Genomic DNA, 144,179 nt, shown 5'->3' with positions numbered 1-144,179 from the left:
GATATAATTTCAGAGAGGTAGAAAAACATCAGTAGCTGGCCTCCTATGGTTGTTCTCCATTTTCATATTAACAGCTGAAATGCTTTGTACAATCGCCAGCGCATCTCCCAATAGGCCTTATTCCCAAGATGCAATTTGGGTGTAAGTTAAAAGTTTCCTGTATTAATTCCACAGTGCTATATCCTACAGTATATTGTGTGACCCCTGGGTGATTATATTGAACATTCTGATTTTTTCCTTCTTTTCTAAGTTGCTGTTTATCAACAGTCTTAAATTTATTAAGAGATGAGTGGTGTGAATTTTCCCAGATTCTTTCCCCCCCAAAGTAATTTATTTCATTTGAGACGGTTGCTGATGACGAATGGGTTGGGTAATAATTTATTTGTTCCCCTTGAATCCTAGTTTATGATTAAAAAAAAATAGGAACTTGTTTCAATTACTCCTCAGGATGTAGCTATTAAGATATTATAAACTCTTCTCCCCCACTCCCAAACAATTCTGTAAACAGTGTGTCAACGTGTTGGGAACATTTAGCGACTGAAGTGGTTACTTTGGCCAGAAACATGAATTCTAGTGCACAGTGTAATCCCATTTGTTTTAATCAGCTGTCTTTTTGGAGTGGAGATTGTAGCCTTTAGATGTCTGGCTGAAATGCTGAAATGCAAGAGTTAACAGGACATGGGAGACTACAAGCCTTCCCGAAACCTTGAGACAGTGTGGAAAACAGGTTATATACCTGAGATAAATGTAATATGATGAAACAGTTTTGGCCACCTGGAAGGTTTTGCTAGTCTTATAATTAACGCTATTCCCATACGGTGTGACATTAAATTGATAAAGCAGCACCTTACCTGTAGAATGCAACATCTGTACTTAGAACCCTCAAGAGATGTGCAGACAATTGTTTACTTTGTAGGAACAAAGCTCTGTGGAGACAGCAGCAGTGAGTCAGACCCATGTTTTTAATATATCAGCCATCAGGTGAAGTGGCAAGAAGATCACTAAACAACTTAGACCTGTCTAATAGAGTGTGACTTGCATGGCCACAACACTTGCCATCACATGGGTACAGAAAGCATCAAACCTCCCCTTTTGTCAGTGAAGATGTTTGCATGGTGTTTTCCGTGCTCTCTGTACTGGGTATTAGATTACAAGGCGCTTGACTAATTCCCATGGCAGGTGCTTGGGAAGCAATGTAATTAGCCCATTAAGATCAGGTAATTTCTTGTAAAGTCAATCAAGTGCATAGAGCAGGCGTATCAGTTGCCACTTTGCCTCCAGTTCCCCCCTCCCTAGTTTTGGGATATTAGTCTCCCCCCCCCCCCATCATAGAGAAGCTACATTTCATTGACTAGATACTGAAATTCGTCAGAAATCCCATGTCTCCTTGGGTATGATATTTTGGTTTGGAGTGCATTTCTTTGCCTTAAAAAACACCTAGATAAACGAAAAGCATATGTCATAACAACTGAAATATATTTCAGTGCAAGAGCTAAATTATATTTTTAAAAATCATGCTATTACTAGCTGCTGCTAGAAAAGAGGTTGCTAAACAACCCATTGGGGAAGTTCATCCTTTAAATGTTGTTAAGAATTGCATGGTTGGAACAGAGTACACAGTAATAATGGGAAAATTAAAAGAACAATGGAAGAAGGAGAAGGGAAGTAAACAAATGTACTACTTTATTGGTGGATATTTTATTGTGTAAAATGTATAACTGAAAATTTCAATAAAATAATAATAATAATAATAATAATAATAATGAATTAGAATGAAAGATTTAACCTTTTTTTTTACATAAGCTGTAGATATTCCGTAAAGCACAATAAACTGAACTGAATAGATTAAGTTTCTTAGTTTATCTGTGCATTCTGAAACAGAAAAGAATTTAGACTGTATTTGCTGGGTTGTTATTTTCCTGTTAACATGTTAAAAATTGCACTTAACTCTGCTGGGAAATTTTTGAAAGTTTCCCCAAGGTTGCAAATGCAATTCTCTTAACTGTGCTTTGATTTTTTACCTTTCCGGAACTCTGCAACGTTTATTTTGTTTTTCTTAAAACAATTTTTTTTTTGCTGTGTACCACCAAGGAGATTGTGTTATACCCCAGAGATGGTTCTGTTTCAAGCCTAAATTGATTTCTGGGGAAATTTGTTTGTATGTAAAGGCTTCGTACTCCTATGATAGCAATTATGATTGTGCTAAATTTCATTAACTTTTCAATTAGAAACAAAACTCCCACTCAGACTGTATGATTGATTATTTCTGTAGAGCATAAGATCATAAGCAGAGCCTGCTGGGTCAGGCCAGTAACCTGTCTAGTCCAGCAACCTGATTTCACAATGACCTACCAGATGCCTGTAGGAAACCCACCAGCAGGATTCAAGTACAGGACTACTCTCCCCTTCTGTGGTTTCCAGCAACTGATATTCAGAAGCATTGTTGCCTGCAGCTGTGGTGGCAGAGCATAGCAATTGTGGCTTGATAGCGCTCTCCTCCTTGAATTTCTGTAATCCTATCTGAAAGCCATCTAGGCTGGTCGCTATTTCTGTCTCCTGTGGGAGTGAGTTCCATAGTTTAACTGTATGCTGCGTGAAGAAGTACTTTCTTTTCTCTGTCCAGAATCTTGCAGCTATGGAAGTGACACTTTTACCTCACTGCTGTGGTGACACTAGGTCTAATCTCCTTCATTGGGCTGATGTGAGGGATAAAATCTCTGCTCACTCCTTTCTAATGGAAATAAAAAAAATCCTTCCAGTAGCACCTTTAAGACCAACTAAGTTAGTTCTTGGTATGAGCTTTCGTGTGCAAGCACACTTCTTCAGATACCTTTCTAATGAACAGGAATAAGCATGTTTCACTGTGATGCCGGAGCAGGTACTATCCATGTGGGAATGGATTTTACAAGCAGTGAAATGTTTTTCAACAGATAGCACATTGCTCAGAGGAGCAGCTAGCACAGGGATTGCAGCTGTGAATAAGCACCCATCCGTTCAGATCCATCCTTTTCAGAAAATGAGGTGCTACACACTATGTGCCCTGACAAATAGGTGCCCACAGCAATCTTACTAAGGCTAGAACCAAGATGATCAAGGGTCTGGAACTACGGTGTTACCTCCATTTACGAACTTAATTCGTTCTGGAGGTCCATTCTTAATCCAAAATCATTCTTAACCTGAGGCGCACTTTCGCTAATGGGGTCTCCCGCTGTGCCGCTGGCGTGCAACTTCCGCTTGCATCCGGGGGCAAAGTTTGCTACGTGGAACGCCTACTTCTGGGTTAGTGGAGCTCATAACCCAAAGTGTTTGTAAGGAGGACGGTAAGTAACCCAAGGTTCCACTGGACAGTGGTACTTTGGTTTACAACCACAATCTGTTCCGGAGGTCTGGTTATAAACCAAAACAGATTGTAACCCAAGGCGTACTTTCGCCAGTGGGGCCTCCCAAAAAAAATTGGGTTGTAATGAAAAAAAAATGGGTTGGAATCCAAAAAAAGGGACAAGCACTTCCAGGTTTGACGTGGGTGTAATCCAAAACGGTTGTAATCCAAAACAGTTGGAAACCAAGGTACCACTGTAGTTAGACTTATCTCATGTCTTGGCCTCATTATCCCCACCTATGCCAGCAGTCTGTGCTGTGAGGCAGGGAACAGGAAATGTTCAGTTGGTGAAATTATGCTGAGACATGGTGTAAGCCGAAATATACAAATCTCAAAGATTGTGGTGAACAGCACTCTGTTCCTCCGGCATCATGTCTGTGACCTCGTGCTGCACTGCCAAACCTCAGCTTGAGGTCAGGGACAATCTCAGCTATGCAGCAGAGCTTTGCTTAGATATAAAATCTGAGCACATCACAAAGTGGCCAAGCAATACTTTCTTGCATCTGGGAAATTATTTTGCCCCCAGCTGTTTCTCCCAATTAAACATTCATGAAAAGTTCCTGGGCTATTCTTCAGGAAAAAAGAAATCACAAATGCATCAGAGATGTCAGGCTCTGGAATCCCCCCCCTCCCCCCAGTTCAGTTTTGGAAACTCGTGCAGTCGGAGAAGTGGTTAGTTATGTGAGACTAACTATATATAAAAACTTGTTGTATTGGGGAAAATATAAATATTAGGGGAAATATGCATTACAGAAAGGTGTGCATAAGGCAGAATTGCACACACAAAAATAATATTTGAAAAAAGTTTGCACTAAAATACTGATGAATTTTCATAAAGACTTAAAAGTTTTCTGTAAACTGATGTGGAGAACTGAGTCAAAGACTGGTAAAATGTGAAACTAAAATGGACAGATTTGCCCATCCCTAATAGTAGTGAACATGGTGCAGACATCTTGTTGTTGGGTTGTTGTTGTTTTTTAAGCTTTCACACATCCTTTCTTTGCTTTTAAATTGCTGTTAGGTTTCTTCTGTGGAAATGGCAGCCTTTTCTAAATTAAGTGATATTAGAAAGAGGTATTGGAGACTTGCATCATATTTCTTTCAGCTGGTGCAGACTTTTGTTTTGGTTGCTGTGGACTAGAATGACAAACTGGTTGTTGCTTGTTGCTGCAAGTCTGTAAGTAGGACAGAGACAGCCAGCTGTTCCTCGTACGTAGATGCTGCGTGAGTGGCTGTCACTGTTTTTATCAGTAGTTCATGGCAAGACTGACAAATACTTTTTATGTGGCCTGCATGATGTTGCTAATGCAACAGCTACAACATAAGGGTGGGGAATTAACCTCATATAACATGGGCTTGTTCACATGAACTTATGAACATAGCAGCTTATGCAACTGAGTAATTAGGATAACTTTGCTGCTGAGGTACTATTTAGGAATTTGGGTGATTTTCCCCTCAATAGAAAATACCGTATTTTTCACTCTATTGGACGCAGTTTTTCCTCTCCAAAAATTGAGAGGAAATGTGTGTGCGTCCTATAGAGCGAATGCAGGCTTGTGCCATAGCCGCGCGCAACCCCTCTGGCAGGGAGAGGCTGCACGGGGCTATGGCTTCTTTAGCCCCACGCAGCCTCTCCCGGCAAGGAGAGGCTGCACGGGGCTAAAGGGGAAGGCAAAACAGTGAGCGGGATCCATCCCGCTCGCTGCCTTGCCTTCTTCCATAGCTGCGCGCAACCCCTCCGCAAGGAGAGGCTGCACGGGGCTATGGCTTCTTTAGCCCCACGCAGCCTCTCCCGGCAAGGAGAGGCTGCACGGGGCGAAAGGGGAAGGCAAAACAGCGAGCGGGATCCATCCCGCTTGCTGCCTTGCCTTCTTCCATAGCTGCGCGCAACCCCTCCGCAAGGAGAGGCTGCACGGGGCTATGGCTTCTTTAGCCCCACGCAGCCTCTCCCGGCAAGGAGAGGCTGCACGGGGCTAAAGGGGAAGCCAAAACAGCGAGCGGGATCCATCCCGCTTGCTGCCTTGCCTTCTTCCATAGCTGCGCACAACCCCTCTGGCAGGGAGAGGTTGTGTGCAGCCTGTACGCTGCTCTTTGGGGCTGTGGGGGAAAAATATTTTTTTCCTTGATTTCCCCCCCTAAAAACTGGGTGCGCCCTATGGTCCGGTGCGCCCTATGGTGCGAAAAATACGGTAGCTATGACAGCTGCTCTTAAAATGCACTGATTTGGGGTGCAGTGGGGGGTGGCAGCAATGTAATCTTCAATGCATCCACAGATGGGTAGCAGCCTGGGCCAGGGCTCGAACCCCTGGGGTTCTCTCTCCTTGGTCAAATGCTTCTTTCATCAACTCTTTTCATCTGTGAGGAGTCATGTATCATTCAGAAGGCTCCTGTCACACTGTGATTAGACCCCGACTTCATCCCAAAGGGTAATTCCGTTTTTCACAGGGCTCAAGAGAGGTCCTCCTTTCCTCCTACCCAAAGTCCGACAAGGGGAAGGAATGGCACACTGGATGTGTGCAGGGCCATCAGGATCTCCTGCACATGCACAGAGGCACTGTGCCCATCAGAGGCCAGGATGTGTTCCCTCCCATCCAGAGCCAAGGGGCACAAGGCCTCCCCTTGTGTACCTCTGTTCTGGCCATGGCAGCGGCAGCATTCAGTTGCTCCTGATCTAGCAAAGCTACCCACCCTTAGAAGAGGGTTCATGCTCCAGGGTCGGCTCCTCCTTCCCAAGAGCCACAGCCAGACACATAAGTGCTGCTCTTGGAAATGGAAAGATCGGGCAACTCTCCAGGAGTTACAACCATTTCAGCTGTAAACTCAAGGCTTTTATGCAGAATTTCACAAGCTTCCCACAAGACACCAGGTGTACCGGGAATCTATTGTTACACTGGCAGGGGAAGCCTACAGAAATTATTAAAAGGGAAATACAAAAAGAACCCAAAAGCTATTAAATCGTAGGGCCGACTGGCAGTAAGGGAGGCACCCATCTTGGCTGGGAGTCCTGGAAGGCCTTTCCCCGCCTGGCCGGGGAGGGCAGAGCCTGGACTGACTCCATTTGCTAAAGCAGAGGTTGAATAGAATCTTGGACTGGGGAGCTGCTGTTGGTTTTTTGTATCTTTGTTTTAGATCCTGTTATGATTTATGTGGAAATTGTTCAGTGTGGTTATATTTTTTTAATGTTTTACTTCCTGTTTATGGCTACTTTTGTCGTAGTTATGTGGGGTTTTTTCATGTTGTAAGTCACCATGAGTGTGGTTTGAACTGTGGAAAGGTGGCATACAAATAAAATGATGTCTGTATGTCTATGTCCCCATCATCATTGGCAGGTGGGATCAGGATCTGCTTCACCAGGTGGTATGTGGGGGGTCCTATGTGGGGTGTCATTGGGAATCGCAGTCCATCTCATTGGCAGCACTTGGTACCTGAGCTCCTCTGGGTGGCCATTTGACCTTCGCCTTCCACCTTCATGAGTATTACAAGCTAGATAAAGGTAAAGGTACCCTGACCGTTAGGTCCAGTTGCGGATGACTCTGGGGTTGCGCGCTCATTTCACTCTATAGGCCGAGGGAGCCGGCGTTTGTCTGCAGACAGCTTCCGAGTCATGTGGCCAGCATGACTAAGCTGCTTCTAGCAAAACCAGAGCAGCACACAAAAATGCCGTTTACCTTCCCAGTGGAGCGGTACCTATTTATCTACTTGCACTTGACGTGCTTTTGAACTGCTAGGTGGGCAGGAGCTGGGACCAAGCAACGGGAGCTCCCCCAGTCGCAGGGATTTGAACTGCCGACCTTCTGATCGGCAAGCCCTAGGCTCTGTGGTTTAGACCATAGCGCCACCTGCATCCCTTACAAGTTAGATAAACTCTTTAAAAAAAAAATTACTTCTTGCCAGTGGTGAGATGGGTAGTGACAACCCACATAGGATCATATTTCTCCCTACAGATAAGGAACTTATCACGGTGAGTACCAACATTCGCATATTAAAAGAAGATGTAGAAGTCACATCCAGAACGTAGATTATGTTGTCATGGAGGTGGCCTAGACGGAAGTATGTCAATCAATAAGTTCAAAAAGAACACTGAACTTTTTTTGCCATTACAGTCTTCCTGCAATTGCACCTTACATGATAGAAGCTTTTGTTCATTGTTGTAAAAGTGCTTTCAATGGACTAAGCATGTCCTAAATGTCTTGCCAAGGGTACTTTGCTTTTGGGAAAAAGAGCCTGATGCATTAAGGAAAGCAGCTGAAAAGTCAAAGCCAATAGAAGTTGTGTTTCCCGCCGTGTTTGTTCCAAGTGAAAAATCAGTGAAATTGGGTTCCATATCCTGATGGAGCTCTCTGTCTGCCTATCTGGGTCATACTTCTAAAACACTGAAAGGGAAAGGATATTTAAAAAATGCAAAATTGAAAAGGAAAAGGTGCTCTAGTGTTTACAGTAATCTATAATATATAGAGTGACTTGGAGTTTATACTCAGGATTACATTAGTTATCCCAGAAGACAATCAGGATGTTCAAGGGAAATAGCAAACCTTAGGTTTGGACAGTAACATTGGGGGAGAAGGAGTGTGTTGTGATTATTATGCATGAATTTCATTTGGGATGGTAATACCCAGTTCCTGTTGCCATTTTTTTCGGATAGTCTTCAGATTGGAAGACTCTGTAGAGTAGATTTTGAGGGTGTGTAAGGAGAGGAAGGAGAAGTCCTGTTCCATTAGGGGAACTGCATGGGCACCTTGGATTCAACCAATAATGTTCAATAATGTTACACCAATATATTCTATTTTAACACTTTGCAAATCTTATTAGCCATGGGAGGAATTCATTGTTGTGCTAAGGTAAATATTCTTTCAGCACAAGCATTTCAGTTCAACAGAACATTCTCCTCTTTCCTCCCCCTGCACACCCGTTCTATGGGTTCTTCCAACTCCCCCAGTGCTATATTTGAAAGACATGGGAGAAGCCTTGTTGCACTACCAGAAATCCTTGTGCATGCTTCTGCTAACAGGACTAATAAATCAATGGCCTCATATGTTTACTGGGCTCTTTGGCATTTCAACCACAAAGTGGGGGAGACAACTGCAAGCAGTTCTATTGGTGGTGGTGGGGAGAATCCAAACATGGACAGTAGTATAATATCTTTATAAGGACTATTTTAAAAAGTAGTGCAGTCACTTTCAAGTGTCACAGAACTCTTCATCAGGCTTCACACAAAGAAATAAGGGGAAAGGAACGAGAAGGGGGAAATAATGTTGCTCAGTAGAGGGCATGGCCAGAAGCACTTTATGCAATGCATTACAGCTGTTGAGGAAGTTGATGGGCAATTAAAAAGTTATTTGTAGACAAATTAAGTTGATTGTACCCTGAGTGAAAGATCAGAAGTTGTCCCTGTATTACTAAATGGAACATATGGGCTCCAGACAGTTTTTTGTTCATTTTACAGAGTTTTAACTGCAGGTATGATTACAATCAGTGGCTGGCATGTAACAGAAGGACTTGAGGATCATTCTATAGATTGCTAAGAGTGATTTGGGTGTCCTTCAGTTTTTACGAGGAACGTGATCATGCTGCAGTAAGTGCCCCCCCCCGATGTAATACTAACTACTACTGGAACCTTCTCTCTCTCTTTCTCTCTCTCTCTCCATCTTTTATTTTATCTTATTTTAGGGACATAAAGCCTGATAACATCTTGCTGGATGAACAGGGTAAGAGCCAATTGTTTCTTACTATAATAGTATCCTCACGCATGCAAACCTGTAGCAAAATACTGTCTCCTAGGTGAGCAGTGCAGGCTTTAGGAAGCCACCATGTCACTGCGAGATGGAAAGCAGGCTGAGGCAAAAAATATATGTCTTACCTTAGCTCTGTGCTTCTGTTGAATTAAAGCATGAATGACAGAGAACTCGACAGCAGGCCAGGTTAAGTATAGGTTTTCTTCATCTGCACCTTGTGACCCAGCTTTTAACTAGAATGATGGCCTCATTCAGAGGTTCCTCTTGCATGCTATACCATTCTTCTTTTATGTGCCAGGAGAGGAGTTTGAAAACATCCACTTTTAGTTTTGAATGAACCCCAGTTTACCATTATGTCTGAACACGGGGAAACTATCTCACAAAGGTTAGTTCAAAGTTGCCAGGATCAATTGATGGTTTCAGGATCTGGTTTGTTATTCATAGTAGGAACCAGTCACACCAATTTCTGAGTGAGAAACTATGATTTATTCAAAACCAAAAGTGGAACCTTTTTATTCCAGTTTTTCTTTGTGTGTGATGGATTCAAGCGGGGCCAAAGCTCAGTGGTTGAATATATGCTTTGCATTCTAAAGGTCTGGGATTCCATTCCCCATAACCCCAACTAAATGGATCATGTAGCAGGTGATGGGAAAGGCCTGTATTTGAGGTTTTAGAGAGCTGCAGCCAGTCAGAATAGGCAATACTAACTGGACAAATAATCTGGCCCATCGTGTCACCTTCCTGTCTTTCTAGGGAAGAGGAACAGGGACTCAGTGAACACGAAGCTCACTGTGGCGTGGAGTCATAAATTTATTTATTTATTGACAGCATTGATAAGCCGCCCCATACATAACCAAGTTTCTCTGGCTTAGCACTATGTCTGAACCAGGCTGATAAATTTATCACGAACAACAATCATGTTTTCCTCTGTAGAATAAGGTTTTAATTTTGGATGCTTTTGAAGGAGAACCTGCTGTGGCTCAGTGTTTCAGACGCACCGCAGTGCAACATAGCTGTGCAATCAGAGATAACGGGAAATGTGTTTGGAGAGTACTATGGGTGCATTTGGGATGCTGAGCTGCAGAGCATTTCCTCCTTGCTTGCTTCCCCCCCCCCCCCCGGGAATGTGCAAAAGTTTTATGCAGCCTGTTTGAAGGCAAGTTTCCTTTTTAAACACTCCCACCCTATGCAGGTTCAATGCGGTTTCATTCCAGTATGCATGAGATCACTGGGTCATGGAAGCATTTTTCACGTGAAAACCATTTATGCCAGGGGTAGGGAACCTGGAGTCCTTCAAAGGTTGTTGAATTCAAACTCATATCCACTATAGATATCATGGCCAATAGCCAGGGATGACGGCAGTTGGAGCCCAGCAACATCCATGGTTTAGGTGCTTCTGAAGAGGTTCCTCAAGAGCACCTTCCTTGTCATGCTGCTCTCACACCATTTAAATACAGAGTAAATTCCCTACTTTGCCTCCACAAGGTGTGGATATTGTGTGAGCTATTCTCTGCTGTTTCCCAGAATAGTCCACTCTGTGGTAGACTGAGGCACTCTGAGAAGGCGAGGAACGGGCAATGTTCTGATAACTTTACATTAAGAAACAATTCAAGAGGAGGAACTCGCACTTCCATTGATGTTAATATGTGTCTAAATGCTATAATTTTTGGAGAATGGACAGATATTACAGTCATAGGCTTGGGCTCAAGGAAGACAGTTGAAAAGAACTGCTTCAGAGGCTTTTCAATTTTTGATGCATTTGGGACAGCATCAGAATTCTATTTGGAATTGTCTTTTCTCTACGTGCCCTTGAAATCCATGCCCTTCTGACTATTTCCTCTTTGCAATTTCTCTGTGTGTTTCTCCAACCATGGCAGGAGAGTTGTGTGGTTCCACTCAGGCGTGCAAAGAGCCTCTTACCTATAGTTCAATTTTGTTCTTGGTTTTCCCCTCAGCCATTGTTTTAGCAGCATCTCTATCTATATTTAGACCGCTACGATTGTGCTTGTTTTCCAGTGACTTGCTCTCTCCTTGGGAATGGTCGTTCAAACTCAAGCTCAATCTGTTGCCAAACATTTATGCCAAACTGTGGGTGCTTCCAGACTGTCTCTGTTTTTGGGTGGGATTCAGTCACCCCCTGGCAAATTCAGGTTGCATAATTAAGGCTGATTTGGAGCTCTTGTGAAACAAGCCCACTTCTCCAAAATACTGGGTTTTTTTGCAATAAGGAAGGTGATGGGAAAACACACTGGAAAGTGTGAAATGACACTTCCTTTGATGCAGCATCATCTAAACTCCCCACAAATAAATAGGAATGGATGCTCTCTCTCTCTCTCTCTCTCTCTCTCTCTCTCTCTCTCTCTCTTTAAATAATCATCTAATGTCCCTGCAAGCAAATCAGGCTGAATGTTCATTAAGCAGCTTGTGTGAGAAAGAGGTTATGTTAAGGCTGACTTCAATGGGCAGGATCAGCTGGGCGGAGGCAGGTTTTTTTGGGAGGGGTTAGAAAAAAAGGTGTCAGTACTCACCTTGAAGTTGTTACAGTAAGTGCCACACTTTGAACATTTGGGGGGAAGGTTCTGGCACTGCATACCCTTGAGTATCCCCAGAAAAAGGGGACTGGGCAGGGGGGAGTTCATAGCTTTTCATTTCACTTGGGGGGGGGATCTTACTTTTGCTTGGTAAACATTTTTTAAAGTCTCATACCATTCTACTGAATGTCCACAATTTAATGATTGTTGACATTTACATCTGCATGCTGGTAATCCCAGATAAATTTCGTTACTATCTAAATATACATATATTTTAGTCCAGGTGTTAACTGTGCTTCACTGATGAAATATCTCTTAAGTTTTTCACCATTAACAAAATTAGTCAGGGATTGTCAGCATTTGCAGATGAATATCATGTTTTCAAACATTTCTTTAACATGCACAACACCTTGCGTTTTTTCATTCTGTTTTGGTAGTTTAATGTTAACTGCATTTTTATTTAGGCTTTTAAAAAGTTTTTTTAATCAACTCTAGAGTCTAAAACCAAATTGGATCCACAATTATTTATGGTGCTGCTCAGAAAATTATATTCACATCTTATGTGTGGTAGTAACTACACCAAGCTTCTTCTCAAAATACTAAAAGTTAAGATATTTCTGTGTGAGGTGTTCCCCATAACATGCTTCTTTTAATAGTTCAGTTTTACAGTTTACTATTCCAATTACTTCTGCTTTTTTAGAAACTTTGGGTTGTATTTCAAGAATTAACTTTTGACAAACAAGACAGCCAAAATGCCATCTCCCTGCTTCTTTCCCAAAGAATATCAAAGGTTGAATAAAAATAATGGCATCTATAATTCATTATTTTATTAATGCAATTTCCCGCAGGGAAAGGAGAGCAATAGAGAGGAAATGAAAAGTGATGCAAGGATGGAATATTGCCTTGGCCTTTCACTGCCTCCTTTCTTAAGAGTTCTCTGAGGAGTCATTTTGGGCTTGCCTTTTCTTTTCTCTTTTTCACTCTACAGCCACAAGGAAGGGGACACCATGGTGTCTGATTCTCTAAGATTGTTCAGGCTATGCATGTGCTGCTTGCCAAATCAGTTGCTGGGTAGGGGGGCGCATGTCAGATGTACTCTGGCATCATAACTCATGGTTTTCTCATACTGCAGGTGACAATAGCCCTTAAAGCATTCTCCCCGTCTGCTGAGATTATGCTTCAAATGCAGCCTTTCTTAACCTTGGGTCCCCAGATGTTGTTGGACTACAACTCACATCATCCCTGAACTGGTTCCTGCCAGCTGGGGGTGATGGGAGTTGTAGTCCAACAACATCCGAGGACCCAAGGTTGAGAAAGACCGTTATAATGCAAAAAAAGGCATCAGCAGTACCAAGTGGGTACATTTGCTCACCCAAAAAACTTCATTGCAGCACCATGGCTGGTAGAGGACCATAGCAGAGTGTGATGTCTGGCCATCTTTGAGCAGTTTGCAGTATAGCCACAATAGGTACTGAAGTATTCTGGAGGTGATCATGGGAAACATTCCCCTGAAGGAATCACTGCTTCTACTGCCACAATTTATTTATAAATCCCATTTTCACTCTTCCGTTGAGCAAATGGAGTACTCATTTGCTTCAGCTGGGGCGAGATTTTGGCTTTGATTTCTGATCAGCAGTGCCACGGACGTGGACCTCTGAGCCTAGGGATTTACTGTGTTGCTTTTATTGTAGCACCTTGCCAGCTCAACAGCCAGGGTACTTATTATCTTTCCTCCCTGGCTGTTCAGTAAGGGAGTTGATAGGTGTTGGCTTGTGCAATCACATTGCACTTTCCTGCCTTGGGGCCTCGGTGTTTAATAGGAAAAGTTGCAGGGAAGAGAGCAAATTCAAAGGACATAGTGCAAATGATTGATACTCTTTGCTGCCTGTTTACTTGTAATCATATATAGTAAAATGAATAGCCATGCCAGAATGGAATGTTATGTAGATGTGAGATGCTCATGTAAAAAATGGTTTCTTTACCTCTCTCTTAGGACATGTGCATATCACAGACTTCAATATTGCCACCGTGATAACAAAAGACACTCAGGTCACCACTATTGCTGGCACTAAACCATATATGGGTGAGTAGCTAAAAATTAAGGCACAGTTTACTTCTGTTGGTAATACCTTCTGTTCTAGGGTTGTGCTCTGAGCATTTTAATTCTAATTCTGTCCAGATATTAAAACAGTTTTGCTTCTCCTTCTTCTTTTTAAGAAGAAAAGGTCCAGCTTAGAAGAGACTCCATCCAGCCTAATACCTGGAACCAGCATACTGGTTCCACCTCTTCCAACCCCATCTCATTGCTGCCTAGGTGCCTAAAATCTTAAGAGAGTAGGGCAAAATTGCATGATTGGTTCTTGGGTTTTTTGTGTGAGATGTATGCTGCAGTTGGGTGGGCAGGCCCTATAGAGATGATAAAAGGTGGCCCAGCCCATTGGCTTGACACATGAGACTGGGAGAAGCCTTTGAAATATAAACGGATATGCAGAATATTGATGCATCATCCTCAAATGACTGCCCCTGTTTTTTGGTTACCAAGAAATATAATGAACTTATTACATACCCTTTGAGAATTTAACAAGTGCTCACTTCCATTGTCTGTTTAACTTGTCTGTTTAACTTGGCTGCCTGAGGTAGTGGGGTTTGTGTGTTGGTACCCTCCCTTTGATCACTTATTTCATATGGTTGTATGTTTTCCATGTTTGTTTTAATTTTGAATGCTAGTTTGCTTATAAATATTACACTTATATTCCACTTTTCCTCCAAAGAGCTCAAGGTGGTCACATGGTTTCCCCTCTTGCCTTTTTTCCCTCACAACGACCTTGCGGGGTAGGTTAGGCTAAGAGACTGTGAGTGGCCCAAAGAACTTTATGGCTGAGTGGGGATTTGAATCCTGGTCTCCCAGGTCCAAGCTTAAGGAGCCACGGTCTTCCACTTCAGGAGGGCACCATTTCTATGGGTCAGACCCCAGAGTTAGTATCTCCCTTCCCAGCACTTAAGCAAAAGTTAGGCCACTTCCATTTAACAATATTAAATGATGTTTTGATGGTTATAATGCATGCATCTGCTCAGCAGCTACAAGCATTTTATCTGTGATCAAGGGGGAACAGGAGAGGGACTTTCATGCATATATACTGTATATCGATAGATCAATAGGTATTTGTGCATTTGCAACCCATCTGCGTCAAGCAGTCAGCCAAAGTGTGACCTGGAAATTGTGATTCATAAGTGTAAAAACTTGTACAGAACCAGAGAACGTAAGCATGGTGAGTCAGTTCCCCAGTGCTTCATGCATTTGTGCAGTGCCCTTCTGAACCTCAAGAACATGGCAGAATTCTCCCAGCTCATTTTCTTGATGGTAGTTTTGGTTAGGTGACAAAAGTAGAAGGATGTCATGCCGACTTCATCTTCTCTTTTAGTTAGAGGGCAATGAGAACATTCACAGAGGAAGGGGAAAACCTTTGTGCTTATACCACCCCCTTCTCATTCCAAATATCATTGCTTAAGTATCTCCCCACTCCCAATAATACATTGCTTGAAAATACTTTTTTGCCTTCTATATTTGTTCATATATTTGCTGGGGATATTTGTATTCTGCGATTGTTCACAATGAGTCGTGATCCAAATACAAATGACAATAAATCATTAAAAAATTCATAAACCATAAAGTCAGTTTGAACAGTAGAAGCAGGTGGAAGAAAGTTCAGAGTGGGCTACTCACCCCATGTCAATTAACTCATTAAATGCACTAAAAATGCTTGAGTAAACAGGTGAAACTTTACTGGCACAGTAAAGCTTTTCCCGCACACTTCCAAAGGGAAAGCATTCTCTGTCAGAGCCTGATGGCCACACACTTCTAAAGTAGTTAGTAAACTGATCATAACAATGGCTGAAAAGTAAATTATGATGGTAGAATAGAATTCTTATCTTGCAGTGAACTTGGTTGCAATTGGTATAAATATGGTCAAAATTCAAAACGCGTTCAGCAAAAATGGCTCTTTGATTAATAGATTATTATGGAGGTATGGAAGGGAAGAAGTATATTGGCAGTGTATGGACATAACTTTTTAGATGCATGTGCACCAGACTTGAGATGCATTTGTTCCTTGCTCTAGAAGGCAAAACCTAAAGAACTCTGGTGTACGTGTTTGACGATAGATGTTTAAAGGTGTATCTCTCCGAAAAGCAAAATATTGACTCCTCCTGATAAATAAAGTGTCAGGGCTGAGCCATAAGCAGCTGTAAGAGGGGAATGGGAACGGGGAGCTAATGACTGAGTCAGAGAAACTGACTTAAGGGACCAGGATAGGAATCAGAGCTAAATGTCACCCCAAAACACACCAGAGCCAGGGAGATGATTATTGTCATCATCATGTTTATTGGTAGGCTACATTTTCATGAGATTATCCCCAAAACAGTTCAAAAAATATCAAATGAACAGTGATAACATTTTGTAAAAAATTAAATTATTTTTTAAAATAAGAACAAATGTAGCTAATCATACTGTCAGTATAAGTAAAGCGTCATTTAAAAATAGCCCATACAGTAGTGTATAAAACAATACAAATTTAGTCTGCCTCCTCTTTAGTTTTAAGCTGTTAAATAAGGCTATTTTAACAGCTTAAAACTAAAAAGGAGGCAGACTAAATCCTAATACAGAAATAAAAATAGTTGTTGATGTCCCGTTTTCGCAAGGCATTCCACAAGGCTTAGATACACACATTAGATAGCAGCCTTTCTCTCAGCTCCCATTTCTTTTAGTTCATTTCCCATAGCTCACTGTTGCCCAGGCAAATCAGGAAGCCCTTCTTGACTTGGTGGGCCCAGTAGCCAGCCAGCCATGGCCCCCAAAGGGTCTGTCCCCATTTGGACATTTGGAATATATTCTTACATCAATGGAAGCAAAGGCAATAATCTTGCTGTAAGATTCCTAACGAAAGCAAATAACAACTTTCTCTTTTTCCCCAGCACCCGAGATGTTCAGTTCTATAAAACCCATTGGCTATTCCTATGCTGTTGACTGGTGGTCATTAGGCATTACAGCCTATGAACTTCTTAGAGGCCGGGTACTGTACTGTTCATTTATATACTTTATTGGCTCTATACATCCATTAACCCATCGTTTTCAGGTTGTCCAGCTCTCAAGCTCTGTGTCCATTTTTATGATAGACTCATTAAAATTCCAGAGAGAATCACTGCTGTTTAAAACAAGGAATTATCTTACTGATAAATATGAATTTCTGCTATAGCAGTTGCTAGACAATATACCAAGAGTTCAGCAGGAACAAAATGTAGAAAGATATTTTACAATTGCAGAATGAACCTGCGGTTTGAGGAAGAAATGGACCGCTGTGTGTGAATTAGTAATCAAACACATTTCATGTTCCAGCATGCCTTGTTGCTGGACTGGATGACAACATATTTCCAAAATGTTTTCTGGGAGTCTTTAGAAGTTAGGTCAAACCAGTAGGCAAAATGGGAACTTTATTGCAATGGATACACCTAAAAGCTTTTTAAATTTTTTTTTAAATAAACGTTTGTGAGCAATATGTCGCATTGCTAGCATCTAGAATATTAGCATCAATTTTGCGATAAACTATGCGTGAACAGTCCCATTGATTGCAGCCCTGGAGATACATAGGCAAGTGAAGGTGTGGGAGGAGCACGTGCTTAGCTGGAGATGTTAAGAGTATTTTTGCTGCAGCCGATCACCTTGCACAACCTACAAGCTGCTCAGCAGAGTGATAGCTGCAGTAAAAGAAAAAAAGGCATTTTGCTGCACATGTTCTTCATCTGTGACTACCCAGGATTGCAGCCTTCTGTTTGATTTCAACCTTAATAAAAATAAAAAAAAGCAGGAGAAGGCTTCTTGTTAAATAATTGTATTTATACCAGTCGGATCTTTTGGTAAAGTAAGCAGGGCAGAAATAATTTAAACCTCTGCTTAAAATTGCTTCTTAAAAAAGTCTCATAGTTTTAAATTTTAATTACTTTTAATTTAATTAGTCTTAATTAAGGGTACCTTAGCTTTTTCATCCAAAACATCTGTTCTGAAGCATCCAAAATGTTACGTCATTTAAGTCACAACTGCATGTTGGTGGGGGAATAAAGTAGCCAAGTTTAGATATCGTTTCAGTCCCCACTTTGTTTCTGGGGAAAACAAGCAATGCAATCTCATGTTAAAATATTATGTATACACGCAACTGAAGATAGATATCTTTTATTTGTGAATATGCTGCTGGCTGGACAGAATTGTGTATTTGTATTTAGTCATTTCCACCATCCATTTAGATTTAGTTAAATATATACTGGTAAGCTATGCATATGGTTGCTGCTAATAAAAACCTAAACAGGGATTGAAAAATTAGTTCTTACTACACATGTACTTTGCCTTTTCAGTTGCATGTATTCTTCCACATGCCTGGGAATGTCTCCCAAAGTCAATGTTCCCTAAAGCGGTCTACATTTTTTAGGGTTAGATATTTGCTTCTCACTCTCCTGTTATACATGGGCATTATTCAATAACCACTTGCTAAGGTTGTCAGCAAGAGTGAAAAGCCCTGAATCCAACGTTGCAGTAACATTCAGGTATTGGTGACCTGAAAAACAGTAATGCGTTCTAAAGCTTGCTTTATTGGATTTCTACTCTGCCCAAAGGAGTCCTTTGACATAGCAGGAAATTAAAATGTTCGTGCCTTGTTACCATACACTACAGACATGGTGAAGTATTCCTCCATCTTCCCTGTAAAGAAAAAAAAATACTGTAATGTTGAATCTTATGAACAGAAGTTGCTTATAATAATTCAGAAATGTTCTTGTATCTAAATCTTTCCTGGAACCCTGGCAGATTTCTTGCCCATCATGTATCACCTTTGAAGATCATCTATACTAGTAATGGCTGAATGTTCTGGCAAATGGGACAGAAGTAAAAATCCAGAGGACGAGAGGGTTGTTCCCTACAATCCTTATGTATCTCCCCATGCCGGGGAGTCTTAACTGAACTGCACAGGAGAGGCAGGCAGGAATGCAGGTTGTACTCCAGCCTGTACCCAGAAATGTGCTAGTTTTGCTACCTGCTTTTGCACTTGGATGATTTTTGTCTTCTGATATCATTTTTAATCTGCTACAGTTAAGGGATTTAGATGTGTCTTAGGTAATTTTATTATTTGTGATATTGTTATAGGTTCTTTTTAACATTTTGGTAGTCACCTTGAGAAGGGCATCCTCTTTCTGTACAGAAAATACTAGCCATAACTGTCCAGGAGTCACATATATCCCCACTTCCTGTGCTACTTATGATGGCTGTGCTGTCTCTATGGACTGTTTGAAACAGCCCTCCGTAGTTTAACTCACTCTTTCCAGAGGCTATAAGGTCAGCCACGATATAGCAAGCAATGCTGAACTAATTCGGCACTTAGTTTGAATGGGTAGTTCTTTATATGGCAAGCCCCTCGACTTTTGTTTTCATGAGATGTTTGGCAAATCATGGTTTGTCGTTGGCTTAGTGCATCATGGTTTGTTAGCACAAAACACAGCATGTTCCTGGGTTATCCTCTTTGTGGTGGGAGGAGCAAAGTGGGAGTCCCCTGGAAGTCTCTGTCAGCCTGCACTTCATGCAAACGTGACTTACCAAACCATCCTTTTATGGCTTAGCACGATATGCAAACATGGTCAATGTCTGTTTCAAAGGAAATAAAAACAAGAGTTTACCTCAATGGCAGTTAAGCTCCGACTCCAGACATAAACAGGATAATGCTGTCTTTAAATGTTTCAGGGAATATGGAAAGAATTTTGTTTTCTGTTTTTTAAAAACAGCAGTATTTCCTCTGCACTCAGGCTGTCCTAGTGAACCGCTGGTTGGATGACAGCGCAAAGCCTTGATCCCTTCCCTTACATTTTGCTTTTCAAATGTAGCTTTGTTGTTGCTGCTGCTGCCCTCTCCTGCACTGATCTATTTACTTCAATTGAATTAGGCTCCCCAGTGACTGTAGTTCAATGGTTCAATTGAGAACAACAGCAGGGCGAGATGGAGGAGTGATGCGGGTGGGAACAGGAAGAATGTGGGCTTTGGAAAAATCAGCACAATGACCACCTGAGCAGAGGTCATTTACTTAGAAATGGTCTGAAAGAAATAATGTGGTTTTTGCAGCTGCTGGATGAGGGATTTGTTTCAAAATTTATTTGCTCCCTACCCCCTTTTCCTCTTCACAGAGGCCATATCACATTCGCTCTAGTACTGCTGCAAATGAAATTGCCCACATCTTCAAGACAGCCACAGTTATGTATCCTGCTGCTTGGTCAAAGGATATGGTGTCCTTAATCCAAAAGGTAAGTGGGACATGTTTTTGGAGGCAGGCTGATTTCAATAAAGAGAAGGGTGCTTGCTTTAGAACAGGTATGGGGAACCCCAGCCCCCCCCCCCCACAATGTTGCTGAACTACTACTACTACCATCATTCCTGGCCAGTGACCACTTCTCAGTTCCCTTCAGTGACTGGTAAAGAATCCCTGAGAGATGGCCACCCAACTTCTATTTAAAAACTTCCAATAAATGAGAGTCCACCACCTTCCAAGAAAGTCTGTTCCACTGTCAAACAACTATTGCCATCAGAACATTTCCCCTAAAGTTTTCTAAGAATCGCCTTCCTTGTTATTTGAATCCAGAAAAAGATTGCTTCATCTTCCGATATTTGAAGGTGGTGAACATATCACCTCTTAGTCTGATCTTCTCCAGGCTCAACATATCCAACTCCCTCAAGCTTGGTTTCCAGGCCCTTTATCATCCCGTTCATCCTCCTCTGCACATGTTCCATCTTGTCGCTATCCTTCTTAAACTGTGGTGCCCAGGACTGGACACAGACATATCTAGAAGACCAAATGTTTCCCACACCTTCTGAGTAGAAGCTTATAGGCTTATAGCCTATAAGCCTATAAGCAAGACTTATAGGAGAAGTGCGACTGCTTCAAAAAGCAAGAAGCCCATGTCTTACCTCTCCACCCCCACCCCTCACAGTAATTTCTGCTAACACAAAATGTGTGACATAATTTTACATGACTTCAGGTTACCACACAAAAGCCACCTGCTGCACTTCGTTGGCTCCCACTTGTAGAGGCATAGAGAAAAATTTGCAGTGGACTTACGTTACATCTTTGTATTATTAGATTTTATGGGTATTTAAATACTGCTGTAAATTTAAAAAAACAAACAAACCACCTCATAATGGTTTTCAGTAAAATTACCAGAGAGAGAGAGGGAGAGAGAATTACCTGCTAGTTCAGCATGCTTTCACTTGAGAAGGTTTCCAGACATCACATTTTCCCTGTGGCAAAGTGACAGTCAAGCTTCTGTAGAGATGTTCACTTGCCATCATTTATTCATAACTTCTATTCACATATTTCCATGTGGTAACAGTTTGTCAGCATAAGAATTATCAGAAAATATGGCTGAGAGGCATTCTTTATCAGACAGAGGAAATTGGAATGGGATGCCTTTTTGGAAGGTTTGCTGTTGGGAAAGTCTCAGTACAACTATATCTTTCAGCCTCTTTCTTTCTGTAAAGGGAATGTTTTGGTAATGTCTGAAAACATGATTTGATTAAAGGTGAAGTTAATGAAAAAACGCAGCAAAAAACAATGGGTTCAATCCATGAAAATGTGAATCTATGTTCAAACATTGTTAGCACAATTCAACAGAAACTTAGGTGGTATTCAGCTAAGTTTCAGTTGACCCATTGAAATAAATGAACATTGACTTAACAGGACTTCATGACTAACTTAAAAGTCCTATAGTTTCAGTTAATACTTGATTGCAACTAACTGATTCATGCTCAGTATGGTGCTTGCAGTGGGACATCCTTCTCCCCATAGTAGCAATTCCTGTCATAAAAAAATATTTCAAAGCCTCAAGACCCTGGTGTGAGAAACCTTTGACCCTCTGGATGTTGTTGGACTTCAACTTCCATCAGTGTCAGCCACTGTGATCAGTGGCTAGGGGTGATGGGAGCTGTAGTCCAACAATATCTAGAGGACTACAAATTCCCCATCACTGTTCAAGATCATTCCAAATAAATTCATTCTGACTGGTATGAAAATGCAATGGGAAATGTAGTGAACCATTTTTACATAACAAAATATTTTATATTATGGAATAAATGGCATAAGGAGATTCACTTAATTCCTTTTATACCAGATGTTGTTGTTGTTTAGTCGTTTAGTCGTGTCCAACTCTTCGTGACCCCATGGACCAGAGCATGCCAGGCAGATACAGATACAGTGTATCTGTATACCAGATACCAGATACAGTGGTACAAATTAATTTGGTCTCACATCCAAGATTAATGGCATAAACAGGACCCCTCAGCGATTTCCAGTTATGAAAGATGGTTACATTTTTCTCTCCCAAAGAAGCCTTTTTTAAAAAAGTAAAATAAGATAATTGGGTTCATTGATATAGGTAACTTAGGGAAGAAGAGATAGACTACCATCCTATGCATACTAAATTGTGAGTAATTTCAATGGAGTCAATGGAACCTTCATCTGAGAAAACAGATAGGTTTGCGCTGTTAAAAGAATGGGTTTATATCCAGCAAAATCTTCGCATTAGCTCAAGGACTTCTGTCTGCTCAGTGGACTTCCTCTGCTCATGCCCTCACAGAGTGTTTGTTGTGGGGGAGGAAGGGAAAGGAGAATGTTAGCCGCTTTGAGACTCCTTACGGTAGTGATAAAGCGGGATATCAAATCCAAACTCCTCTTCTTCATGCACCCTCCAAAGTCCGTTTAGGCATTTCCCCAAACCCCAAACCCAGATTTGAGAGTGCGGTGTTGTAGTTTCATATGGGGAAAGGAGAGGGAGTCCTGTTGCACAGGTTTATGTATGTATAGCCTCAGTATCCTCTTATAACCCCCTCAAAAGAGACTATGGAAAAGAAAATAGGTTAATATGTGTGCTGTGTGCAGGTTCTGGTATTTGTGCTTCTGTCTCTGTGATTTTTAAATCAATGTTGTACGGAACTGCCTCGAGAATCTGAAGGCTTGGCAGGCCATTCAGTTGAGAAGACTGCTGCTGCTATTGCTGCTGAGGCTGAGAAAAGTTAAGGCCAAGGTCTATTATATTTCATTATTACCCCGGGGGAAAAGAAAACAGAAGGGGGCACGGGTGGTACTAGAATGGAAGTGGCAATTACACAGCCCCCAGTGGCAGCAATATTTGTAACAGCAAGTGGTGTAGAGATGATATATTAGGCAGTTTAAGAAAATGACCCTGAAATTGGGCTATCATTCAGTGATGCACTCTGAGGGTTTTTTCTGTTCATGAATCTCCACGTTTGGTGTTCAGAATCTCTAGCTAAAAAACCTCTGCAGAACTGAGAAGATCTCTTGTCTGTCTTTGGCAAGAGTCACTCAGGTGCACAGTTCCATGTAGCGGGGAGAAGTCTGATTTCAGAAGGGGGTGATGTTCGCCTTGCCACATGACCCCCAGACCCAGGTGGAGATACAGTGTAACGGAGAACTTCAGATCCATATTGTTAACACATGAACCAAGCGTGCTAGAAATGTTTTTAGTCGTTTTAAAGGTAAAGGTAAAGGGGTCCCTGACCATTAGGTCCAGTTGCGGATGACTCTGGGGTTGTGGCACTCATCTTGCTTTACTGGCCGAGGGAGCCGGCGTACAGCTTCCGGGTCATGTGGCCAGCATGACTAAGCCGCTTCTGGCGAACCAGAGCAGTGCACGGAAACGCCGTTCACCTTCCCACTGGAGTAGTACCTATTTATCTAGTTGCACTTTGGCATGCTTTCGAACTGCTAGGTTGGCAGGATTTTAATCGTTTACATTTTAGTAAAGACAAAACCCACAATATTATAATATTTTTAGGCAGGATTAATAGATCTGGAAGACATGATTTTGGCTGGGGACCCTAAACTGTAGACAGTGAATTAGTTACCACTACCCTCCCCCCCCCCCAATGCATAGCAGGTTATGCTGGGCTAAAACTCCAAATCCACAGCCCAATCCTGAATGTTTTTCAAAATTTAGTATCAAATATATGCTCTTCACATAGTTCCGCACAAGGTGAAAAGCTTCCATATATTCAGAGTCCCATATACATGCATGCATTGGCTACATATTGACTCTTCTACCCCCACTGCCTTTATGTGAGACCTAACAGTGGCACTGTAAGAGATGGCACCAAGGAGATGGAAACATGCCCAACGGCAATTGAAAAAACCTGCATGTATGGTGGTAGCTGTATGATTGTATGATCAGAAGAACTATTTTGTCCATATATATATATATATATACTCTGAACCTAAATACACATAAAAACTGTTAAAAAAAACCCCTGCATTCGAAACTAGTCAAGACAGAGTAGTAACTCCACATTTCTGTAGATTTCCTTTATATTTGTTTATGTCATTTTACTTTGCTTTTTATCCTGTGCCATGACATTCTGGAACCCCCACAGGCCCTTTTGTTCCTTCTTGAATTAATGATGCAATGTCACCGCTATTTAAATTTCCACTGTGCCCCCCTTTGTCTTTGTTTTAGCAGCCATTATGTATTATAGATGAGACCAACTGGGATGTCAAGTTTGGTCCTGGCTCTCACTTGTCTCAAGTAAATTTCATAAGAAAGGTTTCAGTGCATTAAATCAGGCATGGAGCATTGCCACATACAAACTGAACATCTTCCAGCCCCTCTACTGCCAGTTATGCAAGGTTGGTAATGCAGGATGGAAAAGGGAAGAAAATAGAAATTAAATGTGTGCTGCAACCTGTGTAGGTTTTATGTTTGCGTTACAGGCAGATTCAAAGGGAAACCAGGGAAACCTCTCATGTGAAAAATGCTTGTATGGGTTTGCAGATGTTAGAGGAGCATTTTAGGAACTTGCATAATTGTAGGTTTGCAGTTCAGCAGGAGTATCCCATTCCAGTCAGTCTGGCATATGAATGGAAGCAGGCTGAGGAAGTAACTGGCTGGCTTTGATTTCCCTGAATGATTTGCAGCTCCCACAAAAACAATCTGTTTGCATTCATGTTCTACATGAATCATTTTGAAATGTTTTGCTGATTCCTGGGTAATGTTTGAAGAAAAATAGTCAACACTATATGGGCAGTGTACACTGGTGGCATTTGTATAAACCACAGGGGGATCTGATTTCAACAGGAGTTGGTTTGAACTATGTGGGTATTTATCGAGTCATAAAAATAAAGTACTGCTGCAAAATCTTTCTGAGATAAATCTGTCAGAACAGGACTTTTTGAATAATTGGTTCAAATGCAGTAGATACTTGTAGAGTGTTTGGCTTAACTTACTTAGAAGAAAGAGTTCAGTAAATTACTGCTGAAGTAGAACACTTTCTCATTTTGAGCCAGCCAAGCATCCAGCAAGGAAAAGAAACAGATTCTGTACTCACTCATGGATAGTGTGATGTATGGAAATGAGAGAAAAGATTGAAAGGCCTTCTATGGTAGTGCTGATTTCTGGTCAACGCAAATTAAATTGTTTGACCTTTGGAACCAAACTTGTGGTCTTTAGCTCTAACTGCTTTTGGTTGTAATGCCAAGTCTTACAGGGGAACGGAAGGTAGAAGGATTTTTCATTGTCCAAAGCCACCTCCTTAAGTTTGTTGAGGCTGTGCTACTTAGAACATTGGTTTTCTCTTGGAACGTTCTCCATTTATCTTCAATTGTCAGTTGTCCTCACAAAAACCCCATGAGAACAAGCCACACTTATTCCCATTTCACAGAAAGGGAGTGAAGAGATTACAACATTGCCCAAGGCTACTCAATGAATCTATGGGTCATAAATTTGAATTCACAAGTTCAAGACCAACATGTATTCCACTGAGCATGTTGGCCTTTGTCAATGCTTTTGGATACCTAAATTGCTTATTGCACGGCTATAATTGCCTCCCTTACAAATTCTTCTCATAGCATTAGCAGAAGACCAAACTTGCAGGGCTATGCAGAATGAATAGTGGTAAGTTTTGAAATACGAACAAGGCAGCTTGAAGAAACAGCCAGAATAGTCACCAGTCAATCATGGGCAAATATCTAGGAAATGTAGGGACTGTAGTCCTTGATCTCCACGGATAACTTGTCACTAAATTGAATATGTTGCTTTTGTATGGATAAAAACTGTCAAAAGCCTAACTTTATTAGGCAAAACTGTGGTTACCGTTTTGATGTTACATTCCTGTTGAAATTGCTACAGTGCAGCTCCCTCTTGGTTTCTAAAGCGATGGTGGGAGCCTTCAGGGAAGAGTCCGTGATGCTTCTCCTTCCTCTGCCACTACCATCCTTCATGAAAGCTAGAGTATTATTGCATTGCGAAGGAGCTGCAGCGTGGACCTCTCTCATATAACCCAGGGCTTCTGACACTTTCTTTGTGAGGTAGTACAAGAGCCACTGCTTCTTCCCAAGCTGCCCAAGGAATATCAGAAAAGACCCCTGTATTGTTGCCCTTAGTTCAGCAAGTTAGATTTTTGAAGTTTGTATGGCAAGTAACAGTTGTACTGCCCTTCATGTGTTGCAACTCTTCAGATAACCTAACTGAGCTCGAGATCTACCAGTTGTTGCCTGCAAAAGTAAATGCTAACTTAAAATGGAGCATATGATTTTCCAATTGGTCTTCTGCCCTAGACTGCTTCCTTATTTTTGTCTCAAAATTGTATTGATTTCTTACGTAAAACCCAATCAGATGTTTTACTGTAAAAATAAATAGACTGGATTACGGCTTTTCTCCTTCCTGGAAAACCTAATTATATTTTCAAATTAGAACAATAGATTAGACTTGCTTCTATGCTGTGCTACACAATATAGTTGTAGAAGAGGATTCTCTATTGAGTTATCAGGAGTAAAACTGGTAACCTGCCCTTTTTTCCTTTCTGCTTACGGCACAATGGTCCTGATCTAGTGAAAGTTGTGACTAAGATCCATTGCATCTGAAACCAATGCAGCAAATTAGTCATGATTAAATTAAGTCGTATGGCTTTTAATGGGGATTCATGCCTGACTGAAATGCACAGTGATGCAAACCACCGTCATTTCCTGTATCTAATTTACAGTAAAAAATCTTGTTGTTTTCTCTCTGTTCTGATCCTTATCATGTTTACAAGCTGGTTTAATTCCCATTTCTAGTTAATGGAAATAAATACAGAGGAACGGTTTTCTCAACTGACCGATATCCAAGACTTTGCTTATTTGTCCGATATCAACTGGGATGCTGTACTTCAAAAGACAGTAGAGCCTGGATTCCTTCCTACCGTAAGGATTATATTTTTAATTATATAAAGTCTCAAATAATAGGTTTTTTTTATTGTAGAATATTTTTAGCCTGCTTTTCAGATTGAAGTCCACAAAAGACAGCTTACACAGCCAGCAATTTAAAAACAAACCAGTTCATTGGTTACAGTGATGGCCAAACTCCTCTTTTTGGGAATGATGGGGGAGTAGTCTTGTAACTACGTACCAAAAATGTGGTGGCTTTTTTTGCTTTTCATTAAATTTTGGCAACAAATAGTGAATCACACAGATCATACAAGTCTCCCCTGCCAGTTAGAGGATGGTGAATAGGATGATGGGGTAATGACTGCTCCCCACATTAAATGGGGGCGCCCTTTGCGTGGTCGTGCGCAGTCCCCTGGACCCTATGGGACACCATTAGCACAGGCTTGGCTTCACCTTCCCTAAGTGGGATACCTGGAGGTCTCCGCCTACCTCAGCCAGTTGCCCAGTCCCGCTTAGGGAGGTGATGCCAAGGTGATTGGGAGCTCTTGGTATGGTTTCTTTTCCAGGTATAGAACCAAAGTATAGATATAGAGTCAGCTTCCCATGCAAGTCTCATTCTGTTTGGAACATTCTCTCTCCCCTTACCCCAGAAAGGGAAGTTGAACTGTGACCCAACCTTTGAACTTGAAGAAATGATCTTGGAGTCCAAGCCACTTCATAAGAAGAAAAAGCGCCTGGCTAAGAAGGAGAAGGAAAGCGGCAAAAATGATTCCATGGAGGTGAGAGTTGGAGGCAGCTGGGCTCCTTGTTTCAGTTGAGGAAATTCATATTTGCACAGACCAGTGGACTTGTTGCCGATGTAAAGATGCCAGCATTTTAATGCATTCCAGCTTTGTTAGATGTCTTCCTGACATATTGGTCTCAAAAGACAAGAGACAGTGATGCTCAAATTGCTTACTCAGGTCTAATCGCATTGACGTTAATGGCAGTGCTCCAAATGAGTGGCTTGAAGAGAAGATTGCAGCCAAAATAGGCAAGCCATCACCCTAGTTGGCTGCTTGTCTCTGCAGATTTGGATAATAATGGAAGTAGTAGTTCCTTCAGTTTCTAAATTATTTGCTTTTTTACTGTGTGTCATTGATACTATATTTTCTATACGTCCACTTTTAAAACTGCTGGAATATGAAATAATTGCTAATAGCAAATAATGCTTTCTGACTTTGGTGTCAGGGTTTTGTTAGCAATAAACTGCTTGAAGGGCCCTTACTGAAACCCCCCTTCTACAACAGACAGGCGTATAATTCTTTCTGTTTTCTTAGCCCTTCATGTTCCGACAGGGAAGAAATTGGGGAAAGTAAACTGTGTCTGTACTATTTACTGATTGTGATAGGAGAGCACCTTCTTGTTTTCTTGGCAACCACCCTAATGCTTTTCTCTAGGTTCATCCTTCTACCCTCTTCCAGCTATATGGAGTTGAGCTCATATGAGGTGCTCCAAAATATAATATAAATACATAGTACAAAGGCAAATAATTTAGACCATAACCCCCCATCACTTGGTGTAGTTGAAACCTATTATCTGTCTGTCTGTCTATGAATGTGTCTGAGAAGGGACTACTCTCCCTTCTCAGATTTCATATCAGATGTGGAATAATGCTATAACTCTCCTTGCTGCTTGGCAGGTTGAAATAGTTGATAAGTGGCTATGTTGATAAATTTACCTTTTGTGAATTGTCAGTAGTAGGCACCCTTGCATTCTGTTAAGAGAACAAATGGGCAAAAATAAGAGGATCTTCCTAAGCTTTTTGCTTCCCACACATCTTTCTATTTTTTCCTGAAATTGTCCACTCTTTTAACTCTGTATGTGACCCACCTACAGAATATATTGGGTTAGTCTCATACAACTTTATTCTGCAAACCTTCATTTTTCTGTAGCTTCATAAAGCAGCAGAATCTGGATCCAGGAGTGACAGAGGGGTATGATATCTTCAGCCCATCATTACCAGTATCTCTAGATTTCAGATGACTTTAATGTTCCATTGTGCTAGAATGTAAAGAGATCACATGAATTTTAGAATCTTTGGTGTATAAAGCATTGGAGACATGTGAAAAAAAAAGCATTGGATCAAAGTTAGATGAACTTAGTTAATCTCACTAAGTCATGATTAACTTGTCCGAGGCTTAAGTTGTCTGGATTCAACCCATTGCTTATTATTGTTGCTATCACTTCCCTATATCCCAGTGAACTGTCTATAGCCTTAATGTCATCTCATCACATAAACTTTTCTGTTTGTTTCACAATGGAAGACCTGCCAGCTTCAGAAACACCTGGAGTCAATCCAAAGGGACTTCATCATTTTCAACAGGGAGAAGTAAGTATTGAGCTGAAAAGTAGACTTTATCTTGGCAAGTGTGCTACTGCATGTCACTGAAACTAGTTAGATATAAGGAAGTCTGATCAGTATTCCTCCAATAATTAAGCAGTGAGTTTGGCATGAAATCTATTGAAAGGCTTTGGGAGGTTAGGCAATGTTCACAGGCTCTTTCGTTGGGCTGCCACTAGAACAAATTATTTTAAAAGCCAACGCCAGCCCATTTCCCTGAAGTAGGCAGTCCTATTAAATTCATGTGATTAAGTATATGGTGACTGTGGTGGGTTTATGGCTCTCTTCTGTTCTAGTCTGCACCTCTTTAGGGAACAATGCATAGTTTTGAGAAAGGAATTTGTGACTGACATCTTAAATAGTTGAATTATGTTTTGATTTTGTCGCTTGCTGCCTTGACATTTAAAAAGGAAAAGCAGGGGATACATATTTCAAATAAACTAATAATTAAAATAAATGACAAAGAACAAGCTCTTGGCTCGAGCGGTAACTGGATGAATGTTATATTAGCAGAAATAATCAGATATTTAGGTAATTTAGCAAAAGTGAACTCAGCAGATTTTATCTATTAAAGGTGCCACAGGATTGCAAGCTGGCCGCCACTTCCCCTGATGCCATCCCGGCCTCCTCACTGGCCAAGAAAGTTGGATACAAGCCACCTGCCCAATTGGCTGATGGCATGTGTGCAAAGGGGTGGGCACTCACTGAGGGGCGGGACCAACTGAACCACCAGGCTTCACTTGGATTTGCTCTTTGAGCATTTAAAGAGGCCCACATCCTACCTCCACACACAGCTCCTTGGCTCGAGCAACAACAGGGTAAATTTTATATTAGCAGAAATAACTTGGTCTTTAGACCCGGCATATCTTCTTGGATCCCCATCACTGCATAACATGACTAATATCAGGTTATATTGTTTTTTGTGTCATCCCTACCATTTTTGTCCACAACTAAGTCTATTAGTATGTAAATAGTAGAGTGTTCCATATGTGTCTCAGCAGTTCTGAAGCAATAGGCATCAGTTCCCCACTTTCCAGCCTGGTCATCCTGGTAAGGTAAAGATAAAGGGACCCCTGACCATTAGGTCCAGTCGTGGCCGACTCTGGGGTTGCGGCGCTCATCTCGCTTTATTGGCCAAAGGAGCCAGTGTACAGCTTCCGGGTCATGTGGCCAACATGACTAAGCTGCTTCTGGCAAACCAGAGCAGCACACGGAAACGCCATTTACCTTCCCGCTGGAGCGGTACCTATTTATCTACTTGCACTTTCTGGTAGCAGAAGGCTATTGACCCTGGTTGCTGCATCTCTGTTATGGACTTTGGTTTCTTATGTGTTTTGTTTTGTTTTGTTTTGTTTTGTTTTGGTAGGATGAGGAAACAGCATAATGAAATGCAAGAGAACTTGACACTGACACAAACCAAAGACAATCAGGAAGAAGACGACCAGAATAATAATCTTTGAAATCAGTTTAGCTTCTGCTGAGGTCTTGCTGTCCAAGGGCCAGGCGTCTACTTTACCTACTTCATGGAGCTCAACAAATCAAACTGCACACTGCTATCAAGACAAGGCAGACAGCTTCCCTTGCTATGGGCTCTTCAAACCAGAAGCTGAGTGTCTCCTTCCACCATAAGGAGTTAGGGCCTAGTCTCTTGCAGCAGTGCATAAGGCGCAAATTCTCATTTTATGCCTTTTCCGGTGTTTTTAAAAAGCAGGAAAGAAGGTGGTGTTTTCCCCTCAAAGGGAACAAGAATGAAGAAAGGTCATATTTTCTTTATGTAGCTTTTCTGTGGCAGGATGTAGGGTTTGCTGATTATTGGGCTCAGTCAACTGCCTGTAGGAAAGTGATAAGGTTTTTATTAAGTGTTTGTTAGGTGGGTAGCTGCATATTTTAATAGATGTTTCAAAGAGATGGTCCAAGACTAAAATAGTGCAAATGGACAACAAGAGAGTCCAATGTCAACACCAGCTTTTTCTGCACCAGCAACTACTCTGATCTAAAGCTTATATTTAGTACACCAGCTCAAAATATACAAAGAATTATTATTTGCCATGGATTCCCCCCCTCCACACACTATTGGCACTATATATGTAGCGTTCAAGGGCAAATGGATGTGGTGAGTGTGTGATCTTAGAGTTGCTATGTGAATCAGAAATTGAATTGTTGGCAAATAGATACAAACAAAGATATAAGTCGCTAAAATCTTCTAAGGGGATGTGGTTAGATAGAACTCACCAGCAAGTACAACTGACAACTCTAACTGGGGGGGGATGGGGCTGAACTTAAAACATTGTTGTTTTTGTTTTTTAAAAATGAAATAAAGGCTGCATAATCAGGAATAGTCATTCAGCAAAGGTTGATGCCCCCTAAAATCAATATGACAGCACATCACACTTAACTGTATGAAGCCTATTACCTTTGTAGCCTTAGGTTGCTATTTGACACTGTATGCACTCAGATCTGCTAGGAGCTGCCAAAGGGGAATGAGCAAGTGAGGTGGAGCGAGCGTACAAGCATAACAATTACATAAGCCTCCATTTTTGGCAATATTAAGAATAGTTCTTTAAGGAAAAGCAATATTGTATGTATCAAAAATTCACTAGATTTTTGCTCTGTCCTGCTTCAGGACTCTAGCCATCTTCTCGCCATGTTATCCTCTCTCCATGTTTCCGCTGGAACGCAGCTGGCCAAGTGATATCACCGGTGTGAAAGTCAAGCCCATAGTTTGCAACCGGGAGTCAAAATGAGCCGAGTGATTATTCCACCACTCTTGCAGCCAACTGCCCCCTGGTGGCATTTCATTTTCGTGCACACTCATGTACAAAAATATTTTTAAAAGAAAAGCAGCAAAGAAAAAGAAACTCTGCAAGGAATAGACACAATCCAGCTGTAAGTTCAGTACTTTTCAATGCCATTTATTTCAAAATTAGAGTGAAACATTGGCTAGACTGTGCCCAGCATCTTGGGTTTTAATCACCGTATTGAAGCAAGGCAGGCAGACACTTCATACATTTGGCTAACTGAGCAAGCAATCCCGTCTTCGCTTTATAGGCTCACTGGGCTGCTTTCACATACGAGAAGCTGCTTTCTATTAATATCTGGTTTCTCTTGCACTCAAGGAAAGCCACTGCCTTGTGGGGAGAGGACCAATCATCTGGAATAAGTAGTTTATCTGCATGCACAAAGAAAGACGGGCTGCTTAAGCCCATCTATTTCTTCAGGCAGCTTAAGCTAAAATTGCTGCCTTGGATGTTGAAATCGATAAAATGTTCTCTAAGGCCCTCTAGCTACATCCTTTTTATGTGTACTTCCTGCAATAATAATAATAATAACAACCCACAATTTATTTTTCAACAAAACACTTTGGCTTCTTTCTGCCAAAGAAAACCGCCCCAGGTAGCAGCTGCCTGTGACCCAGCTCTCTGCTGCTTTTAAAGGTGAAAGGCCAGTAGCTGTCTTGGGACCAAAATATTCCCAAAATTAAATATATATGGCATGGAATTCTCCCAGAACCAGAGTCAAAGCAGGTTCCAAAGTAGTTGGGATCAGAGCATTGCCTTGTGTGCCTGTTGGGATCATTGCATTCAATAAGAAGCAGTGTCTTTTTAGTGACACTCATCCTGCGTTGGAGATGGCACACTAGTCTCCTTGGCTTTTATCAATTTCTCTTCTGTAGACCAGCCATGAATGCAATTGTATAACATTAATCATTAGATAGCCAAGCTCCATTACCCAACGCAAAAGGTGATCACAAACTACCCTTCCTTCGGCCATGGTGCATTAAGCATAATAGATGCCAACATTCTGAATAAGCTCTAAGACTATAGCCTTACTGTGCTCTGCTTGGGCTGTACAGCTGAGACGGCTAACTGGGGGCTCCCAGGCTCCAGCTCTCCCTGCCATCATTCCGCCTGGCCTGCTGCACCAGGCTGAATGGTCAGGGCGTTGCTTCTCAACTGGGAGGAGCCCATGCCACTGTATAGTATCAAGGGAAATCCACAAAGCCCTTTAACACAGCTTTGGTCCAACTTTCCACTATTCACACTATATTGAATTTAAGTCTTACTGCTATGCTAGCACAATCTTTACGCCAGTCCCATCGGCTTGATATCTCAGCTGCATGTAAAGCCTAGAAGTAAATTGGGATTGTTGCAGCACCAGGGAATAGCCTTGTCGAGGTGTTGCTTTTTTAAGGCTGAATGTGAGCTACTAGGCCTGATTTGTACAATGTAGAACAGTTAGCTTCAAAAGACTGTTATTACTAGTGACGTCATTGGCACTACCCAATCGGTGCCCAAAAAACGCAATGATAAGCTGTGAAACACCCACTTTTAAAACAGGTTTGTGAGTTATGGGGCAAGACAGCATTTTTTAAATTTTTGTTTTTTTGGAATATCAAAACTGTGGGCTTAGGGTCAAACAGGATGATATAGTAAATGCATTAGCATATTTCTGTAGGTATACTTTGATTGGAACTATGGAAGTCAACCCTGTCCCATTTCTCCCAAAAACGTTCCCCTGAAGTTGCTATTTATGCTATAGCCTCTCATTCAGAAAAACTGCACTAGGCGAGAGGGTTAAAACTCCCTTCCTCCAGGATGCTTGTTTTTTTTTTTAAAGATAGTGAGAAGCAACAGTGCATTAAACATACTATCCTATTTGATGCTCTGTTGGTAAATGTGTTTTGCAGCAACAGAATCAGTAGCTGACAACTGTGTTTGTGGTAGAATAAAACTTTTGTGGGCAGGAGTGCCTTATGTCTAATTTGAATCCCAGAGTATGCCACAACTTGTGAGGTATTGCACTATTTTAAAACGCTAAAAGACAACACTTTGGATTGAAGAGGACATGAGCTGCTGGCTATTTCAGAACTACCACTTTAGGGCCAAGCAGCAGCAATAATTGTTTTTTTTTTGCATTCCAGAGGTAGCCAACATGGTGCCCTTCAGATGTTGTTTGACCAGCCCCAGCCAGCATGACCAATGGTCAGAGATTATGGGAGTTTGCGTCCAGCAATATCTGAAGAGCACTGTGTAGGCTACCCTTGCTCGGTGCAGTTTTGATCTCTTGTCACTTTCAAGCAATAACCTTCCCATGAAAAGTTTAACTGGTAAACAGTTGTTCAACATGTCACAGTAAAATGGCTGCCTATGCACTGTCTGCCCTGGATAGCTTTCTGCACAGCAATGAATAGGAGGCATTAAATCTGGTTATAGTCACATATCTAACAATTGTAAGCAATTGGGTTTTAGGCTTCATCCTTTTGTCTTGCATAGAAATGGGCTGCGAAGACAGCTTGCTCATTATCAATGTTAACAGGTTAGTAATTATGTCAGGTTTAATGAAAATACACAAGTGGTATTTCTGGCACTTTTCTTCTCTTCCATTTTATAAACATGGTCTATTAAACTTTCTATAAGACTCTTAACACTGCATTGACTCTTTTTACCCTTGCATTTTTTTAAAAAAAAACCAACTTGTGTTAATTTATTAAATGTTCATGTTTAAAAAGTCTGTTGGATAGGTAAGAGAGACTTGTCCCATTCAATAAATTTGGAGGTTTGCGGAGTCTGTTTTGATGAGGTAGCTAAGGGGATAAGGTGTGACCAAGAGGGGGTGTCATATAGCCATGGATCTTCCTGTAAGGCAAGCCAGAATGTGAATAGCAGCAAACCTGCTTAGTTGTATTATAAAGGTGAGACCCAGCACTTTGCCAAACCATGTTAGCACTAGTCATTCTCCTCTCCTGCATTCCCTCCCATGGCCAACTCCTGCTTGCTATCTTCTTAATTTAATGAGGGTTGTGATCAGACAGCAGGGTCCCTGTCCTATGTTCTACACAGCACCTTGGATGGTGGCGGAATTAAATGTTGCTCAATAAACTGAGTTGGAACTTTTGGCAATAGAACTTCATTTTTAAAATGAAGTTAATTTACATTGTAATTGCCACATTATAGTTTACTTATTTTTATTTATAAAATCTCTATACCACCCTTCATGTGACAATCACAAAGCAGTTTACCATATAAAAATACAGAACATAGTAACAAATGAAAACAATAACCCTGACTAAAAGGCCCTAGATTGTTTGCCTGGCACCTTTCTAAGCTAACTATATATACAATCCATGCTCTTGAACAGCCCCATATCTTTTTACTGCAGTTTGCAAAGAACATCCTGCTAGACTGTCCCCAACATTTGTAATATACTCAACATGTGTCTGGTTGTATGTGAAAGCTCAAGTATCATCGCAGCAGAGAGACTCTGTGGGGGAGCTTCTGTGGGAATCTGAGCTCTCTTTCACCCCCCCCCCCTTTTTCTGGCCATTTTTCATTTTATTTGAAGCTTAGATAAAATTCTCACAAATATGATCTTTCAGATTTTTTCTATTCTTTTACGCAGTTGTAAAACAACTCTCAGAAAGGAACAGAATGTTCCTAACCTTCCAATTCCAAGTACTTAAGGTGAAATTGATGTGTTAGGGAGATCACACATCTGATTGATTTTCACTGCTGGCCGGAGCTCCAGTTAATAACGGTTTTATGTATTTTTCAAAGCTTGATGACATCCCTTTTTTTATCCCAGATTGCAAAAACTTACCTCAAATCGCAAAGGCAGGAAAAAGTCTCAACCAATCTGTTATGTTAAAAAGTCATCAAGTTTGTTAACTGACAATTGCAAAAAGCAATCAAGATATCCATGTTGTGTTAAAACTTTTGTTAACAAGAATTAGAAGCTGTTTGTCAGTTTCTGGACAGATCCACTCCTGCATATAGATCACCTGCTCTCAGGCTGACTTGTCACAAGCGCAAGAATGGCCATCCTTGACTAACTCATTGATTTTCTGAAATTTTCATCAGCTGAATCTATTCTTGTGAATTACAGAAGGTTCAATTCACATCTGATGTGTATTAGGTCTGTGCTATCATCCACTGAGCACAGCAGAATGTGGCCAGAAGTGGAATTATTCTCATTTGAACAGGTAACTTACTGCAGTAAGTAAGATATGCTCTGTGATGCTGATGGTTTGATGTTAGGGGGATGCCACAAATGAAGATGTACAGCAGTCATTTCACAAGTCTTCCATGAATCACATTTAGAAGCACTTCTAAAGCATATCTGTGAGAATGCATATATTTACCCCTCTCCCATTAAAGCTAGTAAGATTTGCCAACTGCAAGACAGGTGCTTGGATATTTTCAAGTTCAATTTAGAAAATATTAAATAAGAAATATAAAAAAGCAGCCTGCAGAATCAAAATGTGTACAAAACCTACATTGTATGAGCATGAAGTGGCTGCCAGTATGTAGTTTTCCACTTGTGAAAAGTCCATTGTAGACACAGAAAGGCGTGTGCTCTCGTCTGTGTTGCAGAAACAACTGACTCCCATCTCTCATCACATTTCTTCCTCTTAAAACACACAATCCAATTTCTGAGAACAAGCAAGTGTGCAGTTTTGTCTTCCATACTCTCTTACACAAACTACAGCTCAACAGTATGTGTTCCCTTATTTGTAGTTTGGCCCCATCTTGTGGCAACTTGGGAATAATGCAACTATTGTAGGAACACTGTAAGCTGTCTTTTATTGAGAGTATTGGTCCATCTGGCTCAATATTGTCTCCACGTTGACAGACAGTAGCTCCCCTGTTCTGGATAGACCTTTTCTAGTCCTACCTGGAGATACCAGGGATAGAATGGGATGTTTTGCAGGCAAAGTATGTGCTAGCAGACCACAGATGTCACTGGTGAAGTCAGCTAGCCAACCAAGAAAAAATGGAAAGTGACTGAGATTATTATATTCAGAGGTATAGAAGGAAAGGTTACTCCAGTATACCAAAGATACGGCAAAATAGGGATGTGACCGACAGCATATACGTACTTGTGTACCTTAGGTAATGTGAGAAGTCAAGTTCACCTCATTTGGCATATTTACAAAGGGCCCATATTATACCTTTGGTTAGGAAAGTTTTTTCTAGCTTATATTAACAGCTATTAAGTAGGATGTTATTTGAACATGCAGCCTGCTGCGAAGGATATTCTTAAGCATGAACCTGGCAAAGACTGGAGATAAGACAGCAGGATACAGTAATGCTCATGCTTTTCCTCCAGGAACCAGAGAAGCAAACCAAGCAGACTGGGCACATAGATGAGAGAGGCCTCTTCCAATGTTGTTATACTAGCTACAGTGCTTTACCTTAAAAATACTCTTATGTTCCATCTTCACCATGCCCAGTGTCAGGCAACAAAATTATCCATTTAAATCATGTGGAACAAGGCCATGACTAAGAGACTCAAAACCCACATTATTGTCTTGCTCTTTGCAAAGGACGTTTTTAGCATCATAGTTCATTTGTGGAACTGCAAGGAGGAAGGATAGGGGAGATTATTCTATCTGGCAAGCTGAGATGCTTGTGCCGATGGGCTAAATGTTAATAGGGCAAGGTGAATTTCACCAAGTGTGTTCAGTTCTCCTAAAACAAGGCAGCTTCCACATTTTAAGCCTACCAGCTAACTTTGTGTGAAGTTTATCTGTTTAAATCACAAAACTGCTCCTTGTCATTTTCTAATCTGCCAGGTAAGGGCAGTCCAAAAGCTGACAGGTAAACCTATTGTGTTTGGTGTCCTTTCATTTACAAGCACATTTCTTGTTTTTTGCGCAGGCTATATTATCAACTGTTGTGGAAAGACAGGGTCTCAGCTGGTTTGATCCGACATAACTTAATGTTCATGATTATTGCAGCTGACACTGAAGGAAGCTTGAGGCCACTTCTCTGACATAGATGCTGTGTTTGTTCATACCTGACTGAAATCTACCAGACACATATTAATGTTTGACAAGGCACTTTTTAATAGAGAAAGTGATATTGTCAAAAGGTATTTTGGTGTAAATATGGATAAAATCAGCAGTATTCTATGGCCTGTTTGGTGCTTGTGTACTGAACTGAAAGCAAATTAAATAGATGCTTTATAAATGCACTTTTTCATGGGCAACTACAGTGGTACCTCGGGTTAAGTACCTAATTCGTTCCGGAGGTCCATACTTAACCTGAAACTGTTCTTAACCTGAAGCACCACTTTAGCTAATGGGGCCTCCTGCTGCCGCCGCGTCACCGGAGCACGATTTCTGTTCTCATCCTGAAGCAAAGTTCTTAACCTGAAGCAATATTTCTGGGTTAGCGGAGTGTGTAACCTGAAGCGTATGTAACCCGAGGTACCACTGTACCAGTGTGTGGAATGCAGAGCCCATGCAGATCCCTGTTGCCAACCCATGGTACTGAACGGCACTGAAGAGTGGGACATGCAGAATGTGAGGAACACTGAGAAGAGCTTCGCCTATCTTCAAAGTGGTCATGCAGGCATGCCACTAACACCAACCTGGAGGGTGGCAACGGGCCTCTTCTGTGGTGGCTCTCCCCAGGGAGGTTTCGCTGGCGCCTTCATTATACACCTTTGGGTGCCAGAAAACATTCCACTTCAACCAGGCCTTTGGCTGACTAACATCCTAAATCCTTTTAAATGTGTTTGTGAGAGGGGGTTGGGGGTTATTGGTTTGTTTTGCTTTTATTATGTATTTTGTGTTTTTATCTTGTATTTTTATGCTGTGAACCACTCTGAGATCTACAGATGAAGGGCAGTATATAAATCCAATCAATCAACAGAGCCACAGAGATTCAAAAAGCCCTTAATGATTACAGAGCAGAATGGAAATCAGTCACAGCCCTCATGAGAAGAGATGCTACAACTTCCAGTTCACTAACCAGTTTGTGCGATATGAAAGAAAGAGGATTTGGCAAGAAGTTCAGTCCTGTACAAACTGAGCATAGGGGGTGATATCCTTTCCCCTACCCCCACCCCCAGAACTTGAAATTAATTGTGAGGGAGGAAGAAACTGTTACTTTGCCTCGACAAGCCAAGGAGGGGGGAAAAAACCAAGCCTTTCCATTTTTTATTCAATAAAATGTACAAAGTAATAAAATCTCTAACAGGAAGGTGATACAACAGAGCCATTACAAAGATGGCTGAATTTTCCAATGGCCTCATGTAGTGCTCTGAGGCAACTATGTCTTGTCTGAATTTAGTGGAAACAGAAGAACATGGACACAATACACAGATCTACTTGGTCTGCCCCCCGTCCACCTCCCACTACCCTGCCCCACCACCTTCTGCCCCCACCCTTCCCCAACACTAAAACTCCTTGGTTGATTCTGCCCAAGTAAACTGGCTAAATAAACAGCTCATGTCATTAGTTTCCCATCTTTAATCCAATCCCCTTCTTACAATGTGTTATCACACAAGCACTCACCATGTACAATTACATACTCTTAACTTAGTCACCTGTCAGATTTGCATGCATGTAAAAAAAAATGGGGGGATATTAAGGCTATGAATAAACAGAAAAGAAAACCCGCAATATTTTTTAAAGCTAGGTAGCGAGTAGCATTTATGAAACATAAGGCTTGAGGCTTATTGATTCTTCAAAATCTGAACGCTTCTTCAGGTTGCTCTTTCCTTCTTAAATATCAAGGTACCATTGCTTAGTTTTCTCAAATAACAGTTTCCCCCTTCCCTTCCCCCCCTTCTCCCCTCCCTGAGTACTGGGTGCTTAACTCAGAGATGTTATATTGGAGCGGCCTCCTGGAGGTGCTACAATGCGCTTGCTTGCTGCGCGAACACCTTCATCAATTTGGGTACCTGCAGGGCATACACAAGATGAAAGAGGGGGGAAAGCAGGGAAAGGAAGTTAGGTGCTTTTCTTCACAGGGCTAAGAAAAAGTAATACAGCGAAAGACCTGTTATGATTTTCTTGTCAACCATAAAATCTTAGAACGCAATTGTTTTGGCACAGGTACTGCTAGCTAGCTAACTCTGGAAATATCTATGCTCACCATAAAGGGAGAAGTGGCGGTAAATCATATAAAAAGTAGGTGACAGTCAACCACTCCACAGCAAAGAGTGGCACCTGGTGTGGCTTAACTTTCCTACTATTTGAGATCCCTGATAATCCGAATAGGTGGCTACAAATCTAGTGTGTGAAATCCACTAGTGGTCTTAACACATAAATGCTGACAAAAGTTACAATAAGCATATGGAATGAAAAGACGTCCCCTTCCCTTCTCTGCCTAATAGAATGAAACAAATCTCAAACCTGCCAGCTGGGTGAATTTGATTTTATTGCAGCTAGAGAAGCTGTACTAATTACCAGTGGCACCTTTTCCCTTGCCTTCTGCCTAGAGGTGTTGCAATCAATGTACCATCTTCTCACCCAATCAGCTTAACAGATAGCTTACCCGATAGCTTACCCGATAAGCTAAATCCAGACTGGTGGAGATTCCTTACTGGGGGTGTCTGCCTGGTAGGTGATCCCCGAGTAGAGCCTGCAGGAGTGCCCCCTTTAGGTGTGGTGGTCAAGTCAAACACAGGCCCATCATACATGCCCCTTGGCACAGCATGCATCTCAGCCATCTGTCACAGGTAAGAGAAAAAAGAAATGTATTAGGCCAGTGGTTTTCATCCAGTGTGCCATGGCACCCTGGGGTGCCTTGAATGATGGTCAGGGGTGCAACACTGGCCTCTGTCCCTCTTTCCTTCCTTCCCTCCCTCCTCTGATGCCCTCTTGTGTCACTGCCTCTCAAAAGCTTGCATAGTTGTTTGTTGCAGCAGCTGTGGCTACAAGCTCCCCAGGCGAACGGTGCCTCTTGGGCTGGTCACGGGGTGCTTCCCAGGTCCCTGTGGGGCAATGTGAGAAGCCACCTCTCTTTGGGGCAGGAGGTGCCGCTCAGAAACCAGGGGCGGCAGCAGCGGCTGCCCAGAGGACTCCCAAGGAGAGGGGAGAGGAGAAGAGACTGAGAGAACATTCCACAAGGAAGGGTGTTCAAAAAAGGATGAGAGGCTGCCAGCTCTGCAGACAAGGGGTGACATAACTGGGCTTCTGAGCCCCACAGGGATGCCGCATAAATAATGTATTTGGTCAAGGGAGCCGTGGACCAATAAAGGTTGAAAGCCCCTGTATTAGGCCTGGCTTCCCTCAACTGTCTGCTCAACTGTCAGTGCAGAGGCCTTCACAGACTTCTCCATCATCGTTTCACCCATCCACAATTAGCAGAAGGGTGGGAGTGATATGATGGTTTACTACAGATTTTGGTCTCGTAAACACAGTGAAAACATGCTACCAAGCAAGGCAACCTGGATAAGGAAATAAGGAGAAGCTCTCTGAGGAAGAAACTGTAGCCATGCATTTCTCATTAGTGATACACAGAAAGGGTCCCTTCTCAATTGTAGAAGCTACTACTCTATGGCTGCTTCTATGACAAAGATAATGTCTGAAGTTCATGGCTTTAAGAGAGGAGACTGCATGACAGCTGTACCCAACATAAGCATGATACCTTCTAGAAACTAGGACAATGCTGGCTACTCCCATGTGACTCAGGGCTTCTGGTAGTATCTTCACAGCATGGGAAAGAGCTGTGGTGCACAGTTCCTTTGCCATAAAGCAGTATGAAGAGACACCATCATTAAAACCTTACATATTGGGCTTCTCTATCTTACCTTCCTCCTTGCTTTGATGCGCTTGTAGACATAGTCTGAGAAAGGAGTGCCAGGAATGAAGCGTCCTGTCCCCTGTGTCACATGAAGGTTGCCATCTTCCATCATTATCTTCCCCTGGCATATGACAACCAAGGGGGCTCCACGTAGCTCCATTCCTTCAAAGATGTTGTATTCCGCTGCCTACAACACATTGGAGTCAGACTCATTATGCATCAAGCCACCAGCCCACCTAAACCAGTGCCAAGTCTACAGATACCCTCTACCCTGCGGGCCTACCCCTGCCTCTAGCCACCTGGCTGCTGCCCAGCGGAGTACTGCTTCTTATTTTAAATTGCTTTTAAATTGTGTTTTTTTAAAAAAATATATCTTTTAAAATTATTTTAACTGTTTTTAGCTGGGTTGACTGACACCCTATTTCCTTTTAAAGTGTGTGTGTGTGTGTGTGTGTGTGTGAGAGAGAGAGAGAGAGAGAGAGAGAGAGAGAGAGAGAGAGATTGAGTTCTCGTTGATGTGATTATGTATTTTGCGGTTTCGTATTCTGATTTTATCCCATGAACCACCCTGAGCCGTATGGGTATAGGGAAGTATATAAATTTTAAAAAAGAAAGAAAAGAAAGAAAAGAAAGATACACTCTATGAAACCCAAGAACAGCAGGTCGGGGATCATTCTGTCTGGCAAGCTGAAATGCTTGTGCTAAGTAAATGATATTAGCACTGCACTGAATTCCTCCTAAGGTCTGAAAACACACAAGCATTGAGGACCAAAACTTTTTGCCCTTAAGAGATGAATGCTTTGGCCCTATAGCCTAAACATATTTTTAAAAAATAAGGAAATACATTTCATTTTTGTTTGCTACTTCATTTCTGTGAGGATGTGGGTGGGCTAAAGCAGACTGAAGCAGAAAAGAGCAATCCAGAATGAAGAGAAGACAAAGCTGTCCAGGGCTCAGGTTCCTATATTCCTGTGCTTAATTTCACAAACTGACCATGTCAGTTTGTGAAGTTAAAAGACTTACTGACCAGCAAAAGACTTACTGATTGGTGGCTTTTAGCAGATACAATTTTCACTGCATCGGGATCCCATATGACAAGGTCACTGTCTGATCCAACAGCAATTCTGCCCTTTCTTGGGTACATGTTGAAGATCTTGGCAGCATTGGTGCTTGTTACAGCCACAAACTGATTCTCATCCATTTTCCCCGTAGCCTGTTGAGTATGAATCATAAAAGAAAGATAAGGCAAGTAAAACAAGTTACAGTCACAGGAATAAAGCAGGTCCCAAAAATACAAATCTCAGATATCAAATGCCAGGATAAAGAGCGGCATCGTCAGAGTACACTGGAAACCATATAATGAAGGCGTCAGATGCACCTTTGTGGGGAAGGAATTCCACAGCCTAGGAGCTGCCACAGAGAATGCCCTCTCCTGGGCCACCACTAGGTAGTGGAACTACCAAGAGGGTTCTCGCTGCCAATCTTAATACCCAGAGGGTCTGTAAGTAAGGAGGCAATCTCAGATAATTGGGGCATATGTCATATAAGGCTTTAAACATTAATGTGAGCACCCTGAATTGGGCTCAGAAACAAGCTGACAACCATGCAGCTGTTTTAAACAGGGGCTATACGAGTTACAAAGGGAAGTTTTCATTTTCAATAGCTGAATAATTCAGTTTCCTTTATTCTGGATAAAACTAGTATTATTAAAAGAGCAGGTCATTAAGCAGATTCACCTTAAATGCACAACCAATATATTTTGGAGCGTTTCTCCCAATAAGAACCTACACAGACCCTTTGATCTATCATCAGAGGCCTTCCTCCAGGTCCCCCCTCTGAAGGAGATTTGAAGGGTGGTGATGAGGGACAGGGCCTTTTCATTTGTGGCTACCTGCTTTGGAATGCTTTCACACTAAGGTCCACATGGTGCCAATATATTTGATGGATTATGACATAGCTGTCTATGGTATTTTTCTGCTGCTGTTTTATTGGTTCTGTTTTATAAGTTACTGTACGGCTCTGATGGTAATGTATAGTTCTTTATTATGATTTTACGTTATGCTCCTAAATTTTTATGTCACTTCAAGACTTCTGTGAGGCAAGCAACTAATACACTGAATAAATAATACAAGTAATATCAATCCCCACCTCCCCATCCTCTTCTCTTACCACTGCTTTGTCCCAAATAACAGACATCCGTTCCTCAATACCATTGGTCCCCTCTGGGATTGCTGTGAAGTTGTCTTTTCCAATTGCTTTCTGCGCTGTACTGAATGTACAGTGTGCACTTCCTGAGACTTGGAGGTCACCACTAGCTCAGAGACAAGCAACAAAATGTATTGGTTAGCCATGCCCTTAGTCCAGTCATACAAGAATGCTTTTATCTCCAAGTAGTTTACTGAAAGTTTCCACTCTCTGTAACAACAACAGCAACAAAAATGAAGGCACAGAACTGTAATTAGCATAAATGTGAACTAGAAAAGTAATGTATAAAAGAACCTTGTGACTAAGTAGCAATGCCCAATATTGCTTTTTCCCTCCTCCTCCCACATCTGTTTTCCTTTTGTGTCATGCCTTTTAGATTGTAAGCCTAGGACAGAGACAGTCCTGTTTATTGATCATTGTAAACCTAAACCTATTCAAGAACCTTTTTCAGCTGAAGATTTATTTGCTCTTGAAAAATGAAGCAAGAAAATTATTGCAGCTAGCACCAGATTGATTTGATTGTAGACAACTGAGTCAGACAACAGATCAGTGCCAACACTGTGCAAAGAACGTCTGCTGATGCAAGTCTATTCACATGAACAGTGTTAAGATGAATCCACAGTTCCTGTGAAACCAGAAAGTGCTTTTCATTTTCATGGAAGGAGAGCCATGATCTTGCAGGAGTTCACAGGTTCCACATTATAATGCTCAGGGGTGTACAATGTATGTGAGCAGGATTTTTTTTAGAACACCATATGATTAGAACCAGCTCTCAGTGTGAAAATTGCATACTGGAGTCACAAGAGATTGCCCACTAGCAGTGAAATCTTCAACGACAGACTGTCAAAATGTTATGTGAAGGAGAGAGAAATAAAATTGGTTGGCTGCCTAAAGCATCTGCTTCTTGGTTTGTCTACTTCCTGGTAAAGATAAAGACTTTATTACTTTAGCCACACCTAGAATCTTTTATTGGAAAGGCATCCAGATTTCGTCTATGACAGAATTGCTACATTGCTTCTATTCTACCCTTTCTTGCAATGTAACAAAACCTTGACCCACATAATCCAAAGTATTTCAACTACTGTATGAAACAAGCTTTTAGCATAACCTATTAACTTAAATTTGTTTCAAAGTTCATGTGGTGTCTAAAGACACTAAGTCATTTGCTTTCGTCCATTGTATTTATCTGCTTGTGGCTCTAGAGGGCAGCAACAAACAATGGTCATGGCCTAACAATCATACCAAAGACTATGCAAAGAGTTCCATGGAAACTTCCTGCTTCCTGGCGTCTGCTAGCTGCCGGGGACTTAGCTGAAAGGATGCACGGTAATTAAGAAAAAAAAGGGGGGGGGCTTAAAGCCTTGTCTAAACACTAAAAAAGGAAACTATAGAGATTGTTTGCCTTCCAGATGGACCCTGTGTCTGATTTTCTGATTCAAAGAGTCTCTGAGCCTCATGGCCTCAGTCTGGGCTTCAGAACACAAGTCCTAATCCAATGATAATCTCCATCTCCTCTTAATAATTTGGTGCCATATGTCTGCTTTACTACAAAGAGAGATTTGTGTCAGTCAGATTTGTTCTGCTAAAAACTAGCTAACTAACAGGCAGGCGATTCTCCTAAAGACTATATCCAAAAGAATATTGAGCAGGGAGTTTAAGAAAAGCAGGCATGGTTCCTTTTTTCCAGGACTTGGCCACTTCATATGTGTTATGAAATATTTTTTCCATGTTGGTCAGTTTTAATACAACTCACACCTAGTTTATTCAGTCTTCTCTTCAAGTTGCCAGTCAACGCATACAATTTGAAATGTAAGATGTACCTCACTATTTCCAAACTTGAAATCTGAAATATACCTCACTGTTTCCAAATATAAAACCTTATTTCTAGTTTCTGGATGCTCACTAATCCATGTCTATGCCAACATGCAGTTCAGCTAACTACCCCCAGTGCTAAATGACCCACTTCTTTTGTTTTTCTATAGGTCTATTTTTTTTAGTAAATATCCCTTCTTTTTCAGCATCACCGCTGTCCTCAGTTTGAAGCTGTCTTATGAGCTATTCCAGATGCAAATGCGCACTTGCAATAGCAACACCTCAGAATCCTCCAAATGAACAAGGCAATATAAATAGAATCTGGAAAGTCCCCAGTTGAGTGGGTGCAGTTCATTACTTTCCTGTTTATGTTAGCTCCAAGCATCATCTTATTACTCAGTTTCCATAGGACTGGTTGCAAGAGAGAGTATTTCCCTTTCTCGCTATAACCAACCTGGCCAGTAAGGAGTTGATGTAATCAGGGGTTGTTGGATCTGGACTCAGAGGAGGGGAGGTCACAAATGCAGCAGCTTTTGCCCAGTTTTTGCTCCAATAGTGTGTTCCATCTGTTCCAAGACTGGCTGCAATTGGCTCGCCAAACACTACATTACCTGATGGTGAAAATAACAACAGAGATTTAGGGCAAGGACAATACATTTTACAGAAGGGGAGAGGGGGAGCTAGGCCTGCAGCTGCTTCTGTTGGCAGAAGTACACATTTATAAAAGTCAGTGCCATCCTCAGTTAATCTAGCTCTAGAATATGGCAGCCATAACTAGAATCTGCTGCAGAGCACATATATCACCTATGCTTAAAGAACTACATCGACTTCGGGTCTTACAAGGACAAATCAGACTGCCTTTAAAGCTCTAAACCCAGGGTTCCTTAAAGGAGTGTCAGACTAGGACTTGGGAAATCAAGGTTCAAATATCCTGTCAACTAGTCCAAGGGGAGAAGTGACATCACTGATAAAGATGGCAGGCTGAGCAGCTCTCTCCTCCTTAACCAGATGAAATAACAGATTAAATGTACCCCAAATCCTGAAACTATTTAGATTTAACACTGACCCTGAGAAGGATATATCACAATGAGTGAAAGAACGGACTCTGAAGATTCATTTTAACATCATAAACTGACTCAATAGATGGGTTCTGATGACATTGAAGACGGACCCACAATGGTGCCAAAAAACACAGACTATGTAAGGAAGACATTGAGCTGGCAAAGGGAATCTTGGATAAATTTAAAAAGGAATTATCTGAAGAACGGAACAAAGCACTGACCCCTTTGAAGGACAGTGTTAAAGGAATAGCTGATAAAGAGCCTCATCTGATGTAAGCAGGCTGAAATAAGCAGGCCTCCTTGATGGTAGGATCCTCTTCCAAGTGAATTCACTTCCCACCATGCTTACTGCTTTTCAGGAGGATCATGAAAACCTTCTTTAGGGGAAGATTTGTGGCCCTTGGTCTATTTCAGTTATGTTTTTGTATTCTTTTAATTGGCTGCTTCTGTGCTATTGGTTTTTGTTTTTCTGGTTCAAGAGTGCTTAATATGTGGCCCTCCCGTTTTGGCTGGGGCTGCTGGGAGTTGTAGTCCACAAGATGATCACCCTTATTCTAGTTGTTTTTATACTGGTTTCCTTTTTTAAAGTCATTCTGAGGCTACAGCCATTCTAGCAAACCTTGTAAGTAAGGTAACATGGGCAGGTAATAAAGATGCAGCTGCTCACCTTTTTTTCTGGCCTGTGAAATCAGGTCAGCAGCACTCTTGCTCATCACTTTGGTCACATATAAGGGGCAGTTGGTCTGGCTGGCAATGGTGATCGCACGGAAGACAGCTTCAGCCTCCAGCTGAAACAGAGAAGGGACTGTGAGCTCAAGAAAACAGCAAAGGAGTTCAGTAACTTTGCATGACACAATATATTCCACTTCAAAGCATGACCTTTCCATTCCCTTAAGAAAGTTTGGAACAGCAAGAAAAGAATAATCCTCAAATCCTGAACAAAGCAGAAGCATTAAATTCTAAAATGCTTCCCTCACTAACCTTTCCAAATTCTACCCAACACAGTATCAACTTTCTATTTTATGTGTGATGGGTGTTTCTTGCACAACTGTCCTCTCTCTCCAAAGACTCCTTTGTTCATAGTAGTTCATGCATTTTGCAATAGAAAACATTGCAAATCATGCACAGTAGCAGTTTTGGCCTTGAAAGATCAAAGCTAACACAACCTGCTATGTGAGACTATTATGTCTAAGCTCAGCTTGTGCATTAACCCTGTATTCCCTATTGAACCCATTTAGTAAATGAAACCTGTGTTTGCTAGATAGAGAGCTATGCTCCATACAGCAGTCAGCTACTTAACAGGGGGAAAGGAGGAGGAATAATTTATCTTGTGTTTTTATATTTTTATCCAAAAGCCACCCTGGGTACCAGTTTGGAGGAAAGGCAGGATAGAAATGAATATAATAATTCACAGAGAGACTGTTTAGGCTACGAATGGTTCCAAAGAAGCAGCAAAAAGGAAAAAATGGAGTTCCCTAATTTGTTAGTGGTGATAAATTGTATATCATTTTTATTAACAGTTAACATTGAGAAGATATTAGCAGCTGTTCTAAAGCAACAGCATACATCTCTTGCAGAGCCAATCAAACTACCTGAGCCATATAACTGTGAGCTACAAACCCAAAATTTGCCAATTTCATTATTATTATATGTACAATCCACAATTACAACAATTTCTCTCTTCTCCTCATCTCCCTATCTCTCAGTCCTCAAGTTTAACCCTCACTGATTAAAATTGATTTTGAACTAAAGCTTTAGCTTATTTACTGAATAGGGCATGCAGCCTGAGTCTATTTTGTTACTTAACAATGGCTGTACTGGAAAAGAGGATGGTTTTCTGCTGGTTATTTGTTTAGGATGCAGTTCCAACCCAATTATGATGACTGTTTTCCCTTCCTATTGGTCCCTGCTGCCTCCCATGACATCAGAAGCCTGTAATTTTCATATCTTGCTTGCTGTTATAACTTTCAACACTTCAGCAAGTAAGATATCTTTGGAGCATTACATCATTCACTGTTCAGGCTGACATAATCTAAAATACCTTCTGGCTGCCAACAGCTTAAATACTGATATTTTAAAAAGGAAAGGAAAAAAATAAAAGAGTGTCCTGAAACAAACCATATACAGTAAGAAGAGGCAGTGGTAAGTAGAGGTTCGACTTTAGGCAAGCTTGTAAAGGAACCAAGGAATCAAAGTTTGAAAAGTTGTTTACTCAACCATCTGCCTATGCTGAAACAATTTCTTCTCTAACAAAGTGTCAAGCATATGTGAATACAATTCTTAGGGCTGTCTTACTTAAGAATATACAATTGGCTGTCTTGCCAATTGCTGAGGAAATGATTTAAATTCCATCTGTCAGCATTGTAAAGGGACTTGCCAAGAGTAACATACTTACGTGCACACCCCCCCCCCTTTAGAATCTGAATATCTAATGTTATTTGAGACCTAACTGCTACACGGCTGGGATGCTGGAAATTCAGCACAAGGATGTTTATGAGACACACCAGAAAATGCAAAACATAAATAACCTCCAAGCAAAGATAAGTTTGAAATATTTCCAAACCACAATTCCCTGTTCCACAGGTGAAGGCAGCTATGAGCAACCTTCAAAAATCACTTGCTGCCCACAGGGATAAAAACTGAACTTTTTGCAAAATATTGTTGCAATAAATGTTCTGAATGTATTATTTCACTGTTATGAGCCAGCCTGAGAATATTTAAGCATTTTGTTATATAGCAGGTGATTCTTTATGAACTAATTCTGCTGAAAATGAAAAAAAGCTTCATAGCAAGTGATTCAAGACATGCCTTTTATTACACACTTGACCAGCCAGCTAGAGGAAGACGGAAGAGTGCTGCAGCTGCTGTGTATGTGCACTGTTGCTTTCCTGGAGGAAGGAGACTGGTGGTGTGCTCAACAAGGTATTTGCTTACAAATTTGAAAAACAAATTAACATCCAAATACAAAAACAATGTGGAACTTTGTACAGTAGTATGGTGCAGTCTTGTATGCTTAAAGGAAGCATGCTTTAGATATGTAGCTTCTCAGCTTTAAGTCTAGAGGAAATAGGCAATTAAGATCTTCATCAGGGTGATGGGGAATTGCAGCCCCAGGACAGCCAACTTGCTCCCCGCCAATCTACAACACACGGAATCTCAATTATACCCCAGACATGTTCAGATTTCTCTGAATTATGGAGTAGCTTTATCCTAGAAATTTAAAGGAATCCCAAATAATATATTTTTGAATGGCTGCTTTGTGCAACATTCCAGATAACCAAAGTGGTGTGTTTTCCACATGGCTGCAACTATTCGGTAATGACTGAGGCTTGTGGTCCAAAAACCATACCACATGTGCCATCAGGATGTGTGCTAAGGAAACCATATGTGTGGTTAACACATCATCCTCCCCACAAAACAGTTCTGAGTCAGGAGTAAGGAGACTGTCCATGAAGTCCAGCAACCTTAGAACAGCAGCAGCACTATAGAGACTCGGGACAGCTGCCTGGGCAAACAACTTACATAAGTTTCAGAATTCCTGTCCTTTTTCTCAAAAATCCCCAAAACCAACCACAAAAATATAGTAAGCAGAGAAAATGTGTTACACCCTACCAAGATGAATGGAAGATACCTTATTCCAAAGCCAGCTGTAGAAGCATCTTAGCATTTAACGTACACTGACCTTCCTATTTTAGGACAATTATAGTAATGAAAGTATTATGTGCAAATGTAATGCTCCTACCATTCCTGCTCCCTATGGGTATAAAGTTATACCTATTTAAACATAGTAATTTCCTTTGCTCTTAGTGCTGCAAAACTACCATGGCCAGCCCTGACTATAGTGCTAGGAATGTATGAAGGGTGTTTATTCTGTCAAAAAAACAACCCTCATTACCACAAGTGATAGTATAAAATTCAGCCTTAAACTAAAATGTGGATTAACAGGCCAAATAATAAAGAACCTGGATGCTAATATTAGCTGTAAGCAGAAATGAGATACTGGTAAATTTCTAGACAATTATTTTACAATGCAGATGCACCGCTAGAGAGTGCTTTTAATTACCCTAATTTTCACTGACTTGTTTCTCAAGACTATAAAAAGCAAAGCTGCAGGAATGTGCTATGGAATGCCCAGTTCGCCCAGGCAGGACTTGTGGGTTGCTTTTGGAACTGCACTGGTTCATGTTAGCACTGGGAACTTAAACCATCTACTGCAAAATTGAGTGTGCAGCAGCAACAATCTGTCCGAAGGGTGTTTGTTGATTCATCAGTGACATCTTACCTCTTCTGGCCTACTAAGTACATGGCCCTCTGGGCCAGTTATTCCCATCTCCAGCATCCTAGCTTGCTCCTAAAGAATATAAACAGAATGAAGTTAAGAAACAGATTTAAGAATTGTTATTAAGGAGTAAATCTGAGTACATTACAGTCATCTGAATATGTTGCATAGAGCAAAGTCTAAATGTGTGGTTACCAGAGCTTGGATTACTGTGGTTAACCTATCCTAATACAGGAATGACTGTAGTTAAATGTTATATAGCCTTGGCTGTCAGCTTATTATAGTTTTTTAAAAACTTATTAAGCTTTTACATAAGCTAGCATTTACAAAACAATTTTTGGAACAAAACACTATAGTAGAACTATAGTGCTGAAATCAAGATTTAAAGCCACTGATAAATATCTGCAAAACCCAGGTACATCTGGATAATATGCTTGCCCACAATGACTATAAGTCTCAGAATTTTGGTACATTACCAGTTCTGCTGATTAATCAGAAGACAGAAGACAAACTATACAGTATTCAGACAACATAATCCTACTTAACTGGTTAGAATTTCCAGTTGAAGGACAGAAACTTAATTCAGGCATTTACAATCTCTACCTGATTGGGATCTAAGGACCCACCTGGCTCTCTCAGAATACATTTGTACAATATGTCATGTTTTACACTAGTATACATACATTATTTCTGCTTACAATATGTGCTTTGGTCAAAGAGAAGATAGAACAACATCACCTGTGCAACGATATCTCCATTTTCAGCATGAACTTGAGCTACTGCGCCAAGATCTCCCAAGAAACTAAATATCTCATACAACTGAAAAAGAGAAATTAGCAAGAAAGCCAACATTAGAAAACATGTGGCTCAACATTTGCATGTTGATTAGCAGAGATTTTATTTCTTTATTTATTGTTATTAGCACTGGACTTTGAAAGGGCTACCAATTCAGTCAACTACCACTTAAGAATAAAGGAAGAAAAATAGTGAGAGCTCAGGAGAAGGAACTAGATGTCCACACTAAAGGACTACTGGCTGAAGCATATAAATCCTAGCTGCACTCACATGTGTTGTTGCCTCTTAATCAGATGTCTTGTGAGGCACTGTGTAGCCCTCATAAAAAAAATGGGGAGGAGCAGTATTTGTATTAGATTGTAGTTGTCACAAATCATTGATGGACATTTTTACTGGCAAGATAATTTCTGTCCTGGCATTTAGTCCTACATGAGGCCACCAAGAAGGCTCAAAATCACAAATTAAAACACAGTATTAACCCTTTAAAAAGGCTGATAAGCTATGCATACAGCACAGTTGAACAGCTTAGTTCTTACCTCTGTATTTGACATCTGGTACAAATCCTTATAGGCCATGTAAACCATGAAAGAGTTAACACCTAAAGCAAAAGATTATACAAGAAGAAAAGTTGGCAAATAAGATTTTATTCTCTACTTCACGTCATTCTAAATCGGTACTCCACTAGTCATGTGAGGAATTACTCACACATAATGGAATGGGAATCTTTGGCAAGAGCCAGCAGCAAAGGGAAATTTTCTGTTTATTGTCCTGTTAGTTGATTCTCTGAAACATTGAAGTTATCTAGCTAAAGCTCTGTTGAATCTTAAATGTAGTCAAAAGCTTAAGAAAAGGGAAAATATTTATTGGGCATGTGGCCACCTTTCGGAGTGCTGCTTATAGAAATCTAACAAATATGAGAGGACACTTTCAGGATCACACTGATTTAGTAGCCTGGAAGAAAGCATGCAAAGAGAGATTGAACCAGTTGATGTATTGGTATTGCAATACCAAATAACATCAGTACTATGATTTGTAAGCCATTTTCTACACTAAGATAATTATTACGTAGAATCAAGAGTTACTTATCATACAACTGGGGAACAATTAATATCACTCAAAGGAGATAGTAAGAAAACTGTGGTTGGACGGACCCAACAAATCTCAGCACAGAATCATGCACTATATATTCTAACATACAATTAGAATGTGGGAAGACAAGGGATTGGCCTCTGGCATTGACGAACCTTTTTCTTTGATGAGTGTTTGCACTTCTTGTTTGACACTGTCATTCCAGTGGGTGATGTCCACATTCAGGGAGTAGTCACAGCAAGCCTTCCCATCACCCCACTCTCGCCACTTCTCATATGCTTCTATGAGGCTGGACTCGGGCTCAGGAACAACATGATCAACTGTGAACAAAGGCAGCAAGTTGTAGTAAAGAATGAAGGTCTTATGCTTTCCCCTTCTGTCTGGAGATTTCCCGCGAAACAATTACCGTATTTACTCTGATCTAATGTTCCCCCTTTTTTGGCCAAATTATGTTGCGAAAATTAAGGTGGGCATTAGATTTGATAGCACATTTACATTCACCAGCAAATCCTTTTTTAGTTTTCAAGGTTCCGAAAACTGAGGTGCTCATTAGATTTGATGGTGCATTAGACTCGAGTAAATACAGTATGTCTTCTGTAGCCCAAAGACTCCTGAACTCCTAATAGCCAACTTCATGGATTCTTCAAAAAATATGCTGTTTCCCAGCATTCTACAAGACACAATGTACCACAGAAACCAGCTAAACAGTTTTTCAAAGTCTCAGTCACTATGCTGTTTGGGGCAATGTTTTCACCACCAAAAGAACAGATGCAGCATTATTTCAATATTTATTTTTGTGATGGAGCACACTGTAAATGGATATAGAGGACTACTTAGGCAACAAAGTTAATAGCAAGGAATCCGGGTAAAGAAGAAACAGAGAAGATACTTCAGAGATAGGAATATTTTAGAACTATAAAGAGCAGTCATTGTCCAGGCATTCTCAACGCAGGAACCTCTACCATGTTTGACAATTTGGGTATAAGCAATTGAACCAAGAGAGCATGTCTCATCTTACTGCTTGTAATTTCTCAGATATGTCTAGAGTGCACTTACCAGAAGGAAGAATGAAAAAATAGGGCACTGTGCTTTGGATTAATAGTTCCTGGCATTATACCAGGTGCTTTTAGCAGGCTTTTGCTAAGAAGTGAGCGGGAAGTAGTAGCAGGTTGCCTCATCTCTTTCCCTCACTACGACTCATTAAAAAAAGAAGAAAGTTTCTTCCTAACATGCAGCTTAATTTACCTTTTTATTGCCCCTGACGTAATCCTCAATTTCTACTGCAGTTATTACATGCAACAGACACTGCGGCAGATACTGCAGTTCTTTCAACACAAAAATGAAGGAGCAGGAAGTAAAACATTTTCAACCAACTGCAGTCACACTTGCAACTTGTCCTATGACTCAATAAGCCAAAAAACCCCTGCAGAACCATCAAGCTATGAACCAGAACATTCTGAAAACAAGAAGCAAGAATTGCTCTCCCATTTTAGTTTACTTCCTAGGCATGCTGGGAGATTGATTTGTCTTCTGAGGCATGCTCTACTATTATTATTTTTAAATCACAATTTTGTGGACGTTTATTCTTTGTTAAACTGCTGAAATGCCATTGAATAAAAGATTAAATCTTGATATTTTAGCAAACAAGACCTTCAACAAAAATCTCACAGTATAATGAAGCTAAGTTGGGTTATTGCATAAATCCTTACACTTCAGTAAGTTTTTCCAGAAAGTCTGATTTTTCCATGGAAGCTGTAGCACAAACTTCATCTCGCTTTGGAGTGTACTGAAGTTCATTTGCCATAACTACACACTTTCTAGCTCCAAATTATTTCCATGGAGGAAAAACAAAAATAAATATGCATCATCCATTACATCTGATGACCAATGGAGCTGCAATGAGTAGAGCAGTTTTCAAGCATTTTTAAACATTTTAAATACTATAGAAATAAACAACTATGAACCAATAATGGCAATTATTGAGCTTCTGAGGCAGCCCTCAATATGTTCTACAGCAAGGATGACTGATGTGGTAGATGGTAATGGACCACAACTCTGGCTGGGACTGATGGGAGCATGTAGAAGGACACTCGATGAACTGTACTTTCCACTTGTAAAACGTTCACCCTATCTTAAATATAACCAACATTATATCTACACCTAGCACCATATTATGCACGAGAAACAAGTTTTGTAATAATAAAAAATGAAGGTAATGTTTAGAAGACCCACAAACTGTCGAGGAAGTCACAAAGAGAGCCCCCCTCCACCCTTGTACTTACTGATCATGGTGGTCCCACCCGCCAAGGCTGCTTTTGTCCCTTGGAAAAAGTCATCCACTGCTGTCATCCCCTTGTATGGCATCTGCAAATGAGTGTTGACATCAATCCCTCCAGGGATAACCATCCTTCCATTGGCTTCTATGGTCTTCACTCCGCCAGGGACTATCAAGTTGTCTCCAATTTGCCTGATTAAATAATAACAAACCAGTCTGATAAACACGTTTACAATGACAAATGTCGAGTGCAATTTATTCCACAATAAGACAGTTCTTTCATCCACCATAACTGATCAGCAAACCAGCATATTTAGTACAGATTTCTCTTATACATTTTAGCTACTTTAGGCTGTAAAGTAAAGTATTACAATAATGGAGCAAATATATGTTTTTTATACTCCTTTTGCAAAAGAGTTAGGATTTGAGTGAATTTCATCAAACATTTCTTTATTTGACCTGCCTATTAGAAGAGTACATATTTAAGAAGCCAAATACCTGAATTCAATACATTAGTATACTAATGCCAGAAGAACCACACATTGATAGAAACCCAAAAATGGAAAACCAGGACTCTACCTAACAGCTGCAAAGAGGTAGGAAGACTATGTGACTGGCACTTGTGGGCAAGAAGAGGATACTCAGCCCTTCCTACATTTGTCATACCACAAGGAAGGGCAGCAAGTGAATGAGTTTAGCAGTACCCCTGAAATGTCAAATTGTGCCTGCCACATGTGCAGCTGTTTGGCAGAGACCCAGATTTCCAGACAGGCTGTTGCAGTGAGTGTCCCGCATTTCTGCTCCTACTAACTAGAAAGAAGCCTGTTACTGCTGGTTTGTCTGTCTTTTTACAGTTAATTTTGATTAGTTAAGCAAAATATTCTCCATTTGGTATGGAGTATAGTAGCCTCCTGTTTTAAAAACTAGGGGGAGCAATTCCCAAGGTTTACAAGCCAAGCTTCAGCTTGACTACGGGTCATTTCACCCATGAACACCCTTCTCAGAGAAGAATGTACTTCTCCCAAGGCTTCAGAGATTCAGGCACCAACAATATGGGCATCTGCTGGACTTATACAAAGCCGTGAAATATTTTCTGGTAATCAAAAGACTAGTGTCTTTATGATTATGGATTGGATTTTCACTGTGTGTGAATTTCAATATTAATGGTATTTTTGGTATACGGTGTCATTGTAAGACATATGGACCAAAATGTTGGAAAGGGAAGCTAGATATATGTAATTGGACAATTTACATCATTTTCATGTGGGAAATTTCATGTACCCTATATATACCCTATCACACTTAGCAAATGTTTCTGTTTCATCACATGTATATATCACAGAACAAGCTAAAGCTTCTCATGATGGAGAAACAGACATGGTGTGTATCACATACCGTGAGGTACATGCAATCAATTTCCTACATGGAAATTATATTCATGTAGAAAGTTATGACATTTATGAAGCAGTTCTAACATTAGTTTTTAAAAGATATTTGTAAGTATCATTTGAAAGATGGAATTTATATTAACAATATATTGTTTTTCTTCACTGTATAGTTTATTGTAACTTGATATGTTTTCTGCTCTTTTAAGGCTCCATTTAGGAAGGCAGCTTCTGAGTTTGTAAATGCATTGTTTTGAATAAATAATAATATTTATTATTATATTTTGTATCAGCAGGTGGTGTTACTTTCTTAATTTGTACATTTGGCTTTGTGTTTGTTGAGTTACAGTTACTTTTTCCACCAAGCAGTTTTCATACACATAGTAAAGACCAGTGAGGAAGACCAATATCAAAATACAGTGGTGCCCCGCAAGACGAATGCCTCGCAAGACGAAAAACTCGCTAGACGAAAGGGTTTTTCATTTTTTGAGCTGCTTCGCAAGACGATTTTCCCTATGGGCTTGCTTCGCAAGATGCAAACGTCTTGCAAGTTTGTTTCCTTTTTCTTAACACCGTTAATACAGTTGCGACTTGACTTCGAGGAGCAACTCATAGAACACGGTGTGGTAGCCTTTTTTGAGGTTTTTAAAGACTTTGGTGATTTTTGAAGCTTTTCCAAAACTTTCCCGACACCGTGCTTCGCAAGACGAAAACAATCGCAAGACGACAAAACTCGCGGAACAAATTAATTTCGTCTTGCGAGGCACCACTGTATCTTTGAGTCTTGGGATAGTTTGCAAGTTTTATTTGTTTTGTTTCTTGACATTCCAGCGATCTATGATATCTTATGAGCTACATCTGTTCAGTTATTTTGCTAATATACAATGTTTGCATTTGTATGCTTTTGCTTTGGTTATAAATAGCATTGTTTGTTTTTAATTGTCATTAGATTCCATTAAATTATATTTGGTGGAATTCAACACTGTTCTATTCCATCTGTGTAAGCATTTCAGCTTGCCAGATAGAACAACCCCCCTCTCCTCTTTCTGCTGTTCTGGGGGCTCTCCTGACTGATTTGAGCCAATTTTGATGGGTACACAGGGAAAGGGGGGGGGGAGTCCCATTGTGCAAGCAGGAGTCCTTGTGCTTCTGCTGAAGGGGCTTGTTAGGTGAATCCTGCCCTTCTCTCTCTCTGTTTCTCTCTCTGCGTGTGTTTACATTAGTTTGCAACTATTTTTTGAACCCAATCTTTTTATCAAGACTTCAGATTGTTGGGATTTATTTCCTTTTTTGTGATGGCCAACCTCTGCTTATCCCCTGGATTCAAAATTGAGAAGCATACTGCCTCTAAACATGGTGTCATTTAGGGCAGCTAGCATGGCTATTCACAGCTGTTCACAGACCAACCTTCATGAATTAGGATAATTCGTTGCATTTATATATTGTATCTTCAAGGAGCTCAGGGTGCCCACAATCATCCAACAGAATGAAAGGTGCCCAGGTTCACCCAGTAAGCTTCACAGCTGAGCAGGGATCTAAACCTCAGTTTCCCTCATCCAAGCTTACAGCACTGCAGTGGCTGTAAGCAAGAAGCATTGAAGCAAATATTATGGCAGTGAATTCCAAAAGTTAAATATGTGAAGAAGCATTTCCTTTTGTCAGTCCTGAACTTACTGCAACATCAGCTTTACTGGATGCAATCACTCTTCATTCACACCATTAAAAGGTATAATGAGATCAGGTTGCTCCAAAATAAACATAAAAAATAACTGAAAAAAGATCAAGCTCCCACCTCTATTTACTACCACAAAAATTAAAGCACCAATTGTACAATTTGCAACCGATTAATTCCATGAGAATTTTGTCTGGATGTTAAAAATAAACAAACTTGTATTTTGTTGTAAATAAATAGGAGGTAAAAAGAAAGCTTTTAAAAAAATATTTTTAAAAGCCCTGTCTCCATATGCAAAAACAATTCTCAAGTCCTTAAGGTCTAAAAGTTAGAATTACTTGTTGCAAAAAATGAAAACTCCCAAATATAATGGACACAGCTGCTGAACTGTTCTTAAGTTCTGCCAGAGTTTTGCAATTCCACCACCATCAAAAAGTTCTATGAAACAAACAAAAACCTTTCCCAGGGAGTTGACAATGAGTTCGCTATGTATTTGGACATCCACTGACATAGCCTTGTGCATTCTGTGCAGAATTTTAAACAGCACGTTCATTGTGCTATAGCAGTACAAGAAATACTATCTTCTTGCTTGAATCTCATCTTCCCCTGACCTGAAGGACTTACACAGCAATCCACGTTGCAGCTGGGGTGGTAGTGAACCAATGGATTCACTGCCACATCCACAGCCCTGCTGGCCAGGGTAGAAGCTGAAGGACTGTAATTTTCCACTTTGTTTTGCTAGCTCCACGAAACAGGCCTGCTTTGGATCCAGCAGATCCATCACCAACCCTATCCCAGCTTGTGTACAGTGTTCTGTTTCAGGGTCTTACAACAGTAAATGCTGGTAGAAACACGTTAGGCAGTTGAATGCACTCCACTGTGCTTTCAGCAGGCACAGTGGGGGCCTCATCCTCACCAGCAAAGACATCTCTACCACATCCAAACCCCCTCTAACCACTGGTGGACCTCGGTGTCTCAAATTTCAGTGGCACCCTGTGCAATGCCAAAATCTAGCCACCCACCTCCCACTCTACCTTGGAGCAATAGTGGTGGAGCTTGCTCCTGCGCCCCAAAAGTTACGTGCCCAGTGCGACCACCCCCCTACAGCTACCTCTCCTCTAACATTGCCTCCTCTAGTGGTGCCAAGACTCTGGAGGACCTTGCCCCAGGGAACCTGGCTGATTCCTCTCTGGTGGCATTTAGATGCCAGGTACAGACAATTTTATTCAAGCTTATAATTTGTCTGAATTTTGAGCTGAAGCTTTTTGTAATTTCCTTTCTTCTTAACTGCTGTTTGCTTTTGTTTTCAATTTTGATATTTTTTGAAAATTATGTTGATTTTAATCTGCTTTGGGCATCCTGTTATACATAATGGAAAGACAAGTGGAATACAAGTATAAATATATGCTCCAAAATGTCTTCTATTAGCCCTTCTGAATACGTGCACAATTCCATGCTCTTTGTGCTTACATATGAGTAAGTTTTATAACACTAATACTCACTTCTCTAAGCCAAAGTGCCCAAATTGCAGAATGTCTTTTTTTAAAGCGGGGGGGGGGGGGCTACAAGCCCACACAACCTTGTGTACACAAAGAACACTGGTTCAGTTTTAACTGAAGCAATTCCAACTCTTGCATTCATCAAAATGCTGATTACACCAAATAGTTATTCAAATCAAATCTGGCAGCTTGTGATACGACAGAGAATGGCCATTTTGCACGGGGGTTATGTTCCTAACCTGTGCACATCAGCAGAGCCCTGTTACATCTCCGACCCCCCTTTTCCGGCCACTTCCAGGTTGCAATGATGCACATGTGTGTAGCTACACACATACTGAACAAGCATAAAATGCTTGTTGCCTGTATACGTCTTTTGGGGATACATTTTTGGGGTATAAAAAAAGAAACCTTTAAACACAAACACCCCACATCTCTGTATCAATGAACTCACAACATTTGAAAAATTATTTGTGAGTTTTAAATATTTTACAGATGGTACTCTTTCCAAATTTCTTTTTGGCAACAAACCAGCAGTTAATAAATTGCCTTTTCCCCTCAGGGTTTGAACACTTGGACAATTTCCTCCTCTTAAATATTATTTGATTCCCCCTGTTGCTGCTTTTAAAAATATTTCCTGCAGAAGAATCTGGATATTTGCTTTTATACTTTAATGGCAAAGAACATTTGAGATCCTTGGCTATAAAATATCCCACAACTCAAACCTCACTGCACTGGGATTTAATCCTAATTGCATGTATTTACACACTAGAACAATTTCAGCCTTTAACCACTGGAGTCATTACTTTGACTTCATAAACATAACCAGAAGCCAGATAAAACAGAAACCATAACAACTTTTGCCTAAAACCTCTCAGAATCTTAAAGACACAGCTTCTTTTAAGAAAATCTTTACCATCTTTAACTGCAATAAATGTAACAGTCATTTTTATGATGCAGTAGGCAAGCCAGAAACCAAACATAAATTACATTTGTCATCTCTTCTCTTTAGCAAAGGGTCTCCAAATACTATGACAGTTTAAATGCACTGATATAGAAAGCCATGTGCTGTAAATGACTTAATCACAGACTATTTGACATGAATAACAAGACAGTATACATGCAATATAAACTTGCACATAACAATTTTTGAAATCCCGTTCCTCTCTTCAAGAGATAGATATATTCTGACCACTAGGAAAACAAAGAGTGGGCTGTGGGAACTGTATACCTACTTTATAAGACCATCCTCCATGTAAATGTCAGCATAGAATGACTGATCATCATTGACTATCCTCCCTCCCTTAATGAGAAGACGGTCGCTCTGTGAAGAGAAAGAAAAGATTTTTATTTGACAGATGTTATGCATATGTTTGCATCTCCTTTTTATAACACAGGGTGTCCATGGAAAGAGTAACACAAAGCCAATGAACTGTGCTTAGTTAAAGTAGGCCCAATCTTTAATCAATTCCATCTCTGTTTGGCATAAGTTACAAATTATCTGCCCATTTCCCTAGAGCTGGCTAGCTGATGCAATCCCACTGCTATCCATGAACAAGCGGCAGTTTCACCTGGATGCTATTGATATTGTTACTACTGAACAGTTCTGAGAGTTCTTTTTTAACAGCATTCAGTGTAGAAGCTAATTTTGAGCACCATCATATCAACATTACATTTGGGGGGGGGGGGCTCACAACATTAAAATCATCTGCATTGGAAGGTGCAAAAGATTTAGTTCAACACTTGGACCAAAGGAAAGACTTACCAACTTCCTATAGACCAGGCATGGCCAAACGTGGCCCTCCAGATGTTTTGGGACTACAACTCCCATCATCCCTAGCTAACAGGACCAGTGGTCAGGGATGATGGGAATTTTAGTCCCAAACATCTGGAGGGCCAAGTTTGGCCATGCCTACAATAGATCTTCAACTGGTGGATGGGGATCTATTACTGGGTCACAGCCAGACCTAAGGCAAGTCAAAATATCAGCACCATTTAAGTTAAAAAAATTAGAGAGGGTACACAAATGGGCTAAAGGTGGGTCCTGGGCCTGAAAAGGTTGACCATCATAGAATAACCAACATAATCCACAGTACTGGGCCACAAGCAGCAAGCTGGTACATGCCAGAACCAATTACTCCCAAGGACTCCAGAAAGAGTTAATTGGTCCCTGGTGGTTAAACTAAGGCAGTTTCGTATCCCCACTGTTTACACCAGTGGCGGGCGGGGGGGGGGGGAGCTCTTTCACTGCACCAGTTTTTTTTAATATATTTATGAAAGTTATTCCTTTGGATGTTACCATGTCACTGTGTGTCATGGATCAGGCCAATGGTCCATCTAGCCCAGCATCCTGTTCTCACAATGGCCAAGAAGCTGCCTATGGGTAGCCTAAAAGCAGCATTCAACTGGAAACCCAGACAATGTTTGATTTCTGCATTCCTGACTCAAAATATTTTTTGACTAAAATGTCCTTGCCTCAAATTCTAAGGTAATTTACAAAAAATAAAAAAACACCACAATTTTTGTTACTTCGGCAAGTACTCTTCTTCCTTTTCACTATCTTTTCTCTCTCTTTTTGTCATAGGAGACAACAAAATCAAATAAACCCGACCCCCAGACTAATGTGCCCATCCAGCTCTGTACAGGCCAAGGATTCAGTTACATGCCATGCATGCACTGCACACATTCCAACACCGTAATTGGGGCAGCCCCTCCTTGGGAGAAGCTCCGTGCACACTCTGCAGCCTTAAGACATTTTGGATGAAAGGCAATGTTTTTATGTTGTAGAAAGGTCAGTTCACTGTAAAAATGAGCTTCCTAAAAATGCTTCAAGAAAGTTGAATGATTGTTTCCGTTTTAGCTATTTGGCTACCAGCTTGAGGGAACTGTAAGGTTTGCAGCAGTGGAAATGAATATTTAGGGGAGGGAACCCAAAGTGAATAAACCTCCCCTTCATGAACAACCCAATGAGATGGTCACTGGCTCTAGAGAAAAGTAAACACTAATGGGGAGGAGGGGAAAATAAAAGCACCAGTTGTGAAAAAACAAGTTTGAATATATATGCAAAAAAGTAAAAAAATCATAATGTATACGAGTGCCAAACCAATGTAATAATAAAAGTATAAAACACTATTTACAAAGAAACCCCAGCTGCAACAAAATTTGTCTCTCCCATATCAGTCTCTACAGCCACAGCAGGTGCTGCAACGTTCCAGCAGTTTGACTTCACCCCCCAAGGTGAAGTCACCCCCCAAGGTTTCCAACAACAACCCAAAATTGGGTCTCCAGCTGTTTTTATACTACAGTTCCTACCATCCATGACCACTGGTCCTGCTAGCTAGGCATGATGGGTGTTGTAGTCCAAAACTGCTGGAAATCCAAGTCTGGGGAAACCCTGTTCCATACCTACCCCATACATAGACCAATCTTACTTCCCAATGAGATCCAAAGCAAGACCTCATGCAAACATCGTAATAAAAATCAGGGGGAAATAATGCAAGAAATACTCCCTTGGATACACAGAGTCCTTTTCTGAAATGCATTCACCTCTTCCACACGTCACACTTAGCTTAGCACAAATGAGTGGGCTTCCAGAGAGGGAGCTTGCAGATGCTTTGCTCCTCCGTGGTCCTTTCTGCTGCTGCGCCATGCTGACACACATGACTCGTGAACCAGGAATAGTTATTTCCGTTCACACAAAAAGGGCAGGCTTTGTTTTCATAGCTGTTACAATAACCTACACATAAACATTTGGTTAGTTTCTTTACTCTCTGCAACCTTGAATCCCTACTGTTATGGGTTCCATGGTTATTCAGAGTATAGTCCAAGCATATCAGTTAAGTGAATAGACATTACAATACAGATTGCTAGTTAAGGATTGCTAGTCTTCCAAATAGATAAATGACCTTGGACGGTTAAGTCCAGTCAAAGGCGTGTGGCGCTCATCTTGCTTCAGGCCAAGGGAGCCAGCGTTTGTCCACAGACAGCTTTCCAGGTAATGTGGCCAGCATAACTAAACTGCTTCTGGTGCAACAGAACAGAAGCCAGAGTGCTTGGAAATGCTGTTTACTGCTACAGCAGTACTTATTTATCTACTTGCAGTGGTGTGCTTTTGAACTGCTAGGTTGGCAAAAGCTAGGACAGAGCAACGGGAGCTCACCCCATTATGGGGATTCATACCGCCAACCTTCTGATCGGCAAGCCCAAGAGGCTTAGTGGTTTAGACCACAGCACCACCTGTCTTCCAAATAACCCAAGGCTTGTAGATATTAGAAGGGAACTTATGGCAACAACAGTGCCCCCCCTCCACCTCTTCATTCTTCATGGCATCTACTTCTATAATAAAGTTGGCCTTCCTGGACAGGTGAAAATTCAAATAAGCAACAACTCCAGTTTGTAATTCCTGAGGTGCAATGAGACAAAAAATACAATTCTCTGTTCTTAAACATCATCTTTCTCACTTGTACACAACCTGTGATTTTACTGATTTTATGGTGTGCTGTTATGCTTTGCTCCCAAATTAAAAGTTTATCGGAAGACCTCCTACAAACATTTTTCAAATGCCCAACACATCTGAAAGAGACAGGGGTACATATGTATCATCCAGATGGTCTCCCATAAAAGGACCCCAAGTTTTATTCACATGTTGTAATACAATTTCAGCTTGTTTCTTAGATTACCCTAAGACTTCTGCATTCTAATAGTACACATAACACAAATACAGTGGTACCTTGGGTTAAGTAGTTAATTCGTTCCAGAGGTCCGTTCTTAACCTGAAGCACCACTTTATCTAATAGGGCCTCCTGCTGCTGCCGCACCACCGGAGCACGATTTCTGTTCTCATTCTGAAGCAAAGTTCTTAACCTGAAGCCCTATTTCTGGGTTAGAGGAGTCTGTAACCTGAAGCATATGTAACCCGAGGTACCACTGTATAATGACTATCTGGTGATTTCCTCAGCACAAAATAACAAGCAAGCTCTTGACAAAAATCTCACCTAGGCTGATCAATTTCAGTTCTAGACACCAAGTTTCCCAAAATTGTGAAGCAAACAGAATAATTAGGAGGTGTGGCAAAATAACATTGCCTATACTAAAGGGCTGGTGGGAAAGTGTTGAAGGTCAGGGCAGGATTTCATAAGCAGAATGTATCAAGTGTGTGCAAATTACATTGTAGCACAATCTGTGTTTGTTTTAATACAGTACAGTACTAGATCTGCAATGCTCTTTTAAAAAAATCTTTATCTTCTAGTTTCAGACCCGTGCTCTAAAATGTGATCTCCAAATAAAAAAAATTATGTGATGTGGAGAAAATAAGAAGTGAACAATCTGCTCGTACCAGCACCCACAGAGGGATGGTTCTGACAGGGCTCAATACAGCCTTCCCCTGTCTGCATGCTTGCAGCCCAAAAAAACCTTAAGAGGAACAAAAGGTCTATGTGCACCTCCCTTATTGCCACCTTGTCCTAACTCACTGCTGAATGCAAGTTACTTAACTTTTTTGACTGAAGTACATTTTCCCCCTTCTGAATTCTTAAAGGGCAGAGGTAACTGATGCTAATGCATCTGAATAAAGGAGGAGGCACAGCACAGTTAGAAGTTTATTTTTGGTCTACTGGCGAGAGCCAGTGTGGTGTAGTGGTTAAGAGCGGTAGTCTCGTAATCTGGGGAACCGGGTTCGCGTCTCCGCTCCTCCACATGCAGCTGCTGGGTGACCTTGGGCCAGTCACACTTCTTTGAAGTCTCTCAGCTCCACTCACCTCACAGAGTGTTTGTTGTGGGGGAGGAAGGGAAAGGAGAATGTTAGCCGCTTTGAGACTCCTGAAGGGGAGTGAACGGCGGGATATCAAATCCAAACTCTTCTTCTTCTTCTTCTACTGTTGCTGTAGCGAAGGTATACAGGAATGTAATGGCCTTAGTGGTTGTTTCATTGATATTTAAGTTTTGCATTTATCATCATTTGTGCTGAGCCCTAGTAGCAGTAAAATAAGAAAGAGGAAGGCCAGCACCAACTCCATTACTTGGTAGGCAGAAAAGGGTGGGGGATGGCACATTCAATGACATCATGTCTATTCTGGCACAGAAAGTTCTGGATTTGTTCGTATGCAAGAGGAACTAAAGAGGAAACTGAAGCGCTTATCAGGAAACGGGCCTGACTAATTCAAGGGCTTTTGCATGCTTACCAAGATCTCCCCGACTATTACAATAAACACACTGTTCATCCTGCCAAAGCTCATTTCTGTTTCCCCACACCCAGCCATGTCTTCCTGCCAACCCTGTTTCAGGCTGCATCATTAGCCACTGTTGGCCTGAGGCAAATTTTATCTGCAAGATACAGATGAGAGAAATCACATTCATGGAGTCACAACAAAAGCACTAAGAATCTAAGTGCATCTTGGATTCTCTTTGGAAATTCTGGCACAGATCCCAGGCCTTCTCTGTTACCTCCTTTGAGCATCCTGTTAAATGAAGATGCCTCTCTGTTGCTACAGGAAACTTCATTGCTTGTTCATTCTCACATAAATGTTACCCTACACACCAGATGTTTTCTACCAAAAGGATAAACAGCAAAGAGTTATCTACCACCTTTAAGATTAAAAAGTTATTACAGCATACACTGCCATGAACTATTAAGAGCACAGACTCATTTGGCTACTCCTCTGCAAGTTTCTACAGGAAGAGACATTAGTACTGTCTGACTTCAAAAGAAAGATCAGGAAGGCAGATGGCTTGATTTTAAAAAGATGCAAGCCACCATGAACTCCCATTTCCCCCCTGCCATCCAAAAATCCTTGCACAAAACAACACTGACTTTATGAGAAAAGAAGGGTGCACATGGAATACTAATGCATGGGTTTCTTTTAGTTGAGATTGAATGTACACAGGTAGAATGGTAGCACAATTCATCCCTTCATGTTTCACAAGCATAAATCACTATCATGAATGGGACAAACTGCACTGATGCTCTACTATGAATACAATCTATTTATCCTTGTAGTAATTCACAGGCAAACATTCACTCTATGTAGACTAACTGCATAGATTTGTAATGGAAGTCACGTTTGTAGATATGTGAAATGGCCCCAAGACTGATACTGAAACTTCTAACACCTCTGCCAGATTCCTTGATAGCTGGTGTCTATAAAAATCTGGAGAGGATTATGCACCACAGGATGGATCAGTAAAAAACATTTTTTTTCTCTGAAACAACTTTTTCTCTCTCCCAAAGATTAGTTACGTTTGTTTTGTGGTTTAAAACAAAATCTAAATTCAGTTCAAACATGTTTAAAGCAATTGACTTTGTAGAAGGAATATTGTATTAAAAATAGAAACAAAAGGCAAACATATGCAACTTTCAAGATCACATATTACAGATATGACACATGTAATATATATTCTAGTTATCACTGAGGAAGCCATGAATATTTAGAAGTCAACCAAAGAGCATTTCCCTTTTCCACTGAAATGGACAGTGTGATATAGTGTTTAGAATGTTGGACTGAGGCTGGGGATAACTGGGTTCAAATCTTCACTTGGCCATGAAGTGATTTTAGACCAGTCACTACTCTACCTTGTAGGACTGTTGTAAGTATAAAATGGAAGGTGGGAGCTATGCATGCTGTCTTATACTTCTTGTAGAAAAGGTTGAATATAAATGTAGCTAACAACAATAAACTTCTGGTTACTTAATCTTCGTGTAAGTGATCTTGCTAAGTGTCCTTGCATATGAAAGAGCACCAGGCACTCCTAATTTTAAAACTATTCCAAATCTGCATAAAGTCCTTATGTACAAAGGCCATGTAGGCTACATGATCAGAGGTTCTGGATTATATTCATAGGTTGTATGAAGATGTTTTAATTGCTACAACAACCAGTTAGGATGCATGTTAATAGATGAATTAGAAAAGTGGAAATTTGGTTTAACTCATTGATTTAAAATTGACCCTTTTCCTGGTGACTTTAAAAATCTATATTGATCAATCCAGTCAAATGTTCCTGGTAGTCAGCACAAATGTGCAATTACTAGCATGCTCCCTACCAAAAACAATGGTCTGTAGAAAGGCAGATTGATCTAAAATAAATAACTGATTTTAAATCCCTACCATAAAGGACCAATTGTAAATCAAGTTTCCAATTCCTATGTATTTCCCGCTTGTGGGGGAAAATATATGCTATGGCTAACCCTGTGTCCTCTATATTTTCAAGTATCTTGGCCCCAAGCCAAGCCATTGAGTATTACTCTTACTGTCCTTATTAGCTCCTGAACCCAACACCCCCTTTGCCTTTGAAATGGAACCAAAGCATCAAGAGAACCCAGAACTTTAACAGACAAGCCACAAAGTATTTCTATTCACTGGGTTTCTTTAAAAAACACAATGGGCAGTATTCCTCAGGAAATCAATTTCACTGTGTTTGTGTGGTTCAAGCAACATATCTTCTGATAAAGTTTTGAACACTGGTGTTAGGGTTCAGTAGTGGTAGTGGCAGAAGGGTGGATATGGAGCTTTTTTCCAGGGGTAACTCACCGGAACTCAGTTCTGACACCTCTCAGGTGGGTGCCATTGCCATTTTAAGAGAAAGGGGAAGGTGTTCCTGGTGAGTTCCGGCACCTGTTTGTCTAGAAAAATAGCACTGCATATACTTGTGATTTATTTCATCTTCCAGACTGCTTTAAAATGATAGACCATGCCTTCCCTACCTGATTCTCATATTTTTGGAACATCATATTTGACATTTGTAAAAAACAATAGGGAAACAGAAAACAAACAGGAGTCCAAGTTATAAGAACAGTTTTTTCTGTTAAAAAAGATAACGTTCATCTAAATCTTAAGTCCCCTCCTCATTTTACTTTTGAAAGACTGGAGTAGATTCTTTCTACTCTACTTCTTTCATACATATTCAAAGGTCTAAGAGGAAAAAGCCATCTTATACAATTTTGGGCAGCACATGCACACAGAGTACTGCTGGAGTAGCTCCACAGTTTGTTCATCTTGTCTCCCACATGATGTTTTCCTGGATCTTTTATAGGTGCGACTCTCAGATGTATACTCATATTTCAAAGTATTGGGTATGTGGCCAATGAAGTGTGTTAAATTAGCATAAAACATACATATATTAGAGCCGCTTCCTGACTTGGCAGGAGTATGAAAATGGAATTTTACACAGACTCTTTATACAATGCAGAGTTATATAGAGAATGGTCTCACAGCAGACAATGGAATTCTACTATTGCAACTAAGCAGATTTGGCCTGTTAAAATGATTGAATCAAGGAGTCCTATGTAAACTGTTCTGGGTGTGTGTAATAAAGGTATGCTTCCTTGAAAACCATCACTTTGCCATTACTTTTCTTCCAAATTGCTTAACACTTGCATGCAATTCCTGGTCCTCTGCAACACTTCACAGGCCAAAAGATGTTCAGAAATACAGTAATTGGGTACATGTTTTGAGACTCAGGTCAGAAAAGTAACAGGTTAGTTTCAGCCAAGAAGATAATACTTTACATATCCACAAGGCACATGGCTTGGAAGAAGGGCAGAGTTTAAATGTTATTCCTGTTACTGAAAGAAACATTACAAAGGTCATGCACTGACAACAATGCAGCTCTCTCTTGTAAAAGAGTGTTGTTATGTCCCTCTTTTTTTACCAAGGCAATCCAAAAATCACAATCTCTGGGAATTGCAGGGGCAAGTGAATAGTGTTCTACATACTGTACAAGGTATGCATTATCCTGGTGGTGTGGTTACTGTTAGAAACCTCAGCTTCATGAACAACTTTCCAGTGGGTTCACCAATTGGGTGTATATGGTATATTCCCCAATATACCATATTTTTATAAACAAAAATATACTGTGGAGCTAGGAGATGCCCAGTGGAAAAAAGACTGGTCTAAAAATAAAAGCATGTAGTTGATGCAGATGTAGTTGAGAAAGTCACTTTACCTTCAGGACTCCATTTTTCTTCCCAAAGTGAAGATCTAATTTATTGATGAGGAGTAAAAAAAACTAGTGAAGTATTCCAGATCGGAATCTGCATGCTCTTTGCATGCAATCCAAGATTCATCTATTGTCTTTAGTATAGTCAATTTATTTGGCAAGACTTAAAAAAATAAACATAGCATCAATTGTAATTTTGATCCCTAAGAGTCTATTTTGAGCAAAACACATACTATTTGTATAGTCTGTATCTTATCTGTCTCACATCTTTACTTCCTAACCTAAGACCACTGAGCTTTTGAAATATTGGCCAGTTCCAATATATTATCTACAACTTATTTTATTCAGTCTACCTCACCATCTTCCTAATTCAGGTGTCTAGGTAATCTCACTATACATGTATAGCCATATTCAAGATGGCAACGCCCTGAGAACACAGTGAAAATAGCCACATATGCACAATACAGCTGCTGCTCATGAGCACCAGTATGAAAGACAAGACAGACATCCTGCCATTCCCATTTCATCAGACTGCTTTTCAACAATATGCAAGATGAATATCTGCACAAGTTGTAGTGGATTTCTTAGTTTATGTACAAGCTAAGTACAAACAAACAACACTATTATTCTGCAAGATTTTGGCTTATCCCTAAGGATCACGCAGAAACTGTTATGCCTGAGTTTAGGCAGAGCCCCACCCATACAACCAGGCACACATCACTGCCTGTGGAAGCGTACTACTGTTTTCACTCCAATATTCATTACTAGCAGTGAGATTTACTGCCAGCTATGATGACAAAGGGATTCAGTGCTCTTATACCTCAAGAGTTTATTTTCTTGATCTCAGATGTTCTTCTACAGCACTGCAATCCCCTGCTAGTCAACCTGTCAAATGAGGAAAAAACGATGGGCTGTGCACAGCCTGAGCTGGCCACATGTGGCAATCAGTGTTGTGGGCAGAAGAAATCTTGAATACCAGTATACCCTTACCCTCTTGGAAATTACTTCTGGTTCCTGGGTGGTCACACCCTTTCAAATGCAGGGATGCACCTCCCTGTAGAAAGTGGGGGGTGGGGTTCCCCCAGGACTCCTAAGAAAGCAGTTCTTCAATGTGTCATGTCTTCAGGGGACCAACATCTCATATACTGAACAAGGAACATTCTCGCAATAGTACACACCTTACAGTTCTGTACTATGTGGTTACCATGTGGTATAGAATTGACAATTATTAACACTATCAGAGGACTGTTAGGTATGCATCTTTAAAGGTGAATACCTAACTTTACCATTTATTTTCCAGCTACACCACCTTGAACTGCTTTTTAAAATGACATTAATTTGAGAGAGTGCTGCTGAGAATGCTTTAAAAACCCCTGAAAAGAATAATATCACCCTCAAAGAATTTATTTATTATCACTACTTTTATCCTGACTTTAGATCCACAGCACTAAATGCCATAATTTTTTAAGCTAATTGCAGCCATAAAATAACCAAAGCAGACCTATGAAACAACACACAATAGTGAGCAGCTGGACCCTAGCGCAGCTGGACTTTCCACTATTTCAAAGAAAGCATAAGAAAGCATATGCTGAATACCAAGATAGGTGCGGCCCCACTGCACAGAGCGTCAAAGAGGAAAAACTGCTGCAGTCAGGTGCAGCAGCACAAAAGAAAACAATATCATGGGATTTCGCTAGCTAATGTAGGTCACACCTTCTAGACCTAAGAGAGAAGAAAATGTAACACTTTTACATGGCTGCTTTATAGCATTATACTGTGCATGTACACACCTAGCTGCTTTATCTGAAAGCAGGTAAAAATTGGCTTAAATATTAAATGACTTTGGCATTAAAGGCAAATAATTCAGTACTGCCAGAAATGTGAGAGTAAAATAAGATGTTGGCTATGTCTACTTATTTTATATAATTAGTCCCAACTGTCTAGTCTGCGACTCTCAGTGTTTTTCACCTTAAAAGAAAAATATCTGTTCCAAAAAAGGTTCAAGAAAACTGGCTGTTTCAGTGGGGGTGGGGTGGGGGGGTGGGTGACAAAAACAAACTGGCAGCTGTAGTTAACATAAACTCATCCCTTATTTAAGGTCACAGGTAGGAAAATATGCCCCACACATCACAAAATGAATTCATGAGCATCAATTTTATTCAAATGCTTTTAAATCATTAAATGGGCAAACAAAAGAAAGCACTCAATAAAATCTCTTCAGAAAAGGCAATCCTTTAGTGAAATTAGTTGCCCTCTAAACAGGTTCAGTGGAAGACAAAATATCTGCTAAGCTTCTCCCCTCTCCAACCCAGTGTGTGTGCGAGTGTGTGTGCATGCTTGGTTGTGCTGCTTCCTTTGTTTGCCTCAAAGATGGAGTAGCCACCCGTTCCCCCAATGCATACCCTATCCCACAAAAGATTTCATTAAAATGCATTGGAGACAAAGCACAGCTGCACTCCTTGCATCTGAAGCCAGCGACAATAAACCCCAGGCCTATTAAAGACCAAGGGGGTACCCCCTCTGCAAGCCGTTTCATTGCATCAACAATAAATCAGGGTGGAGTATGAAGCCACTGGAAATGCATCTGCAGGGCACACACTGATGCAACGATGCAAAACACACTGCTATTTTTCACAGTATTTCCCCCCATGCTCTCCAACAGACTGTTTTTATTTCATGTTAACAAGCAAACCATTATTTAGAAGAAGAGAAAATTATATATTTCACATTCATTTGTAAAACAAAGCTTTCACATTTACAGATGAATCAATTCCTCTTTTTCCTGAGCCAGTCAAAGCACATGACGCACCCAAATATGCAGCAAACAAAACTATGCAGCAGGCAACTTAGGCATACCAGTGTTCCTGCTTAAAAAAAAAAGAGTGGTGACAGAACAAAAAACAAAAACAAGGGTCTGTCCAAAGCATTTAAAAAGTGATCAAACATCCTGAAGTGAACAAGGAGGGAAATCTACTCCCAACATGCAGGGTTGAAAACAGAATGTCACTAAATCCTCACCATGCCCCACAGACATGGACAACAGACATGAAGGGGGAGGTGGGGGGGGGGGAGAAGAGAGATTTGATAGCAACATTTTGGGGCTTGAAGATACTGCAGTCTGATATCACTGCTTCACACAAGTACAGTCTTCCCAGACAGTAATTTAACAGCATGAGACAATGAAGGTTCCCCCACCACCGTGTCAACTGTACAGTTTATGAAAGTCCCAAGATTTACTTAATCAGGGCTGCCCCTGCATGCACCTCCTCATTTTTGCAAGCTGGCTGGCTTTTTAATATGCCTCGCAACTATGAATTGAATCAGCACCAGCTTCTTACAAAACTAGACTGACATGGGTAGTAGCTGGTGGGGATGAGTAAACTAATACAAAACAAATGTGAAGACAGAAGCATAAATGCAGCAAACATGAAGAGCGGAGGGTGGGGAGAACGAAAGAATATATGTTAAGCCACTCACTGTTATCCTGGGGATGTTCTTCTTGCCCTGATAACCAGACATGACGTTCGGCTGTTGTGGCAGGGATAGAACCAGCTCCTATCCTCCAACCTAGGAGCAATACCAGCTTGCAAAGAAGCTCAAGCTCAGGTGAAACAAATGGTGCTTCCTTCCTTTCCTCGTCTTCCTCTCTATCTTGCCCCCTCCCACTTGTTTCACACAATAGTAAATCCTCTCCCTCCCTCCTCTTTTACCAATGACAGCTGGGACCCTGTAAGACAGGAATGGCTGATGAGGCGACTCCTCCCTTCTCCTTCTTCCCAGTCTCGCTTTCTCTGTGCATTGATTTTTCTCTCCTCGCCTTATTTGCCTCACCCACTCCGAGCTGCTGTCATAGCAGTAAGGCATGTCAGCCGCTAGAGGGTAGCAGTGGAAAGACTGGCTATCAGATTTGCAAAGGGACTGGGCAAGGCCCATAAGCTCTTTCCCAGGGACGTTAGCTACTGCAGAAGAAGCAAGGAGCTACAAGCCAGCACTGACAATTCAAGGGAGCAGTCAGAAAAGCACATCAAACTTCCCAGAGACTAGCAAGCAGCTAAGATTTTAGGAATTGGTATCCATAGATACCCAGTGGAAAATATCAGAGATATTTCATCTCTTTGAGCAACAAATGACTTCTAGTTTAAGGTTACCATATTTTTTCCAATGAATCTGGGGACACTTTTCAACTTCAATGGATTTTGTATGGGGACTGATTTGTAAATCCGGGGACTGTCCCCAGGAAACGGGGACATCCGGTAACCTTACTCTAGTTTGTTTCTTGTCTAAAACAGATGCTTTAACAAAATGTACATAAGTGGAAGAGTAGCAGCTAAGTTGGCATGTGGTAAAGTAGACTAAAAACTTTGTAAAGGAAGAGGCAGTTAAGCTAGTACTCATATTTACAACAGTGTTTCTTTTGTAAGTCTCCTTAAAATCCCTACACAGCTTTCCAAACTTTCCAATTTGGTGACACAGATTTTAGACAATGCATCATTTTGAGCCACAGTAATTCAGTTTTACTAGCAAACCGGAGGATAAACTGCCAGCCTTCCAGCCCTGGGAAGAGCATGGGGAGCATTCCCATGACACACCTACACAATGCAGCTGACACAATAATGTGTTGTGACACACAGTTTGGAAAGCTACTACCTTATCATCATTTTTCATATTGTAGTGATTCTTCCACCATCCCCTGCAAAGTAATCTTCTTGTTCCCATGGTTTTAGACCAAGCTTGAAAACCTAACCCATTTCAACCCTATTTCACTGGAAAGCGCTCCCTAAGGAATTCAAAACCCATCCATTTTTAAAATCTTGCTGTTGTTCGGAAAATAGTGTGTGCAGGAAAGGGAGAAGTGCAACAGGGTTACAATACCTAACATTATTTTAGAACAACAATCCTCCACCCGTGTTTTTTTTAGAATTTATATATTTCTTTTTTTTTTTTTTGTCAAAATGATCAATATTTTTTCAAAGGTTTTTATTTGGAAATCCATTTCTTTCAGGGCTTGTGAAAAGTAATTGACATACATAAAGCTGGGGGGAGCACAAAACAAGCAAAATCAAAAAGTTTCTCATCATCAAGCCCTATGGAATATAAACTTTCTTTGTTCTAAAAAGTTTTACAGTGTGGTTAGGGGGTCTAAGATTGTTGATGTGGTTTGTGGATATTGCGCTTCATACCTGAGGTGAGATAATCTCATCCATTTGCAGAACATATGTACAAAATATCTGCTCTGTAAGCTGAAGGGAGGGCAGGGGAAATATTGTATAGTCAGCCACTAGAGCTTGTGGAAGAAGCAAACTATCCTAAGGCACATTCTAGAATTCCCACTAAGCACCCAGGGTTTTAACCACAAACCCCTTGGTATGAGTCCAGGACTGTGGGTGCTCAGACCACAGAGCCACTTTAGGGTCCACCACCTACCAAGTCAGCCGACAGACTATGCCAGTAGGGATGGCTCACACTTACCCTTAGAAACGCTTATTTTCAGTGGAGACAAAAACATTTTCTAGTTGGGCTGACGGGAAATGCAGTAATTCCACAGTAGCTAGCAAATGACTGAATGACTCTGACTTGTGTAACGTAACAGCTCTTGTTGCTCACTGATTGTTCATTTTGATAAATATGCAATGAAGAACTTTTACCTCCAGGGACTTTCACATTTCAACAGTTTACAGCACCCTCAGAATTCATGCAGAGAAGTTAGAAAATAAAATGGACCCAAACATGGGCTTTCTTTTGTATGAGTCTTTATGCATATTGATTAACCTGCATCCTTCTGCTATATTAACCTTTCCCACTTTCTACTCTTGTTCCACTCTCAGATCTCCTCTTTCACATGCATCTCACCTGGCATGCCATGGAAAAGCCAATACTGGTTTGAAGATTAAAAGTGAGCCAAGGGCATCCATCAAAATGCTCAGTGGAGCAGCTTATGCTTAGAGACTGGGAATTACAGTAGAAGGAATTCCCTTCCTCCTCTCTTGGAGCTGGAGCAGGTGGTGGGTTTGTCAAACACAGCAAGATCACAGCAAATAATTGTTGTTAAATATAAAGCGAAAGAGACAGCGAGTAATCAGAACTACCTATGGCTAGAGTTTCTGTTCAGAAATAGCACAAAGTTAATTTTATCTCTTGTGCAGCATATTATTTAATGAAAATTGAGTATTTCTGCAATGCACATATACTAGTGGTTCCATTAAATCCCCTTAATAAAAATATATGGATTTCCTAGTCTACAAGATCTCCACAGAAAGACATGGAACTTCTGTAACAAATAATCATTTTCTGCATCTTAGCCCTGAGAAGAAATCAGATTTTATAAATCAATAGACAAATGTAGTAAGAAAAAACAGCCTTCAAATTTATACCTTTCCTAGTTCTCATATCCCAGAGGCATGTCCCTGTCTTCCAAAAAGCTCATTGGTTTGGTCTATGGTCAATGGAAAGACCTGTTCCTATTGGTCATAGCATTCATAAAGCCTTGGGGTAAGGATGGTTGGGTCATCTACATCTGTTCTGTAGCTGGGGCAAAGGGCAGGCTACCCTGAAGAGCTTACAGTATATACACACTGGAATTTCAAACACTAGGCTGGATGCTAATGACGACATCTACAGGGGAGGGGTGGGGAGGCACAACCCAAACATTTAGTATCTATACGGGGACTCAAAACCCGCTGTCAGATTTGTGGCACTGAGACAGCCACGTACATAGGTCACATGATACCCTAAAACAAACTTTTATAATCACTTTTTTGAATAATTTGTATCAAATTTATATTAAGCAATATAAAATTTATAGCAAAAGGTGGAACTTTCAATGAAAGGGGCAGGACTTATGGTGGAAAGGGGAAAGGCACCTGTCACTTTTTGTGTGATTTTAGATCCGGCAAGTCATTTTATGTATTGCTATAAAAACTCTCTTGCAAAATCCATATACATAGCAAGAGCTGCAAAAGACTCTATTCTTCTATTGTATCCACTCCATTTCCCTCCTCTCCTCATATCCCAAACTCCATAGCCACTGAGCACGCTCAATCCTTTGGGGGATGTTTTTGAAGTTCCCCTTAGAGTTTGTCATAGAAATTACTTGTGCTTCTACAATCTCTGGATTCCCCTAAGCCTGATACTGTCCACTTGTGAATGGTGCCATTTAGGTTACAAAAGCAGTGGCACTCTCAACACAGCAATGATATGTGGGAAAATGGGCCTGGAGCCTTTCTCGAATCATTTGCAAGTATGGTTTCCACCCTCTTCAAAGAGGCAAAGGGACGTGGGTGGCGCTGTGGTCAAAACCACTGAGCCTAGGGCTTAAAGATTGGAAGGTCAGTGGTTCAAATCCCCGCGACGGGGTGAGCTCCCATTGTTCAGTCCCAGCTCCTGCCAATCTAGCAGTTTGAAAGCACGTCAAAGTGAAAGTAGATAAATAGGTACTGCTCCAGTGGGAAGGTAAACAGCATTTCCGTGTGCTGCTCTGGTTTCGCCAGAAGCGGCTTAGTCATGCTGGCCTCATCATGAAATGAGCGCCGCAACCCCCGAGTCGTTCGCGACTGGATTTAACTGTCAGGGGTCCTTTACCTTTACCAAAGAGGTAAACTGTCTCTGGGGAGCAGCAGCACAGATCTAGTAAATCAGTACTGGTGCAGGTAGATGACAGTCAGCCTGGTCAAATGAAACCAAGCACTCTTTTTATTTTATTTATTTGTTTAAATTATTTGTATACTGTCCTTCATCCAATAGATTTCAGGGTGGTGAACAACATACATAATACAAAAACAAGGGATGGTCCTTCAAATATTGAAGCAGCTTAGTCATGCTGGCCACATGACCCGGAAGCTGTACGCCGGCTCCCTCGGCCAATAAAGCGAGATGAGCGCCGCAACCCCAGAGTCGGCCACGACTGGACCTAATGGTCAGGGGTCCCTTTACCTTTACACAACACAACAAATTTCATAAGTTGCATCCAAAGTTAGGCAGATATAAGTCTGCTTGTATAACAGGATTTTCCAGCCCACTACAGCTCCCTGAAAAACCTCTCCTGAGGTTAGAGGACCCTTAGGAAAGAGCTAATGTGTAGTATGGGGAACTGCAGTGGGATGGGGGGGGGGATGAGCAGAAGCAACTTTCACTTGTGTATCTTTTAGATAAAACTTCATGATCAGGATTCACTTAACAAACCCCATCAGCAGAAGCCCCATGCAAGCACTTACACAATGGGAGTTTCCCCTTGCTTCCCTGCGCCCCCTACCCTTGGTAGTGCTGCTGGTGTTGGGAGAATATCCAGAAAGGGAGGGGCAGAATTGCTCCATTTGTCAAGTGAAATGTTTGTAATAGTACAACACTGAATTCTACCCAGTGTGTATTACTGGATAATGGGTAGTGTGGTTTAAATACAGATCCCTTTAAAAAAAAAAAACACCACACACCACCCATCCCTTTTAGGCCTCTGAAACATTTATTGATTTGCCTCTGCAACTACAAGATGAATGCTGCCACATATTTGTCAGCTGACAAAAGTTTGACATGTCTTCATACTATTACTTTCTGCACTATTTAACTATATTGCAACACCCAGTATTCTCAATGAAGTTCAATTTTTCCCCTGTAGCAACACAACTAAAAGCTTCTTTGAAGAAAGTGATTTCATGGCATTTTAGAAACAATACATTAATTTATTTATTTTGTATATTTATATCCTGCCGTTGCTCCAAGGAGCTTATGGCAGTGTACAGGGTTCTCCTGCTTCATTTAATTTACTTCACAACCCTGTGAAGTAGATTAGGCCAAGACTCGTCCAAGGTCATCCAATGCGTTTCATGGCTGAGTGAGGATTTGAACCCTTTGTCTTCCAGGTCCTAGTCTTACACTAACCATTACATCACACTACACCATGCAGGCTGCATGTATGTTCTGGGAAGTGAGGGGAGGTTCTGCTTTCTTTGTTGCCAAGTTACATTTTCTATTCTTTTAAACATTCATTTTTAATGACATTTTTGAAAAAGCTTTTACTTCTCAGATTCACTGCACAAGACATCAACTTCCATGCCAAGTCTAGGCTAGAAGTTGTTCCACTTGATGGTTTTCCCTACATTCATCCTGTATGGGATGTGCTGCCAGCATTCCTTTCTGGGCCTGTTTCATATCTCTTTTTTACCCTTGTAAAGACTCTTTCTTTTCTTCTTTCTTTTTTAAAGAAAAGTGCTTAAGTCCTGCTGCTTCTGCCAAAAATCACACTGGAAACAGTATGCATACTCTGCATCAGCTTTACACCATTGATGACTTCCTGATGTGCATGATACGATATGATATGATATATGATATGATATGATATGATATATGCCTCACCCAATTTCTGCAGCAGTGGGCCAAATTATATATGTTTGAGATCCATGATTGGTTCTCCCAAACTTTTCATTTTTTTAAAGCAACAACTCTCTCTTCCTCCCTCTGAATTAATCAAGACCTTAGTACTGTGGGGATGGGAAGGTAGAACCCTTCCATACTGCACTGTTTTCTGGCGTAAATGCCTTCACCCAAGCACCTATTATGGGGCAGCTAGGGAGCACTTACAATGGGAAATCTATGCAGGGAAAGGGTTGACGTTATCCCCCATCTTCCTACAATGCACTGTTGTCCAAATTTCATAATGGATCTAAAACACCTTGTCTTAATATAGCCCAAAGACTCTGGGGTGCTAACACAGTACTGGCTTGGGCAGAGCTACAAAATGACTACAAAATCCTATGAAAGATTTGGAGGGGATCCCAAATGTTGGGTTTTGTAGTTAATGAAGCTCTTGATCAGTAATGATACTCAGGCAACTGTTTTGTTGTTCTTTGGAAACATTAAGATAGGTGCAGGGAGTACTTTATTCCCTGCTAACTCTTAAACTGTCCCTTCCTGAAGCAGCTTTTCAAACAAAAGAAGGCTTTTAAAGGTGACATTTTGCTTGTAACAGTGTTGTTTGCCTTGAAAAGCACAGTTCAAAGCCTAGTTTGTGGGGGCAATACACCTGCAATGATAAGCAGGGGTTGGAATGAACTAGTTCAGTTCAATGAATTTCAAGGAACCCGTTCAAACATCTCTGAAAGCTGTGCTATTTTTCTAGAAAAAGAGGTGCTCACCATTAATGCCTCCTGAGAGGTGCTGGAACTGAGTTCCGGTGAAAAAAAAGAGCCCTGCCTGGAAGTAGTTTCCATAATTGCTAGGTAATCTAAAGGAGAATTAAGTTCATTTTAGGGCAGAACTTTGAACAACTTCTAGTTCATGTTCAAGTAAGCCATAAACTTTGAAATGGCCAAGCTCTCCTAATACTTGCTATTGGAAGTCATTCATTGTTGCTGATGAGGCTATGAAACTGGATTTTTTTCACAAAAATATAAAGCACTGAAAATTTTACACCCCACATCACTGGCTGTTGAGAGTGCCACAAGGAAAAGCTGTGAAAGCCAGAAGGAGAAAATAGCTTATTACAGCTTTTGCCAAATTACCCTCTTCTTTCTGGAAGAACAGAAAGCACCACATCCTGAATCTGCTAGTTAGAGCCAGAGAGCTATCCTGAATGGGACAGGGCATCTGAGGATTTTGTAAATTGAGCCTAGAAAAGAGGAGAAAGTTCATTGCAAGATATTTCTCTTCCCACCCCCAATGCAATTATCATCTGGTCAATACAGTGAACAGTATCCAGCTTCCCCACTGCAATAACTGAGTTGCTGACAAGAATGAAGAATAAAGGCAAGTTTGTAAAACCAAAGCACCTGTTTCACTCCCCCCTAGTTACACACAATACTAAGAATGTTAAGAGGGAGGTGAGATTTCTGCTCAGAACTTCCTCCTCCAAACTTGTCAGTATAAAAGGATCATAGCAATTTCCCATTTGAGAGGTGGGAAAGTCACGGATGGAACCACACATTGCCTTAGCCAGGCTCCAGTTGGACACGTATGAAGCAATGCCATTTTCTTGCTTTCTGGAAAGCATATCGGACATTTGTTTTTGTTTCTGACAAGTTCTTTTCTTCATTCATCCATAGCAACTGTTCTCTCTTTTAATTCACACTCATACAGAAAGACTTCTGAAGACAAATTCACACAATATATTTTCCCCACTGTAACCATGTATATGGTGTGCTTGTCAAAGTCTCAAGGAATTCCCACAATCACAGCTGCAATTTGAGATGAACTGAGACACACAGTGAGACTGTACAACATGCAGTACTTCCCAGATGTTTTGGTTGATTGAACTGATGTATTTGTAGTTTTGAAGGATCATTTCATACAAGATGCCTGCCATATACAGGCAGCTTCAAATTTCATCAGTATGGCAGCTGTTGTATGTGGTGAGTTCTATACAGTGGTTGCTGTGTGATTTCCTCAAAGCCACCTGCTTACTTGAGGACTAATAATAATAATAATAATAATAATAATAATTTATTTATACCCCGCCCATCTGGTTGGGTTTCCCCAGCCACTCTGGGCGGCTTCCAACAAAACACTAAAATACAATAATACATTTGTACCGAAATGGTGCATACCAGTGATGGGGTAAGAAGTAGGTTGGCTGGGGCTGCTGGGAGTTGTAGTCCAAATCATCTGGAGGGCACCAGATTGGGGAAGACTGTGATACACTATGAGAACACTAGAAATTGGCTGACACAAAACAAGCAGCCAGACAAATATCACAAAGGGGTGTGTTTGCCAACTTAAATGATAGTACTAATGCATAAAACCTAACACATAAAGAAACTGTAAAAATTTCAGCACAGGTTCTACATGGAGAAGAACATATTTTAAATTCTCTACCTGAAGTACACAGGAAAAGCTGCAAGACGTTCAGAACCACAAAGCTTTCAAATTCTAGATCTCACTGGGGTATTAGGAACATCCTATACACCAAACAGATCATATTCACCAGAGTTTTTCTGAATGTTGGCAGTATAACCTATCATCTAAGATACATGTCATTTACCTTACTACCTAGACAATTAATGAGGTGAATGAATATTTGCTAAAACACCAACATGATATAGGCTCAATGTTGCTGTGCTTTCCAATTTTACATATGTTTACTTTCAAGCAAACCATATATTTATTTGTTTTTGAATAATCAGAATATTGAAGGGCACCACCAAGAAAAATGCTGTATAATTCCCCAAATATAAAGTTATCTTAAAGAGCATCTACTTCTGAAACATGGAAGAGGAGAAAATATCCCAGGTGCTGATCACCCAGGCTTTTAAGTATTCAACGTTGTCTCTAAATATTAAAATATTAGTATTCATCAATGTTTCTCTAGCCATAGTTTTATATAGAACAGTATGAAGCTGATGTTAAAAGCAAATTTTTATACTGTATATAGGGCTAGCTATGACTAACAGATACTCCAGTTGGTCCAATTTATATATTAGATGGGGATCTGTCCCATCATACCTTGTCTATGGCACACAGATCTCTTATTTTTAGCAACACTTGTACTTTCATAGGTGTTTGGCCTTATGTACATACACAGAGTGCTTATATTTTAGTCCACAATTATCAATGCAACATACCCTTGCAAGAAAGAGAGACCACCAAGGCTATAATATCAGAGTCCTTTCTCCAAGAATAAAGCTCATTATGGAGATAGCCAGCTAACAGCATGACAGGCAGAATATAAAAGGCCTCCCCATTAGTGTATCAATACTTAGTTTATATCATCTAATTAAGTGTTATTGTCCATCATGAGAAGGAGTCCAGTGTTTAGGTCTATCTGGTGAGCTCAGATTCCTGGACACAAGAACACTCTGATGGTTAATGGAGACAAGATACTGGGCTTAAAAATGTATTTTTTATAGCTTATGATACTGTGCTGCATCTTCCCAATAAACCCTCCAGCAAACACAGAGTGGCATGACACTTGCCTCTCTCTGGGAGTAACAACAAACTGTCAAAAAAGTTCCAGCTATCTGTTCAGTTCCATTACACGTATGCACACTTTAACCTTCAAGACTTAAATGTGACTGTTAGTAAGGGGCGTTTGGGACAACTGTTGCTTGAATATTTTTTAATGTCTTGATTTTGAAGCTTTTTGAATGTTCTGCAGACTTATATTTAGGTTGACTTTTTTTGTTTTCCTTTTGTACTTTAATCAGGGTACTGCGTGTGATTTTAAAAGAGAGTTTAAAATCCAGTAACTAAGGAGGATTTAAATAAAAAAATTGTCCAGTAGCACCTTAGAGACCAACCAAGTTTGTTCTGGATATAAGCTTCTGTGTGCATGCACACTTCTTCAGGAGGATTTGTTGTTGTTTTTTAAATGAATTCTTCACAAAATCTCTATTGGAAAAAGAAATACAACCAGAAATGGTTGCCAAAATGATCAATGCTCACTTAGCAAAAAAAATCACTATCAGGAAAGGTCCTCTGAATACATCTGTTTTTCCAATTATGATCTCATAAGCACCTCTCCCTGAATTTGAGAAACTTGAAATGGACAGTAACTGGGTTTCCTGAAAACATATTGCTGATTTCAGTCCAGATGCTTTTCATTCAAAGCTGTACTATATATTTCTGTTCTGCCTTGCACATTTTCCTGTACAATTTTAACTAAACACACACAATGGGAATAGACAGATGTTAGAATCTCCTGCACGTATTACACCTACTCCTCAGCCTGTAATTTATATAGCCAAACAACCCCAGCAATGGAAAGTTTTCCAAAGCACTGGACTTTTAAAAAAATCATGCTTTAACTTAAATGGTTTCCCCCCCTTTCAACAAAAGAACATTTTACTCTTCCTCCACTCCTCCTTAATTTAAACCAACATGTTTCCAATGAATTTAATTAAAAGAATATGGATTCTTAATCATTTCCAACTCAGATGCTGTGACTGTTCTTTATGAAAAGTCAATTCTGAGTCTGCTAGGATAGTAATTCAAGTATAAAAAGCATCTAACACAGACTAGGCCTAAATCTAGATTCAAATTTACTTCAATGTGGGATAGCACAGCTCATTTTTCGTTACTAGGCATAATAGCCTGCTAAGGAACTGGGTGGCTGAGTCAGTTATATGTTGTTTAGGAGGTAGATGTGGCATTACTTCCTCCATGGAAGAAAGAGTTGAGGAAAGAGGACAGATCATTTGGATTACTGCTACAGAAAGGAGGGATAGGACACTTGGTGGCAAAGTGAGATCTTTCTGGTTAGCAATACTGACTTTATTTCGCTTTTACTACTACTACTATTCCGATAGCAATGCATACAGTTCTTCCACTAGGTGACCACAATTACTGCAAATAATTGTATTTGTAAATTTCCCATTATCTTGCTGAACATAAACTCAGTACAATGCAAAACACCATCAGCAAATCATGTAAGGCCCAGAGCTGGAGCAGCACACTGCTATTCTGAATCTCCCAAAGCCTAGATTTTAGTCCACTCCTTTACAGTACAAGACGTATAAAGCCAATCATTTCCAACCTGATACAAATAAGTAGGTTCCAATTGTTTGTCAAACAAGTACAAATTTAGTGAAGACTGGATACAATAATTCTCCAAAGGTTTGGGATATTTGGTTCAGAGCTCATGCCTGATTTAGATATGCAAGCATCCTGATACTATGCAAGTATTCTTCATAATCAACACATATACAGCATTTCTGGAAGCTGTATATCATATATAATTACCAATAATAATATTCATCCTGAGCAGAAGTGGCAATCACCTGTTAACATTAAATACTTTATACAATAAAACAAACAACATACACAAACCAACATGATAGTATTTTCTTTTCAATTCCTCTTTTACAGAAAGAATCTTGTAAGTACCACACCTGTGAATTCAAAATATCACATCAAACAATACATTTCTGGAAGTGTCCAATCACTGTTTCCTTTATTTAGAAAAGCAACAACGTCATTCGAATTGACTTCAAACTGTTCTACATGTATGTCTTTGGTACCTGTAGTGTTAGTTTCTCTAACAAGGCTGAATTCCAAACCAGACTTTTCCAGCACTCTAATGATACAGAAGAATTCACCATGCCTTTGCCACTGTTAATAATCTTGCAGACATTAGTTTCTTTCTTAAGTTTCTTAAAATAAGTTTTCATTGTTCCCATCAAAACCAAAACAGTGCCAGTTTTGGATCATTACATGTTGGCTGAAAAGTTTTTTTGTTGACAGTTCATCAACAGCCAACTAAAAAAAAGAAAGAAACCCACTACATCACATTTCCAAGTCATTCAGACAATGACCTGAAAGTAACACAATCATAACAATTCTTCTAATTACATCTGATGAGCTTCCCAGTTCATCCTCAAATCTATCATTTTCTCACAGAGATGCTATATCAGCTAAAAGACAGGAGCTCTATTGATAATAATGAGCAGTACTAGAGAAATCTGGCTTGCCTTTCTAAATTCCATCCCAAGTCCACAGCTGAAGCAGAATCACAGATCAGTATGTGAACAGCTACATGAAAATACAGGAAGTTTCTTAAAGCAATTACATAACAAAATATGTGCACTTAAGCTGGCAGTCCGAAAGGAAATTACACTACGGGAGTAACAAATAAAACAATCCAAAACAAATAAAAATAATGGCCCCCTCATGTCTATTGTTCTTCAAGGCAAAATATATGTCAGTGGCTAAACAACAGAGCACTTCCACAAGTGAGCAGATGTGTATCAATCAATCAATCAATCAATCAAATATTCAATCACTAACCTTCTAAACTAGGTGCTATTGAAACTGACAATTACTGTTTTGCACTCATGCTTTGGGGCCATTATTATAAATCTTCTAAACTGTATCTTCTAAACAATACATTGAGCACAGAATTATTTGGGCACATTTCCAGTTTGCAAAGGCATGTGCCTGTTTCCTGTTATTTTTTAAGAATATAAATATGAAAAAATGGCATCCAATGAAGTGCTGAGCATATACACCCTATCAAGTGTCCCTAATTATGGAATACTAACTCCTCCAAGATCTCTCCCCTGCACTGATTAGTTAGGTCAGCCAGGCCACCACATTTGGCCAACAAAATATTTTTGACGAAGCCACACTCACCAGCAAAATAGGGCATGCAAGGGAAAGAGGGGAAATGCAATGCAGCTGTGCAAAGAGCTGGATCAGCTCCACCACTGCTCTTATACCTTATATTTGACTGGAAAATGGTAGGCCAACAACAATACCTGCAAAAACTATGAGACAAAGGGAAAGAGAAGAGGAAAACTGCCGCCCATAGGAGTATACAGAGAACCACTATCACTTCTTCTAGAGAGAGAAAAGAGGAAAGCTGATTCTAACTAAGTTAGAATCAATTTGGCCATGTTTGCACGAAAGCCAAACCATGACTTTGTGCAAATGCACAAATATGTTGGCTGCCAGGAAGATCACAGTTGCTCTGCTCCTCTTTTAGCAAGCTCATTCATACTATCCCAGTAAGCTTACTATGATGTGAGGACAGAGCCTTTGTCTTCGCTCCCAGTTACACCTGGTCTGCAGCATGTCAAGGAGATCAGTGTCACAGCAAACTGTACCACAGACTGCAAGCATTTGTCTTCCTCCATTCCCACCTGCACTAGTCCCAGAATAATAATACAGTACTCTGAGCGAGTAACTGCTGGGAGAAACAAGGAGTGGCTGGAAGTCCTGCCTGCTAGCCACAGATGCTGCTGCAGCTAAAGACAGCCACAGAGGTATGGCCTGGGCCTGGACAACTAGCTTCAAGAAATGAAATTAGGAGCAAGAAGGACTTGGCTTGTTTCTCCATTCATCTGGCCCCATCAAACTGGACAGCCACTTAGCTAGGCATTTAATAGTAGTCACCACTGTAATGTAGCACTTACTGAGATGTTTCTTCATTTATTGGATGGAGGATTTCCATCCAAACACCAATCAGTCTCCTCTGCATTGGTAGGTCAACGTACACACTACACAATATCACACATAAATATTTAGTACAAGTAAACTGTGATCAAATCGTTTTACAATCAGTTTTGAATATGGAACGAAACTTTCCCTTCAGAATAATCAATTTAAGAGCTAGTCTTTTCTTCTTCTCTTCAAGGGCACACTTGTGCTTCCACACAAGTACTACTCTGAAGTAGTATAAGTTCCTAATTAGCAAAAGTTAGCCAGACACATCTCCCCCCCCCCCCATGAGAAACCTAAAGCATTTTAAATGGGCCTTGAAACTGCTTGATAATATAGCTGCATCTGTATTCATGCAAATTATAGCAATTTCAGTTCATCTTTCTATATACTACTACAAGTTACTTATAGTAGGAACACTTTATATTTTTAATTTAACTGGCCTCTTTTAGGTCAGACATAAATAATAGATGTACTAATTTCACACATTCTGATTTTTATATAGACAATGGAAACCATGACACAATGCTGCAATAGATACCAGCAAATGAATGATTATTCAGTAAACTCCTATTTTGATGGAAGATTTACTTAGTGACCATTGATTTCCACTGAAGAGTAGGAGCATTTTCCCACATAAACCAGATCATCTCTGTGCCTAATCCTGCAACGAGTTGTATAGTACAATTCTGTAATACAGCCAGCTGTCAAGGAAAAGCCCTTCACAGAATTACCTAGGAAAAGAGAAAATGTCTTGACCCACATGCTGAAGAGACAAAGACTTGTCCAATTCTCGGATAAAGGAAAACATAATAGAATGTGTTTTTTTCTGATTAAGGTAGATGAAGTAGATGTAATTAACAGAATAATCATTCTGCCTTATGCTTCCCAAAGCTCACAAAACAGTGTTTTGCCATCTATTTTAGCTCTGCTTATTGTGCAATCCTATATATGTCTACTCAGACATTCTAGAACAGATCTAATTTATATCAGTACTGGACATAAGAATTCTCAAAGAATGTAAGAAAAGCCCTGCTGGATTAAGTCAAAGGCCCATCTAGTCTAGCATCCTTTCTTACAGTGGCTAGTTAGAGATGTAGGGGAAGTCCACAAGCAAGACCTGAGTACAAAGGTGCTCTCCCCAGTTGTGATACTCAGCAACTGGTACTCAAAGGCATTTTGCCTCCAACAGTGGACGTAGAACATAGCAAAAAATAAATTGATGTATCTGCATAGCTATTCAAATGCCATACATTCTGGGATGATGTGCCACCAACATGGGAATGAGGCTTTCAGTTGAAGCTTCTGAGTTTCCTTGACAGGCAACCCCATATACAGTACAGGGTTATGTTAATGATGGCAACAGCAGCTCTCTCCCACCTTTTAACCTTTTACCAACCAATCTTCTCCCTCCATAGCTCAGGTGTTCCTTGGCTGTTTTGAGGATTTCTTGTGCTTATTTATTTAAGAACTTTGTCCCTTACAAGTTGTTACATTAATAGCACTTCTGCAGCCAGCCAGCAATAGAGAGCAGAGAAAAACAGAGGAACTTTAAGAAGGCGAGCAGCAACTTTTTAAAAAAGTGAGCACCCTGCATGTCAAAGAGAACTGAAGAAATGATAAATACAATTTCAAAACATTACTGATGGCAGCATAACTTATATAAAAATCATTGGAGGCAGTGGGAAATAACCAGAAATAGTGGGGAATGGTATGTACTGAATTCTTAACAAGACAGATGTATGCCTGGCAAGTATGTTTACTGTTTGTGGGTGTTGTATGTATGGCAAGTGCATGTGTGGCAAGTGTGATTTAAAAATATAACAACAAAAGACAAGAAAATAAATAATAAAATAGTAGATGTGGATTGAAGTGATATTTATTCACATGTTAGACCACTTAATAGGATTAGATGGATTTTTTTGCCATTTTCAGTTTTGCAGGTTACATACCACTTGACTCACTAGTGCTGAATGGCAATACCTTCAACTACAGCACATTTTAGTCTATTTTTGGACCATCAGCTTTGAAAGCCTCAGCATCTCCTGGAGGAAATGGATGTTTGAAGATTAAACCCATATTACTTGTTTATAGAAATGCTGTAAAATTGATGTTCAGGATCTTGGAGACAAATGGAATAGAGTTAGATGTTTTCCAATTGACGGAAAGCTGCTATAGCATCAATATGCGGTATCTGTTTAGATTTAAAATTGAGATTGATTCAATGAAAAAAGGAAGTCTGGAGTATATGGAACTCCACAGCACCTTTGTTTAGTAAAGGGAAAAAAAGTGTGATAATGCTGTCTCAATCCTAAGAGAAACAGTGTGTTGCAGTGGCTTAAGTGCAGGATCTGGGAGACCTGGGTTCAAATCCCCAATGGGTGACAGTCACTATATTTCAGTCTAACTGACCTCACAGGGTTGTTGCAAGAAAAAATACTGAGGGGGAGAAATCCATGTACTCTCCCAGGATCTCCTTGGAAGAAGGGTGGGATAAACAAGACTAAATAGTAAGATAGGAATTGGATAGAAAGTTGGTAGCTGAAAGTCTGTGTCATGGCAGACTCTTTTGGCAAATATTTAGCAAAAGCTGTTTGAAAGGCAGCACAGTACTAATAAATCAACGTTCTTTGCACCTTTTTGAAGAAAAACCTACCACAGCTAAAAATCCAGCACAGCTCTCTTCCAAAGTTTCAGATCAGGAATACCTGAACTAACAACCCTAGATCAATACAGATCTAGGCAGAACCAGAGAAAAAGAAGTTATCATACCATTATAAGCATTTATCAACAGTTCGTTTATAACCTATTCATTGCTTAAGAACGTAATCTTCCAATCAGTTTTATTTGGCTTACATGCTTAAAGGGGTGCCAGCTCTCACATGTGACAAAGGATCTGTTGTCCCAGTCTCAAGGATCCGGCGCTCATCTACAGCTGGATGAACTGAAGTTCAGTCTGAAATTAGCCTTATTCTGTTAAGGCAGCCCCTTAGCGAAGCAGCAACCTTACTGAATCATATGAAATAGGAATTCATTCTATGGATGATTTCAGCTCCAGCTGACTTCACTGAAGCAGCCCACACTGACCTAGAAATGGACAGGAGAACTTCCAACCAATACTTATGCCCGTATCTGGCACAGTTCCATCCCCTTTGGAACTCAGAACTAGTTAATGCATGGTGGCTTTCTCCTGCATGGAGTAACTAACAATGTAAACCATCACTTATAAGACTTATCAGAAAAACCTTATTTGTGACAAATATATACATTGTGTAAATAATATTGGCATTATATTCTTGATTCATGTTCTTGCAGCAAAACTTAAGCTCTACCACATACATAACATTGGTTCTGTTTCATTGCCACACTTGTTAATTCCGTATGGAAATTATCATGTATGAAGCATCTATCAGTAACACCAGCTATGTACACTTAGCACTTAACTCTGGCTCCAGTGCACTGCCACTATTGGCGTTTGAAGCCGTGTCCACATGACATCAGCCACAATCCATATGTAGTTTCTTGAGAAACACTGCTATTTCATGCATTTTCCCTCAAATCAGCTTTCACCTGATTTGAAAACGTAATCCACAATCATTTCACAATTAAGCTGAAGTATGTACATTTACATGCACAGATGACAGCTCCATGAGCAGAAGCTCAGGGTGAGTGGGTTGTAGGCTTGAGGAAAACAAACAGGTAATGTGCATTTGGTGAAGACATCCTTGCCCCCTCTCTGGTGTGCACAGCAACCTGGCAAATGTGACTTAAAACACAGCAGGGAGGATGGGGACTACAACCTTGCTGCATTTTAAGCCACTAGTGTGTACATAGCCTTAAAGGAGTAGGTATCACTCACCAGACACCTGTATTCTAGCCAAGGCTACAAACAAAACATGAGCTCAAGAAACATACTGACCAAAATCAGAAAAACGCACCCCTGATTTCAGGACCAACTTTTGTTGCCGACTCTGAGGTTGCGGCACTCATCTCGCTTTATTGGCCGAGGGAGCCAGCGTACAGCTTCCAGGTCATGTGGACAGCATGACTAAGCCGCTTCTGGCGAACCAGAGCAGCGCACGGAAACGCCGTTTACCTTCCTGCCGGAACGGTACCTATTTATCTACTTGCACTTTGACGTGCTTTTGAACTGCTAGGTTGGCAGGAGCAGGGACCGAGCAACAGGAGCTCACCCTGTTGCGGGGATTCGAACCGCCGACCTTCTGATGGGCAAGTCCTAGGCTCTGTGGTTTAACCCACAGCGCCACCCGTGTCCCTAAAAAAAATGCTTAGGCCACTTTTAAAACCTAAAAGGGTGCATGTAACCTCTAACAAAAGAGCTCTTACTTCTATGATGCAATATTTAAGGTGTTCCTGTTTTATTCAGCTGCTCCTTATAAGGTCAAACTTTTGAAAGTCAAGCCATTTAAATTAAGTTCCAAGTTCATCCTTTTTATGAAGAAAATGGGGAGGACTGACTTTAAAGTAACCAATCCTGGCATAAGTTGACTACATTCTCTCCTGATTGGCTTACTTGACCATTCTTGGAACATAGGGCATAGAGCTTTTAAGTTAATCACTTTAAAAATGCTGACACTCGGCTTGTGCAATACAGGCTGATGGCAGAGAAAAGCTGTCTCTCCCTTTTTCTCTTGAAAAGAAACAGAAAAAAGTTGTAGAGCCTCCTCTTGGTTAACCACAACCTCTGTGAGCAATAAAGAAGATTCAGCATATATACAGAGTAGAATAAGCAACTGATTCATTCACAGGGATGGTGAATAATAATTAGAATGTGGTCACGTTACCTCTACATCCAGGCATCACTAAGAGTATGTAGAGTTGTTTCTTACATCCCTAAACCCTGATATCAGAATTACTCCTAGCTGCAAGGGCTTATCGGGAACATCAGGAAACACAAGGCAGAAGTGTTGAAAAGATGCCTCATCCACACATTATTTAGTTGCTAAGTTTATTTTTCAGGAGGAAGGGGGGGCGCTAGGGGCCTCTCTCTCTTAGTAACCGTCTTAACAGCCATCATCAACTTCGGAACAGGCCGTAAAAATGTACGGCCAAGTAGGATTCGTGCCGTTTTGTTTTAACTTCTGTTGAATTTTAACCGCTTCGCAGCTTGACGAGGGCGAGATGTTCGAAAGATGCTTCGGACGTTTCTCAAGAAGGCAGATCACGCACAAGCCCAGAAGTAAGTAGTTTAGTCTCGTGTCAGTCCAGCTGCCGAAGGCTGCGATTCGGGGGCGCTTTACTCGCGAGTAAACAGGCTCCACCATGAGCCGTCGACACGAACACACACATTACACAGCCCTCCAGATCAGGCTGCAGGTCCCCCTCGCCCTCATCGCCTCATCTTTTGTTTCCCATCTCAGAGATGCCACCCCCCGCCCCTTTCCGCGGTCCCCCTGACTCCTCTCTGACCCTTGAGGGGCTCCCTATCCCACCCCCTTTACCTTGTAATCCTCGTAGTCGAGGTTTTGCAGGCGCTCCTTGCCGGAGCGGGCCCGGATTTCGACGCTGCGGGCCGGGGCTTCGTCCGGAGGCGCGTCGGGCTCCGGCGGGGGCTGCTGGGGCTCCTGCTGCCGCGACGGGGCTCTCCGGGCCCCTCTCTGCCCGACGCTGAGCGCCGCGAAGTCCAAGGTCTTGCTCTCGAAGGCGCCCTCCACGCTGCAGAACATCCCGCCATACTTCTGGCGGGGCACTTGGTCGGCGGTGCCCGGGCGCGCCAGGTACACGGGCAGCTCCTCATCCTCCTCCTGCTGGTGAGGCTCCCCCCGCTCCCGGCCTCTCCGCCTGCCGCTCGAGGTCATGGCCGCCGCAGGCAAGGCAGACGGGCGGGCAGCGCCAAACAACGCTCGGGAGCCCAAGCCACCGCCGCCGCCGGGTGGCAAGTCGAGTCCCTTTCGCCTGCCTGCGAGGAAGGAGAAGGAGGCGGGAAAGGGGGAGAGCGCGCCTCAGCCGGCTCCTCTGCCGCAGCCGCCGCGCCTCAGCTCAAGCGCGGAGTGACTGGCTGACGGGGAGAGAGGGAGAAAGAGCGCCTGATGGGAGGGAGGGAGAGAGAGAGGGAGGCGGCGGCGGCGGCGGCAGGGCTGCCCGGCCGGCCACGAGGACTTTTCCTCACACGACGAGCACCGGCCGCCGCTGCCGTGAGGGGAAAACGGCGCCCGCTCTTCTTAGGCTACGCTTGTGTAACGGCAACGGTGGGCACCTGAAGCGCCCGGCGCCGAAGCCCTCAGGCAGCAGCGGCTCGCCTCCATCCTCGCGACGTCCCTGACAGGACGGCCTACTTTTTTTTTAATCTGTGTCTCTTTTTCGCAGTAGTTTCTTGGGGGAGGGGAGGGGGGAAACATGCCAGGAAAGAAACTTCACCGGCTGAACTTCTGCTTGTCACACACAACTTGGGGTTGGGAGAGGCAGAAGTGCCAATTTGAATAAAATATTGGGGGCGGGGGGGGGAGAGAGAAATAGGTCACATGATGTGGTGCACACACCCTATTTGAATGGCAATGCCCATCAACTTTTCGGGCTGGCCCTCAAATATTTTAGGGGGCACACGAAGGGAACTCTGCCCCCAGGAGTTGGCTCCTAGGGTGAGAGGTTCCTTATGCCCCCCTACATCAGGTGTGGGGTATCTGTGGTCCTTGAGATGTTGCTGAAATACTGAATTTCCATCAACTCTGGCCATTGGTGAGAGGTTCCTTATCTGGACCTCCTTTGTTTTTAATAGGAATTGGACTCACAGAACGGAAGGAGGCATTTGGTGGTTTATCAAATGTTTGCCTGAACCTCTTTCCCCGGGTTATGTCTACTGTGCACAAGCATAAATGTAAGGAACATACATAACAAATATAAGTCTTAACATGCGGAATGCTGCTGAAAATGGCAGTTGGTGTCAAATAGGACTTTAGCAAGTGGGGCTTGCTAAAAAACGACCTTCCAAGGCATTTGTAGCGGCCATGTGGGCCAAATCAGGCCCATGGGTCGGAGATTCCTCTATGCTGCCATAGCTCACAACCAGAGACATCCTACCCTATTGTGACTGAATGTGCAGGCAAGTTAGGTAGTACTTCAGGTGGAATCCCCATGCCTTCCAACAACCACATTGTGGGCATAAGTTCAGCAGATGCCATTTTTCCTAGCATGGAGGTGCAGGGATGGGGGCCACTGCACCAAATGAATTTCTGTACGCCATGTAGATTATTAAAGTTACAGGAAGATTGCAATTGAAAGGTAGCAAGTTTGGGAGTATTTCATTTCTAAAATAAAACATGGATACCTCTTCTCCTAAATCCCAGATGTATGGAAGCTGAGTGCAGTTATTTAGTAACATAAGGAAAATGTTCCCTGCCCATGTTCTACATTATTATTATTTATTACATTTGGATACCACCCTTTAGCTGTAGATCTCCGAGAAGTTCCCAACACAAAACTACAATATAAAAAAAACACAAAATACATAATAAAAACAAAAACAGAAACAACCCAATAATCACCTCTTCCACAACACATTCAAAAGGGCATTGGATGACAATCAGCCCAAGGCCTGGTTGAAGGTGAACATTTTTGCCTGTTGCCTAAAGGCAATGTAAGAGAGAGCATTCCACAACTGGGGAGCCACTGCAGAAAAGGCCAATTCTTGTTTTGCCTCATCATCATTACTCTCCGAGGCCAGGAACTGGAACTGATAATAGTTTCTAGCTAGGGTTGCCATATGTTCTCTTTTTCCAGGACACATTCTCTTTTTCATGATGAGAGTCATAGAGATCCATAGTTAAAAGTATAAGTCGGCAAATGTGTCGTCTTTTTTGCTCTTCAAAATATGGCAACCCTATCTAGCTCAAGAGAGCATAATGAAGGAATGTTATGCAGAGTTTCACTTTTATCCATGAAAGTTTAAGGCATGTAAGACTGCTCGGGACTGAGGCCTCTTTTTTCTTCCAAACTGAAGTTTATTTTCTAACAGAAGCCATGATTTTATATTTTCATACGCATCTATAATCACAAGACTTATAGCTAAATTAAATCATATCTCTCCCTAAATAAAGACGTTGAAGTAAAGACATGATGGTACAGCATGCATTCAGAATCTCGCTGAGGTCAACTTTAGGCACATAGATAATAACACATTTGCTTAGTGAAAACTATAGCTTACCAGAGGCTCACTTATAATTTGTAGAGTTGCTACTGTTAAGAATTGCATGAGAGGCAGAAATCAACAGATGTCTCTTTTTCCATCCATATATCCATGCCAGGAAGGACTTTATGTATTGATTTCTGCCTGCCTATAGTAACTTAAGGTAAGGAAAACTCTTTTCCATAAATGACAGTAGTTCTAAATACCTCAAGGACCACCTCTCACAATGTGAACAGACCCAGACCCTGTGCTCCTTATCTGAGGCCCTTCTTTGTGTGCCTTCTCCACAAGAGGTGTGCAGGGTGGCAACACAAGAACAGTCCTTTTGTGTGGTGACTTCCCATTTGTGGAATGCTGTTCCCAGGGAGGCGTGCCTGGCACCATCATTATATATCTTTAGATATTAGGCCTTTGGCTTTTAACTATCTGTGGCTTTTAAAAGTGATTGGGATGTGTTTAATGCTTTTATCTTTCCCCTTGGTTTTAATGTATCTATGTGAGATTTATTGTATGTTTGTTTGGTTGTAAGTTGTTTTGGGTTGCCCTAGGCAAGATAAAGCAACTGATTAAATAAATAAATAAATAAATAAGAAAGAATGAATGAATAAAGGCAACTTCACATAAAGCAGAAAATAGCAACACACATAATCATATTTACTTGCCATTTATTTTTTTACTTGCAAACTCAATATTGATTAAATAATAAATATTCACAGGTAGAGTTGTGTGATACAGTTTGTTTATGAGACTATTAAGTTAATTCCATCAGACAATTGTAATGATCAAATTGTTTGTTTTGACTGATTGATGACCAAGTTTGCTTTTTGTGGTATGGTTTAGCATAAATGTTAAAGTGCATCATAACAACAGGCTTCAAAGCTCTGTGTTGCTAAGTACTTTTTTTTTTTTTTTGCTCCCACATCGTGCAAGTCTTTAAGGTTCCACCGTGCCCTTCGTTGTTTTTGCTAAAGCGGACTAACATGGCTATGCTTCTGGAAAATGTGCAGGCTTGATTACTGTAAACCAAAGTGTGACAACTGCAAGTTTCATGAATTCCCAACAAGCTGCTGCTCTGAAGTAAAAAATAAGGATTCATCTGAGACAGTAGGTTGCAGACATACAAAAATGTTGGCAAGCTAGGAAACTGCAAATCCTGCTCCACAGCAAAGCATTCCTTAAATGTGTGACAAGGTAAAAGGAGTGAAAAGATGAATCTGCACATCTCGCATGCAGTATTCACCAAAAGAGATTTTATTGTTCCCAAATGCACGTTAAAATCAAAAATAACTCTGGACTGCTTACCATCGTTATTTTCATGATGACTCCATTTTGAGTTGTAGTAATTCTTCCTTGTGAAAGATATAATGCTGATCTTGTTTTTTTTTTTAATGATATTTATTAAAATTTCAGAAACAAAAAATTACATAGTTAAAGAGAAAAGAAACAAGGGAAAAAACAAAAAAAAAAAAACATACAAAACACAAAATACAGGGGGAAAAATAAAGAAACACTTAAAAACAAATCAATCCTTCCGTATCTTACATTTCATTTCCTTGCTTCTCTAACCTCCTCTCACCTCCCTTTTTTGTATTCCAGTTCAATTGGTTAATTCAGCAATTCCTTTCCCTCTTTGTTTTTGTCTTAGTCCTTTAACTTAATGTATTATAGCTTTAGATTCTCACCTATTAACAATCCATTTTTACATACACCTTTATGACATTGCTGCTAAAACCACTTAACTTCATTCTGACATCATTCTAACATTCATTAATTTTGCAATATTTCTGCAAATAGTCTTTAAATTTATTCCAATCTTCTTTCACCGACTCTTCTCCCTGGTCTCGGATTCTGCCAGTCATTTCCGCCAGTTCCATGTAGTCCATCACCTTCATCTGCCATTCTTCCAGAGTGGGTAGATCTTGTGTCTTCCAATACTTTGCAATAAGTATTCTTGCTGCTGTTGTGGCATACAGATATAATGCTGATCTTGAACTCACATTCTAATCAGTGTTACAAGAACCCAAAGAATGTACAGTCTTCAGCACCGATAGGTTTCTACAACTGTCAAAGCCACTACTTGTGGAGGGTGTGTGTGTTTGTGTGATTACATTATAATGCATAATACTGTACATATTATTACACTTATTCAGTTACCATAGTCACTCGAGTCCAATGCGCCATCGAATCTAATGCACACCTCAATTTTCATAACTTTGAAACAAAACAAAAAAATTATTTGCTGGTGAACATAAATGCGCCATTGAATCTAATACGCACCTTAATTTTTGCAATGTAATTTGGCCAAAAAAAGTGAGCATTAGATTCGAGTAAATACGGTATTAATGATATACATTTGCTCCTATTTAAGGACTTCTTTAAAACAATTCACTGTCACATTTACTCTTACTGTTATTCAGACAGCAACTGCATTCCAAGAGATTAGTCATCATCTTTCAGTGGTCTCTGAATCTGTTGCATACATTTAATCATAATCATAAGAGTTAGTAGGTAGAGCAGAATAGGGTTCATATGATTTTTATTAAGTGATCATGAGAACACCATAGCCACTGTCAAAATAGCATCTTTACCATGCAGTCACTGACTACACCAGAAAGGTCCTTTTTGCAATTTATTGATAGGGAATTAAGGATTATGGATCTGTTGTGGAAAAACAAATAAATGGGATTTCAGTGTATCAGGAGAAAGCTGCTAGAATCACAGAGAGAGCTGCCCTGTGTGGTGAGCAAGTGACCTGCCAAATGGCAGCTTTTCAGTGAGGTACCCTCTGGTCCTGTACTGAGTCTCCCCACTCAGGCTAGCCATTGGATCCTTCTGGACAGGAGGGAAAACGGGATTCCTGCTTGAGGAATGAAGTCTTTCTGAACAGCGGGATGTTATTGTATCCTTAGCTCTGTCTCCCAGTTTGTCCTTTGCTTCTGCACCGTAGTTGGTCTTTTAGTTCTTGCTAACTCTTTATTTCTCTTTACTCCTAGCTTCTGGCATGTCCCACAACTCTTAGTTCCTAGCTCACTTCAGATGGTTGCCCATACTAACAGATTCCTCTATTCTATATGTAAGTGGGTGAAGAAAGGGTAGTGTAAATGAATCTGTGCGTGCCCAAAGGTAGAATCCATTTATACAGGCACAACCATCCTGTTTAACACCACTGTAAAAACCATGGGAGTCTCCTGTGTGCACAGCTCAGTTTGCGGTGTTTTTCTTTCTGTGCACAGTTATGTGAATTGTCCTTCATGAATGTTTGCATGAAAATATTTATTTTCCCAAAAGTAGGTATTCTGCTTTAGAATCCAGTTTCTTTGTTCTTGACTCAAGTTCTCATCATTCGCAATCTCAGTAAAGAAAAATAATCCATTGATAGATTGAATGTATTGCTACTTTTGGACCACCCTCTGTTATATCATATACTTATACAGTCTGCTGTCCAAAGAACTGACCAGATCTATAACTTCAGCAAGAAAGCAGCAAACCACTAACAGGGCTCTGACTGCTATCAGTTTTTTTTTTTTTAATTGCATCTCAAGATCTACTGACTAGACTTTCATTGACCAGACTCAATGACTGTGCAACATAACACAACAGCCATTCTCAGAGATAATTGTCAGCATGTCTGGTTCCCTCTCCTACTCCTGCTACTACCATCTCTGACTTATCCTCATGACTGAATGCCATCTGTGAAGCTGATGTCAGCAGCCACAATGAGTTTTGTTTAAGAAAAGTCTATCAGTGATTAGTAAGATTCGCAGGAGAAAACTCTCAAAACAATAAATTCTTCCTCTCATACACACCACTGTCTGTATAACGGACTCCAAAACCAACAATGGTCTGTGGGTAAGGAAAATAATGGAATGGAATGGAATGGAAACAAATGATCACTAAATGAGCCCTGATTTTTACCACCCACTGCATAGTAGAGATTCAGGCATGTGTTTTTTTTTTTAATCTTTAAACAGTTTTTGTATTTCACAATACAAAGGGCTATTTTCCATTTCACACTTAAAATAGCAAATGTTGGGTAAAAAAACACAAGGCTCTGTGGACTTAGGCAAAATAGTACTTTTAGGAACATCTTCTGGAGAAAGATAGGTCTGAACGGTGCAAGGAACAGACTGGGAGGCAAGTTTAGGGGAGCAGCAAAGTTTCCCTTTTCCCTTTGTACAAGCCACCCAGGGAAGTTAGAAGTATCTGCTGTCTGGATTTCCTGCACAAAGTGATATTGCTGCCAAACTAGATATGATGATTGTTACACAGTTTGCTCATACACTGTTGAGGTTTTTTGTTTCTTGTTTGTTGGGGTGGGGAGAAGCTGGATCAGGACCGTAACATGTAGATGAGAGAGCTTTAACACTTCTCCCCTCCATATATCCTGATTGAACTCTCTCACTCTGTGCCCCCTGACTGTCCACAAAGTTCCCAGTCCAGAGCCCTCTGTAGCACAACCCCACCACCTTGGTTGTGGTATCTCATGAGAATGGCAGATCAGGTACACACTACTGCAAAGAGGAAAGAAGGGAGCATCATGTTGAGGTTGGGGGGTGGGAGAGGAAGTTGATTAAGAGTAAGAGTAAGATTTAGAGTAAGAGTAAGATAATTTATTGTCATTGTCCGTATATACACAGTATACACAACAACGAAAATCAAACACCCACCCAAAGACCGGGTTCACATACACATTTGCACGTATCTCCAACACTCTCATCCTAAGCGGCAAAATATCCAGGATTGGCGCTGATAGACTTTCAAATAGCAGCATCTTAACCAGACAGCCATGCAAGAGCAGCTAATGGCTCTGTCTCAAAACCTCATTATTCTGTTGCATTACTTAAATGGATGACAAATCTCCAAGTGACTTCTTTTACGGTATTATCGTCTGAAATATTAATAATGTCAAAGCTGTGTGTGCTACTTGACAGTACCAAGCACAATCCAATTAGAAGATATAAATATTTCTCAGCATTAGCCTCATTTCCAAATGGCTTAGAAATTGTCCATATCTACTCAGTATTAGGAGAGAGCAAAAAAGAAAAGGCGGGGTGTGCCATTAAGGATGGGTCAGTAAGTAGAAATGCTCATATTCAGTGTTAGAAAGAAAAGGGTGGAATACTTTAATAGTACTAAGGTGGAGCAGGAGGGACCATGGCTGGAATGAGGAATTATAAAATAGTTGCCTAACAAGCATAATGTAACTGTGTGTACTATATATTTCAGAATAAAAATCCTGGAAATGGCGAACTAATCAGGGCAGGATGTAGCCAAATATGATTAATTTTAAAATTAACAGCCAAAGTCTTGACAACCTGGAAAAGAAGTGAAATTGTCCCAAACACAAAATGACTACACTTATTCCAGAGTCAACACTAAAAGAATTGGGACCAAAGGGATATCTACACATAAGGCTTTCCCTATAGAAGTTGTTGTTGTTGTTGTTATACCCCATCCAATCTGGGTGATTTACAGCATATATGAAAGCAGTGCTTTTTTTCCTAAAAAAATGTTTAGGGGTACTCTCATTTTGACTCAAGGAAATGACCAGGAAAATAAATGAAGCTACCATCGGAGGTGGTAACCGTGCTAGATTCCAACTCCTACTTCACACATTAAACGCTTGCTTCTGTCTGAGACTCAGGAAACACTGTGACAGGAAATGAGGCCGCCATCGGGAGTAGCAACAGAACTGACAATTCACCGTGCTAGAGAAGAAGCTTAAAAAATTATTTTTTTTTAGTTTCTTCCCCTGTTAGATTCACAAAATGGTTAGGGGTATGCGTACCCCTGCATCCCCCCAGAAAAAAGCACTGTATGAAAGCATAGTAAAACATCAAAACTTAAAAAACCTCCTGATACCGGGCTGCCTTCAGATGTCTTCTTTATGTAGTTCTTTATCTCCTTGACATCTGAAGGGAGGGGGTTCTACAGGGAGGGTGCCACTACCGAGAAGGCCAAACAGAAGAATTCAGCTGCCTTCTGTACTTTTGTTGTCATGTGTTACAACCTTTAATGCATACACTCCAACATTTCTCTGATGAAAATAGAGACATCTTAAGGAAAAACAGGACATTCTCTGATCAAATCAAAAACTGGGATGGCTTCAGTAAATACAGGACTGTCTGGAAAATAGGGACACTTGGAGGGTCTGTTACTGATGACAAGTGCCTGTATGTAGCCTGTACTTCCTTGCATATGTCAGGCAAGCATGTACAGGATGTAAATGTGGGTATTATTTTGCTTGTGCTAACTTGGTGCACTGCACTGACAACACAATCTTATATGTTTACTTAGAAGTAGACCCCACTTACCAAGGTAAATGGGTATAGAATTGCAACTTAAGTGAGCATGTTTGAGATTTTCCAAACCCTTCAGGAAAAAGCCATAGTCACATTTAAATTTCTAGTTTAGTTTCTGAGACTTAACATACAATACTTTGAACTCCTGCCCTATAATGCCATATTCTTCATTCAGCAACCCAATTCTTTTTCATGTCAGATTGCTTTATAGAAAAGTAAACTAATTTTTAAAATGCTGACTTTAATGCAAATGACAGAAATACTATTTCAGCATCAGACACTTGGAAATGCTAAGAAGCTCCCATGTGCTTTGCCAAGTAATTCGTAAGAACAACTATGAATGAGGAAGAATTGTCCAGCCTTCTTCAAAATATCCTTTAAGCAAATCCCTTTTCACAGGAGGATTAGTTAATGAAATGAGACATAACCATCCACATGGTATGGTGTTCTATAATTTTTTGACTCCTAGAATTCATTGTCCATTTTCTTTGTTGCTTGTTGTGGGTCTGCTAACTAGGTTTTGTGAAAATTGAGAATAATTTTTAACTAAAATGTCTTTATGAACTTGTCATGGGGAAAAAACCATTTGATTTTCATCATAATTTTTAGTATATGTAATTGTGGGAAACATTTCTTACATTTTGCTATTATGCAAATGACAGAAACCAAGTTACTAATAGCAAATTCCTGTTGGTTTACTACTCTGTATGTCCCCTACCAAGGCAAGATGGAATGCCACAACATATTTTCTGGTGTTTTGTCTAATTTCAGCGTCTCCCACAAATGATTCGTAGATGATTCATCAAAACATGTGTTATCAAACACCTCTTTATTTTTAGTAGACCTCTTTTTCCAAACTCTCTATAGTAAGCCAAACTGTGTGATAAAAACTGAATGGAGATCAGGAGGAAAGTGGAAACACTGCAATTATCAGCTTCCTCTTTACGTGCAATCTGGCTTTCCTAACAACTGGAAACCTTGATGTTATCAGGAAATTAGGGCCCAGTTTTCCAGAGTGTATAATTTTTTAAAAGGTCTTTTCTATACAGTGGTACCTTGGGTTACATACGCTTCAGGTTACATACGCTTCAGGTTACATACGCTTCAGGTTACAGACTCTGCTAACCCAGAAATATTACCTCAGGTTAAGAACTTTGCTTCAGGATGAGAACAGAAATCGTGCTCCAGCAGCGGGAGGCCCCATTAGCTAAAGTGGTACCTCAGGTTAAGAACAGTTTCAGGTTAAGAACGGACCTCCGGAACAAATTAAGTTCTTAACCCGAGGTACCACTGTAAAGGGATTAGTAGAAGGCAGCCTTGGGCATCAGTTAGCAGTACAGAGTCTCAAGCAGAGATGTGCTCTCCCCAATCCCACATGTTCCCAGCATGTTCACACTCCTGTCTCAGTGACATCTACTCCATCTCCACAGAATGGAAGATGGCAGGATACCCAAGGGTGTAATCTACGGGGAGCCAGCTTCAGGCACCAGGCCCGTTGGCAGACCAACTCTGCATTCCAAAGATGTCTGCAAGCGTGACATGAAAGCTGGCAACATTAACCCCACCATGTGGGAGTCCCTTGCAGTCAACTGCAGCACTTGCAGACAAACAATCAGGTTGTGTATCCACAGCAGTGACCAGAGGAGGAATGGCCGCTGGGAAGAGCGCAGAGAGAAGAAATGCCATGGTACATCTGCAACAGCACAACTGGACGCCTTTATCTGCCCCAGCTGCAACAAAACACGTCTCTCCCTCATCAGTCTCTACAGCCACAGCAGGCGCTGTAACTCTCCAGCGGTTTGACTTCACCCCTGAAGGTGTACTCTCCCATAGTTTAAGACAGGTGGGGAACGTCAGGCCCAAATGTGGCCCTCCAGGATTCTCTCTCTGGCCCATGGAACTCTCCCCAGACCACACCCCTCACTGCCCTTCCTTTGCACCACAAGCGTTTTTGGCTGGCTGCAATGTGCCCTTGAACTTTGGCAAACTCTTGTTTTTCTAGATGGGAGACAGCAGTATATATTAGTGTGTGCAGACTAACCTGCACAAAGGTAAAATTTACATCACTCTCAAAAGGTGGCCCAGAAGGGAATCTGATCCTCGTGCTGAAAAAGGTTCTTCACTGATGCTTTAAATTTTTAACAAAAAAACATTGATTCCTCTTCAAGCAGCAGCAATAAGCAACCCACTGATGCCCAGTAGGAATGCCCAGGGCCATTGTAAGGCGAGGTGGTGAGGAATAACTGCTTCGTGTCCACTGATGCATTTTTAACTTTACAAAGAATGCACATTCAGCTTGTCTTAACATATAAGACATAACTGAGTTGTGTTAAGTGGTTCTGACTTTGCATTCTTGCTTAAGAACTTGAAAAGTGTTTTGCATTATCAGTTTATCTCCAACTATGCCAGCATTTTTTGCACACACACATCCCAGCAGAGGGAAGGTGCCACGATCTACCTCCTACCCACTACCTTTAGCCTAGTGCTGTCAACTCTGACTCACAGAGGCCTTTCTCAGCCCTGCTTTGAAATCCTCTAACGGGAGATGTAAGAGTTTGGATTTTAGGATTTTCTGCTTTCAAAGCACTTGCTCTACCACTGAACTATAGTCCATCCTCAGTAATGTAGATCTCAGCTGATATTTCAACTCAAAAGTGCTTATACGGTGCAGTGATTTAAAAAAAAATTATTAGTAGCATCCCTCCCTCAGATGTGGGTCACCTCAGTCGAAACCAAATGGAGCACTGTGGTATAATAAATCTAGTTTTTATTCTTGCTCTATTTTACATTGGGCATGAGAGTTATTTATAGACATGAAGGGACAATTTTCCCATCCCTGAGTCTTAATGTTTCTGGATTGTCTCATGTGGGTCAAATGATTTAGGTGCTTGGAGAATAAAATATTTTGGTGATTACACACAAACAGCTGCTTTCAGGGCCATGACCACAACATTCCTCTTAATGTTTGTCTTTAAGTCAGTTACATCCTGTCTTATACCAGCTGCACTTTATCTTTGTTCCCAAAGAAGAAGAAGAAAGCTAACATCAGGTAAACAGTGGAGCTCAGTATTTGTTTTCCAGACACTTTTGCTCAGCACTCCACACCATTTTAAGGGATGAAGTGCATTTGTGTCCCAAGAAGTTTAGGATGTGCATGTGGTTCTCCACTGAGAAGTGGGTTAGATTGAGAGTTCAGGACTGTCCCAGAGTCACTTAGTAAGCTTCATGCCTGATCAGGGATTTGAACTTTGGTCTTCACAGCCCTAGGCCATTGCTGTATCTTAGGCTTCTCCAACCTGGGCCTTCCAGCTGTTTTGGACCAGAACTTCCATCAATCCCAGCCAGCATAGCTGGAGTGCACTACAGTGGTACCTTGGGTTAAGTACTTAATTCGTTCCGGAGGTCCGTTCTTTTTTTTTTTTTTTTAAATAATTTTTTATTAATTTTCCAATGCAGTTGTACATTTTTATCCAAATTTTAACAAATTATCTCTTTTTGGATTTCCTTCAGCTTCTCTGGCAATCATTCGTATTTATTTCTTTAGTGCGCATTCCCTTCATTTGTATTGCCATTTGTCTTCCTTCCCCCTTCTATTTCTTTTTAACAATACATCTCAACTTTTACAGTGCCTCTTGAAACCCCACTAGCGTTGTTTGTACATCACATACATTTTTCAGATATTCTACAAACTTTCCCCAGTCTTCAATGAACTTTTGGTCTCGCACATACCTGATTTTCCCAGTTAATTTATCCAATTCCGCATAGTCTGTCAGTTTCATTCTCCATTCTTCTATCGTCGGTATTTCCTCTTGTTTCCATTTCTGGAGGTCCGTTCTTAACCTGAAACTGTTCTTAACCTGAGGTACCACTTTAGCTAATGGGGCCTCCAGCTGCCACCATGCGATTTCTGTTCTCATCCTGAAGCAAAGTTCTTAACCCGAGGTACTATTTCTGGGTTAGCGGAGTCTGTAACCTGAAGCATCTGTAACCTGAAGCGTCTGTAACCCAAGGTACCACTGTAGTTAGAAAAAACTGCTCTAACTGCCACACCATGATTTTTATCTCATCATTTCACAATTATCTAGAAAATATGAACTCCTTGGAGGAAGGGAGATAACACAAATGAAATAAGGAATAATACCAAGGAAATAACTGTCTGCCCGCACACATATACATACTCCTTATTCATCCCAAACCAACCATCTGAAAGTCAAGTCCTTAGGAGGAAATTCCTCTTTTCTCTGCTACCACCACATCAGTGGGAAATGATATTAAAATGGTTTTCTGGTGGATCTGGAGACAGCACCCTTTCGTAATTGTACACAGAAGACAAGTAATGAGGGAATAACCCGATTGGCATAGCTGATATATAGCTAGCACCATAGATCATCTATTGAAAATGCAATAAAGGGAAATTACAATGGGAAGGACACTGTAATTATATATTTCCTCTTCTAAGAAAGTAGGCCTGGCAGAAGGGCAGCCCTCGGCATTTTGCACAGTTAGGAATAATGTTAACAATAACTCAGAATTGTTAAGGCTGAAAGTGAGCAGAGGTTTTCTTTACATTGCTATGTCTCCTGCACTACTTCTCATGTCCACCTTTCAATGGTTCTCCCACATAGCCAAAACAGGTTGTGCTGCCCTGTTGTGTCTTCATGTTGCATCTTCAAAGCAAGATACCTCCACTGCTACATTGGGAAAGTGATTTAAATCCTGATCCTATGCTCTGCACCAATGGGATTCACCCTAGAAAGAGCTTTATGAAGCGACCAAACCCAGGCAGTCTCCAGAATCTGTTTGGCCTTTTGTAAAGAGTCTGCCAGTGGTTAATCTGATGCACGACTCATTTCTCCAAGCAATGGCAGCAATTCTGTCGTGGTCCACCCAAGCAAATATATTTATTTTGTCACTTAAAGGCTTAACTTGGCAAAGAATTCAAGGGCATTTCAGTGTCTTGATCCCAGCTGGTCGTGGATCACCAGGTTAAAGCAATGAGCTTTAATCTTAGGTTAGCATATGCTTCTTCAGAGCCAATATTACATTCCTAAGAAATTATAGTTATTTTTATTATTGTACTGTATATAAATAGATTGTTGCATTTGCATTCATTTCATACTTGAGGAAAGCAATACCATGCAGTGACTGCATGAATGATCAGGGGGCTGTACCACCACTGTGGAGGTCCATGTTGCACCCATTTTAAGTACAGCAGAGGATACACTCCTGCCAGCAGTGTTATCTCCAATGGTTGCCACCACACAAGGGTGCAAATAAGCCTATTAGTAACTTCAAGAAGTTAACTAGTAAAAAAACCCCAGCAAACAGAATTAAAATGTCTTCCCAGAGGTCTATTAGAAGACTTCCTTGTTTGCTTTACAAGTTCTCACTAGAAATTGTGTAGCACCACTAACATAGCTAGTGCTATGACCTTCTAACATAGCTAGGTTATGACCTTCAGTGGCCAGACTGGGATTTAGGTTTACGGCTGGCATTTCTGAAGACCTGCCTCCTTCTATATGAAATTGCTTATCCACTGAAGTAATCAGTGCAAGCCCTGCTCCAAGTCCTCCCATTTCAGAGGCAAAGTAGGTGGTGAAGGACCCTTGCATTTGCAGTGCCCAGTCTTTGGAACACCCACGGCAGAAAAAATGAGTCAGTGCCATCTTTTACACATCAAGGCATTTTCCTGATGGCTGCTCACTGTTCGTTGCTCTGCTTCTCAGACTTAGTTTTTGATGTGTTCGGGCATATGGTTGGGTTTTTGTTTCCATATTTCCATGTATTAGCTGATTTCTAAAAATAATCGTCTGATCTTAAATAAGCCATCTTGGGCACTAAAAGATGGGAAGGCAGATATGAATGTTTGAAATAATAAATACTTGTGATTATGTTTATATCCTGCCTTTCTTCCATGGAACTTAAGATGACATGCACAAGATTCCCAGCTGGTCTCCTGTCTTCTCAGTGACCCAGACCTTCAGCAAGGCTGCTACAGGATGTTTCTTCAGGTAATGCTACAGCTGCAGTAATGTGTCAGGAGCATATGGATCTGCCTTCTGCCAGTTCCATCTCACTCAGTATTTGTCCATTTGGTCAAATGGGTAGCTCAGTTGATTAGAGCGTGGTGCTGATAACACCAAGGCTGCAGGTTCCATCCCTGTAAGGGAAATCTGCATATTCCTGCATTGCAGAGGGTTGGACTAGATGATTCTCAGGGTCCCTTCCAACTCTATGATTCCATAATTCTATGATTTAGCTCAGTATAGGCTGGAGCTCTCCAGGTCAGAAATATTTCTTATCACCATCCTTTTTAGATGGAGATGCTAGGAACTGAACCATATGCTCTACTGATGATCAGTTATAAGGCCAGAGTACCTCCACCCTGACCCTTCACCAGGAGAAATGTGTTGTGTATGAAACAGCAGAATCCACCTCATTAAGACAAGGGATCTTATCCACACAATTTCCAAGTTGTTGGTTTTTTCCCCAATACAAGTTTCATGATCTGCTTCCCTTCCAACCCAAAATTTGTATTCACCTCTCTCCTCAAATTAGCATCTGCTTGTCCCATGCAAAGCCCTGGAGTAGAAACTGTCTGTTATGCTCAGAAAGTGACTCTGTCTTACATTAAGGAAAAATATTAAGCGTAAAATAAGTAAATATTTTATTTAGGCTAGCATTATAAACTGGAGGGTTTTTACAGGGAACAATGAGGCTTTAAATACCAGGATGCAAACCATTTATTTCCATCGAAGGCATGAAAAACAAAGCTGATCCCACTTTCATTGTTTGACAGTTTGTTTCTAAAAGCAAACTTCTAAGTATCTCAGCCTCTGGGATGGAGGAGAATCGTATGTTCAGCATTTGGAGTTTATTTTTTAATGCTTTGCACTTGAAAGAAGAGACATGCAAAAGAAAGCCTACAGAGAGACATACTTTTGGCCATCAAATGAACCTAGATATTGGCAGAAGTTTGTTTTGAGAAACAACGGCTGCTGGACAAAGTAGGAACAGATGAAATATGTTTAAGTTCTTTATATTCTAAAACAGAACATGTTGCATGTCAGGAAAAACAGATGTTCTAAATGCTGTGAACTGAATCTCAGATTTTTATTTTTTATTTTAAGCCAAAACCTTTCCTACTGCTTTTGTTTCAGGTGCTGGAGAGATTCATCAAAGAAGAGGCCCCACCCAACCCCCTTTTCCTAAACTGCTACTTATCCAAATTGACAACATTTCCACCACTTACCCTTGGATAATTCTTTATTCCACATATCTGCTTTGCCACATGTCACCAGGAACAGGAAAACATGGCCAAGTACTGACAATGTGAGGCACAGATTTATTTATTTTTTAAGGAGGAAGAGAGAGTGAATAAAAGTAGAATAATTATTGTTTAAAGCCATCAGCATAAAGCAGCAGGAGAATTAGCATGAATAAACAAGTTCTCCTAGGATATAGTGTATAGTTAGTAGGAGTTGCCAACCTTTGTTGGCACATTTGGAATTTTGGAAAAGTGCCATGGGTACCAATAACATGGATGCTGTGGGGTGTGTGGCATAATACGAAACGATGGCTGTGGGAGAGTAACATTAACACACAATGGCTGCTGTGGATCATGACACAACACAAAATGGCTGCCACATCCAAGAGAGCGGAAAAAGAGGCAGGACCACAGAATGATGGGAGCATGCCACCCTCAGCCCCTTCCCCACCAATGGGAAAAGTCTCCTACATCTTCTGCCACCACACTCTCCTAAAGAAGCTTTTTGTCCTTCTCCTCTGTTCATAATGGAAAGAGGGTAGGTGCCCAGGCCCGGCATCCAATGAAACCTGGTCTTGTTAAGGGGTGTGTTCAATATGGGAGAGGCCATGTCAGTGGAAACAGGAAGACCAATCTGTTTCTTGTGCATTGTGGATTTTTGAGTGGATATTTATTGAGGGCTTTTGCAGGTGCCATAGGAGGTACTGTTGTGCATGGGTGGTGCATTGGTAGTCCCTGGAAGGTATTGTAAGGCTGGGAAATCTCATGACTGGAGATCAAATGTGGCCCTCCAGGTCTCTCTGTCAAGCCTTTGGGATTCTTCCCACACCAGACTTCCTACCTCATCTACCCTGCAATACCCTCCTTACTGGCCCTGCAATACCCTCCTCAGTACTTTTGCCTGGATGAAATGTGTCCCTGAATAATGCCACTTTCTTGTCTGGATGGAGGGTGGAAATGTGAGTGTAGAAACCACTGACCATCTGTATAGATTGTAACCTACTGCACAGAGACCACATCTGTTGTCTTGCCCACTTTTTGCCTCTGGCCTCACCCACTGCTCCAAAGCTTGCCCATGAGGGAACGCTTCCTTTAAGCTGAGATGTTTTCCTCATTCCTGGTGCAGAGATAGATCAAGTAGTGGGCTATCATTGCAGCTTCATGGACTCCTTCAGGGAAGAGGTGTCCAAAGAGGGAAGAAGATACCTTAGAGGAGATTGATGGGTTTATTGTTTTAGATCAGATATAGGCAAACTCCAGCCCTCCAGATGTTTGGGACTACAATTCCCACCATCCCTGACTACTGGTCCTGTTAGCTAGGGATGATGGGAATTGTAGCCCCAAACATCTGGAGGGCCGGAGTTTTCCTATGCCTGTCTTAGATACATTTAAATGAATCATTTTCATGGAAACACTACTACTGTGTTTCAGTTCATTAACTCGTGGAGTATTTTTTGTGGGCGGGAATAAAGTTATAATCTCACCTCTGGGATGAATTTACCCCAAATTAAAAATGGAGAGGAAGAAATCCATAAAAGAAATGCACATTTGTGGAGAGTATTCAGTGGCTCCTCCTGATTATACGAGCCAAAGAAAGCTGTCTGCCTTCATCAATCAAGCAAGACACTGAAGCTCTGGGATTTAGCAAGAGGAGCTGTGGAGATGAAATGAATGAGCTCAAAGTCTTTGGGCATTTGAAGAAGCTGTTCGGGAACTGGGCCAATGTAAGGCACAAAAGGCTCTAGGAAGAGTGAGAGATGCAACGTGGCAAAAATGAGAACACTCCACAGATGCTACATTCACAGCCAGTAGTGACTTACTCAGAGTAATGCTCCTACTCAATACATTTAAGGCTAGCATTCATGTCTATCCTGCATTCATTTGCTCTTGGTCTCCTCCTTTGCAATGGTCACCAAATAGCAATAAGGGGATGGGATTGTAAAGAAAAACCCAGTCTGCAGAAATAACCAAATCGGGGACAAAAACAACCCTTAAGCTAGCTACTAACAGCAAATATTTCTTCCTTAGGGATTGCTACAATAGGTTGCTGTGCTGCTAAAATCCATAGAGTATGCCTGTCACTCTAAGCATCCACTTGGCGAGTTCAGTTTGAGGTTGTGCATAGCAAAGGCAAAGTTCTTCAGGGAAGTTGTTCTGGGTTTGAAATATGTTGGCGCAAACAGAAAAGCCACTGGGATTGAACATTATCAACATGATTAGTGTGGATTTCTTCTCTTGCCCCTCCAAAATCATGAATATTGTTTTTGACAAAGCCAGATTGGGGCTATGTGTAGACATAACCAGAGCCTGGAAGCTTTGTTCATTTTTACATTCCCATTGCCAGTGGCTTGGCACTGGAGCTACAGCAAGAAGGTTCTGTTCTGCTAAGCAGGACAAGGCAGAAGCCTAAGATCCTAGTCTTTAGACCAGGCCTGGTCAATCTGGAGGCTTCAGAATGCCTACCAATATCAGAGGCTCATGTTAGTAGTACCTCAGGTTAAGAACTTTGCTTCAGGATGAGAACAGAAACCACGTTGCGGCTGCGTGGCAGCAGCGGGAGGCCCTATTAGCTAAAGTGGTGCTTCAGGTTAAGAACAGTTTCAGGTTAAGAACAGACCTCCAGAACGAATTAAGTTCTTAACCCGAGGTACTATTTCTGGGTTAGCGGAGTCTGTAACCTGAAGCGTATGTAACCTGAGGCGTATGTAACCCGAGGTACCACTGTAATGGAACACTCAATTACTTATAAGTGTCCCTTTCTAATATACAAAGGAATTCATACTATTTAACCAGCACAGGCTGAGGGTTTTGCAATATAAATATTTGGCAAAGACTGTCATTCCTTTGGGCTTTAATCAAGTATCCTGGAAGCTGCAGATTGCCTTCACTGATTTTCTCTCTTTCTCCAAAGTGACATATGAATCAGCACATCCATGTAGCCTAGGCTTATCTAAAAGAACTCTTAGAAATTCTTGGAAGAGAGTGACAGCACAGGTCTTTGAACTTTCTCTTGGAAATATACATACAAAGTGGAAATGGCTTTGCTGACCTTTTACGAAGAATGTTTATGGGAGAGTCAGTCAGTGTAATTACAGTAGGATTTTCTTTAATTGTAACTGTGTCTATTTGTTTTAGGGGCACATAAAAGTAGTTTTACATTGTGCATAATAAATATGCATGCATAAGTTTCCAAGTTAAATTCTATCTCCACTTAAAAGAAACTAAAGAGGAAGGGATGGGAGTGATCTTTGCTTGTCAAGACATAGCTCCTTCAGAGCTAGATGGACCAACAGAGTACTATGTAAATCAATAAAGTAAATTTCAAAGTCATCATTGTATTGTGGAGCAACATAAACTAATAACTGTGAATCTTTCAAACTATCATGAAACTCACAAGAACCAGAGTATTTACTATTTGGTTTACAGCATAAGCAAAACAGAGTTTTTAAAAGATGTTACAGAAGCACAATTATAGGCTGTAAGCAACTAGCCTTTTCTTCCAGCAATATTATCCAAAGCAACCATTTCCAGAGGAGGCCGGCATATTAGTCTCTTGCAGTTGTGTGATACTGTAAGAACTAACTTATTAATTATGACAAAAGCTTTTGCTTCATCAAATGCACAAATGTTATCCTGAGTTGTGGGTGTGATATATTTAATAGAACTTGTATGCTACTTACCGTAATTGGCTGAAACCTCTAAGTGGGTTACACACACCCCACAAAAAAAATCTAAAATCTTCATTAAAAATACAGATATAATTTTTTAAACACCATATATGCATAACAATGTGTGTATATAAATACTATTTGTTTATTTTATTTTAAGTATTTATACACCACTTTTCGTCAGAAAAGATCACAAAGCAATTTACAGAAAAGGCAAAAAACTAAAGGCAATATGCTAATCATCAAAATCCATGGTTACAATATATAAAACATCATATTCCATAACAGAGATTTCTACTCAATACACTAATACTCAGTATTAACATCTACTAACATGCCTGTGCCTTAGGCATTCTGCACCTGCACACAATCACCCACACTCACATATTCCCAACAGTTACAGAAACCCAATAAAGAACTGCAACCTAAATAAGTTGTACAATAGAAGTGCTATTTGGTCTGGTTTCTTCCTTTAGGGCCTGTGAGCCTATACATACATACATGGTTGAGGAGGGAAATAGTAAACAGTAAAGCCAGAAGGAAATTAAAGGCAAAAAAATATGTTTGTTGATACATTTCATTTCAGCTTCACTGTTTACGATTCCCCCACCCAGCCATGTATATAAATACCTAAAACTCAGGACAGCACTTCATGCAATGAAGTGCCAAAAGACTGTTTTTTTTCCAAAACAAGTTATATTTATGCACAGAGTTTTGTTTAAGCAAAGAGGGTTTCTATAAAGCATTTTTACAAATATGCTGATGGGTCCTCTTTTACAGGGACCTAATAATCTAATTGCTAATGTGCTGCAAATTATAACATCCTGTACAAATTTCTTTATTTCCCATTACAGCACTCTTTGTTTTACATTTCCGTATTATGCCAAGATTGAGGCTACAAGCCGCAAATAACTTGCTCTAGAAAAATCTCAGTGTGCTATTGCAGAGCAAATAGCAGACACAGCGTTTCCACACTATTCCATTACCACAGGCAAAGCCTTCTTTCATATACCTTATGCATGATTTTTTTTAATTAACCACTCTTTTTCTTGATTTTTAGGTCAAGAACAAGAATTACTACAACTAGGGCAGAACACACCATTTGACAAAAAGACTAAAATCCTACACATACTCAGTGGAACTTATATATAAATAGATATGTATAGTATTCAGATTATGTTATTGCCTTCGTTGTACACTTGGATTTAAAGAGAGGAAAAACTATTTTAAATTAGTATTCTGCAAGTTGAATAGAAAACTAGTTACTACGGGATAGGTAGGACTTCCACCTATTTTCTGCTTCTAGTGGTCACTGAGTATATTTGCTAGTTTACCCCTGAGCCTTCACAATAATAAAAAGTTCAATACAGTGGTACCTCGGGTTAAAAACTTAATTCGTTCCAGAGGTCCGTTCTTAACCTGAAACAGTTCTTAACCTGAGGCGTGCTTTCGCTAATGGGGTCTCCTGCTGCTGCTGCGCCACCGGCACACGATTTCAGTTCTTATCCTGGGGCAAAGTTCTTAACCTGGAGCAACCACTTCCTGGTTAGCGGAGTTTGTAACCCAAAGCGTCTGTAACTACTGTACTAGATAACTATAGCAAGTGTTGGGAACTTCCATTCCACTGACCTTATTAGGACTGCCAGGCCATTTGACCAAGCCATATTTAGCCATCATGACTGATAGCGTTCAGGGCCAGCACTACAATATATAGCCATGTGGCTCAAGCAGCAGGCCAGGAGGGATTGTTAACACCATCATCATCATCATCATTTAGATTTATATACCGCCCTTCATCTGAAGATCACAGGGGGAGTTACAACCTAAAAACACACAATACATAACAAAATAACTGAAAAAACAATACTCCACCCCAACATGTTTAAGAGGCCATAGATTGTAAAATCAGCCAATGGCCTTGGGGAAGAGGAATGTGTTTGCCTGGCATCTAAAGAGATGTAATGAAGGTGCCAGGTGAGCCTTCCTGGGGAGAGAATTCCTCAAATGGGGAGCCACGGCAGAAAGGCCCCATTCATGTGTTGCCACCCTCCAGACCTCTCGTGGAAGAGGCACGTGAAGAAGGGCCTCAGATTAACAGTGCTTGCCATGGCCATGGCATCTAGTCCCAATGGCTTGCTTCCTTTCACAGGATCCCTTTCTCAGAGCACAGCACTGAGGCACAAGGAAGGCCCCAGAAATCCTGGGAGGTAGCAAATGGCAGGTAAGGGGCGAGACAATGAGATGGCAAGTGGCAGGATGGAGAATAGTGGCACAAGGTCGTGTGGGCAGAGGAAAAGAGAGAAGTTAGTGTCAGTGCTGTGGTCCTGTAGCCACTAACAGACATAAAGTATACTCCATGAATTTATCCAATCACTTTTTAAGACCATCCCCAAATCTCATTGTAGTGGGTATAAACAGTGCCATTCTCACTAGCCATCCCATGAGAAACAATAGGCTGTGTTCCAGCTCCTACCATGTTTTTGGTCAGTTATTCTTATGCTTATACATAGCTTTTAAGATTGACAGAGGACTAGGGGTGTGGAGCAGACTACAATTTCAACAAATAAGAATACTAAAGTCTCTTGGCTCAAACGGGTGGGGGTTATTGTTGTGGCTTGCAATCTGTGATTAATGGCTTTCCACAAAATGCCACGGGCATCTCAAAATGCCTTTCCTCCCCAGTTATTGAGGAGACATGAGGAATTCTATGTAGAATGGAAGGTGTTCAGAAACTCAAAGCCTGTGATGGAATGTGCCTCTGGAAAGAATGTCTGGATCCAAGGGTGGGAGACAGGTTGTCTCTCACAAAATTTGAAGGCCCAGCATGCAATTAACTGAGAAGAATAAGTCCTGTTATTTATGCAAAGAATGAATGATGTATGAGCTGACTCACTAGCCCCTTATACAAAAGCAGAGAGAACACATCGGGGCACCGGTCTCTCTCTCTCTCTCTTTTTTTTTTTTGCTAATGGCTCCCAGGCTGCATTTGAGTTGTAAAGACATAGTAAAAGAGTTAGGTCATCACAGTGCAGCCCAGAGGTAGGAAGGCACTTTGTTTGCCTCATAAAGACTAGCCAGTTTCTCCTGCAACCGCCAAAGCTTGGGGTATTCTGAAGATTAGCTAGGATACTGACAACAAATATTTCCTCCTAGTCTTTAATCCTGCTAATAAAATGCTGTGGCCTTGGAATGACATTGAGTCTGTGAGCCGGGAGGCCTCCTGTTACTTTGGTGCCTAAGAGATATAGCCGAGAGATTGAAGGCACAGGAATGCACATCCCAGCTGGCAACTCTTGACTGCTCATTTTTAAAGGGTTGTAATCTTGTGTCCTGAAACTTCTGGCCAATCTCGTGCCCGGGATTAGGGAGCGTCATTCATGCCAACTGCCATTGTTGGCAAGGGCACAGGCTTTAAAAGGGGATTAGACACACTGATAAGGCTATCTGATTGCCCCTAGTCACATTGGCTCTGTACTACCTCTGGAATTGGAGGCAGTTTGCCACTGAATACCAGTTTTAGGGAATCAGGAGCAGACAATTATTATTATTATTATTATTATTATTAAACTGCTACCCTGCCCATCTGGCTGGGTTTCCACAGCCACTCTGGGTGGCTCCCAACAGAAAATTAAAACACGACAAAACATCCAACATTAAAAACTTCCCTAAACAGGGCTGCCTTCAGATGTCTTCTAAAAGCCATGTACAGTTGAACCACCGTTTACGTAACCCTCTGGCCTATTCTCATGTTGCTTCCCTCCAGATCTCGCACATAGAAAGCACACAAAGAAGGGCCTCAAATGAGGATCACAGGGTCCAGGTCAGTTCATATGGTGCGAGGCGGTCCTTGCGGTATTGTGGTCCTGAGTCGTTTAAAGCTTTATGGATCAAAACCAACATCTTGGAAATAAGTAGGGCTTCATTGCTGAAGGTGCTTATGCCTAACTGTCCCTAAATGACCAGTGCTGGAAGATAGCTAAGGATCACAGCTTCTACTATGAAATATTTTATTTTTGTTATGGGAGGCTACCTAAAAATGGTCCTAGCAATTATGCAAAATCTGCCTCCAATGATAGAACTGCTAATAACAAAGAAGCAATTATAAATTTGACAGAATGGAGATAAACTGTACAAGTGAGCAGATGTAAACCTGTTAAAGTGAGAATGTACAGCAGGGGTCAGCAAACTTTTTCAGCAGGGGGCTGGTCCAGTGTCCCTCAGACCTGGTGGGGGGCCAGACTGGGGTCTGTGTGTGAATGAATTCCTATGCCCCACAAATAACCCAGAGATGCATTTTAAATAAAAGCACACATTCTACTCATGTAAAAACACGCTGATTCCCGCACAGTCTGTGGGCCAGATTTAGAAGGCAATTGGGTCGCATCCAGCCCCCGGGCCTTAGTTTGCCTCCCCATGATGTACAGCATCATCTGACTTTATAGCTTTGTGTTTTGACAATTTAAATGCTGGATCGGAATTACAACTATCAACATACCTGAGCTAGTTGACTTGGTTCTTTGCTGATCAATGGGATATTGATGGTTTTCTCGCTTATGGATCAGGAGGCTTAGGTGGTTCGTAAAGAATTACTTCCATTGGATCATAGTTTTATCTTTATATTCTTTTGGAATAATAGGAGAGCTAGAGTAACTTTAGAGAACCTGGCTATCAGTAGAGGTGATGTAATGAGGAATAGCCAAGGCGTTGCCTTTTGGACAACAATTTTGCTACACCGTCCCTGGACAGGACTGGGGGTGAGGAGCAGAAAGGCATCAGGGTTGGGGCTGTGCAGATGCATGAACATTAAGCAACTAACTGACTCCGTCAGGGTGTTGGCACAGACCTAACCTCAATGCCACAGCACTGTTCTGCCCCATTGATGTAAACTGTAGTGTTAATGGCTTTGGGAGAGCTCTGGCCACTCTTCTCTATACCCTAAGCTTAGCAAAGAACGCTCCCATGTTATTTCAGGTTCTTTCTAATGGGCAAAGGGACCTCCAGGTTAAAGGCCATCTGGTACTTGTTTAGAGTAGATATGGCTATGTCTGCCTGTTTCATCTGCCCCCACAATACAGCTGTAATCGGTGTGTAATTAGGGAGTCTTTAATCCACAGATTATCAACTCTTCTCCCTGAAGACCCCATCTGTTGTGCTAGAGCTGAAAAAGAAAGCTTTACATCTGTGAACTGGGCTCTGGTTAGAAGTTGTGCTTTCACAAGGTCTTCATCCGCGTGCAAAATGGTTCGCTTTTGTTGTCTGCCACTGGAAAAAGATTTAGGCCACGGAGGATTATTAAAGTTAGGCAGCTGCGTTTATGCTCCTAAACATGTGGCTTGCTTTTTCAGTCATAGAAAATACAGCAGTTCCTGGGGTTTGGGAAGCTCCCCACACCATTCCCTTAGGAGAAGCAGTATTTCTGCGCTTCACAAATCTAAAGCACTTACTGTCACAATATTGCGTGTTCCTCCTCCTTGCATGTTAATCTGTTCTCACATTGTAATCCATTGCAGCACACGAGACACTTTGTAGCATATTTGCCAGTGTCAGGTCCGGCTTTCAAGCTTCGCATAGACATCTGGTTGGCTGACGTGAGAACAAGATGATGGACCATGTGAGTTATTGGCCTCATCCAGCTGGCTCTTCTCATGTTCTTATGACACCCTGAGAACTGTTACTATATTTATTCCACTGCCTTGTGTCCCTCTTTTGGTGTAAGTTCAACACATGCTTCATAGGAGAAAAAATGGTGTTAATGCTCAGAAACATCCCCCCCCCAAAATAGACAATGTTCCCCACAAAACACAAAAATAACTTTTTTTAAAAAGGGAGGGACAGAAGGTATTGACGGGTGCCAAGGGAGATGTCTGAGGTCACTGTAGCACCCATAGGCACCACATTTGGGACCCCAGGACTAAGGCGACCACCCAACTTGCTAACATTTGCTAGGCATGCAATCCTTAAAAAAATGAGTTAATTTTGTTATCAGAATTAGTTTGTCCTGTGAAAATGCAGGTTCTCCATATGCATAAGTATCATTTCTTATTTTCTTCTGCAGCCAGTTTTGGTTGGCTAAGAATGTTACAAATGATTCTGCTGAGATATCCTTGGAAATGTGTTTGGACTGTGCTTCAAAAGCTTCAAATCTGATCTATTTGCTTTATTTCCCTTAGCAAACATAAACTTTAAGGATGTCTTACAGAGTCTTACACACTAGATTCAGAATGCTTTAATTTACAGAGATGGTCCAGACACTACAAAACTTCAGTGACATTTAGATACATTCCAGATCCCATGTTATGTGTTTATTCCCTTAGCAACATTCACTGTTATAAATGATCCTTTATTTTTTTAAATCTAAAACTATAGTGCCAGAATAATTCGTTCCCATTTATATAATTCTTTTTCACTTTGTCTTCTGATTTATGCTAAAACAAATGGTTGGAACATGGCTTCCCATCTTTCTGTGAGTCATGGGGTGGAACATTACACACGCATGCAAAAGGCATAAAGTCACACACAGCTTTTTTCCATTTCAAAATGGCATTTTATTTCTTTCTTTCTTTTTTATTTACCAAGTCTGTAGCAATAAAACACACTTTTCCAAGGATGCTGTGGATTTGAACTGACTTTGGCGGGGGGAAGACTGTAAATTAAAGCAATTAACTAAATCTTTGTAGTTATAAAAATATACTTTCTGTTTCTCCTCTGAGGCTTTTCTTGGCAACTCCCCACCACAAGGCCTCCATTGCGGTGCAGCCTGCCTTCCCTTTTGTGAGCTGCTGCCCTTCCGTCCATGGGCCTGCACACTTTGCCAGAAAGGCAGAATAATATTTTGTCTCTCCTGACAACAAATGCAAGGAAAGCAAAGCTCTGCTGCCACCTCAAGAAGTGAGAAAGGAACCAGTTTTTCTCAGCTAGAGTGAACAAGGGAAAAGGCTGTAGTTCAGCAGCAGAGTACAGTATCTGTTTTCTGTGCAGAAGGTCCACGCCCTGGCATCTCTGGATGGCGCTGGGAGAGATCCTGAAAACCCAGCAAGCCACTGTCAGTTACTGTGCAAAACTAGGCAAGGTGGACCAATGGTCCAATTCAGTATGAAGCAGCTTCCCATGTTCCTAAAATTTCAACAACGCATCGAGTTTAGTTATCGGAGCAAAGATAGTCTCCATCTTCTGGAGACTAGCAATGAGTGGGGTGAGGGTTCTGTTCTTTGGTAACTTCTAGAATTCAGCCTTAAACGGGATTTGTGTATTTCCAGGTCATCATTGCTTTCTCCCTTTTCTGTTGCCTTGTTTTTAAGAACTGCAATATGTGGAATAAATGTGTAGCTGCTCCTTACCTGGTAAGGTAAAGGTAAAGGACCCCTGGGCAGTTAAGTCCAGTCAAAAGCGACTATGAGGTGCGGCGCTCATCCCGCTTTCAGGCTGAGGGAGCCGGCGTTTGTCCACAGACAGCTTTCCGGGTCATGTGGCCAGCATGACTAAACCGCTTCTAGTGCAACAGAACACTGTGACGGAAACCAGAGCATGCGGAAATGCTGTTTACCTTCCCGCCACAGTGCTACCTATTTATGTACTTGCACTGGTGTGCTTTCGAACTGTTAAGTTGGCAGGAATCACCCTGTTGCGGGGATTCGAACTGCTGACCTTCTGATCGGCAAACCCAAGAGGCTCCTTGGTTTAGACCACAGCACTACCTGCATCCCTGGAGGGTTACTTGCTGGCAAGTTTCATGCAAACCAAGCTCTTTGCTTTCCAGCTAGGGTCCACAATCTAATCTCACATCATTGCTGTTTGAACAAGTGTAATGTCACTGAATCATTTTATTTCTGATTTTATCTTTTGCCAGAGGAGAGCTCCTTACTTGGTTGTCAGTCCTGTTCCCTTCCAGAGGTTCAAGCCAGGCACTGAGTTGGCATGGAGAACACCACCCCAGCCACCCATTCCATAAGTTATCACAAAAATGTCAGTTTCTCTCCTGAGTATTTTGAAAGAGCTTTTACTTGATGGCTGGGCCTATAACATGCAACATGGCCTTGTTTCTCTGATAGGGTTGTGGCTACATATGCATTACAAAAAAGATGATACTTTCCATATGCTAATTTATATGTACATGTGCATATATGTGTGTATGTATATATATATAAAAATACACATACACACACACACACACACACACACACAAAAAGTACTTTTTTTCTTAAAAAAGTTTAGGGGTACTCTGTCTGGGTGCTGACTTCAGGTGGGCAGTTTCACAGCTTTCTGTACTTATGGTTCTTTCTTTAGACTGGATGCAGATTGGGCAACCCTTCAATGTGTACCAAATATTTAACTAGCATCCAGCATTGTAGTGGTTAAAAATAAGAGCTCTTCTTTTGCTTAAATTATCACACTGACCCCATTCCAAGGGGTCTCTTTGTCTTTGCACCATGTCTCGCTGTTTCAGACAAAAGCGAGCCCGTCCTTCTGTCCCCCTCCCTTGTCCTCCTTTTCTGGACTGTGCAAAACTAGCACAATGGAAGCTGTTCATGGAGAACATGGAAGGAGTTGGATTTCACTGAACTTTGTTGCGTTGTCATGTGCTAAGGTGCTGATCCTGGCTCTTTTATAAAGCCACCCTTTTAAAACACAAACAGCCCCTGGGGTCAAAAGGACTAAAATTGATTGCTGTGCTAAATAAAGTTTTAAGTAAGTATTTTTTTTTAAAGGAAAGAAAGCAAAGTATCTGCCCTGCAGTGATCTCACTCAGAAAACAAAGTTTGCAGTAGCTAGTTAAATCTCCTCAGGAAGAATGCAGCCAAAGTTTGTGAGTTGAGATTAACATCAACAAGCTTCTAAAATATCTTCCTTTGGTCAACAGCAGCGATTGTACTGAAGGGAAAAAAAAGGGGGTGGGATCCAAGATACAGTGGTACCTCAGGTTACAGACGCTTCAGGTTACAGACTCCACTAACCCAGAAATTGTGCTGGTCCAGGGGGGGGGGGATTACCGTGGGGCGAGGTCCAGGACCTGAGTTGAGGGTCGGCAGACAGTTCTCCACGGGCGAAGTGGGGTCCACAGCGAGAAGCTGGGCAAGAACAGGAACTCTGGGGGAACAGGACTGGATGCTGGCCGAAACAGCTCTTCAACGACGTTGCTCCCGCAACCTGGGACCGGGCTGACTGGCCTTTATCTTCTCTGAGGCCAGGGGCGGTCCCGGCCCCCAGGAGACCCGCCTCTCCTGGCCTTAAGGCGAGCACTCCTCCTGGGAGAAACCAGTTCCCTTCGCCTCTCTGCCCTGAGCCTCTGCAGTTCAGGAGAGGCTGAAGGGTTACTGGGCCCAGGGGGAGACTCACCTGTAGGCACTGAGTCCTCAACCACCTCTGGAGCCAGAGTGGATTCACCTGGTGCCTGCTCCTGAGGATCCGGCACAGGTGCAGGCGCTTCAGAATCAAGGCCCTGCCCCAGCTCAGCCGGCCCTGGAGGCGGGGACTCCTGTGCAGGCTGGGATTCCTCCGGTTCAGCCTCTGAATCGGATTCCCAGGCCATCACAGAAATAGTACCTCGGATTAAGAACTTTACTTCAGGATGAGAACAGAAATCGCGTGGCAGCGGTGCGGCATGCAGCGGGAGGCCCCATTAGCTAAATTGGTACCTCAGGTTAAGAACAGTTTCATGTTAAGAACGGACCTCCGGTACAGAACGGACCACTGTACCAGCAGCAGAAGCTGAGCTCCAAACTACAAACATACTGTGTTAAAAGCACCATCACATTTAAAGTGTCTGTGTTGCTGTTTCATAGCGCAGCAGGAATTTTCTCTCTCTCTGCCCAATCCTGTCAAGAATTGACTTCCCGAAGCTGTGGCTTGCCTTAGGAGGGTAGCAGCTATTGGCAAAGCTGAGCTGGAATAACCCAGATGAAGCTGAGCTTTCTGATCTCTCGCTTGCTCGGGAGTTTAGGCCCACCTTTGCTAGCTTGGCTGGGGTGATGGGAGTTGTAGTCCAAAACATCTGGACAACCCCAGGTTGGGAAAGGCTGGTTTAGAGCAGAGGTCGGTGCATTCCAGAGGAATGGATCATGCTGGGGGTTGGATTACAGCAACGTGTGAGGGCTACCCCTGGTTGGCGGGGGGGGGGGGGTGAAGGTCAATAACAGCTGAGGGGCTAAAACTGTCTTGGCTAAAAGATATGCACAGGCTGCTGGGCTATTATTTAATCCTGAATTGCAAGGAGTGCTAAATGGGACATTAGAGAGAAACAGATTATTTCACTTGCAAAAAGAAAGCATAATCAAAAGTGGCTAGAAATTCAAGTGTGCCTTAATCCCTTTGTAAATGTGAAACACTTCTGTATTACTCTAGGTATGCACACCTGCCAGAAAGAGTTGTGCCAGGAAAGTGTGTGTAGGATTACAGATAATACCATCCAACATTTGAAAATATGAAAACAGGGACACCCTAAAGAAAAGGGGGACCTTCTGGGATGAAACCAGAAACCAGGACAGCTTCTGTAAATCTGGGGCTTTTCCCTGAAAGGTAGGGGCACTTGGAGGGCCTGTGCCTTATTTACTTGGAACAGGCCCTGTTTTTCTGGTCTCCTGGTAAATCAGAGTGCTGGAACAACAATCAGAAATTAGAAATTATGGTTATACTTGGAACAGCAACAATAAAAAAGAGTACTAGAGGCAGAAGACATGTAAACTGGGGTGTGTGAATGCTTTCTCATCTCAAAACAGAAGCAAATGACTTGTGCCTCTGAAAGCTGAAAATTAAGAGGGTGACTCACACAGACCTTTAGCCTTTTCTTGTCTGGCAGAAGAGCAAGGATGAGTTGTTCTGTGTGCAATTAATTAGTTGCAGGGCTCTTTGTGACTGCTGAGTCTCTTGGATTCGTAAGTTAATTTACTGCATCTGTTAGTAACAGCCAGCCTCAGTCTTTAGGCAGAAATGTGGAGAATTCTCACAAAGACACACTCAGGAATAATATTTTTGACTCCTCCTTCATTTGTAATGAAGCATAGTCTGGCACTGTATCTAATGTCAAATAATTTTGGATTTGTGACTCATCTGTGTGTAGAAGAAAAAGACATACGCTTTAGACGGAGAGAGAGAAATATGAAAGAGCAATACTGAACGCTCAAGAAACTATCCCCAGTTACCCCACCCAGTCCTATTTTAGTGTTGATGACAGTAAACGGCTGCCATCTTGTGGGAAGAATCAGAATCTCATTCTAGAATTCTGATATCTGAGTCCCTTTTAACTATGGATGCCATAGATTTCATACATGCTAAGTGTATGCTTTACCATTGTACAGTGGTTCCTTGGGTTAAGAACTTAATTCGTTCTGGAGGTCTGTTCTTAACCTGAAACTGTTCTTAACCTGAGGTACCACTTTAGCTAATGGGGCCTCCCACTGCCGCCGCGCCACCGGAGCACGATTTCTGTTCTCATCCTGAAGCAAAGTTCTTAAGCCGAGGTAATATTTTTGGGTTAGCGGAGTCTGTAACCTGAAGCATATGTAACCTGAAGCGTATGTAACCCGAGGTACCACTGTACTGTGAAATCTCATGTAACACCAGTAGTCTTCAGTGTTTTAAGACCTGGGACCCACTTTTAACCCAAACATGCATTTGAGGATCCCATTTTTTAAAAAAAGGGTTCGGGAGCGGGTGGCGCTGTGGTCTAAGCAACTGAGCCTCTTGGGCTTGCTGATCAGAAGGTTGGCGGTTCAAATCCTTTCGACGGGGTGACCTCCCGTTACTCTGTCCCAGCTCCTGCCAACCTAGCAGTTTGAAAGCACACCACTGCAAGTAGATAAATAGGTACCACTGTGTCGGGAAGGTAAACGGCATTTCCATGTGCTCTGGCTTCTGTCACGGTGTCCCGTTGCACCAGAAGCGGTTTAGTCATGCTGGCCACATGACCCAGAAAGCTCTCTGCAGACAAACGCCCGCTCCCTTGGACTGAAAAGTGAGATGAGCACTGCAACCCCATGGTCGCCTTTGACTGGACTTAACTGTCCAGGGGTCCTTTACCTTACCTAAAAAAAAAAAAAAAATGCTTATATACTGTATTTGTATGGTGATGGTGCTACTTTTGTGACCCACTTTAGTTCAGCCTGCGACCTGGTAGTAGATGCCAACTTACCAGTTGAAGGCCACTTTCCTACATACAATCGTATCTTGGAAGTTGAACGGAATCCTTTCCGGAAGTCTGTTTGACTTCCAGAACATTCGGAAACCAAAGTGCGGCCTCTGGTTGACTGCAGGAAGTTCCTGCAGCCAATCAGAACCCATGGAAGCCCTGTCGGATGTTCGGCTTCCAAAAATAGTTCGCAAACCGGAACAGTCACTTCTGGGTTTGTGGTGTTCAGGAGCCCAAACGTTCAAGAACTAAGCTGTTCGAAAACCAAGATATGACTGTACCAGTGTTTCCCAAAGTGGGCAATATTGCCCCCTGGGGGGCTCTGGAATGATCTGGGGGGGGGGTGGTAGTAGCCTCAGGTGCAAGGCATTGAATAAAAATAAGGAGGTGATGGAAGCATAAAGAAAGAAGAAAAAATTGAAAAACTGTTTGTACCTGTTTCATCTGTTGTGTAATGACGTTTACTGCCAAGTCAGGCACTGTTGTGGGATGGCGACAATGCCTCTTCTGGATCTGGCGGTCATGCTGGAAGCAAGGGGTTTTCCCAGGCCTGGGAAGTGGATCACAACTTGTCGGTCTATTTGGTCAATGGCAGGCAAACTGCAGCACTGGCCCTGCCCCTTTGCTTAAAGTAGGTAGATTTCCAAGGGGGCGCTGAGGAGTTGTTTTCTGAAAAGGGGGCGATAGGCTAAATAAGTTTGGGGATCTCTGCTATATGCTGTGTTCTAAATCATAGATCTGTTTTACCATTAATTAAAACATCCCACTTTTTTAAAAAAACCATTTAGCTTCTGTTTGTGGCTTAGGAGGTTTCCCATCATTCTGCCGCTAGAACATCTGGCTGCTGCCTCCACTGCTAAATTTCTGAAAATAAAGCTGAATGGGGCTCAGGACTGCATGGGAGACTATTACTTAAATCTTAATGGTGAAGATTCACTCTGCCCATGTTCCAAATGCACATCTTTATATGTTCTTTATATGTTGCAGGACCAACTTTATTATCACTGCGTATGTTGAAAAGTCCTGAGGCTGATCCCTGATGATCCCTGGCACAACTCCTGAAACTTGTTCTTTTCTCACACTCTGCTCACTTTCCTGTGAAAATATAGCACATGGCAGGAAGCAGGTGTGCTGCTTTATTGCTGTCTCTGTATTGTTTCAAAATAGATTTCAAACAGGCTGTGGATAACACATCCATTAATGTAAAGTGAAGTTTTAAAAAATGCTGCTGTTTTATTTTTATTTTTTTATACAAACTAAAACACCAGAGGTCATTGAATCCTATATTAAATACATAAATTAAAAAATAACCATTCATAAAACTTTACATACAATAAGGATTCTCATCTACACGTTAATACGTACAGTACATATACATGGCCGCAGTGTTTATCAAAGGGTCATTCTGCCAAATAATTTACAATTCTCTTCTGGAATTATAGACACAAAAAATGGGATCAATTTATATACAGGGAGATGCAGTGGAGAGAAAGTGGAACTTTTGTCCAACGCAGGAGCAATTTGCTGAATCTAAATGCAGTGGGATTAAAAAGGGGTTGGCTAGCTTAGTCCAAACGGGATAGAGCAGAGAGAAACACTTTGGAGATTCACAGTGTCTTCATACTGCCCTCAAATCGAGAAACTGGGAAGTTTGCTGTAGTTACAAGTAAACTATATAATGTGTCCTTTTGATATGTCAAAAGAGAAGGCTTGCCACTGTGATCCATGTGAGTAGTAATACTGCTGAATTGCGTGATGTGGGACTATCGTTTGCCCAGAGTTTGCCATTCAAAGCCTTTTCCCCTTACGTGCACTTCCAAGGTCAGTTTGAAGGGTCTTTCTCCATGCTCCTTGTCAATGAAATTGAGGGGCCACATGGCAAATAAGAGCCCGAAAAGAGTCACACGCTGACATTAAAAAGAAAACATTTGAATTGTCAATGAGATGCCAAACTGAAACAAGAGGAACTGCTCAAACTGGGCGGTGCCATGGACTCCATTTCAGGAAAAGGCTCAGTGGACACTGATTCGCCCCACCCACTTTGAATGCTCCATAACTTGTTTTGAAATTTGGAAGTCCTGATTCCACTTTTCTGAAGTACCAGATTCTGGTGAGTCCAGGCCACCTCTGGCTTTGATGATGCACTAGGTCTATCTGTACACGCACAGAGAGGCCTGCTTAGCTGGGAGTGGTGCAACGGCTGCAGTTTCATGAGGGTGGAACTGCAGATTTGCCACCAAATTCCCCAGGAGCTGAAAGTCATGCCATTCATTCACACTAGTCACATCACCTTTGAACCACCCTTGGCCCCACATCCTCATTCTTAGAATTGGAAGTACACTTTTTTTAATAAGATCTAAGAGCATCCTACTATATACACTGGAGATAGATATATGTACAGTAACATATGCATGTATTTGCTTCTACGTACATATTTCAAAAGGTGAACTCATTTTGATCAGCAGAGGGTTTGCAAAGTCAGTGTCAAGAATATTAGGCACAGATTGTGTTGCACTGAAGAGAGAGAAAAGCGCCTCCAAAGTCTACAGAGCAAATCTGACAGACCACTCTGTACTATATGAGTCACAGAATTGTCACCAAGGGGCTGGTGGTTATCCACCCTCCTTCAGAGCCTTAATGAAAGGATTGGCTGAATGTATTAGAGAAAGTGAGATGAACATGCATACACAAGGAACATATTGCAATACCAAAGACAGAACTGAAAACATGTAAATTTCTTCAGCATGCTAAGAATGCTGTGGAACATCACCTTAAGCAGTTCCATCTTCCCATGGAAGGGCTGGAAAAACCATGAAAATCCATGAAAATTTAGCCATTCATTTAAGTGGAAATCAAACTATGTCTCGTAACAAGAACAGTGTGACAGAAGACAAAATGCCATAGACTGACAAAGCAACCTTCTTGTCTACATCTGAAGACCCATGGTTCTTTACAGGAACCAAATCTGACTTACTCAATACTGGAGATCCCAAATGGTAAAAATGCATAAAATTGAATGACATAGGCATGTAAATTACACATTATATGAATGATATTTGCAGATGATCAGAACAGAGAAGTTATCATGGTAGGCATATACAAGATTAAAACATAAGGTCACATCAGACAGTTGTTATCCAATGAAGGTACAAGTTGTTCATATTTGGACTGGTTTTTTTATTGATGTATTCAGAGGAATAATTGGCACCACCTGTGGTAACTGGCATGTGGACACGCAAGGCAAATTTCCACACGTTAAAAGCACTCTAAAGTGCAAAACTGGGTATTCAGGAAGCAGTCCTATAATGATGTACATTTCCAACAAAACAAAAACGATATAGGAAAAATGGCAGCCCAAAGACCCCGTGGTACAATGGAAATCATATTGCAGCATTCTGGGCTGCTATTGCAGGATTCTAAAGGGTCTTAATTCCAAGCCACATGTTTGGGAAATGCTATAAGTTGAGTGGCATAGTACCAATGTTATTTGCCCCTACATATGACTGCCATAATTATTTGCATATTTTAGAATTCGGGGATGTAGTGTTAAAGGGCAATGCATGTTTTACATTGCAAATATTGCATCAGTGCTAACGAGAGAAAATATAAGACTGTCACAGGACCTGCGTGTGTGTGTGCCTGCATTTTTAGCAATGGAAATCTGGCTTGATGGGATGAACAACACTCTCTCCCTGAAAGAATGGGAAATATTTTGTATACTGAAGGTGGATTCCACAGTAATTACAGGGCCTCAGACAATTTGAAGATAAGGTAAGAATTACCATAAAACCTCATAAACTGTATTTCATCTGACAGCAGTTATTTCCACTGGGGGAATAAAGATAATTGTGTGGGTATTCCATTTGCCTGCGTGGCTCTTTTTCACTCCTGGCCCCAATTCATGAAAACAAAAATTCCATCAACCAGCCATGTTCTCTTACCACCAGTGATATGCATACTTTTTGCTAGATTTCAGAAAATTGAAAATTGCAGAAAATTGAAAATTGTAGATCCCATTATGGGCAGTGTTATTGTTAATTTAAAGAGTGCTGATACAGGGATATATTTCTCTGGTAAATATTCATCCACTCACCAGGGGGTATGGTAGTAAGCCTGCAATGCCTAGAATTCTGAGACGTTGAATGAAATTACACAAAAATGAAGACTATAAATAAATAATAAGAGCACACGAAACATCAAATGGAGGTTGGTTTTCGTTTTGCTGGGAGAATGGAAGTGGTACCTGAGAACTGTATTCACTCAACAGGTTAGCACAAGCACCATTCAGCAAGTGCTAACTTTAAAAGTTGTTGAGCTTTTTGGGGGGCAAAGTTATTGAGCTGTTTTTGAGATTTTTTTTTTAGGAAATTCATAAAAAAGACACTTCCAACATGGGTTGCCATATGCCCGGGTTTTCCTGGGCATTTTTGCCGAATTTCAGAAATTCCGCCCAGATGCTATTTCCGGCGGATGAATCCCAGCTATGTCTAGGAAATTCCAGATCTACGGCAGCCTAAATATGTTGTGTGACATCCTGCCAGATGCTGAGGAGGCTATTACCACATTCTGCACCCCATCAGAAAGCTGGAGAAGCAGGAAGTGGTAAGAACCCACCCCCCTTGTTCTTAGCTGTACACTGCCAAGTAGTCACAGATACACAGTGATAAAATGTCACTCCACTAAGTGGATCACTATATTTCACCCATATGAAGTTTGTAATCTGTCAGGTCTAGAATTTCCTCCACAAAAGCCTAGGAAATTCATTTATAAAGTGAAGATGGTATTGAATATCTTGAGTGGTAAAGTCTCCAGTAACATAAAAATAAGAGACTGTGGGCTTGTCCACATCTGAGCATTATTTAGTTGTTAATCCACTTTCCCCGCATCTAAATTAGACCGGAGTAATTGCCAGCCACACAAATTTGAATTTGAATATGAAGAGCCGTGTTGGTCTTTCCTGTTCACACCAGTAGGTGTTCCTTTTTGCATTTATCCCTGCCTTCTGATTTCTTGATTCTAATATGTCAGTTGAGTACTGACAGGGCATTCATGTAGATAACTATGATGCACCTTGTTTTTTGTTTTTAAAAAATCACAGCCCAGGAAATTTGCAAAAGTATAGTTAGGCAACTGTAAATTCTCTGCTCATGCTTCCGAAGTTTTCTGAGGGATAATAATAAGAATAATAATAAGAATAATAATATAAGGTTATGCTTTTCCATTGAGAGTTTTGCCTGGGGAATAAATGAAAGCAACTGTAATTTCTTAGTACAATTTTCAGATTGCTGTGCGGTATCTCTTGTAGATATTTTTAATGTGTTTTGCTTGTGCAGTTTTATGGTTTTGTGCAAATGTGAAGGATCAAAAGATAGATAGATGATAGATAGATAATAGATAGACGATAGATAGATGATAGATAGATTGATAGATAGATAATAGATAGATTGATAGATAGATGATAGATTGGCTTCCTCTTCCAGTCAGGGGCAAGCCAGAAATAGCGGAGCACAGCAGAAAAAGAAATGAATGTTTTGAAGAAGCATGGAAATGAGAGTAGATAGTGATGAATGATCCACTCAAAGACACTGGAACAAAATAGTTTGCACCCTGAGTGGAGTGCTTTGGAGCCTGATTTCCCACAATTTATTGGATTATCCCCATTTTGGGTAAACTGAGAATTTTCTGAGGGAAAGCATTGAGATTAGTGTTGAGATTCATCACGTGGACTATGTAATTTAAACAGGAGTGGCAAAAGCTGCAAACACACAGTGTGGACATGCCCTGCAACACATACTGCATCTTGTAAGGTTTCATGTAAATTGCAGCACAAATAAGCTGATTTAGCCTTCTGGTATTCCAAAGAGCAAAGGAAATGGCTTCAAAGAAAATCACAGCCCTGTTCTGCAGGGAAGCTTTACTGTAGGTGCCTTTTCATAGCCTTAACCTGACTTGACAGAATCAATCCACACTGTGGTAAGACAAAGCAAGCTCTTTTTCAGTATTTAGGTCAGGGCATTTTTACGATATGTGGAATGGTGCAGAAGACAATGCTGGCTACTCAGCATCTTGTATGGGAGATACAACTCTTTGTGGTGCAGCAAGAATTTTGGGACCAAATTCAGGTTTAACGTTGGGAAGTAAATTCTACCCTGGTGCTAAGAGACAAATGAGTGTGACACATAGAAAAGTAACGATAGCAAGCAGATAGAAAAGCACAGGATTTTGTTTCCAAACTGAGATGGTACAAACTGTGCTCAGCAAAGTACCTCAACCATTCAGTACCGATCTGCACTCATCATATTGCAAAAGGGACATAATATAATGGACAAGATGCAGAAAATGGATAGAGCTATCACTTTAAGTGACAGACCACAGCAAGCTGTTCCTTACTGACAGGATCAATTATGGAAGGCAAGCTTCTCTGAAGGACCTGTTTCTTACCGCTACTGATTGTGCCGAGTGCTATTCCTTTGTGGTGGAGGAAAGTGACACCTATGGAACCCTTGTCTCATTTTATGCTCTGTGGTGATCTAAGATTAATTCTACTGGTGTAGAATAGAACATCCCTATTTTCTGAGGAATATTGGAGGGTATGAAAGTATTGCTAGTAATCAGCCATGGGCTTGGAGCATTGAATGCTGGAAAATGTAGTGTGAGAGGGCGAGGAGCAGAGCTAGAGGAGGACTGACTCTGAACCTAGGTTGTAATCAGAACTGTACAGCATCTCTTATGTAAGTTTTAGTTTAGCAATACAGTGGTACCTCGGGTTACATACACTTCAGGTTACAGACTCCACTAACCCAGAAATATTACCTCTGGTTAAGAACTTTGCTTCAGGATGAGAACAGAAATCGTGCTCCGGCAACACGGCAGCAGCAGGAGGCCCCATTAGCTAAAGTGGTGCTTCAGGTTAAGAACAGTTTCAGGTTAAGCACGGACCTCTGGAACAAATTAAGTACTTAACCCAAGGTACCACTGTAAAGCATGTTAGAATGTAACCTTCAATGCATCTGTTTTCTGACAAGCTGTTACAAGGGATCATGGACACATCTGAGAAACAGAGCTTATGAGCCTTTGGCTGGGAAAAATGCACAGACAAACTTTGCTTTGCCATGGGGTCTGAGTAAAAGTCGAATCCAGTGGAATTAAAATGGATCCTCTTGAATTTGCATGTTTTTATACCCTCCAGTCCCCTAAACCACCATCAAGTTGAAGCCAACCTTGGTAGACTGCACAACAAAGAAGACGGATCCAATATGATAAAAAATATGGATCCAAGGCATGAATCCTCATTATTTGTAATAATAACAAAACCACCAAGAAGTCACAAAACACACCCAAGGTCACAGAGGTGACCTATGACATGACTGGTGGTTTGGATGGGATCCAGGCCTCACATCCATGCTTTGCACCATGGCAGTAATTGAAAGTGCAAGATCTGTGGTTCTTAATACTTCCTCTTTCATTTCTATGTGCTTTTCCAGGTAGATGGGAGGTCACTACTGCATAAGGAGGATCTTAAAACCTTCATGGGCACCAGGGGAAGTTGTATGGGTAACCCTAGCCACATAGCTTCATGCTTTCAAGGTGTTGCTGTGGCAAACTCAATTGATATAAGACTAACATTGTGGCGTGGATCCACTGTAGGTGAGAATGTTGTTCATCCCTTCATTACTGATTTTCTTGATTGTATGAATGTCTGGTAGCAAGTACTGTGCCTTTACAAGGCACTAACAGGAGGACAGTTCTGAGCAGGTAGGGGTGATAAATGTGCATGAATGTTAGACATGATGGCATGGCAATGAACCAATGGGTGCTATTGCAGCATTCCAGCATTTAAAAAATCAGAGACTTTGCTTTATGTCTGTATGAAGCCCCCGTTCTGAATGCTAAGCAATGCATAGCATAATCTTACGTTGGCCACTGTTATTAGGAGCAAACAACCACAAACAAATTTGATGCTTGCCGTATTTATATTTCTAAATGTATTTAAATTCTGCAGGTTAACAGGTGGAAGATAAGTCATTGCTTTTTCTCCCATCTCTATAAGGGAGAAGAGGCATAAGGTGGTAAAATGGAAGAGAAGGTCAGTGCAGGCTTCTGGGAACAGAGCTGAGGTTCTCCGCACGCTATATAACAAACCAGGCTCTACTGCTGCCTTCAGCACAGGGATGACATCCGCCCTCAATGCACGTTGCCAGTCATCAGAACGTCTCCAAACACAAACCAAGGATTCTAAGCAGGGATTTCCACAAGCAGGTGCTACATCCAACAAGAAACCTTGCAAAATCAAGTGAGAGTTATTTGTCACCTGGAAGATAAATGCTGCATTAAAAGGCAGGCCTTGATGATGAACGTAAGCCTTGCCTCAACAGCAAGATATGTACTGGTCATGTATGGGTGAGATAATAAAGGGTACATCCTAGGTTTCATCGTTTTGGTTCATGCGGCCAACTGGGAAAACACAACATGACAGGGGAAAACAAATTGTTTAGGAGGATTTCACTTGTACAAGTGAGTGGAGGCAGAAACTCTTCGGAAGCTGAGGTTTGATTAACAGGCATTTGCTTCCTCTCTGACACAGCTATTTCTTTGTCGGAGGACCTTTCCGCCCCATTCCAGTGGCCGAAGATACATTAAACGGTTAGTGAAATGAGTGTTGCGTCCTTGTCAAGTTCTTCACTTGATGTAACAGCCATCCTCCCTTTGCGGAAGGACCCTGACGACAAATAAGGCTACAGCATTGTTAGGAATCTTCAAGAGCGCTGTCAGGCATTCTCACTAGATGGATCACCCATGCTATACTGCAGGCAGCAGTAGATTAACATTCCAACCACGTCTATCCCATTGTCAGTTTCAACCCATTATGAAACAAAAACAGAGTATGTTTCCCCCCTTTTGTTCACATTGCAGCTGTCATTGTTCCTGAGTTTAAAATCAGAGAGAGAGAGAGAGAAAAAGCGTCCCTGTATTAAGAAAGCCAGACTTTCCACATCAACTGTTTTATTGTCACTGTCCCCTTAAGAGTCCTGGATACGTTTCTTCTGCTCTGTCCCCTTTATTGTCGATGACTTTCATGGGAAGTTGGTGTCTGTGTTTAAAATAACCCCCCTGCACAGCAGGGATAGATTGTTCATAGTAACTTTGGTTCCTTGCCTGGCATACCTTTACTCAATCGACTGAATGTGGTTTGCTTGCTGATTCTTCACCATAAAAAATAAAATAAAAATCCTAGTGATATATGCTGATGGCATATTTGTCTCCCTCCTTATAGAATGTTATTAAGTGCAGCATATCTTGTAGCTTTAGACAGGGAACTGTCAAGTAACAAATCTTGAAGTAATGGCTTAAAACTACATGGTGGGTGTGGTCTCTCGGTGACAGAGTGTTGCTTTGTTTTGCAATGGTTGTAAACAGTGTTCTCTTCTTCGTGTGTTTGGAAGCATCTGCCCTTTGAGGACTTTTCTGTATAGTCAATCACTCTAGAAAGCAAGAGAAAAGCACGTCTGGTAAAAGGGGACCATTCAAATGACCTCCCTAATTAAAGAGTAGTACCCGCTTCCAGTCTCTCTGCTCTCCCCTCTCCTTCCATCTCCTCCCTCTTCTAAGCATCTCTGGACCATTTACATGGCTCTAAGGTAATGCCCAGTTAGGCCCTCTCTTGCCCAGCTGGCAGCAATCATGGTGCTGGCTGGTAAGCAAACAGCACCCACGTGTGATGTCATCATAGTGGGCGATGACACTTGTGACCTTCCTGGCTCATCTCCCACACCAGTTTGGAGAGAGTGGGGCATAGTGGCGAGTGCTGGCAGCTTGCTACAACCTATACAAATCAAAGTAAAATGTCAGCTGTTAATAAGGAGACTTGAAAAGCAGCCAGATATGTGTCTTCCTTTATATTTATTTAGAAGACGCCAATCTTTAAATTTAGAATTTGGGGGTATTTTTTCTACTTCGATAGTGTCTTCAAAGACAGTTCAGTCTAGGTGAGTAGCTATTAGTTTATTATACTCTAAAGACATAAAGAGAAGTCAAACCATGAAATCTTTTGCTGTTGTTGTTGATCTGCATCTTAAGCTAGTCACTCCAAATGATGACTTACGGTTCAGACTCTATATTACCAAAAGCTGATGCTATGGAAAATAATGAGGGAAGGATTGCTGGACAGAGGACAAAGGTTATAACCAAACAATAATATATTCTGGACAAAGGCAACATTCCACATTTCCTTAGGGTCACCACACATTACAGCAACCATCTAATGTAAAGTCTGAGTGCAATAAATGTGTTTACAAACACATACAACAGAAAGGTCCACTCAGGGAGCTGAGATTGGCTGCAACTTCCTGTGGAAAACTCAAGTTGGCCTCTGCATAATGTATGAAATGGCCCTTTGTAGAAGGTCTGAAACACACTTGATTGATCTTGTTTCTGGATCAACATTGGTTTAGATATTCAGTTGTGCTGCTTTGGATAAGAACCTAGAAAGAGGTATGTGTGTGGCTTAGTATTTTAAGGGAAAACAAAGAAAGCAGTCTTACCTTTCAAGAGGCACATTTGACATCAAGGCCAAAGAATAAAGGCAAGAGAGAAGAACAAGAACAGAAAAAGAAACTGCAGAGGAAGAGGGAAAGAACACATTATTTTTTGGGGATATAATATTTATTTTCACTATGATGTATGTGATAAGCATCTAACTCCATTAGACATGTGATTATAATGATTATACTTCCAGTAAACCTTTTCTCCTGGAAGTGATACATCACTTAGACTATAGGGTTGCATCCATTTTGTTAACATTTAACTGGCACAAATCATTAGTAAAGGCCTCGTGCTTAGTAGCTTGGCAGGTTTCCATGGAAATCAGCCTGTTAGGCTGACTTTGAATAGTTGGGGATTTATGATCTGATAAAGAGGTGTGATCTCAGATGCACATGTAGGAATCAAAATTGGACCCAATTTGTGGGCACAAGAATGGGTGTTGCTGTGCAATTTTTATTTCCTTGGGTGCACTGGAGCTCCCATGTCTTGATCACAACACAGGGTTAGAGTGGAAGACTGGACAGCCTGTATAAATCTGTACTAGCAAAATGATAGAATGATACATTTTGGTCATGCAAAAATAGTAAATAGGGAAAGCCTTTGTATTATGAACATCAACTACTCATGCTTAACCAAGATGGAAAATCTTTTGGGTTGATTCTTTTCCCTGAAACGATTTCCAGCATGATGGCATAGGTGGATTAGTGCCAATATTTTGCTTTGATTTTCACACAGAGATTAAAGGCTGGATGGCTTCTTCAGTTAAAATCCATTTGCTGCTGTGAAGTGCACTACCAGCTGTCTGATTCATTAACAGGAAGAAAAAAATCCGATGACTGACTTAAAAACAAAAACTGCTCTTGATCAGCCATTACACAAATATGGGCAAATCTGCAAGTCTGAATCACAACGAATATCTCAGGCCAGTGTTTCTTTCCCTTTGTAAATTTTAAAATAGGATAGCAGTAAATAGACACTAGAGCTGAGCTGAAAGTTATTTAAAGAACATTTTTTTCACTCATCCTGGAGGGTTGGAAGGTATCCTGAAACTTATTTCTCCTTCCATAGTCCTCTATCACTTTTCTCCAGTGTTGGAGTGATTATGTGCTTGTTGCTGCAAAGCACAATTATTCTTCAAAGTTCTTTTCTACCTAGAAGATGCCAAAGTCAGGGTTTTTTGCTCCTGCCCTCATTCTGATGGTCTCAGCCTGAAGCCAAATCAAAGTAAGGGCAGGTACAGAAAGTTTTCAGCCCTTACCCTGATGTCTTCTAGGTGGGGAGGAAGCAAAATAGCATCTAGTAACAATGGGGAGTAAGAACCATTCTTGCTGGGTAGTGGGGCAAATTCTTTACTCCTGTTCGCATGTCCATTTCAAATATCCACAATGAGTCATGGGGGCACTGAAGTGAAGGAGGGAGTATTTTGGCTCAGCTCTAACAGAAACAGCTGATTTCCAATAGAAAGGCAGTGGTTTACAGAAAAGCCTCTGCAAAATTTAATCTGTAGAGTGAAAAATGCAAAGCAATGGAACAATTATTTCACACCAATTAGACTTAATAAACCTGAAAGGAATGCATAAAATATTAAACTATCTAGACTTCTACACATTTTAAAATATGTAAATAACCAACCTTTTCTTCTAAATCCTTGATCTGTCTCTTCTGGATGTCAGTTTTATCTTCTAAATCTCTGATCCTCTAGAAATAAAATGTATACATAAAAAGAGAAAGAAACTTTAGGTTTGCTGAATTTTGAGAGAGAAAATAGCATTTAAGATTTCTAAATTAAGAACTTGTATTGATGGTGAGCAGTTAATGTGCACTCTACTTACAGTGCAATCTGATACGTGTCTACTCAGAAATAAGTCCTATTGAGTTAAATGGAGCTTGCTTCCAAGTAAGTGAATATACGATCACAGACTCAAAATGTCAAAAATAAGTCTGGGTTTCCTTAATTTCTGAAAGTGAGTAAAGCATGTACTTATTTACCACTTGGAGTTCCTCCGGACAACCTGTTTATTGGAGTTTCATCCTAATTTGCTTGTGGGATGTTTATTTTGTAAATCATTGGTTCATTTCCCACTTTTCAGTGCATTACTTTCCTAACTGCAAAAAATCCATTTCTTTTTTTAAGTGTATCTGTTGCACTAGGGTGACAGTGTGCTTTTATTCTTTAATTGTGTGAACCTAAATTTCCTGGTATGATTCCATCCTGTGAAATACTGCCAGTCTGGAGGTGCCTTATGTGATGCAAAATCCACAGGTCTACCTGATTTGTTGCTGGTGTTTTACAGGGCAAATGCATTGACCATGAAACAGTGGATAACAATGCCAATTTGTGCAAGATAAAACCTAATAGTATTTCTTCTGTCATCTGAATCTCACCTGATGTGCCTGCTGAAGCAACTCCATTCTCTCCTGCAAGATCTGGCAATCATATTCTCTGCTTTTTCTCAGCATCTGCCGTCTTAATTTTTCGACAGCGGTCCTAAGTTCCTCCTGCTGCTTCTCACTGAGCAGTTCTCCAAACTTGATCACTGTTTCTTGCTGCAAAGCGTTGTACAAAGTGGCTTCAAGCTCCTGGATTCTCTAAGCAATGGAAGAGGAAAAGGTGTATAACCTCACACTTGGGTAGGTATAATCCTGAGTTTTCTATTCATGCATATATTTTAAAACTATGATGTAGAAGAACAAGGTGGCTAGACTGGAGGAGTCAAGATGAAAACAGAAAGTTTGTGATAGTTTTTTGTCTCTCTCTCTCTCTCTCGGTGTGTGTCTACACATATGTGTATATATAGTGTTTTAATTAGTCGCTAGAATTTGGTAAAGCCACTTCCGAACTCGAGAGGAGGTGGAGTTGCGGGCTTCACGCCCTCTCCACATGTGCGGGGACTGGCTCTCAGACTCCGCGCGATTGAGGGAATCCCTGGCCGCGTCATCCCTAGGCTAGCCGATTGGCGTGGCTTGTGCTATATTACACTGGCGCGGCTGGGGATCTCCCTCTTTTGCCGCCTCAGCTCTTCTGGTTTCCTACTCTCCAGCCCTTTATGTTTTTCCTTTTGACCTTGCTATGGACCTCGGTTGGTCACCATTAAGGGGCCTGGTAGGAATTTTTTCCACTTGGCAAATTGGCACCAGCCACTTGGTTTTTCGCCTACCTCGTAGCAAATCATCACAACTTCCTCGGCATTGGCGGTTAGGCATTGGTATGGGTATTGTTATGTAGATGAAGGGGGGAGGAAGCGCCATCCCACCTCCCCCACATATCGAAGGGAAGTCCGGTAAAGGATTCCGGGGGGTGTGGCCCTGTCTGAAGCCTATGGAGGTGAGGGCCTAAGACACGCCCCCGAGCGGTGACCCCAGGGGAGTTCCTAGTTGATGTGCATCAGCAGGTCTCCCCCTACTGGTGGTTAAGCCTTCCCGGACTTCAAGCAAACAGGCTGAAGCTGGATAGTCGGTTAGGACCAATGCCTAAGCCAATACCGCTCATCACCTGTAACCAATAAAGTTGTGGCCATTTTTAGCCCATTAACCTAAATAATTGTGTCATGTGTCTTTATTTCCACTGGGGGGAGGTGGGAACTCGCCACGCAAATGATGACAATTCTACATGAAGGTTTAAAATCAACTACCTGCCTACCCACTCAGATGTACTGTAGTGAATGCTTACAGTCACATTTAGATTTTCCCATTCACTTCAACAGCAGATGTAACCTTGCACACAGAGAACAATATGCACCCTTTTCTGCCATTATGCCCACGGAAGCTCCATGTAGGCAATGGAGCTTTCGCATATGCAAGATACCCATAGCTCAGGCTGATTTCTTTCCCTCCCACCCCCACAACAGGGAATATGTTCTAGCTTCTAAAAACCCAAAACACAGACACAATTCCAACTGCTGACATGAGAATGTACCCCCAAATACATTGAGGTGCATGTAATCAGTGTTCTGAGATCTATGTGCTGGTGTTCATTCCAGCTCTTGCTTTCAACTTACCATATAGGCCTGGTCAAGAGCTTGTTTCCTGTAGTCCAGTTCTTCCTCTAGATAACCTTTTATTTTACAGAACTGCTCCTGCAATGAATTATGATTTTGGAAAAAAACAAACAAAACCACAAGTTAATTATTCAAGAAGCTGTAGCAAAGGACATATTTGATGCTCAGAATCATTCAGGAAATAAATAATAAAATGTGTGGGACAAAGATTGCAACAATTACAAGAAGGTCTAGTTTATGTTTTTCCCCCTACCATGTCACTCTCCAGCTCCATCATCTTCTGGTGCAGAGCTGCCTCAGCCCCTTCAATCTGCTGTATCCACTAGAAAAAGGAGCAAGGCCAAAAAGTTATTTGCATCTTTTTTTCATTACTCTTGTCAAAACAAGAAACAAAGGAAATAGGAGCCTTCTGAACGGCTTTCTCTTTCAGCAGCTGTAAAGGCAGTTAATGGCATTCTAACAGATAACAGCCCTGATTTTACTGACCTGTAATTCTATGCATTTGTTACCTATTAATCTTGACATTTCTATCCTATTTCCTTCCTCCCAAGGAAGCCCAGGGCAGCAAACAACAAAGCAGCAGACCATCACAATGAAATAATAGAATGAAACAGAACATTTAGAATGTTGGGTTTATGTGGTTTTGTATACTGGGTTGTGGCTCAACCTGTAACCCATAAGGATATAAGTTTTCATAACGTGGATAAATAAATATCTTACTTTAGTTGTTTGCCATTAATTTTTATAAAGTGTATGTGTGTGTGCTTAAGGCTCAAACCTTGTTGGACTCAGATCAGATCCATACCTCTTCCTTTCAAGCGTGGTAGGAGGCTGTGGCCGCCCAGTGTTTTTTTAAAAAAAGAAACCCCTAATCACAGACATTTTGTTCACATCTCAAGCACTGAAAACGTGGCCTAGGGTAACAGTGGGGAACCTCTATGGCCCTCCTGAAGTTGCTAGACTACACCTCCTATTACCCCAGACCATTGGCCACAATGGCTGAGGTTGAAGGGAGCTGGAACCCAGCAATATGTAGAAGTCTACAAGTTACCCAACCCTGTCCAAGAGCCAAGTCCAGGCAAGTTCTATTTCTTAACACTTGTGCAAATCTTTCCAAGTCTGTTCTTGTGGATATTTCCATCTTCCATCTTCCCAAACCTAAGTCTTCTATGTTTGAGATATTTTTTCCTGGGTACCCCATGTTTGATGTTGCTCATCTTTTCCCATTCAAAGGGCTGAGTGGTTCTGCTTCTGCTCAGAGGTCATCAGTTTATCATTTACAGCACAGGCAGAATCAGTGCCAGGAAGCCGTGGCACAGCAGAAGAGCATCTGCTTTGTGTGCAGGTGGTCGCAGGTTCAATCTGTGCCAGGTAGGATTGGGAGAAAACCATGTCTGAAAAATGATGGAGGGCTGCTACCAGTCAAATATAGACAATACTGAGCTAGATGGATCAATGGTCTCAGTATACGGCTACTTCCTATGTACCCAATTGCGGACCTGTTCTCCATTTAAAGGGCAGTCTGTGTTAATGTAAATCATTAGTGTGTGCATCACTCTGGGTAGTAATCTCATCATTTCAAGGACAGACTCTGCTAGCTAAAGTGCACATTGCTCATTAATCTGTTGTTATTCACAGACTAGGAGCTTTCAGGCCAAGCAAATTGTCATTTATCTGAACAATGAAATGCTGGTTTTTACTCTTAACTATAATGAACTCTTACTGGAACTAGAATGTTAAAGTGAGCAGTGCCTTGGGCAACTGAAAGGTAGTAAACAGTCGTAAAATAAAATGATTTGGCTTATATCCGAGAACCAGGCCAACCTGAACAACAGGATTGATGAATGAAATTATTTTAAAAACAAACAAGCAGGAACAAACTAATGTTTCCTTTTGTGGAGAATGCACCTGAATCATATTTTACTCTTATCTATTCTTTCATATGAGAAGACAACATACTTTTTGACAGACAGATAATATTTCAGTCTCCCCCCCTCATTCTGTGCTACATCGCTTTCCAATTAATAGCTTAAATTCATGTACACTTAAAGACACCAAGTGCCCCAAAAGTACCTTTTCTGCCAGGGACAACACGGTGCTAGCTTGAATTATGGCCACTTGCTCTTCATTTCTTAAATTCTGTAAATTTCAAAAGGCAAAAGATAAAACTGAGAAAAGCAGCAGTCATTTGCTAAATAGGTACTCTCTCTCTCTCTTTGAGGGAGAGAATTCAGTTTCAGTTTCTCCTATAATCCAATACATCTTAGTATCTTAGTATTCCTATGCCCCAATGGACTTTCGCCATTCACTTAAGTGGAGGAAGCAGTCTTGTGTACAGGCAATGCGATGCACTGTGCAAAATCACATTCTCTCTTCAAATGAATGGGGAAACATGCCTGCATGGATATTACAGTCTGCAGTGAGTGCAGAACTCTGTATCAGAGACAAAACCTTTCTTATCCACAAAAGGCCAGTCTTTGTAACTGACAGAAATATCTCCAAAATGCACAATTCGGTGATACCTTTCTTGAAAACCAAACATTTCAAAGTTTTCTTCCCTGTTTATCTATTTTCTTTGTAAAAAAACCAAACCCCTTAATAAAAACTAATTTGAAAAAAAGAGATTACGAACACAGTTCTATTGCTTTCCTCTTTGATATAATCAGGTTGCTACATTACTCTGCAGCCTTACAAGTTTCCCTTGTGGTGCTGTACATAATATGAACTTGTCAGGTATGCATATCACTTACCCCATTGTCACCCAAGATGTCTAACTGTTTTATAAGATCTGGAATGCTAACATCCTGTTAAAAAAATAAAAAACACTTATTAAGAACAGAAGGTTCAAGGCTTTTCACAGTATAAGCAACAAAACTAGAGTGCTTAAAATCATATCCAGCTCTACTGTCTAACAGACTTCGTTCATAAAAGCGAAACTCAAGTGTTCAATTAACTTTGGGAAGAGCTCATCAGGGTTGGGCCACTGAAGTGCCCAACTTCCTTGAACTCAAAGGTCACGTGTCTTTGCATGTACATGGACTAATACACTGGATAATGGAGGGTCATGGATTAAATGTACAGACTCTATGCAAATGAGATCCTTGAATGTGCTTAAATTGGGATCACCATAATCCTAACGCTGCTTGTATCTTCATGTGTTTGTTTGTACCTTGATGAACAACTTAACAACTGAAATTAGTTCCAAAAGAAAGACAATAGGATCTTTCCTTTTTTATTGAATCCATGCTAACGTACCTTGACACCTTCTTTCATGCAGTAGATCTGCAGAGCACTTACACCATCGGAGAATGGGTGGATTTGTAGATTAAACGGTGGAGACCTTCTTTCTCTTTCCTTCAAGTCAAATGTAAGAATTATGTAAGAATTAGAAGAGTTATGTACATTGAACAGATGAAAACTTTTCTTTTTTTACCCTGTTCAAGCAATTTGTTCTTCATTCTTTAAAATGAAGCGACAAATATACAGCTGAGCTATGGTGCATATGTCTGATATATGCTGTAGGTTTGTTTGTTTTAATGTATGTTTGTAGGCTGCTTTGAGTTTTTGTAAGAAAAGCGAACAGTAGGTTCAATAATAAACAACAGATAATTTTTTTTGAGTTAGCAGTATATAAATTTACTAAATAAAAAATAAAAATCACGAGAATGTTAATCTGAAATGAAATATTTGGGTTACCAAACGCCAGTAAGAATGTTCTCAAAAAATATGCACTGACTTTATTTATTTATCTGTTCTTACAATATTTAAATTTATTAAATATTATTCATTAGATATTATACAAAGCAGGGGGAACCGATCTGCTATTCATGGTATTGTCAACATACATCAAAGAAGACTATTCATATGGATGATTGTGACAGATCTGGAGCCTGTTATTTATTCTGGATTAGCTGATCTACACTAAAAACACATGCTTTGGTGAATTTCTCAGTGAGACACTGTACTGGGGAACTCCTGAAATAGCAACACCGAGCTTGAATGTGGCACACTGTTTGTACCTGAAGATGCTTGGTGGTGAACTCATCTAATTATTTCTGTTGTTCTTTAACATAAGGACATACAAAGAGCTCTGCTTGTATCAGGTCAATACTAGTTCAGCATTCTGTTCTCACAGTGGCTGACCAGATGCCTATGAGATGCCTGCAAGAAGCATATGAGCATAACAGCACTCTCCCCAATTGTGCTTCCCAGCAACTATTGTTCAGAGGGAGAGAGGGAAGGAAGGAAGGAAGGAAGGAAGGAAGGAAGGAAGGAAGGAAGGAAGGAAGGAACTGGGCAACTTTTATTCCACACTGCTCTTCCCAGTTCAGTTATCTTTGTTCATCAGTGATCATTTATATTTTTGTGTGTATCTGCACTCTGTTTTTCTGTATAAAATATTCAAAGCAGCTAACAGCTTCCAAACAGCAAACCACAAACACAAAGTTATAATCAAAAATCATTCTGCAATAAAGGGTCCACGGCGTCTTACTTCAAGCTCCAGATTCCGAAACTCCAACAGCTCATTTTGATCTCTGGCATCCTGCAGCTCCTGTTGCAATCGATGGTTATCAATTTCCAGTTTTTCTATCTATAAGGCAAATGTAAATATATAATTAGTGGAGATTCCAGACCATGTTTGTTTAGAAGTTGGTTACCGCCACTCTCTCCCCTGCAATATTCCATCCCCTCCCCAAAACTAAAGTTATCCAACTGTTTAAACTTTGTTGTCAGCCTGATAATGGAAAACATAACAAAGCCTATAAAGGTTACAGGTCATGTGCTATAAGCATAAATTGCTTTTAAAAATCGATGGAAATATATCAAAAGCAACCTGGCACATAAAACAAGATCTGCATGTGCTGATTTGGGACTTTTGAGGGATTCATTGTTCCTTGTGGCTAAGAGATACTTTTGAAGATTATTTTTGATGATTCATGCAGTTTTCTTGGATGACTTTTCAGTTTTCATGTTTTATATTATTAAATGCATTGTGTAAGGACTGGCCTTTGAGCAAAATTGGAAGAATTCTTAGTTGCTCTGAAAGTCCAGTTCTGAAGAAGGATGAAAAAAATTGCTGCTAAAAGTTACTTTTACTGTCTGATGTTGTTGGAGAGTCTCTTATTTTATTTTTGATTACAACTACTGCCCTTTCTTTGTAATTAAGTTTCATCTTAATATCTTTTATTTGTTCTTTATTTCTTGCATTTTGGAATTAATATATTTTACTTTCTTCCTATGCAAACTTCAGCAACGTTTTGATATCTGTGCTTTTTGCCTACCTGTTGCATAGACTATTGTTTTCAGAATTTGCAGAGAAATGAAAAGTTTCTTATCATGCATTTGGAATCCTGGATAGAACAAGGTACAGTGGCTCTAGTTTTCAGCACCAAATTCTATGCACTGATGTACAATCTAGAAATTCAGGTTTTGAACATACCTTATCCAAAAGCTCTTGATTCCTCTTAATAAAAAGTTGCTTGTCTTC

The 144,179-nt window shown here is 41.0% G+C and overlaps 3 protein-coding genes and 1 long non-coding RNA gene across 26 annotated transcripts in view; 2 read left to right on the top strand and 2 right to left on the bottom strand.

The window, feature by feature from the left end:
• STK32A (serine/threonine kinase 32A) overlaps nucleotides 1-34,683 on the top strand; it is a 73,980-nt gene extending 39,297 nt beyond the window's left edge. For all 3 annotated transcript variants that reach the window (XM_080997256.1, XM_080997257.1, XM_080997258.1), the window contains exons 6-13: nucleotides 9,047-9,084; nucleotides 13,636-13,725; nucleotides 16,614-16,711; nucleotides 19,857-19,973; nucleotides 26,786-26,911; nucleotides 27,526-27,654; nucleotides 29,182-29,246; nucleotides 30,625-34,683. In XM_080997256.1, the coding sequence (XP_080853382.1) occupies nucleotides 9,047-9,084; nucleotides 13,636-13,725; nucleotides 16,614-16,711; nucleotides 19,857-19,973; nucleotides 26,786-26,911; nucleotides 27,526-27,654; nucleotides 29,182-29,246; nucleotides 30,625-30,718 (757 nt within the window). In that variant the 3' untranslated portion in view covers nucleotides 30,719-34,683. The remainder of the gene's footprint in view (nucleotides 1-9,046; nucleotides 9,085-13,635; nucleotides 13,726-16,613; nucleotides 16,712-19,856; nucleotides 19,974-26,785; nucleotides 26,912-27,525; nucleotides 27,655-29,181; nucleotides 29,247-30,624) is intronic.
• A 4,505-nt stretch (nucleotides 34,684-39,188) lies between these two features.
• Nucleotides 39,189-92,985, bottom strand: DPYSL3 (dihydropyrimidinase like 3). Of its 4 annotated transcripts, none has more exons than XM_080997189.1 (14): nucleotides 92,113-92,985; nucleotides 61,099-61,187; nucleotides 55,318-55,502; nucleotides 53,191-53,355; nucleotides 52,483-52,544; nucleotides 51,890-51,970; nucleotides 51,155-51,223; nucleotides 47,540-47,660; nucleotides 46,266-46,422; nucleotides 43,964-44,105; nucleotides 42,837-43,007; nucleotides 41,802-41,981; nucleotides 40,544-40,718; nucleotides 39,189-39,947 (listed from the first exon to the last, which is right to left on the bottom strand). In XM_080997189.1, the coding sequence occupies exons 1-14, from the start codon at nucleotides 92,467-92,469 to the stop codon at nucleotides 39,859-39,861; spliced, it is 2,043 nt and encodes a 680-aa protein (XP_080853315.1). In that variant the 5' UTR covers nucleotides 92,470-92,985; the 3' UTR covers nucleotides 39,189-39,858. The 4 variants fall into 4 exon arrangements, with proteins under 4 accessions (XP_080853315.1, XP_080853316.1, XP_080853317.1 ...); XM_080997190.1 differs by having other exon boundaries at nucleotides 40,556-40,718; nucleotides 92,113-92,969; XM_080997191.1 differs by lacking the exon at nucleotides 92,113-92,985 and adding an exon at nucleotides 73,271-73,490.
• Nucleotides 91,228-119,930, top strand: LOC308472417. Of its 12 annotated transcripts, XR_013983472.1 has the most exons (8): nucleotides 91,441-91,850; nucleotides 93,387-94,956; nucleotides 95,724-95,897; nucleotides 107,022-107,106; nucleotides 108,256-108,427; nucleotides 113,091-113,190; nucleotides 115,794-115,850; nucleotides 119,877-119,930. It is a non-coding gene; the product is annotated as an uncharacterized lncRNA (long non-coding RNA). The 12 variants fall into 12 exon arrangements; XR_013983474.1 differs by lacking the exons at nucleotides 113,091-113,190; nucleotides 115,794-115,850; nucleotides 119,877-119,930 and having other exon boundaries at nucleotides 91,228-91,479; nucleotides 91,778-91,850; nucleotides 108,256-111,085; XR_013983473.1 differs by lacking the exons at nucleotides 113,091-113,190; nucleotides 115,794-115,850; nucleotides 119,877-119,930 and adding an exon at nucleotides 111,274-111,690.
• A 13,207-nt stretch (nucleotides 119,931-133,137) lies between these two features.
• JAKMIP2 (janus kinase and microtubule interacting protein 2) overlaps nucleotides 133,138-144,179 on the bottom strand; it is a 102,430-nt gene continuing 91,388 nt past the window's right edge. For 6 of the 7 annotated variants that reach the window (XM_080997131.1, XM_080997128.1, XM_080997126.1 and 3 more), the window contains 10 exons: nucleotides 144,132-144,179; nucleotides 143,184-143,282; nucleotides 141,947-142,045; nucleotides 141,442-141,495; nucleotides 140,765-140,830; nucleotides 138,945-139,013; nucleotides 138,692-138,769; nucleotides 137,079-137,282; nucleotides 136,326-136,391; nucleotides 133,138-134,765 (listed from right to left, as the gene is read on the bottom strand). The exon at nucleotides 144,132-144,179 is cut by the window's right edge and continues 15 nt beyond it. In XM_080997131.1, coding sequence (XP_080853257.1) covers nucleotides 134,715-134,765; nucleotides 136,326-136,391; nucleotides 137,079-137,282; nucleotides 138,692-138,769; nucleotides 138,945-139,013; nucleotides 140,765-140,830; nucleotides 141,442-141,495; nucleotides 141,947-142,045; nucleotides 143,184-143,282; nucleotides 144,132-144,179 — 834 coding nt within the window. In that variant the 3' untranslated portion in view covers nucleotides 133,138-134,714. The remainder of the gene's footprint in view (nucleotides 134,766-136,325; nucleotides 136,392-137,078; nucleotides 137,283-138,691; nucleotides 138,770-138,944; nucleotides 139,014-140,764; nucleotides 140,831-141,441; nucleotides 141,496-141,946; nucleotides 142,046-143,183; nucleotides 143,283-144,131) is intronic. The other variant, XM_080997127.1, reaches the window with a different exon arrangement.

The sequence above is a fragment of the Podarcis pityusensis genome (genome assembly GCF_964106645.2).
Source record: "Podarcis pityusensis genome assembly, chromosome: 2".
Lineage (NCBI taxonomy): Eukaryota > Metazoa > Chordata > Lepidosauria > Squamata > Lacertidae > Podarcis > Podarcis pityusensis.
Note: the sequence above shows the minus strand (reverse complement) of the source record. Positions and strands in the feature narration are given on the sequence as shown.

Coding starts and splice junctions, on each gene's coding strand:
- DPYSL3 (XM_080997189.1), bottom strand. CDS start 92,469: ATGACCTCGAGCGGCAGGCGGAGAGGCCGGGAGCGGGGGGAGCCTCAC. Junction 61,188..92,112: donor TCGACTACGAGGATTACAAG/GTAAAGGGGGTG, acceptor TTCTCTTCACAG/AGCGACCGTCTTCTCATTAA. Junction 39,948..40,543: donor CTTATCGGGTAAGCTATCGG/GTAAGCTATCTG, acceptor TATGCCCTGCAG/GTACCCAAATTGATGAAGGT.